Source organism: Dermochelys coriacea, chromosome 14 (assembly GCF_009764565.3).
Source record: "Dermochelys coriacea isolate rDerCor1 chromosome 14, rDerCor1.pri.v4, whole genome shotgun sequence".
In the NCBI taxonomy this organism is placed as follows: domain Eukaryota; kingdom Metazoa; phylum Chordata; order Testudines; family Dermochelyidae; genus Dermochelys; species Dermochelys coriacea.
This window is the reverse complement of record NC_050081.1, coordinates 24465458-24609636: the sequence shown is the minus strand read 5'-3', so window position 1 is coordinate 24609636 and position 144179 is coordinate 24465458. Positions and strand designations below refer to the sequence as shown.

The following is a 144179-nucleotide window of genomic DNA, read 5'->3' as shown; positions in this document are numbered from 1 at the left end:
TCAATTAGACGTAGGCTTCTTAGTGCCTAAGACCCTGCTCCAGTGGGAGTTAGGTGCCTAAATACATTTGGGGATCTGGGTTAAGTCCCTTTTGAAACTGGGGCTTGGACTTCAAAGTCACTTAGGTGCTTTCAAGACTATTACCAAAGGTCCCCAGGCCTCCTCCCCAGCAAGCCCTCTGTAGAAAGCTGCCTGGATGCACACACAGACTTCCTGCACCAGTCCCTCCAGCAAAGCCCTCTAAGTCAGCCTTTTCCCAGCATTCCCTACTTGTCCTGGGCTTTCCCACGTGAAATATGGGAGAGGTCAGATCCGAGGGCCACCAAGCTAGGATACAGCATTTTAGCCACTCTGGCAGTGACACTGAGTCCAGTCTGTGCCATCAGCCCGGTCACAGGGCTGATTCTGATTCCAACATGTGGCCTTTGGAGGCTTTTCGATGGATACACATGACCCAGGGCCAGCGAAGAGCTCCCGTTAGAGACAGCCAGCATGCCCAATAATGTCCTGACACGCCGGGGTTAAACTCACATCAAGAGACCATGCACATGTGCAGTTCTGAAAAGCTGCTGGGCTGTGGAGCCATGATTAGATTGAGACACTGGGATTGTATCGATTTCAGCTGTTAGCAAAGTTGCCATTAAGTTAAAAGAGGCTGGAGCGATGGCAGGGAGCAGAGGTTGCAGCTGCCTCCCAGCACAGTTCAAATAACTGAATTCCAGAGAAGGGCATTAGCCGCTGCCTACAAAGGGCCCCGCTGCATTAAGCCCAGACAGGCTTTGTGGGGAAGCATCAATGTTTAATGTGCAGAATGAGCGTCACTCCTCCTCACCGCTGCAAAGCGGATGGTTCACTTAGAAATTGGAGACTGATACATGAAGCTGTGTCTCCTGTGTCACCTTGAGGAGAAAGGATCCCTCAAGCCTGGAAAAGGAAGATGTAGGAGTGGGTCAAAAAGGACTAGGCAGATGGGTCTCTTGTCTGTCTACTTACATAGCCCTCATCCCCTCAGCACTGAGCACATCACAGTCATTAATGGCTCTTATCTTACTGATTGGGGGCTGAGAGAGACCAGGGACCAGAGCCTCACGGGTATTCAGGTGGGAGTTAGGTGCCAAAACACCTCTGGAGACCTGAACCAAAGAGATTTGCCCCATGTCACATAGGGCAGCTGTGGCAAACCCAGGAACTAGTGTCCAATCCGCTAGCCCATTGTGCTTGGTTACTGCTCTGAACACAGCCCAGGGGATGCAATGATGCCCAGGAACCACAGTGACTGGGGTATTGCAAACATCTGGGGAGCTAGGTAATAATGGCAGGAAGCTGGGATGCACTGGGTGACCTATGCTGGTGGCCTTGGACCATTCCACTGCCCAATGCCTGTTGGCAGCAGTATTAGCAGAGGCTCCAAGTGCTGAACTCCCCTGGGCAGCACTGAAGCAAAGGGAAACCGAGTACAGGGCCATGTGTGAAGGAAATATACCCGACTGCTGTCCTCACTGAGCCTGCCCTGTGAACTGGGGGACTCCAGTCTCTACCAGCTCTAAGCTCATTATACAAAACAAAAATGGATTGAGCCCCATGGGTGAGAGACCCAAAGCCCCGGCACCTCAGGCGATCAGATCCCAGGGGCAGAAAGACGGGAGAGGGCATTTTTATTAGAAAAGCTTCCTGGGAGAAAGTTCAACATGCTTGTGCTGGAGAGGAAAACCATCTTGCAACCGGACTGTGTTGTAGAGCGTGGCCGTTCCTTTAGCCCAAGCCAGAGAAGCACGGTGAGGTGCAGAAATAGAAGCTGCATTTGAGTCTCTCGCTTCCCTGCTGCAAGTGGGGCTGAATCTGGGGAAACTTATTTCTGTCTCTGAGAAGGGCTCTGAGGCGAATGGCGGAATGCTCCTGCCCATCATTAGCTGCTGCTCTTGCAAAAGAGAAATAATTGATAAGTAGGAGGCAAGCACTCCGCTAATATCCTTTAACCCATGGATGGGCTACGCTGAATAGGAACATTTCTCTTCTCCGCAAAATTAAATTCTTAGTAAAGAAGAACAATTACTGTAACAGGGCTGTGTTTTCTGGCACACTTGGATTGAACTATTAGCAGAACCCCACCAATATGTCCTCCACTGTACTCCCCAGCATGGTGCTTCGTCCTTCTAACCTCCTCCAGGGTGTTCAGTAGGGTTTGGAATACATGGGTGGAGAGGGGGCAAAGCAGACAGATGAGCACTTGGATCAATTCTTCTTTGGCTCTGTGAACTAAGTAAATCCTCTCTGGAAGTCACTGGGGAAAGATAAAGATAGAATCCTGCAATGTGTTGTTTTTATAAACACTTTTTTCTCTATAGCCACAGTGGTTAGGAAGATATGTCTCTAACAGAAAAGTCAGAACATATTGCAAGAAGAAAGTGAGCAGAGTTAGAGAAGATGGATGAAAATACTTATGCATATAGCTTTCCATGCTGTCAAGAAACTCACCAGGACACTCATTTATTACTCTATTAAGACAACAGATGGCAAACTGCTAATTAATGTGAAAGACATCAAGAATTGCTATTAACAAACAGAACAATGCTAGAGGAAGCATCAAGGAATTTGTGAAGAATGCCACAGATTGGAGCAAAAGTTAAGCAAACTCCCACAGCTTTAAGAGAAGTTCTATTGTTGTGGACAGGAAATGAAGCAAGATTTTAAAAGATCAGACTGGAGAAGACACCAGAACACACTGAGTATTTTCAGAATCCTAAAAAAGGCTGCTGGGGTTATCTAATTAGTGTCCACAATATATCTCATGGCATATGAAGGAACTGGTGGAAATCATGCCCAGTATTGTTCCCCACTGCTGCTTGAATTCTGTATGCTGTATGTTTGTATTAGGATTGGGCAAATTGGATTAGCAGTTACCAACCCCCTTGAACCATCAGCTGTTACTGAACCAAATTTGAAACCAACCATTTGTAAGATTGTTATGAATTGTTGTTATTGTTTGTTATTTGTATTGCAGCTGAACGTACAGACCCCACATGAGATCAGGGCCCCAAGGTGCTAATCTCTGTACACAGACACAACCACTGCCCCAGAAAACTCCCAGTTGAAACAAACAAGGGGTGAGTAGGACATCTGAAGAACAGAGAGGTGAGTGACTTACAGCAGGTCAGTGGCAGTCAGAATTAGAACCAAGGTCTCCTGACTCCCATTCCAGTGCCCTAATCACTAGGCCATGCTACCTCTGATATGATTACTGTTCTGGTTTCCATCTGGAAACCTTGTGAGGCTCCTCAAGCCCTCATCTGCAGGTGTCCAGATTCCTTTCATTTGACCTATTGCTCCCTAAGTTAATTAGCAGCAGTTTCCACCATTGGTCTATGCAAAACAGTATTAGCGAGATTATAAAGCCCAAACAGAAATGGGTGGCACAGACACTTCTGAGCAGGGATATGCACTAGGAGTGGAATTCATTTCTGCCTGAGAAACCAGAGTCTTTTGAAAAATTAGACTTCTCTCTTTCTACCTCAGTTTAAACACCCAGTACAGCAAGATCTGTTAACCAAATGAAGCCTTTCTAATCGGGAAAGTGCCCCCGCTGAGGGAGATAGTTTTATAGTTCATTCATTCTGGGCTCTGTAATAAGGAATGTCACAGGTGTCACAATACTGACCTGGGAGGAAGGAAGCTTTAAAATGATGGAAGCATTTTACAAACTCCAAAGCACTTTCTTTTCCCTCTGCTGGCACCGTCATAAGCATAGGCGCCGACTTCCCCTCTTTCCCCTGGGTGCTCGACCCCCCTCTCTGCCCCCTGCCCCCACTCCACCCCTTCCATGAGGGTCCACCCCTTCCCATTCCTGTCCCACCCCCATTCCAACCCCTTCTCCAAAGTCCCCACCCAAATTCCACCCTCTCCCTGCCCCTATTCCAACTCCTTCCCCAAATCCCTGTCCCGGCCCCGCCTCTTCCCTGTCTCCTCCCGTGAGTATGCCATGTTCTCCCTGCCCACCCCAAGCTAGCTAATGCTGCCAAACAGCTGTTTGGCAGCGGCCAGGCAGTGAACACTTGGGAGGTAGGCAGAGGAGCAGGGATGCAGTGCACTCAGGGGAGGGGGAGAAGGAGGAGGTGGTGGGTCGGGGGGTGAGGGGAGCTTGGCTGCTGGTGGGTACAGAGCAGCCACTAATTTTTCCCTGTGGGTGCTCCAGCCCTGGAACATCCACGGAGTCGGCGCCTATGGTCATAAGTAACCCATGTCAGCTGGGGTGCAGGGGACTTCCTGTATTATTATTATTATGTTTGTTTGGTTATATTCTGGTAGCACCTCAGAGCCCTAATCATGGACCCAGACCACATTGTGCTAGGTACTGTACAAACACAGAACAAAATTACAGGCCTTGCTCCACGGCCTTTAGAGGATCTTTCTCCAGTACTTAGGAGAACTCATTGGACCAATGGCGCGACTGCTGCTGCTGGGATCAGCCAAATCATATTTCATGAGCTACAAATAAGAGAAAGTCCCGCAAGTTCAACATGACAGGCCCAAAGGCATTTACTGTAGACATTACAAGACAAACCACTAAGATAAAATGGAGTTGAAGATGAGGATATATGTCAGTAATTTAAGAGTAAAAAAACATTACAGGGATGTTGTAAATATCTGCAAACCAGATGCTGTAAATCCAGGAAATTCAGAGTTAAGGTTACACTTAAAAGAAATTCAAACGTGGTAAGGTCTGGGAATGCATAGCTCTGGCACCCAAACAACCTTAACTCTGTCCTCGGGGGTGGGGTGGCGTTGCCATGCATTAACCATATGATAAAAGCCTTTTTGTGTTTGTGGCCCCAGATTACTGGGCAGAGTTAAGGGTGCTAAGAGGCAAGGTAGGAACTCACTGCTACAAGGTATTGCTGAGTCCAAGAGATTAGCAGGATTTAAAAAGAGAGTGGACATCATATGGATAGCCAGATACATCAGATAAAACAAAAGGGGTGTCAACCCTTATGCTAAAAGTGCAGAAACCTTTGTGGGGATTAGAAAGAAACTTTCTCTGTGAGCAGATTATTACATAATTGTTGATTACAATTCTTGCACCTTCCTCTGCGGATCTAGTCCTGGCCACTGTCAAAGACAGGATGGTGGGTGAAAGAGACTATTGATCTGATCTGAAATGGCAGTTCCTGTGTGCCAAGCTACCAAGTAATGAAGCAAGATAGAGAAAATTCTGGTAGGGCTGTCTTAGAATCTTCAGGTTCCATCTGTTTGGAGCAATACCATTGTAAATCAAGAGTAATTCGATGGCAGTCAGAAGCGTTACTCTGCATTTATAGTGCTGGAACTCAGCTCAGAATCTGATCCTTCAAAGACTATAATAAGGTATTATGCATTAAATTATATCTGATTGCTGAAGCTGATACATTACTGGAAATCTCAGTTTGTACTTTACCTACAGTCAGTCCCATCTCATAATTTCCTCAGATTTCTTTCTGTCAGGGCACTCAATAAAGGCAGCCTTGTAAACAAACTCTGGCCAGGACTTTCCAAATGAGATAAGACAAGTCCAGTCAGGAGAGGAAATGACGACCTGCTGGGTCAGAGTCAATAAGAAGCCAGTGTTTGGTTGCAATTGTTAGCTAAGTGTAATTAACTTCTTGAGGAGCTGCAGGATGTTAAGGGTTGATTGGAATCAGGGACCGATAATTATTCATGATAAATTAAAAAGAAACAATTTACATGAAGCAAAATGTGTAAAAAATAAAAAGCACACCGGGGCCAAAGCACAAACCCATGGAGCTCAGTGTCTTAACACTAGGAATAAATTTGGCCTCTTGATTTACAAGTGACAATATGAGGCCCTGTCTGCACTATCCTGTTAAAAGCCTCTTGTTTTGTAAGCCGTCCATTGTGACACTTGGTTACAATAAACAGGACTGAGTTGTATTCACCTAGCAGCCTCTTTTACAACACAACCCTGTGTCAATCAAGTTTGTGCACCCTGCTACCGTGTGGATTGATCATGTGTGTATAAATCCATCCTGGGCAGATATCCCAGCTGTCCTAGGGCTTCAGATTCATAGATACTAAGGTCAGAAGGGACCATTCTGATCATCTAGTCCGACCTCCTGCACAGCGCAGGCCACAGAATCTCACCCACCCACTCCTATGAAAAACCTCACCTATGTCTGAGCTATTGAAGTCCTTAAATCATGGTTTAAAGATTTCAAGGAGCAGAGAAGCCTCCCTCAAGTCAACCATGCCCCATGCTACAGAGGAAAGCGAAAAACCTCCAGGGCCTCTCCAATCTGCCCTGGAGGAAAATTCCTTCCCGACCCCAAATATGGTGATCAGTTGAACCCTGAGCATATGGGCAAGATTCACCAGCCAGATACTACAGAAAATTCTTTCCTGGGTAACTCAGATCCCATCCATCTAATATCCCATCTCAGGGGATTAGTCCTATTTACCCTGAATATTTAAAGATCAATTACTTACCAAAATCCCATTATCTCATCATACCATCTCCTCCATAAACTTATCAAGTAGAATCTTAAAACCAGATAGATCTTTTGCCCCCACTGCTTCCCTTGGAAGGCTATTCCAAAACTTCACTCCTCTGATGGTTAAAAACCTTCGTCTGATTTCAAGTCTAAACTTCCTGGTGGCCAGCTTATACCCATTTGTTCTTGTGTCCACATTGGTGCTGAGCTTAAATAATTCCTCTCCCTCTCCTGTATTTATCCCTCTGATATATTTATAGAGAGCAATCATATCTCCCCTCAACCTTCTTTTAGTTAGGCTAAACAAGCCAAGCTCCTTAAGTCTCCTTTCATAAGACAAGTTTTCTATTCCTCGGATCATCCTAGTAGCCCTTCTCTGTACCTGCTCCAGTTTGAATTCATCCTTTTTAAACATGGGAGATCAGAACTGCACACAGTATTCTAGGTGAGGTCTCACCAGTGCCTTGTATAATGGTACTAAACCTCCTTATCCCTACTGGAAATGCCTCTCCTGATGCATCCGAAAACGGCATTAGCTTTTTTCACAGCCATATCACATTGGCAGCTCATAGTCATCCTATGATCAACCAATACTCCAAGGTCCTTCTCCTCCTCCTCCGTTACTTCTAATTGATGCGTCCCCAATTTATAACTAAAATTCTTGTTATTAATCCCTAAATGCATAACCTTACACTTCTCACTATTAAATTTCATCCTATTATTATTACTCCAATTTACAAGGTCATCCAGATCCTCCTGTATAATATCCCGATCCTTCTCTGAATTGGCAATACCTCCCAGCTTTGTATCATCTGCAAACTTTATTAGCACACTCCCACTTTTTGTGCCAAGGTCAGTAATAAAAAGATTAAATAAGATTGGTCCCAAAACCGATCTCTGAGGAACTCCACTGGTAACCTCAGCTGGGGACAGAGTAGTTGCAGAGACATTCACAGAGAATAACACCACCAGCACGGGGAGCGATGCATTCTGGGATGGTCATTCTACACAAAGATCTGGGTGGAAGGATCCCAATCCAACCACACAGTCCCACCTGGTGGGGAAGGGAGGCACCCATCTAGGTAGCAAAACACCCATTGCAGGAAGACAGCCAGGTGCCAGCCTCAGCTGCTGACCAGGGAGAGACATTGTGAGTGACCATGGTTACTAAACCAATATTAACCATGTGTCCACAAACAAGGCCATGGAACCGAGACACTTCCAAACAGCATGAAAGCAGCAGGCAGCCTGGCAGTTAGTGCACAGCAAGCTCTGAAACCAAACTGGGAAGCAGAGTGAGGAGCAAGGGAGCCTGAATGACTGCATATAAAGTGATTCCTGTCTGCTAATGGGGCACAGTGGAGCTCCCACAAACAGCCTCGCATGCTCTCTCTCCACTGTGCCATGGTCCCATAGCCGTTTAAAGCACGGCTGAGACTAACACCATTTAAGCACAAATCACTGTGCCATTCTCCTTTGGTTTCTCCAGAATCAGCATCCAGTAGGACTTGCCCTCTGCGTGGAATGAGCCAGCTGGGCTAGTGAAGCCAAGTTTATGGGCTGAGCTCTCATTACCTGCAAGAAGCTATCAATAAGCAGGTGTTCCAGGCTGGGCTTTTCCTCCCAGCGGTGACAGCGGATCACAAACCACAATGTTCATCTTCCCCTGCCAGGGTTTAACCTTGGTCATATCAAAGTTCTTTATTCCCAGGGCCCAGGCAGCCCAGCCCTGTCCGCCCTCACACTGAGACCCAGAGGCTGGAGTTTCTTGAGCCCCATCTGCATCAGTGCTCAAGCTATTTAACCGCCGCTTGTACAGTTCCCTACCTTGCATGCTGGAGGAGAAATGCAGGTGGTGGGCTGTGGCCCACCTGGCTAGCCTTAGCCCAGCTGTCTGGGATTTTCCTAGGACTCAGACATGTTTCATAACCCACCACAAGAGGATAATACAAAACCAAACTGTCTGGTTATTGTCAGTTAAGCAGAGCAAAGAACAATGGGATCTTTGAAGGTCTGGGCCATTGTTTTATCTGCTGATTTTCCTGGAGCCATTGGGTATTTGGTGTCATAAATTAAAACCAACCAATGTCTTTAATGGAGAAATGAAGGTACAAAGCCATGGTTGGGTAGGCTGGGAGCAGCTGTGTGGGTCATTTAGGTTCTATTAATATGAGGTGCAAAACAACTGTGAAACATTGTTTGGAACCTCTTGAGCTTGTAATGTCGGCACAATGCCTTGTATCCTCACACACTGCACCTGCACCAAGGGCTGGGTGCAGCAGAAGACTGGAGCACTCAGGTTGAGTTGTGTAAACTGCAAATGTCACAGCTCCCTGTCTTAGCTGTTCCTCCTAATTCCATCCCACAATGTTTGGGAATTGTCCAGAATCCACAGTGCTGGGTAATGTGGGAGAGGTGGCTCAGGAATCCCAGAATGCACAGTTACAGCCCTGGAAATAAGTTATGCTGCATGTGGACATGCCAGAATGGTTCTGTCAAATGTGTTCTTGCTTGTTGTTGTTCTAAACCACTACAGGGACAAGTGATGCAACAAAGCACACCCTGCAATGTTTGCCTTTATCATGGTATCCATGTCTAGGACCCAGACCTGCTCCCATTGACGTCTCTAACAGCTGGAGCCAGCCCTTCATGCAGACCCCTGACTCCCTGTGATATTTCCTTCTGCCTTTTCTCCTCATGTCTCTCTTCACCTCCAAGGATGGTGCATTGGGGAGTCCATTCCAGCATGTACCCAGCCACTCATTGTAAGCCATTCTCCTTCATTTCTTCCACTGTGTTAGCTTTCCAGTAGAAAACCCATGAGAATCCAGAGGGTTCTTGTGCTGGGAGCTCACAGGCATGTTTAATAAGCCATCCTAACACTATTGGGAATGGATTATACTGACACACCCTATCCTTTGTGTCTGAGATAATTCTAGTGCCTGGAGTGGTTCACACATCTGCCAGAGAACACAGATACAACAGGACTGGTCTCAGCTGACCGCCATCAGGGGATATGCAGCAGATGTCTGGGCTGGAAGGAGATCTACTTTGCTTCATCCTAGAAACCAACAGAAGTTAGTTTTATCTCCTAGCCATATCCCCCACTCTTGTGATCCAGAAGCCTACCCAGGACTGGGAACCTGCTAGTTCCACCAAGAGAAGATGCTTGGATACATCATGATTCTGATGTGTGTATCTATCCCTTTTAGAGGATTATGAGTGAATAGGGAACTCCCTGGATTTGGCCTTAATGACACCTCTACATATTAAATGCTAATCAGTGGCAGCCCTCTGGAAGTCCTGCAGCTCTGAGCAAACACAGGCACATTAGAAATCTCTACACTCATTCGCTGATGAAGGTTCTGCCTGATTGTTATTTAACAGTTGCCAATGAAACCTCTACATGTGCAAAGTGGTTTTCTTGGGCAAGCATCTGAAAGGGGCATTGGCACTTACCCTGACTGAATTCCCTGGCAAGATCCCAGCACCGAATGTGTCTGAGCCATTGTCCGTGCAATGGATACTCCAGGTGTTCGCCTCCAGTGTTAGGTGTAAAAAAAAAACAGAATGTACTGACCTAAAAACCTGCTCAAGACTTTTTATTGTTCATGCCACTCACCCGGGGAAGTGAGTCAGCAAATGAGAATAAATCACTTCCATGCAACAAACTGGAGCTAATGCTCTTAAAGCTGAACCAGAAAGGAAAACATCAAGCTCCCAAGCACTCTAACCACATGTGCTGATCCCCCCACACGCTAGCCATGCACAGCTAGCCCCACCCGAGAAGGGCAGTCAGCACATCATTGTCTTATAAGTGGATGCACCACTAGTGGGAGAGGATAGATAATTCTCCATGGCCCATTCAGTGCTTGGGAATCCTGGCTGGACTCAGAAACAGTGTGGGAGGAACGGGGGCAGTGAGGGAAGGGGACACAGGACTGACCAGGAGTCAGGGTGCAGCAGGAGAACTGGGACTGGCTGGGCAAAGAGACTGGGGCAAAGAGCTGGGAGATGGTGGGTGACTGTGATAGGATGAAGAGCCAGGGAAGGGAGACTGAGACTGGGATCCAGTGAGGGGGGGCAGGGGTCCTCTAGAGAAAATAGCATGTGATTTCCTACTTAGAGATTTGATCGTCACTGCAACCTTCATACTAGTCTTTCAACCTATTTTTTGTGTCTAATAATATTAACACAATAATAATAGGCCAAGTGGAACTAGAGAAAAAGAGGCTCAGGGATGCAAGCCAGGATCACGCAAACTCTGGAGACTCAGCCTGTAACCCTACTGTGGTGCCTGGCTCCCAGGCTCCCCCACAGCAAGTGCCTGGCTCCCTGGCTGGCTGGCTCCCCAGGCTGCATGTCTGGCAGGGGGATGAGGGGGAGAGCCAGGGTGCCCCACCAAGGACCTAGGGAGCCAGTCAGAAACTTTTAACAAGTTCAGTTTGGGAAGAAGTAACCTGGAGGTTTTTGAACATTTCTGTTCCAGGTAAATGTCCCGTTTCTGGCTGTTCACTCCGATTGAGGACAATGTTTTGGGGGGAGATGCACAATTTTGCCTGGGATAGAAATTCCAGTTCCTGCACGGCTCTGGTAGAGACGGGACACTCCCTGCAATTGAAAGCCAGGATGCTGCAGTAGGTGTTGGCGGTGGCACTGGCTGGGGAAAGCAGGCTGCTCATCCTTGGCAAGCAGGCAGGAAGCTTTGGGGACTTTTAAAATGGAAGCGGAGCAAACAGAGGGGAACGGCCTGTAGGCCCCTATCCTGCGTTGGCTGCCGGGAGACAGGAGGGATGAGCTGACAGAGCTGTTCCAGCTCCAACCTCAGTGGCTCTGACATCTTCCCCCTTTGAAGAAGGGAGGCGGGAGGAGGAGTGGTGGGAGCCACAAGGAGAACAGGCGTGATGAGGAGCAGCACCAGCACTGCCCTGGGGACCAGTATCCCCTTCCCAGGTGATACTTGCTCTTTGTCCTGAGACAGGGAACTCTGGCCCTGTTCAGAAGTGATCTCAGTGACTCGGATCTGGGCCAGGATGACCTCGCTTGCCACGTCCCAGCTGGAGCAATTTTTTGATTGTAATTTCCCCTCAAAACAAACCCTGACCATGGGCATACAGTGGGGCGACAGCAGCTTGAGCTGCACAGGCCGCAATAAGCGGTCAACAGCCACAGTGAGCTGCATCTGATGAGCCAGCAAGAGCTGGGCATGGCCTTGGTGTCTGAAATTCACAGCTACCTTCGGGCTCCTGTCCCCACAGCTCAGCTCGGAGCTGGGCATTGTCGTCATGGCGAGCCTGCAGAGCTCCTGCGGCAGCAGAGTATGCGGGGAGGCCACAGGGAGGAGGGGGAAGGGCTGAGCTATCCAACAGAAGGGGCAGTTACAGACTATGGATCCCAACACACCTTTCCCTGCCATGGCTGCACAGAGCCCAGCACCCGGGGGCTGAGGCGTGAGGTTTGCTAGGTTGCAGCATTAGCCATGCTACATGCAGGAGACAGCCCAGCACCGAGCAGCTTTTGAACAAAACGCTACCTGCAAAGTCTGAGCATGCGGGGGTGGGGTGGCAGAGTTAGCTTTGGCCGTAAGCCAGGCAGAGCCGACTCGGCACGCCTGATCCAGCAGCAGGAGGGCAAAAGCCACTTACGATGCTGTGAAGAACGCTCAGACAGTGCTGGCGACACAACCGGAGTGCCACGGTGGTGGGGTGGGGTGGGGAGGGGGACAGCGCAGTGGCACTAACTGATTCAGGAGGGGCCAGGCCCTGAGATCGGATTCATTACCGTGTCTGTTTGTATGTCTGATTGCTGCAGCCATAATGCATCCGGGCCAAACGTTTCCTGGTGCAGCACAGCAGAGCCCGTGGGGAGAGGACGCAGCAGGGAGCGAGAGGCGGGGCTGCCATTGCTGGGGAAGGATGGGGCTACCGGTTTGGAAAGCAGGGCCCTGGGCTACAGTCATGACAGCCATTACCAGGGATTTCCTGAGCCAAACACACGCCTCTCTGCAGCTTCAGCTGAAGACCCAGCCTCTGTGGCTAGGGTGGAACAGGCAGTATAACTTTCAGCAGTGCCTAAGTAGCTTCAATTAATTGACTTTCAATGGGACTTGGTTCCTACGTGATTAGGTGCTTCTCAAGAGCTTACCAGACTTTCTTCCTCTGCGGGTCCAGCACAGAGTTGTACCCATACCGCACCCGGAGAGTGCTCTACACAGGGACAGAGGGAGCTGCAGTGAACAGCAGGCTCTGGTTGCTGTTGTGTCACAAAAACATCCTCTCTTCCCAAAGTAAAGCTGCTGTTTCACACAAGAGCTCCTTGCTTTAACACCAAGAACGCAGCCGTTGCCAATTCAGGCAGGTGGGCCAAGCCCTTGGGATGGATTCCCTGTGACTGCCAGCAGGGGCACCGATGGAGGCTCTTGGTTTCCTCCATCACCCAGATAGACCTGTGACTAGGAAAGTCAGGCAGTGCAGAGAACAGATTTTCGGTGGTCTCCCTAGGAGCCATGTTCCCACCATGCACGCACCGCTTCCTGCAGCTCTCATTGTCCAGGAACGGTGAACCGCGGCCGCTGGGAGATGCAGGTGGCTGTGCCTGCGGATGATCAATGTAAAGAAACTGTCTCGCGGCCTGCCAGCAGATTACCCTGATGGGCCGCATGCCGCCTGCAGGCCACAGGTTCTCCACCACTGTTCTAGAGGCTGAAGAAGTGTTTTCTTAATATTTACCCTCCATTTTACTGAGGAATAGGAGGCAGTAGCTGCAAGAATCGATCCCGTACTTCATCAGGAATGAGAACTACATTTGCCTTCCTCCAGCTGGCCGTGATTTTTCAAAGCTAATTGTCAGAGATGCAGTACGTTCGTTAGCCAGTTCCCCAAACGCCCTGTCATGCAGATCATCCAGACAAACTGATTTGCATGGCACTGGTTCAGATTTTCCTTCTATCCCCTGGGCTGCACTTTATCAGTAATTATTTCTCCAGCTCTTTCTTCGTGATGGATAGTGTGAACTCCTTGTCTGTATTTTTCTCATTGAAGACAGATTCCAAGGAGTTCAGTATCTCAGCCATCCTTGAGCCATTATTAATTTCATCCCCCTCCTCATGTGTTAATAGACTTGCTTTCTCCTCTCACTTTTTTACCCTTGATATATTTTTAAAGGCCCTTCTCATCCCCTTTGGCTGGTATTACCTTATTTGGAGCTTGGTTGCCCTTATCTTTTTCCTTGCAAGTCTAATGGATTCTGTGGGTTCTATTAAGAGATCAGCTCAAGTGAATCTAAATGAGGCTAAGTCTAAAGGGAATCTCAGATGAAACTTCAACCTGCCCTTATCTTATCTTCAGGGTTACATGAGCTCAGAATCCTCTGCCCAGTCACTGGCTGTAGGCAACTCTATCAGAGTCTTGTGACATTTGGCTTTGGCCTTGAGTATTTGATATTGTGAAAAGGGCCCCACAAATACTGGTAAAGGAAATGTGCCTTTTTTCATTTGACTAATACTTTATTTTGTTAATAACATGTTGGAGCATCTGCCCAGCTCTGATCACAATTCATATACTTTGCTAACAACAGAAGCCTTTGCCAATGGCAAAAGGCCATTCCAGGGCAATCGCTCTTATTGCTCCTGATTTGCATTCTAAGTCCTTAGTAAGGAAACTAACCACATCCAGTTACAGAAGGTGGATTGAGAGGCAATTTGCAATAGGAACATTAATATACAGCCAGCAATTTGCACTGCAGTGTACTTTTTACACAGAGCTGGTCAGCCCTCCAACATACCCTAAAGGAGCTGTCACCTCTTCAGCTTGACAGAGCACTTCCCAAGCAGTCTGACCTAGAGAAAGGGATTCTATTCCCAGCCCAGTCATTAAGGTGATACTGAAGAAGAAACATAAAAACTGAATTATCTACAAGGCTGGAAACAAACAAACTGTGCTAAGTACCTTAGTAGTCTTGCCATACCGTCCTGGCCCTTGGTTTAGCAGTGGCAAACACTGCCGCTGCCGAGGGGAACACAGACAGAAAATGAAGAAAAACCAACCAGGCAGGGATATGCTTAAAAAAAAAAAGCAATGGCCTGTTCTCCTTAATGAGCTGTGTCTTTGGAGCTTGGGTGCACATGTATAAAGTCTGATCTTGAGCTGCAGAGCATCATGGGAATAATGACACAGTGACAGGTCACATGAGAAGAATAGATAAACCAGAGTCAGCATTCATTGGATTGTAGGGAGGTCTCTATGGATTCTTTGAATTTCTGGTCAAAGAACACCCATTCTCCTTGGGGAAGAGCTCCATCTTTCTAAAATAGACAATTAATTAACTGGGAGATCCTGAAGCACTTTCCCTTGACCTACTTGCTTTAAATCAATTCATTAAAAAGAAATGCAGTATTAATCTCAGATGTAGTAGGTGGAAGAGGCAAAAAGAAGCATCATTTTTCTAGCCCTGTGTAAATATCAGGTGAATGACTACGACAATGCACCTTTTTTGTCACATCAGGGTTCAGCTTTTCTGCCTCTGGCATTGAGAGGACCTGAGGTAAATCAGTCCTGCTCTGGAGGTTTAATACTTCCTGTTGGTTTATTTACAGTATTTACAGGAAAAACCATGAGGAGTACTTGTGGCACCTTAGAGACTAACAAATTTATCTGGGCATAAGCTTTTGTGGGCTAAGACCCACTTCATCAGATGCATGGAGTGGAAAATACAGTAGGAAGCTATATATACATAGTACATGAAAAGATGGGAGTTGCCTTACCAATTCTAATGAGACAATTCAATTAAAGTGCGCTATTATCAACAGGAGTAAAAATCACTTTTGTAGTGGTAATCAGGGTGGCCCATTTCAAACAGTTGAATTGGTAAGGCAACACCCATCTTTTCATGTACTATGTATATATATCTTCCTACTGTATTTTCCACTCCATGCATCTGATGAAGTGGGTCTCAGCCCACGAAAGCTTATGCCCAGATAAATTTGTTAGTCTCTAAGGTGCCACAAATACTCCTTGTTGTTTTTGCTGATACAGACTAACATGGCTACAACTCTGAAATATTTACAAGATATGTCTTAGGATCAGACGGAGGGCTTCTTTAAACAAAAAACCTTACATTTCCTAACTCCTACTAGAGTACTGCTTCATATGCTAATGAGTGTGAATATAATGTAACTGGAATATGTGTCATGCAAAAGATCTCTTGTAAGTATCATTACAAAGCTTATAACCTACTGATTGTGATCATCCTATTTGTATGTATGTATCATTCTTGTATCTGAAACTAGAAATATGAAATATAAGTCTGAGGACCTGCTGTAATTATGCAAAGTGTGAGCCATTAATGGTGGTTTGGAATTTTGATGGCTCCCATTAACCAGGACAATTGACTGTAGATGGCTCTGTTTACTTGTAAGTCTTCCTGTATACCTGTGTGCTTGCAAGTGGATAATGAAGTCTTACAGTGACATGTGATCATCTCACCTGAACTGGAATCCATCTTTAAGCTGGTGCTTTTCCATTTAGAAGGAGAGGTGGAAACCCAGAGAGGGGCAAAGGATTCCTGCCTTGTGCAAAAGATATATAAGGGGGTGGAACAGAACAAATGGGGCTGCAGTCATGAGAAATCCCCTAGCTACCACCTGAGCCATAATGAGGACTGTACCAGGGGAAAGGATTGTGCCCAGAGTAGGAAGGCATCCAGTCTGTGAAAGAAGCTTATTGAAACATCTCTGAGGGTGAGATTTTATCTGTAATCACTTTCTTACTGTATTAGGCTTAGACTTGTGTGTTTTATATTATTTTGCTTGGTAATTCACTTTGTTCTGTCTGATATTACTTGGAACCACTTAAATCCTACTTTTTGTATTTAATAAAATCATGTTTTACTTATTAATTAACCCAGAATATGTATTAATACCTGGGGCGGCAAACAGCTGTGCATATCTCTCTATCAGTGTTATAGAGGGTGAACAATTTATGAGTTTACCCTTTATAAGCTTTATACAGGGTAAAACGGATTTATTTGGGGTTTGGACCCCATTGGGAGTTGGATATCTGAGTACTGGAGACAGGAACACTTCTAAACTGTTTTCAGTCAAGCCTGCAGCTTTTGGGGGACATGGTTCAGACCTGGGTCCGTGTTTGTAGCAGACTAGCGTGTCTGGCTCAAACCAGGCAGGGCACTGAAGTCCCAAGCTGCCAGGGAAAATGCCTTCCCCCCTGGCCCTTGCAGCTAGCCCCGTGGGTTTCCTACCCTGGCCCCAGTCTGCTTCCAGTCCATTCCTTTCTCCCCTCACCTTCTGCTGTCCCCCCTTGTCCAGTCCCCTCAATCCATGCGCCCATGTCCCCCCCTCGTGCTTATGGCCCTTCCCATTTTATGTTGAACCCCTCTGTTCACCGCATCACCCAATGATATTGCAATCCCTTACCTCCTCAATGCAGCAGGAGGAGACAGTATTCAGTATTCTCACCCCCCCTTCCCTGCTTTGGCATCCCCAAGCTCCTTCGGAGTTCATCCCCATCCCCTCTGACTATAGTGGGGGAAATGGGGCACTTCGGGCCCCTTGGGTTTACCCTGCTCTTCCCTCTTTGCCCGCTCCCCCATCCATCCCTGCATCTGCCCTCTTGACAGCCGCTGTTGGGGCACTGGCGGCAGCCGGCATGAGTATGGACTCCATTGCTGCCATGCCTCCTGTCTCCTCCACTCTTGGGGGAGCTCCCCAGGCCAGCAGAAAGGGCTGGGGAAGACAAAGGGCAAGAGCCCTGCCAGGAAAGCCAAGCCCCCCATGGTACGGGATGCCCCCTCCACCGCGGCCCACCCCAGGGGGAGCTTTTCCTTCCCTGCGCTGTCCCCCTGTTACCTCCCCGACCCTCCATGCCACTGTTCTTGCCTCTGGCCCCTTCCCTGCTGGCCGGCCCTCCCCTAACACAGTTGAGGGTTGGGTTCTCATCCCAGGGAAGCAAGGCAAGCAGAAGGCAAGGGCTCAGCACCTCCCTCCTTGATGCAGATGGGGAAGAGGCCCCCCTGCAAGACTGTGAGGGGGGTGCTCCTGCCGAGCCTTCTGTCGTGCCCCCATGATAGGGTCCAGCGACTAGAGCCAGTTGGGGGAAGTAGTGGCAGCAACAGGGGGCAGTACCACCCCACTCCTGTAGTCCCTGCTTGTGGAGGATTGGGAAAGAACAAACCCCCTCCTTGTCATCTGCATCCCATCGGCACAGAGACAAATGCTGCCTCTGTCACTGTCTGGGAGGACTCCAAGATAGTGGATGGGGACTTCCACTCCATTTTTGAGGAGATTGAGGCCCTGGGTCTGACTCTGGTTTTCCACTGGGAGGATGACTCCCTGCCTGTGGGACTTGATCTGCATGGCAGTTCCTTCACGATGCCCCCTCCTCCTCTTTCTCCCCTTCCCCTGACCGGTGTCCCCACTCTTACTCCTGGGGCGCTCCTGGGTTCTTCCATCCACCTGGACACAGTTGGCACCTTGCTCATGGTGGCCAAGGCCTTTGAGGTGACAGCTGGTGCCAAGCAGCTGGGCCTTGAGCTGCTGGGTGCACCCCCTACTAATGCAGTTGGGGGCCCAAATGCAGACATCTCGCTCCCTGTGCCCAGTCAAGAGGTATTGCACCCCAGTGGCTTGGCTCCAGGGTCCCAGATCCCAGTCCTGTTCCCATCCCTGATGCTGTTCCTGCCTCCTCCCCTTCCACCTCGCATATTATAGCTGTCCCAAGGGTTGTCTTGTTTCTCTTTCCATCGGACAGCCCTCGGGAGGCAGTTTTCATGTTCCACTCTCCCGACCCCTTAGGGGCTGCTGCTTTCCCTTCACTATCCCTTCCCATGCCGGGGTCTGAGATGGGCTGCATGGTGCCAGTAGAATGGGCACCACACTGGGGGTCTTCTCCCTGCTTGCCTGTCTCAGTAGGCCATGGGGCTGTTGTGGGGACCTGACCAGAGGATGGCCGGGGTCTGTAGCCCTGGCCCCCAATGCGCTGCAAGCAAGCTGTGAGCTTTCCTCCTGGACACTCTTGGTTTCTGGAACAGTGTGCAGCTCACTCTCCAGCACTGGGGGATTTCCATCACATCCTCTGAAATGTGAGGACCATTTTGGGGGAGGGTAAAGGGACCAGGAGGCAGGACGCCACAGCCTACCAGTGGGCTTGCAGCTTCCATGACTCCCTGATGGCTTTCGGGGTCAGTCATGGATTGATGCGAGGTCCAATGGAGGCTACTAGCATCCCTGCCCACAAGGATCCCCCCCCAGCCCTCACTATGACACTGATCATCTTCACCATACTAAACACCCTGGCCTGTAGGATGGCTCTCTGCAGGTGCCAGGTGCTCTCCTTCTTTCGTGGGGGGGGGTACTCTGTGACATTTCTGCAGGAGACCCATACAGATCCAGCCACTGAGGCTAGCTGGTGGCTGGAATAGGGGGACAGGGTGTATTTTAGCAATCTCACCGTTAGTACGGCTGGAGTGGCCACACACAGGTTGTTCTCCCCCAACCTATGGCCTGAGGTTGCCGAGGTTGTGCTGAGCCGCCTGCTGCACCTCCGGGCTCTCACAGAGGGCCTGGTGTTGAACCATGTCAATGTCCCCAAATCAGGCCTGGAGTGGGTGCATTTTGTTCAGTAGGTGTCCGCCTTCCTCGGCTCCTTGGATCCTCATGAGTGCCTAGTCCTGTGTGGGGACTTCAACAGCACCCTTGAAGAGCGGGATTGCTTGGGGACTGAGCGCCAGCTGGCCGCCACAGACATCCTCCGGGAGATCATAGACCATCATTCTTTGGTGGATGTCTAGCATGACCACCACCTGGACGATGAGTCTACTTTTACTTCTCTCCAGGTGGAGACAGATTGGTCGTTCCACTCCTGGTTGGATAGCATTTATTTATCTCATCATCATCTTTTGTGAGCCCACTCCTCCAGCATCCAGCTGGCCCTGTTCTTGGACCACCATTTGGTGGCCCTGATGGCCTCTCTGACTTCAGAGAGGCCAGGGTCAGCCTATTGGCACTTTAACAATAGCCTGCTGAAGGATGTGGGCTTCGTGGTGTCCTTCCAGGAGTTCTGGCTGGCCTGGCAAGGGCAGAGGTGTGCCTTTCCCTCAGCACAGCAGTGGTGGGATGTGGGGAAGGTGCTCGCCCAGTCCTTTTTGTCACGACTACACGTGGGGTACCAACCAGTGGAGGGATGTGGTGATAAAGCAGCTGGAGTGGGAGATCGTGGAGCTGGAGAGGCATCTGACTACCAGCCATGGGGAGCCATCCCTCTGTGGAGCATACCGGGAGAAGCGGGAAGAGCTCCAAGCCCTTGAAGACCATCGGGCTCAGGGAGTGTTCGTTTGATCCCGCATCCATCTCCTTTGGGAGATGGATTGCATCTCCCACTTCTTCTATGCCCTGAAGAAAATGGTGGGAGGGGGAGGGGTAAGAAGCACATCACCTGCCTTTTGGCAGAGGATGGCACCACCCTCGTTGATCCGGAGGAGATGCGTGAAAGGGCCAGGGCCTACTACATCACTCTTTTTCCCCTGGATCCGACAGATGCCAATCCCTGCACAATGCTCTGGGACGAACTCCTGAAGGTCAGTGCAGGAGACCTGTACCGGCTGGAGCTACCTCTCACTCTGGCTGAGTTGGAAGCCCTCCATCTCATGCCCGCTAATAAATCTCCGGGCAAGGATGGGCTGTCCGTGTAGTTCTATCATACATTCTGGGATGTCCTTGGGGAGGGGGGTGCTCTCTCTGTTGTGCAGACAGGCTGTGCTCGCCTTGCTTCTGAAGAAGGGGGACCTCTGTGACCTTCGGAACTGTCTTCCCATCTCGCTCCTCAGCATGGACTACAAGGTTGTTGCAAAGGCCATCTCACTGCGACTGGGTCTGTGGTGGCAGACATGGTTCACCCTCGCCAGACCTACACCATCCCGGGCTGTACCATCTTTGACAACTTGCATTTGGTCCGGGATCTCTTAGAGGTCGGGTGAAGGGATGGTCTGTCGTTCGCCCTCCGGTCCCTGGACTAGTAGAAGACATTTGACAGTTGATCACAGGTATCTCCTGGGTACTCTGTGGGCATTTGGGTTCAGGCCCCAGTTTGTGGGTTGTCTCTAGGTGCTGTATGCCTCCATGGAGTGTCTGGTCAGTCTCAACTGGACCCCAACTGAATCGGTCAGTTTCAGGCAAGGAGTGCATCAAGGCTGTCCACTGTCAGGCCAGCTGTACACTCTGGCCATCGACCCCTTCCTCCATTTCCTCTGTAAAAGGCTGACGGGGTTGGTGTTCTGTGAGCCGGAGTTGCAGCTGGTCCTGTCGGTGGAGCTCGGGTCCACAACTCTATCTTGATGTCTATCTTTCTGCCATGCATTCCTCTCCACCTGAGAACTGGCAGGATTTGGAGAAGGGTGGCTGAGCGGCTGCAGAGGTGGACAGGACTGCTCCGGTGCCTTTCCCTGCAGGGGAGGGCACTGGTGCTCAATCAGCTAGTCCTGTTCATGCTCTGGCAGCAGCTCAACACCCTGATCCCGGCCCAGGTTTTCCTGGCCCATCTTCAGACGTTAGCTCTGGAGTTCTTTTGGCCAGGACTGCACTGAGTCTCTGCAGGGGTCTTGAGTCTCCCGTTGGAGGAGGGAGGACAGGCCCTGATTTCCCTTCGCACTCAGGTCCATGTCTTCTGCCTCCAGGCCCGGTAGAGACTTTTTATAGTGCAGGTAGTCCAGTGTGGAGAACGTTGGTGCACACCTTCCTGTACTGCTTCTGAGGGCTCTGATATGACCAGCAGTTCCTTTATGTTCATCCAAGAGGTATTGCTCAAGACCACTTTGGGCTGCCTTTCTGAAACCAGGTCCGTGGCAGCTGCTGAGGGGGCAGATGTCCTCGTGCACAATCCCCAAGTTGGTGTGCAGGGGTGAAGTCCCCCTTGGTGCACCAGAGGTTGGTCCTGGTAGGAGTTACCAGAAGCGGAGACCTCCTGGACTACAACCTTTGATCTTCACACCTGTCCTTGTTATTTTTTCTGTTGTCCCCCATAATTATTTGAGTCCCAGGCTCAGTGGATCCTCCCCACAGGCTCTGGGAGGGTCCTTTAGCCATGGGCGGCCCGAAACCCAATAGGACCACTTTTCTGGAACTGCCAACTATGACTTTGTCACATGACACAGTCGAACAACGTTCTACAGGGTAAATCCTTCTCTATCTTAAAAAGCTTCTTGTGGGGACAGTGCTAGATATGAGATTTCTGGGGTGGACAGTCACCCCTCTCAGTTATACCACCAGGAAAGAGCGCCCACATTTTATACCCAGCTCCAAGTCAGTCTTTCACAAGCCTGGGATTCTATCACTTTTCAGTCATAAGTAGTAGCTGAGGTAGCAAATATTAACTCCCTTGTTTTGCATCATGACTATCTTCCTTTTGCAGTCTCTGTTAGAGCTTTTCCCCACTTCTGGACCTTGGCAGGTGAAGGGGTATGAGAAATCTAGGGCCAAAGTTTGCTGGAGAAGCATGTTTCCCATTACCTTCCATAAAAGCCGTGTTCATAAATCACAGGGCAGAACTTGGCCCTTCCTTGTAAACTGACCCCTAGAAAGTTTTTCCAGCTCAGGAATTCCAAGGCAGAGTTAATCCCTGGGGGGAATGAAAGGTTTGAATTTTGGCCACGTGCATGAATTTCTCCACAAGCCAGAAGAGTGGAAGCCTTTCTTCTGTTTTAGCATCCACACGAATCTGCTTTTGATACCTATAGCAGGGAAATGCCAAGGTTCGCCTCTTCAAAAATCTTACGGGCCACTTCATGTCAGCTTGCTGGTGCTCAACAGCACAGCCAGTGGTGACCCGAGCAAGGAATGGGTTTCGTATATGACCAGTTAGCTGGTCAGAGCTGGGAATAGAAGTGATGCCATCACCCAGCTGAAAATATAGTAGAGAGCATGACCAGCTTCTGCTAGACGGAATTGACTGTAGCAGGTGATGGTGTTTTCTGTAGAAAGTAAATCTCAGGGACATGGCTGCTCAACAGTAGTTTTGGAGTCCTGATTTCTACCTTGAGCTATGCTCTGCCCAGTTTTTATGATGATGCTCTGAGCTTCTCATGACTTTTACAGTGATCAGCATGAAAATGACAACATACACTTACAACACAGCGGTATTGGGATATCACAGTTAGGCTAGGGGCTGGTTGTGATACCTCCAATAGTACAGCATGGTAAGCATGCATGCATGCTGGTTCTTTAATGTCAATCATTGGATCAGCCTCTCATTAGAGCTGAGCTGAGATCCATGTCACAGATTTCTATTCAGACAAAACTCAGCCGTTTCAGCGCCAGGTAAGTTGGAGAATTCACAGATGTTTCCTCTCTCTGTTCATGAAATACAGACAGTTTGGGAAAGTCTAAGATTCAGGCCAGTGAAATTTGAATAGAAAAGAAGGAAGAGGTGAAATGAAATGTATCAGTTGTAGGCCTAGTCTACACACACAAAGAGTACCACTTGCACTATTCTGGTATAGTTCAAGCTGTGCAAGACCTCCACCCTGGACACAGTCATAGTGGTATAAATGTGTGTAAGCCCATTGTGAGAAGCTTCACAATGGGAGGAGCTCTCAGCTAGTAGAAAGGGAAAATAACTGCTACAGAGAGCCTCATTTACATGTTCTATACCCACAATTCCACCAGTCGTATTTGGAAATCTCCCTAACTGAACCAAGGAGGAGGTGGGGAGGTGAGGTCTGAACTCTGAGGGGGGAAGGGGAAAGGGCTTTCTCCCAGTGGTGAGAAGCTTGTCTCTCAGTGGAGAGGACTCTGCCCCAGGGTCCTGGATGCTCCTGTCTCTGCCCTTCTGAGGATCCTACAGTGCAGAGAGGACCACCTGCAGAGAGCAGCAGGGCAGTTGCAGAGCTGAGGTGACCTCAGTGAGATCCCACTGCCCAGCACTTAAACTGAACTGAATCACAAAGCTGGGTCAGGCGGTGGCTCCTCGAGGTGGGACTAGGCAACTGACTTCAAAGGGACCGGAGCCCACTCTGCAGAGAGCACTACCCGTAGATCCTAGCACACTACTGTACCCAAACTGTGAGGGGGCCTTGTGGCAGGTGAGGTGACCTGGGAACTCCTGCCCATTGGCCATTCCCAGAGATGGGTGGGGAGGGAGTTGAATGGACTCCTGCAGATTTACGGAGTGTTTTGAATGTGAGCTCATTGTTGAGTATTCCCAGATTCTGTATCCCCGTTTCCCCTAGTAAAAATTTCCTTGCTCTGCATATAGACTCAAGGTACTTGTAATGGTCTGTCTAGTCTAGGGAGACCAGATAGCAAGTGTGAAAAATCAAGATGGGGTGACATAGATAGACAAAGCCCCCAGTATTGGGATGGTCCCAATAATATTGGGGCATCTGGTCACCCTAGTCCAGTCTGACCTCCTGCAGAACACAGGCCGGGGAATCCAGCCAGTGATCCTGCCTTCAGCCCAGCACTCCTGGTTGAGCTAGAGTGAAGCTTTCAGAAAGGCATCCAGTCTTGATTTAGAGACTCCAAGGATAGACAATCCACCCTAGGTACGCTGGTCCAATGGTTAATCACCCTCACTATTGACAATGTGTGCCTTAGATCTGGTCTGAATTTGTCTGGGTTAAGTTTCCAACCAGCGGATGTCACTCTTCTTTATGCAGAACATCACAAAGTTTGTTCTTCGTCAGCTCTCTGACTGCAACATGCAGGGATTCAGCTATGATGAAGAACACTAATCATTGTTTTGTTCTTTTGGTAACTATCGCTAGTTCTGCCGCACCAAGAGTCTCCTCCCTCTCCGCCCACACACCACTCCTTCCGACAGTTTGGAGTTTTGAAGCTAGAAGGGCTCAAAAAACCCTTGGAAGGTGAATGTTTGGGCAGCCAACTTATAGTTGATTGGAACCTGGAAAAATGATTGACCCAATTTTCTGGAGACTCCCCCGAAAATTCAAGCTTTACGCAGAGATTATGTACTGGAAATCTGGGGCAGACACTGGTGTTTTCAGGTAAAACAAAGTGACTGAACCACCACTTTAACTGCACAAAAGAACAAAACCTGAACTACAGTGTCCCATTGGCTCCACCACAATACACATCTGCTCTTTTATCTCCGAATGCGTGAGCCCAGACATGTGGCAAAGGGAACCTGAAACTGAAGGGAAGCCCACATCAGGGTCTTCAGCAAAGCACGATGTGCTAATGAATGCTTTAAAGCACTCTATTGCCCTTGTCCCCAGCAACACCCCCTCAGCATGGCCTGGTGCACTCCCAGAAAGCACCACGGCAAACCCCACAGGTTTTACTGCTACACGCCCAGACACGCTAGGTGGCTATCATAGTATAGAGCGTCATGGGAGGCTGTCACGGGACGAGGAGCTTACAAGAGACTTTCCAAGGGAACATTTCCTAAAAATGTTAAAAACCATATTGCTGTGCTGACTGCCCCTTCGGCCGGCCAGATGCGACAGGGAGAGCACAACACCTGGGCTCAGGCCCCCTCAATCAAAGAGACGGAACAGAGAGCACGACGCCTGGGCTCATGCCCCCTCGACCGGCCAGACGGGACAGAGAGCACGACGCCTGGGCTCATGCCCCCTCGACCGGCCAGACGGGACAGAGAGCACGACGCCTGGGCTCATGCCCCCTCGGCCGGCCAGACGGGACGCGGAGAGCACGACGCCTGGGCTCAGGCTCTCTCGACCGGCCAGACGGGACAGAGAGCACGACGCCTGGGCTCATGCCCCCTCGACCGGCCAGACGGGACGCTGAGAGCATGACGCCTGGGCTCATGCCGCCTCGGCCGGCCAGACGGGACGCTGAGAGCACGACGCCTGGGCTCATGCCGCCTCGGCCGGCCAGACGGGACGCGGAGAGCACGACGCCTGGGCTCATGCCCCCTCGGCCGGCCAGACGGGACGCGGAGAGCACGACGCCTGGGCTCATGCCCCCTCGGCCGGCCAGACGGGACGCGGAGAGCACGACGCCTGGGCTCATGCCCCCTCGGCCGGCCAGACGGGACGCGGAGAGCACGACGCCTGGGCTCATGCCCCCTCGGCCGGCCAGACGGGACAGAGAGCACGACGCCTGGGCTCATGCCCCCTCGGCCGGCCAGACGGGACAGAGAGCACGACGCCTGGGCTCATGCCCCCTCGGCCGGCCAGACGGGACGCGGAGAGCACGACGCCTGGGCTCATGCCCCCTCGGCCGGCCAGATGGGACAGAGAGCACGATGCCTTGGCTCAGGCTCTCTCGACCGGCCAGACGGGACAGAGAGCACGACGCCTGGGCTCATGCCCCCTCGGCCGGCCAGACGGGATGTGGAGAGCACGACGCCTGGGCTCATGCCCCTTCGACCGGCCAGATGGGACAGAGAGCACGACGCCTGGGCTCAGGGTCCCTCGACCGACCAGAAGGGATGCAAAGAGCACGACGCCTGAGCTCATGCCCACTTGGCCGGCCAAACGGGACGCAGAGAGCACGACGCCTGGGCTCAGGTCCCCTCGGCCGGCCAGACGGGACAGAGAGCACGACGCTTGGGCTCATGCCCCCTCGGCCGGCCAGACGGGACGCGGAGAGCACGACGCCTGGGCTCATGCCCCCTCGGCCGGCCAGACGGGACGCGGAGAGCACGACGCCTGGGCTCATGCCCCCTCGGCCGGCCAGACGGGATGCGGAGCACGACGCCTGGGCTCATGCCCCCTCGGCCGGCCAGACGGGACGCAGAGAGCACGACACCTGGGCTCATGCCCCCTCGGCCGGCCAGACGGGATGCGGAGCACGACGCCTGGGCTCATGCCCCCTCGGCCGGCCAGACGGGACGCAGAGAGCACGACGCCTGGGCTCATGCCCCCTCGGCCGGCCAGACAGGACGCGAAGCACGACGCCTGGGCTCATGTCCCCTCGGCCGGCCAGATGGGACGCGGAGAGCACGACGCCTGGGCTCATGCCCCCTCGGCCAGCCAGACGGGACGCGGAGAGCACGACGCCTGGGCTCATGCCCCCTCGGCCAGCCAGACGGGACGCGGAGAGCACGACGCCTGGGCTCATGCCCCCTCGGCCGGCCAGACGGGACGCAGAGAGCACGACGGCTGGGCTCATGCCCCCTCGGCCGGCCAGACAGGACGCGAAGCACGACGCCTGGGCTCATGTCCCCTCGGCCGGCCAGATGGGACGCGGAGCACGACGCCTGGGCTCATGCCCCCTCGGCCGGCCAGACGGGACGCAGAGAGCACGACGCCTGGGCTCAGGCCCCCTCGGCCGGCCAGACGGGACGCAGAGAGCATGACGCCTGGGCTCAGGCCCCTCAGCCGGCCAGACAGGATGGAGAGCACGACACCTGGTCTTGTCTCTCATGGCACATCTCCACAGGAATGCTGTCAATGGATCCACCACAGTTTCCCCTTGCTGGTCACAGAGATGCACCCACAGTCAACTCCCTGACAGCCCCAAACTCAGCCGTGTAAAGTGAGACTCCACCAATCTGCAGACAGGTCCACATGCACAGTGCCTGTGTGCTCTCATCCTGACATTGCAGCCACACATCCGCAAAGATACCCTAGACAATACAAGCCCCACTACATGGAACCTATCTCCCACCCTCATATAGACCTGACTGCCAGAGGTGTCACAAAAACTCTAGGAGATGGCTTACTTTTGCTGGTGCTCTGCCCAGGGAGTCCATCCCACCTGTTGGGCAGTGATTTTCTACTAGTATAGCTAAAGCTCCACAGCTCTCTCCACCCTCTCTTTGACTCTCTCCCCAGGCCCCCCCTTTCCTCTACTGGCTCCCCTTTCTCTATTGCATCAAACACCAGCTGTTTGTCTTTTTTCAAGTCCCTTCATGACCTAGCCCCACCCCGCTGATCATCTTGCCTTCAGCACTGAAAGGTCCACTCCCGCCACCAATCGCTCCATAGTCCCAGCCTCCATGGCCCATTTGTTAAATATTCAAACAAGCCCCTTTGGGCTTTCTCCCCTGCTGCTCCTCACGCTTGGGAGAAGCTCCCTGTTAACATCCACAGAAGCATCTCATTATCCTCCTTCAGATCCCTACTTAAAACCCCTCTTTGCTGCGAAGCCTACAAAAGCCTGACTGTGGATGCAGCTGGTGTGCTGAGACTCCTGCCCACCATGCAGGCCAGCACTGACTTAGTTTCTTTGTTCTCCCGCACTGGTCTGTCTGTATCCATCTGTTGCCTCTTGTCTCACACTTCGATTGCTCGCTCCCTGGGGCAGGGACCACATTTTTGTTTTGTGTTTGTGCAGTAACTCACACAGCGGGGCCATGGCTGGGGCTCCTCAGTGCTGAACTAGTACAAATCAATAAATAAATATGGAACCTCCTCTGCGGTTCGTTGTTCCTCGCGCATTACTCTAAGCCTCTGACGCAGGTGAATTATTTTCTCTAGTTTTTAAAATTGTTCTTTGTCTTAATTTTCTATTTTAAAAAGGACATTCCATGCCCCTTCTCTTCATGCACAGTGGCAATGTGAAGGTTGTGACATTAGGAAATGCAGAGCTTAGCTGAACATTTGCTTCATCTTAACTCTGTCCCTTACATGGATAATATATTGACCCCGGCCCCTAATGCTGCCATTAACCACTGGCAGAAGAGTGATGTGCTTACACCAGTATAACTACTCCTATACAGGAAAGGAAAAAACAGTAGTAGTATAAGATATTTTTATATTGGGATAGCTGTGGCCATGCTCAGGGCATTGTACCTGTATAACCATGTCAGTAAAAACCACAGCCCTACCTGACCCAGTGCAAAATCTGTGTGCAGGCCAGGCCTTAGAATATTTCACCTGAGATAAACATCCCCATTGCTCCCATCTAGCGCTGATGGCTCCCCAACCATCACCCCTTTCTTGGTGTGTTACTCACAACCACTTACAGACTGACTGACCTCAGTATAACTGACAGCATCATTCCTGTCACCCCTGAATAAAGCCCATGACATTTGGGGAGCAGAGATGAGGGATAATCCTATTCTTTATAGGCACCGACTTGACAGCGATTGCAGGTGCACTGGATACTGCGAGCTTCCTAGGGCATTGGTCAAAACAAGGCCAGATTCACTGGGGCTCTGACAGCTTCGCGACTTCTTTGCATTGCCAGATTGGCACACAGTAGCAAGTGCTGACCAGTGATCAGCCCCTTCAGCCAGAGAGGTCATTGAATCAGCAGTGTAAAGCTTTCCTGAGGGTTTGTCTTGTGGTGTACAGGAGGGAGTGGAAAGTTTTATCCCTTTTCAGGCTATATGCTGATTGATTTCCAAGTAAAACTGCATTTCATCATTATGGCAGTTTGCCTCAGCCATGCCAGCGCCCTCCATTGATCTGCCACCCAAGAAGCTTAAAGTGCAGCACTGCTCTTCAAAATGCTTGTAGAAAAGAGCACTTTCCTGCTCAGTAGATCTGACCCCTGTGTGTATTGAGTCATAGTGGCTCACTATAGAGACATAAATAACTTTTCCTGCCTTTTACTCCCATGAGCCCTGCTGAGCTATTCCAGCTTGTGCATCAGCACCAGGGCCGTTTACTAAGTTACAGCGACCCCCGTGCTGAAGGTGATGGAACTACATGTGTCACGGAGGGTGTATTTTGAAAGCAGAGGGGGTTGCATAGAAGTGACTGAGGGAACAACATGTCTGCAGAATCTTTAGCACTGATAATGATGCATCAGAAGGGATGCTGAACAAGTCCAGTTGGAGTCTCAGAGCCCAGGGCAGGTTTCACAGTTAGAAAAGACATTTCTTTATTTGAAAAGAGCACATTGGATCTGGAATGCCTGGGAACTAATAAACCTGGAGGTCCCCACAGCCACTGTTACGCAGCCACTGTTACTGTTAGTGCTTTCTAACCCCCCCGAAGAAGGCTCATCTCGAAGGGGTTTTTCTCATGCAATACAGCAAAGCCTTTGGATCAACCTGTCACCCCAAACGGGGAAAGAAAAAGACAGCCACAGCAATGAGCTGCTTGTGAGAACTGCAAAGTTGTTGCATCCAAATGCATTTGATGTTCCCGGCTGCAGGGCTGGAAGGGAAGAGAGGAAGGAAGAGAAAATAACATGGGGCTCTGTGACAGGGTTCATTCACTGCTAGTGGCACCTCCTCCTGGTCGCTCTGGAGATTCACTCTGGTCAGGCACTGCACCCTCCTCTGGCAGTGTCTCTCCTGTCATCCTCTCACACCCTCTGCAACTCCTAGTGCTCCTTCTTTGTGACTCGGCCCTCCGGCCAGGTCCCTATGCGTGTTTCCCCTTCCAGGGACCTCAAAGTCCTGCTTTACAAAATAGCAGTCTTCCCTTCGCTGCTCTGACTGGGCCACTTCTCCACAGCTGGCAGGGGAACCCAGGCTTGCCCTCTATTCCAGATCCTGGCTCAGGGGCCCTCTCATTGGCAGCCAGGGTCTGCCCTACCCCATACCTTTGCTGCTTTTCCCCTGAGCCTTTCCTACCTCTCTAGCTCTTCCCAATTCTCTGGGTTTGCCAGCCTCAACTTCCTCCTCCTAGGGAGTAACTGTACACTACCTGCTTCTGTAGCCCTAGCCACACCTCCCTCCTCTTAGGCAGTGATTAAATTTCTTCCCCTGCAGCCCCTAGCTGCTTTCAGCTCCTGGGCTTTATACAGGACCCACTTGTTCCTGTCCAGCTGAGCCTTGTCTAATTAATCCCTGCTCCCTGGATCCTCTTGCAGGTGCAGTCTGGGAAGTTAATTGGCCCACTTGGCCACCTTAACCTGTTCAGACCTTGTGTGGTGTGGACACACCATTACTGGCTGAAACAGAAGATTGATACTTAAGCTAAAGACTCCATCACCTCATTGCAAATGACAAAGGTGTTATGCTGGAAGACCTCACACTTCCAGGAAACTTCAGAGCAGACATCACATGAGAGTGCAGAAAATTGGTACAGACCTAATACAGCCTGTGTTGTCCTGAAGAGACTGGGGAATGAAAGCAAAGTATGTATGTCTGGAGTCTGCTTTGGGGTAACATTTTAATTGGGTCCCTGTAACATGTCTCAGTTGCACACAAGCTCATCAGAAAAGGCCCCTATCTTATTGCTGCCAGGGTGTACACTAAGATCTGCTGCTTCTGCTGTGAAATGTACATTATGCATGCTTTGGTAGTGGATCAACTAACCAGATGACTCCTACACTGAAGATCAAATTTAATAACAGCTGTGAAAGACGCAAAGAACTTGGATGACATTTTTGTTCCAAGGCAGATTTTATGTTTTGTAGATATCCAGAGAGATATCCAGATAGACATTTTACCTGAAATTGAAGGGAAATTTTTCCTAACCGGGTAAAATTGAATCAGTTTCCCAGAAATTTAGCAAATTGAGAGAGTGAAAAAAGTTTGCTGGAAAACGCTTTTGTTCTGAATTCCCTGTCCTGCTCTGGTTGGGATACTGATCTCACTCTGGACATGACCCCTCTCCTCCTGCCCAGTGGAAATGTTTGGTTCTCTCACCCACAGGAAAGCACAAGGTTTTGTTTCCTGGCTAGGGTAACAGGCCAGTTGCTCTTATTTGGCAGATGAGTTTGTATTCCAGCTGGTGGAAATGGTTTCTCCAAAATAATAGAAAATGGCGAAAAATCTCCCTTTTATACTTTTTTGCACTTGAGAAACTGAGTCACAGAGAAGAGAGATCATTTTCAGCAAGGCTGGGACAGAGCTGAGCTGAGAACTCAGGAGCCCTGGGACCCAGGTACTGTTTCATTCCCCTAGAACTCATCGCTTCTGTGCAAGAGCTATTTACCCAGCAAAATGCCTACTTCTCTCCAGCTGACTTAGACAATGAACAGCCACCTGGAGACTGATGGCCCTGGTAATTTGCTGCCCTCGTGGACAGTCTGTTCTGCTTTATAGGAGCAGATAAAAGGGTCCTTAAACCAGTGGATAAATCAATAGGATGGGAAGGGGGAAAGGCAGGAATAAAGTAATTGGACAATCATAAGCCTGGAAATGAGACAGGCAGATTTCCCAGAGGAGATAGTCAAGAGTAATATATATGTAAGCTTACAAAAGACTTCCTATAAGTGGAGATAACAGATGTGCTGGTGAAAATAGTCTTTGTCAGCCCAGTATAATTGAGATGTTCAATGGCTTCATGAAAACACGTTGACTCCTAATTACTATAACACCTGCATCCCTCTGCTACCAGAAAGCTCAAAAACCTATGAGGAGATCAAAAAGATCTGAAAGTTTCTTGACACACTGGCAGCTGCTTTTGTTGGCTCTCCTAGGAAAATGCAAAGTGACAGCTTGGCATGGTCCCAATCAGTCCACTTAGCAATTATTCTGGAGGTTTTTTTCTCTTGGAAGCAAGCATTACACTAGCACAAGCTGGATCCCAGGAAGGCCAAACTTCGGATACATTCTGCATGCATATGTTATTGCCCTTGGCAGAGAGCTTTCTGATAAGCAGCCTCTTGTGCTTCTGGTCAATGCACGGGATGATTCTTGCTCATTCCCCATATACTTGTTCTTTGTGCAATGGATCTATCACTCCCTTTTTATTTCTCCTCCTTGCTGCTGCAGTGGGTTTAAAATTCTTCTTGCCAGAATAGCAAAATTAGAAACAGTTATTGTTACAGGAAATTCTTAGAGGGGACCCATGGCATAAATAGATTTAATTCCTAGTGCATCATTTTAGATCAGACCATCTTATCCTATTCATTTGAGCCGCATTACTGTTTACATCACAGTAGGAACTGAAGGCCCCACTGTGCTAGGTGCTGCACAGACATATAGTGAAAGACACTCTTTGTCCCCAGAGACCTTACAATCTAAAAATGAGACTGAGGGAAGAAGGGAGTGTTACTACACCCATCTCAGAGAAGGGGCAGAGACATCACAGGACTTCCTTAGAGTCACAGAAGAAATTGATGGCCAAGACAGAGATGATGCCTAGACCTCTTGAGTTCCACTTTAGTGCTTTAGCCTTAGCAAGACTGTCCTGCCTCGTATAACCAACCCCCTGGTGAATGGATGTTGTAGGCACCCCTTTGTGCTGATCCACAGAAAAAATGAGTCTCTAGCAGGCTAGCTTAGGGGACTTTGGCTCACGCTATAGCAGCTCATGGTCTTCACTCTGGAAGTCCCTAGCTCAATCCCTGTGTTGCTGGCCAAGATGGTGGCCATCCCACTCACATTCTCTGCTGGAACAAGTAGTCTCCATTGTATTTTTCGCCATGTATTTTATTTTACTTTTTTTTATTAACCTTTCACTTGTTATAAAGGTATCTGATCAACCCCCTTTTGGGACTGAGAACTCCCCAGGGGAAGGAGCCGGTCTCTTGTTTTAGACCTTCTTTCCCATTTGCTCTGTTTAAACACAGATAACCTTTCTCCCGGACTTTTGATGGATTTATATTTGCTCTTTCCAACCTTTTCCCCTTCCCAGTTTCTTTGGAGCCTGCATCTCAGCTGTTGCTCATTTGTCAATCTTTCTCAGGCTATCTGAGGTGACTTGCTCTCCATCTCAAAGCTGACCTCATCGCCAGCTGTACTCAAAAGCCATCTGTGACTCTAATGACTTTATCTTGATAAATGAAAATGGAAGGGGAACAAAATCCTTTCAAGTTCCACAAGCCCAGATATTTCTTCATTTAACTGGGAGTAGAGGGTGTCTCTAAATTGCTGAAACTGAAAAACTCCTCTGTGCTACTGCAATGTTACTTAGCAACTTCCTATGGTGATAGCAGCTTTCTTCAGCTGCAGCCAGGAGCTTTCTAAAAAAGTTACAATCACTCACAGGTAAGATGAACATCTAGCTCCTTTGGATTGATCAGCCATTTTCGTGCCTGATGGACTGGCAGCCTCTATTATATTTTATGCTAATAATTCATCATCAACAGTCTAGCATGTGAAGCGGGTTGAATTTTTTTCCATCAAAATGTAATTTTGTACAAACTGAGAAAAAAATTGCACAATTTTCTACTTTTTCAGTGAAAAGCTAGAAAGTGAAAACTGTTTTTTTTTTACACCAACAATGGCTTTCAGAAAATTGTATATTTTCAGTTTTTCAATGATTTTTTTCCATAGGAAATGTTGATGAAAATAAAAATTAAAAAATTCTCATAAAAATGGCATTTTTCAGCTAGTGTGTATGTGTGTGTGTGACTACTTCTCTCTTTTGAAACGGCTCATAAAGGACTTCTCAGCTGTGTGTCTCAGGTCCTGCTGACAGTCGATGGAGACTTGCTGTTAACCCAAGACCTGGGAGCTTGTGAACATTGGTGTTCTGCCAGAGCTTCCTTCATAACCACAGTGAGAAGCTTGGAAGCAACAGTGGGTTCCCAGCTGGCCACAGATTTGTCATAGTGTTTTTTGTTTATGTAGCATTGTTCACCCTGAAGAACTCCGAAGTGTAACCCATGCTAACAAAGGGCCACATATGCAGCTTTACGAGTCTGTTTCAGCCTCTGAATTTCTGGAGCTGGTCTTTTAGCTCAAGCAGTAGAGATTCGTACTTTTTTCAGATCCAGAGGTTCCAAGTGCAGTGCCTGCAGAAAACTAATTTCACTAACTTGTCAGGTGTTACCGTTCGATCACGATTGTGGAGTTTCTACATTTATGAATTGTACCATGGGATCTTGAGGTCCAAATCAGCTGCTCAACATGGGAGTCTTCTAAGGTGGATAAGAAGAAAGGGCCTGGAAGACATGAGGTTGTCATGGACAGTTACAGGTTGTCTCTTCTATCTGTACTGAGATGTAGAGCTGGGCAGGAAAGGATTTTCCAATCGAGCAAATATCTTCAAGATTTCCAAAAATTTCAACCTTTCAACATTTCTGTGTGAAAAATCAGAGTGAGGGACCCCTGGAATACCCAGCAGCCTGGTAGATAGGGCACTCCCATGCAATGTGGGGGGGATCTGGACTTGAATTGTTGCTTTGAATCAGGCAGAACAGCAATTCAAATCCGGGTCTCCCACACAAGTACCCTAATCATCAGGACAATGGTTACTCTGGGACAGGCTCCATCTCTTTCTTCTCCCCCCTCCCCACACCAGTCTTGATCAGAAAATTCCATCCTGGACCTGAGATAAATCCAAACAGCAAGTGCACTAGGGAACTTTTAGTGCACACCAGCGGGGTCTACCCAGACCAATTAATGCACAGCATGTTAGTGTGCTTTAGAAATCACAGCCCCATAGAATGCATTACTGTTCTCTGTATCCCACAGAAGTATTCACTTATGACAAAACAGCATTTTCCAGGGAAAAAATGTTTCCTTGAAAATGAGCTGCCCAGGCATATTTACATGGCCCGGTCACCTTTGTACCTGAGCATCTCACATTCCCTCTGTGCAGCAGGGCAGTGCAATCAACTCCATTTTGCAGATCATAGAAATGTAGGGCTGGGAGGGACCTCAAGAGGTCATCTGGACCAAGTACACCTAGACCCTCCCTGATAGGTGTTTGTCCAAGCTCTTCTTAAACACCTCCAATGACAGGGGTTCCACAACTTCCCTTGAGAGTCTATTCCAGAGTTTAACCACTCCTCTAGTTAGAGAGGTTTTCCAGTATCTAACCAAATCTCCCTTGCTGCATAGTTAAACTCATAACTTCTTGTCCTACCTTCCCTGGGCATTGAGAACAATTGATCACCTTCCGCTTTAGAACATATTTGAAGACTATCAGGTCCCCCCTCCATCTTCTTTTCTCAAGACTAAACCTGCCCAGGTTTTTTAACCTTTCCTCAGAGGTCAGGGTTTCTAACCCTTTGATCAGTTTTGTTGCTCTCCCCTGGACTCTCTCCAATCTTTCTTAAAGTGCGGCTCCCAGAACTGGACACAGAACTCCAGCTGAGGCCTTATCTGTGATGAGTAGAGGAGGACGATCACCTCCCATGTCTAACAGACCACATTCCTGGCATCAGACCCTACAATGACAACTGAGCCCTTTTCAAACTGCATCACACTCTTGTCCCACAGAGGCCCAGAGAGATGTCAGTGACTTTCTCAAGATCACTCAGGAAGCCTGTGGCTGAGCAAGGAATTGAAGCAGGTCTCAAGTTCAGTCCAGTGCCCTGTGCACAAGCTCACCCTTCACCCTTGTAGAAGCTATTGCTGACAGATAAGGGTGATTTGCCTCTTGTCTCCGAGTCCCTGGTACCCTCCACACACACATCCCTCGTGGGGTCTCTGTAGTACCCTGATACTGAACTTGCCTGGATGCAGTCCCTGCCAGTGTGCCAGGTGCACCATAGCTCAGGTAGGTGTATAGGTACTTCAGCTGCTAAGGCTCTGTGGGTCCTAACCCTGGTGTGGCCCAGTACCACTCCCCAATATCCTCCAATGCCATGCTCCTGCTGGGGCCCCAGATATCCCCCAACTGCCCTTTGCCCCCCAACTGCTCTCCTAGCTGCCATAGTGTCTCTCCCACTGGTCCCTCAGAGGGTGCATCACTGTGGAACACAAGAACAAGCAATGTCCACTTGGGATTTCTGTGAAATCAAAGAGGCCCTGAATCAGTGAATCCAGACATCAGATTAAGGGCAGTGACAGGTCACTCCCAGGATTACAGAGTCCCCCTTTCTATCACCCTGTTGGGTATAAACAGCTACTGGGGCAGGGCAAACCCACCCCCAGTGTAACTAGTTAGGGATGAATGGAACACTGCTGAATCATAAGCCCTCAATGTCTCACTATTGTCAGCTGAGTCTCTGCTCGGTGTGCAGCTGGATGTTGCTAAGAAGATGTCAGTCTTGGCACCTGATAAGTTGAAACACTACACACCACATCCACCCCAAACTGGAGCTGGTCGGGAATTTTTTGCTTTTCATCACAATGTGCCTATTTGTCAAAACTGAGTGTTCACATGAAAGGCTCAAATTTTTACTCTATTTTCATTTTAAAAAATTGGAAGAAAAAAGTTTTGTAATGGTTGAAACATCTCATTTCAACATTTTCAAACAGCACATTTCCATTTTTCAATTCAAAACTACTTTTCATTTTCAAATTGAAGATAACAAAAATTAAGAAGGTCAAAATAGAACTGAAAAACTTCTATTGTTCTGAATTAAATTCTATCCCAGTTTGCTGTTTGGTGACAATTATAGAGCTTTTGAATTTTGCTCTGATTCGGTAGAGGAAAATTTGTTGAAATCTTGAAAATTTCCCAGGATGGGAAAAAAACATTTTCTGCCCAGCTCGACCCCAAACCTGAAAATCATAGAAATAAAATATTAAGGGATGTTCCTTTCAAGCTTCTTTTTGTCCACAACATTGCCAGGGAGAACTGGTCAAAACTTGGAATCTCCACTCCATTGCAGATATTTCTGATATTTCAAATTTCCTTTCATCCCCTATTAGATGAAACATGAACATTTTGAGATTTAACACAAAATTTTGTTTAGGAAATATCAAAATGACCTTATCAAAGCATTTAATTTAAATTAATTATATTATATTATATTTATATTTATTATTAAAGTCAAAACAAAGCACTTTGAGCTTATCAAGATGAAACGTTTGATAATTTTTCTTTGAAAATATCAGTGAACTCAATGAGTTCCTGCAAGGCATTTCAGTTTTGTCAAATCTGCATTTTTCAATGGATAATTGTTCTGTAGCAAAATTTTCAGCCAGCTTTGCAGTGAGTATCACACTGCAACACTCCAAAAGGCTTTCATTTCCATCTTTAGGAATTATTTTGGGCTTGGTCTATGTCCTGTGTTATGCAGGAGGAGGTCAGGTGAGGTGATCACAACGGTCCCTTCTCGCCTTAGAATATGTGAATCTACGAAAAATGAATCTCACAGATACCCAAAAGCAATATAGAAATTAAGTGAGGCTTAATTTTACTTGGAAATCGGTCAGTCCCGCAGTGGCCGCCAGTCTCCTGCTGTCAGCCTTCCCTGTCCCCTCCTGGCCCAGCAGACTTGATAGTACTACCCAGAAAGACCACATATTCGGTTCGGTGGCAAAGGCACTTGGCCAGGTTTATTGTCAACGAAGCATGGTCTTAGCTCTCTGGATCAATGTCTATGGGTACACTAACATATGTAGGCCCATTAGAATAGATTCAGCTCACTCAGTGGTGGGACTTTCCGCTACCCCCTTGGCTGGAAAAAGGGCTAAAGCCAGGTACATTTATAGACTGACATTTATATATATTATACTGACATTTATAAACTGAGACAAACAACTGGGATAAACAATTTACGTGTTTTTATCTTGTGCTAGGTTGATGTGTGCTTGTGCTGGCCTGCTGGAATGCTTGTCCATATTCAGTGTGTTTTAGCAATGCTAGCGGTACCTGTGCCAAGTTCATGGACTGGACAGTGAACTTGTAGGCAAGCATCTGCTTTTTGACAGGGCCTGACTGTTGCTCATAGCATAACTTTTGCTGACTTTGGTTCAGGCCTCAGGCCTTATACCAGACCCCATGCTCCAGGCTCTTTTTTTCTACTGTAAGCATCACACTTGGCATATAAATTACACCATCTTAGCTTGCCTGACACATCAGTAGCTGGGAGTAAGTAGGCTGAAGGGAGCCTGACCGAGTGTAAAGGAGTCTTTCCACCTCTGAATGTGGCCTGGTGTCTTTCTTCATATGAAGTTTCTGAATTATGCCATTTTATTTTCACAGTCTTTTCATCTTCTAATAATCCCACCAGAGAGCCAAGAGGTCAGGTGGCTTTCAGCCATGGTATTGCTTCTTCGTGCTTGCTTAGATCAAAGTCTATTTCATTAGCATTTTCTCTGGCATCTATATTCCGGACCCAAAGAGTATGTGCTCATAGTCACACACACACACACACACACACTCCATCAATGCTGCTGCAGTAGTGCTGCTGCTTTCATGTATATTTTATTGATTGTAAGATGTCATTTAAAAATTGAACACCACTTTTGTACTGCATTACACTTAGGATGGTTATGTTTGTTCTTAGGAACACAGGCTCACTTGCCTCTTGGCACTTTAGAAAACATTCTACACTATTTCCTAACTATTTTTTGGCAGTTGCTGGATTCCTTGTCTCTGTTTCATTACCATATCTTGTGTTAGTCCTTTAAATTAGTCTTGATGGTTTCTTAACATAAAGTTGCAATGAATAGTTATCTTTAATTGCAATTTATGGCAGGTAAAATGAGTCATTGTATTAGATTTGCACACTGACACAGAATAGGATTGTATGCTTCCATTTGGAGCAGTCAAAACCAAAGGAAACGGTGAGAAGCAAATTATTCTGGGAATCACTATTAAATCATTTCCATTCAATTAGCACAGAAGGACTTTATTGCAAAGGAAGGACCCAAGCTTAGAGGATCTCTTCAATACTCTGGAAGGGATTATTCAGATCAGATGGGCACTGGGAATATTTTGGTGCGTGCTTGAGAAAGCATCTCAGAGGTAGAGTTCATGCTAATGAGATTTTTCACTCATTAGGACAAAGGACAAAGTCAGCTGTGCTTTCTGAAGGACCACGCTTTAGGAAATGGCAATAAATAGAGGTAGAAACTGAATTACTTGAACTAGTAGATCACCAACCAACTATCGGCCCCTGCTGGTGCAATTCACAGCTTGCCAGACACCTGCCCCATCTGAAGCAATTGGCAGATCCCTAGTCAGATATCGGTCCCACTCTGAAGAACACTTAGAGCACCAGCTGTCTGGCAAAACACATATCCCATTTCTTCTCTAGTAATATTTTCAGCAAGGCACCTGCTATAAGACATATAAGTGGTTTTCAGACCAACCCCCAGTACTGGCAATCAAGTGCTGGCACTCACCATCTATGTCAGGCTTGTTTTCCAGATGAGGCAGAAGACAGGTGCAGATCTTACTGCTGCATATGACATGATCTGGCATGCAGGCCAACGGTACAGACAGTCATTGGTCCTACCAAAGTGGGTGGTCATTGCTGTGGAACTATTGCTGAGAGGCCATCGCTTCCAAGTTCAGTTGGACAGAAACCTTGCTCCTGGAGGTCTCAAAACAATGGGCTACCTCAGGGCTAGGGTCTAGCACTGACACATTTCCACCTTTTTACAAATGACCTTCCCAACACCATGGCCAGGTGTTTTATCTAGATGGACGACATCTTGCTGTCAGTGCAGGACCAGGATTTCAGTCACCCAGAAGAAATCCTGAATGCTGACATGAGAGAGATGGCCGCTATTGTAAAAGATGGAGACGTAAACCTAGAACGGAAAAAACAGTTTCCAGCTGCTTCCATCTATACCATGCAAAGGTCAACAAACAATTCATCATGTGGCTGGACATAAGGTATTCCACTGCATGGTACCTTGACTTCCAAGGAACGTCTTACCAAGCCCTTGCTGAAAACAAAGACAAGAAACAACCTGATCAGTGAACTAGCTGGTTCTACCTGGGAAGCTAATGTGCAGACACTGAGAAGTTCTGGGCTTGCCTTGTGCTATTCTGAGGCAGAGCGTTGCTTCCTGGCCCAACTCTGCTCTTCTCACACAGGATTAGTAGACACTCAGCTGAATGAAACCATGCGTGGAATAACAGGTACCATGAGACCAGCTAACCTGGCCTGGCTGCCAGACCTGTCCAATAGCGCCCTTCCTGACATCAGGTGACAAGTCATCTTGCAGAATCTGCCCTTAAGGTGCAAGACATGCCATATCTACCACTGTTTAAAGATGTGTTTTATCCACCATCAGAGCCCCCTGTTTGTACAGTTCCCTTAAGGAACCCTGACATCTCCTCCAGCTGGCGTACCAGGTGGCAAGAACAAGTCTGAAACATAGCCAGTGCCTATCTCAGGGCAGATCTGACTGTTAAGGCACTCTGGCTTGCTGGGGGACTCATAGTGAAGGCAGGAAACAGTGCAGCCTGGAAAAACCCTGGTCAGGAGGGAGGGAGATACAGGTCTCCATCCAGGAGAGGGGACAGCTGAGGAGCCGTGAGCCTAGGGTGACCAGATGTCTCCATTTTATAGGGACAGTCCTGATTTTGGGGGCTTTTTCTTATATAAGCACCTATTATGCCCCTACCCCCGTCCCGATTTTTCACACTTGCTGTCTGGTCACCCTACGTGAGCCTAGCGTGGGCCACAGCGGGGAATACAGTGCAGTTGTCCTGAACTGTGAGATTAAGCTCCTGATCCGCTTGGATGCTTTTGAAAATGTTACCCCTTACTGCAGAGGGCAAATCCAGGTTTCTGGGGCAAGTGTTAGGGACATATATAGCAGAAGGCATGGCAGCCCAGCAAGGCAGCACTGCGGCAAGACTTCTGCCTCCAGGGGATCCTCAACTAACATAGAGGAAAGATTGGGCTTGCCTCTGAAAACTCCATATGGTTTAAGATCTTAAGCTTCTTTGCTGATTTAAGAGAGTTCAGTCTCTTGAGACACTTTAAAGACCTGGGGCTAGAATCCAGGAGAGCCCAGGTCTGCATAAGGCCCCAAAGCAGCTTAAAGCGGCAGAGCCCTGGAGGCTCTATCATTAGGGTTCCCAGATGTCTGTTTTTTGACTGGAACACCCAGTTGAAAAGGGTCCCTGATGGCTCTGGTCAGCATCGCTCACTGGGACATTAAAAGTCCGGTTGGCCTGGGGCTGGCAGGCTCCCTACCTGGCTCTCCATGGCTCCCCGGAAATGTCGACATGTCCCTGTGGCCCGTAGGCGGAGGCGCTGCTGGGGGGCTCTGCACACTGCCCCTGCCCCGAGTGCCAGCTCCACAGCTCCCATTGGCCAGGAACCACAGCCAATGGGAGCTGTAGGGTTGGCGCCTGTGGGCAGAGGCAGCGTGCAGAGCCGTCCGGCCATGTCTCTGTCTAGGAGCCAAGGAACATGCCAGCAGCTTCTCGGGAGCCTCCCAAGGTAAGTGCCACCTGAAGCTTGCACCCAGTACCTCTTTCTGCATCCCAACCCCTTGCCCCAGCCCTGAGCCCCCTTCTGAACTCAAACTCCCTCCTGGAGCCTGCACCCTGCACCCTTCTGGTGCCCCAACCCCCTACCCCAGCTTGGAAACCCCTCCTGCACTCCGAACCCCTCGGCCCCAGCCAAGAGCCCCCTCCTGCACCTCAAATCCCTCATCTCTGGCCCCACCCCAGAGCCCGCACCCCTAGCTGGAGCCCTCCCTCCCCCCCACACACCCCAACCCCCTGCTCAACCCCCGAGCCCCCTCCCACACACTGAACCCCTCATTTCTGGTCCCACCCCAGAGCCCATACCCCCAGCCAAGAGCGTGTACCCCCTCCCATACCCCAACCCTTGCCTCAGCCCAGAGCCCCCTCTTGCACCCCAAATCTCTCATCCCTGGCCCCACCCCAGAGCCTGCATCCACAGCCGGACCCCTCACCCCCTCCCACACCCCAATTCCCTTCCCCAGCCCAGATCCCCCTCCCACACCTGAACATTTCATTTTTGGCCCCACACAGGAGCTGGCACCCCAACCGCCCACCCCAGCCCGGTGAAAATGAGTGAGTGAGTGAGGGTGGGGGACAGCAAGTGACAGAGGGACGGGGGATGGAGTGAGAGGGGGCAGGGCCTTGGAGAAGGGGTGGGCATGGGTGTTTGGTTTTGTGTGATTAGAAAGTTGGCAACCCTGTGTCTACCATATGTGCAGCCCAGGGGAGATCTCAGAGCAGGTTTCCCCAGTGCCCTGCAGCTGGAGGGTTGTGGGTGGGACAGGGGCTGGTGCAATGAAGTTGTGTACTGCATGGATCACTTGGGCAGGTCTGAGTCTCCCCGTCCTCCTCACCCCACACATACCTATCTTGCTAGTTTGTGGCTCAGGCTTCAGTTGGGTTAATTCCTTTTCAAATCTAACACAGTGCTCTGAGCATTATTTTCTGATTGGATTCACCCTGTTAGGTTATTGGCTGTCTCTGGCACCTGCATCATTTATAAGGTTCCCCAATGCATGGCTGGGAGTATGGGAGGGGATATAAATGATGTGCCTTAAAGGTTATGCCAACCTCCATTTGGGAGCTTTCTGATTAGCTAGAATTCAGGATCGCTAGCCGGAGCCCGGTTCCCAATGATTAGAATTGTGATGTGCGGTGCCACGGGCAGGAGTGGGTGGTGTATAACCCCAGGGTCAGGTCAGGGTGGCCATTACTCTGCTCACGCCCCTGTGAAATGAGCTGAGGCCCCTCAAGAAGAGAACTTGTTTTTTCTTTTGAACAACACCTCAAAGTCAGAACAAGCCAACAGCTGCACGGCAACCAATGGCTGCCTTCTCTGGAGTGGAAGCCAAGGGCTCCCTGACCCACCGGCTGGCACGGGCGAATTCTAGGAAGTTCCTGCATGCACCATTTACTTTCTTAATATAAAGAAAAGGAGTACTTGTGGCACCTTAGAGACTAACAAATTTATTAGAGCATAAGCTTTCGTGAGCTACAGCTAATAAATTTGTTAGTCTCTAAGGTGCCACAAATACTCCTTTTCTTTTTGCGAATACAGACTAACACGGCTGCTACTCTGAAACCTTTCTTAATATAGAGACTTTAACTTAAATCAGGATGATTCGTGGCTGAAGAGCTTTAATTCTTATTACAAATGATTGGATTTATGGTCAGACTGAGGCACGTGTCACTAAGGCTACATGGGCCTTATTCCAATGTGGATCATTCCTTCAGCTTGGCAAGAAATAAGCTGATAAGGAACCTTTCTAGCCTAAAACTGGCCAAGAGCCTCTTGTTACATGGCTGCACTGTCCGTGCTGACTGACAAATTGGCAGGCTCACACAGGAGCTTGCATTTGCGTATGAAAGGAGCATGTCAGCTAGAGACACACCGGCCTGCTGTGCGTGGGTTCAGCACCCCTATTTATGCTGCAGGAATGTCTGTGATTGAGGGACATGGGAGCTATTTTACACGGGAGTCAGAACTTGGTACAATGTACACTTTTCTCTGCCCCACCCAAATGCCAGCATTGGATCAATCTAGGTTCCCACTAGTCTCCTAGACCTGGCCCCAGGTAGCTTATAGCTCCGTTACACACCCTCTGCATGCGAGCATAAGGGAACTGGTGTCAGTGGAAACAAGAGTATAGGCTTGCCCAGGCTATCGGAAGAGATGAGAAGGGTGCAGCACAGGGACATAGCAATTGCCAGGCTGCATCAGAGCCTGGGTCTGTCTAGCCTACAGTCCTGTCTCTAGTGGCCAGCGTGAGATGCCCCAGAGGGAGCTGGAAGAACCCCACCATAGCAGATGTGGGATAATCTGCTTTTCACATTAGGTCTCCTTCTTGTCTCTAATCGTTAGAGATCGGCTCAAACCCTGAAACGCAAGTCTTTGTGGCCCTTCCAAAAGGTTTGCTGTCATTAATCTTGACAACTTTGGATATTCTTGGCGGCCATAAAAATGTCCAATCCTTTTTTCAACCTTGCTATATTCTTAGCCTCAATTACTTCCTGAAGCAGAGAGTTCCACAGCCTAGTTGCACATTGTGTGAAAAAGGATTTCCTTCAATCCATTTTGAGTTTGCCCCGTTTTGATTTCATTGAGTGTCCCCTTGTTCTTGTGTTTTGAGACAGGGAGACCAGAACTTCCTGGTCTACTGCCTGGAACATCCATTATGTTATATGCTTGAGTCATGTCTCCTCTTATTCATTGCCTTTCTAAAATAACGATCCCAGTCTTCTCCATCTATCTTCAGAGGAGAGTTATTTTAAGGCCCTTGATCATTCTCGTCGTCCTTCTCTGAACCCCACTAGTTCTGCAATATCATTTTTGAGATGGGGTGACCAGCGCTGCACACAGAGGCAGCATTTATATCTATCTGGTAACAGGGTGGCTTGTTCTTAAGGGCTGGAGGGCAGCCCTGACTGCGAAGGAGCCATGCATGGGTTAGATCAGGTGGTTCCACTAGCAGAGCAGCAAGAAGCTGCAGTGAAGGCCTCAGGTAAAGTGAAACACCAACCAAGCTGCTTTTCTGTAACCCCCGTCTCAATCAACTTTAGCATTTCACACACAAGTTGTCCTTCTTTGAATCTTGCGCAGGACAGGGTGGGGTAGAGGCTGTGGCTGCCTTACTTCTCCCTGTTCCCCTCCTGGGCTCCTTGCAGAGCCATTTCATGCCTCTAGGAGCTTGGTTTTAGTCCACCATTAAGTGTGGTGCTTTGGCACTGTGCGGCACACCCAGCGTTCTCTGGCTGTGCCGCTGGCATTACCAGTCCACTCCAGCATAAGGGGTTGCTCTAGTGGTTCGTACATCCTGTGTCACCTCCACCTGCAAGTGCTGCATGGGAAAGGGGTGAGGGGAGAGAAGAGGTGTGACAGGGATGCCCCTGCGCTACTGCTATCTTCAGCTGCCATTTCAGCTCCCTGTGACCTTTGCAGCGTGGCGTTCGCCGGAGAAGCCCTCGGGCTGCTGTAACACAGCACAGGGAGCTGCACAAAAGCAGCAGCTGGACTGGTTGCACAGTGATGAGCTTTACGTCTCCTTGTCACACACACTCCTGCCTCGTGTTCTGGGCAGAAGGGTTGGGTGCTCTGTCTGCATTGGTCTGGAATAAGGGTGAAGAGCATGTACGTTGATGAAACACGCAGAAGCCACTGGACTGGGAGGGATTACAAACACCTCTCGGCACAGGGAAACAATGCAAAGGAATCTGGTGAGTTATGATCATGGGCAGAAAGTATGAGATATCCAATGTACAACTCTGTGCCTATCCCTGCTAGTGCCCCCATTACAACCCTAGTGTATCCATCCTGCCAATGTCCGTGGGGCAGAGCAGGGCTTTTGTACAGATGGGAACAGAGGCCCAGGGAGAGTAAATGATTTGTCCAATGTCACACCGGGAGTCTGTGGCGGAGCAAGGAACCGATCCCAGACTACCACCCTCATTGCTGGGCCAGCCTTCCCCTCCCAATCACCCTGGGGAACAGAAACTCCAAAAGAGAGCAGGCTGCCAGTTAGTCTGAATCTACCGTACAATGCAGAATCCCAAAGGTCCATGTGATTTTGCACAGTGTTACAGGTGACAGTCACCTCCATAAGACTCTGGTGAGCCTGCACCTGGGATTGCTGCATTCACATCAGGGCAGCTCATCACCAGAAAATGGAGACACAGGCAATGTTCAGAGAAGAGCCAAGAAAGTGACTCAGGAGCTGGAGGGTCTGGTCTGGGGAGAGTCTGAAAACCAAACGCGTAAAGGTTTGAGAAGTGCTGATGAAGGGGAGCACAAAAACCATCCACAAGTGCCTGAATAGGTGATCACACCCAAAGAGGGAGAGAAGATGCTTCTCCTGCTAAAAGGGGTGTAACTCAGCAAAGCTAAGGAACAGCAGACCTTGATGATGGACACCTAAAAGAATCCTCCCCTGAGGGAAATGGCAGGAGCCCATAGAAATATTTCAAAATTCAATCAGGCAAGGAACTAAAACCTAGGCTATAGGGAGCAATCCTGCACTGGCAAGGGGGGCTGCTGGATATGCAGTGTCTCTGATTTACAAGTGTACAAAAGCCACTGGTACTAAATCTGTACTCATGCTATAGGGAAAAGTGCCTAGAGCAGAGAGAGGATGGGGGGCCAGGGTTTGGACCAGTGACCAGTCAGGCACTGGCATATTGGGAACTAGATCTGGGTGAAATTTTTCAGACTAATATTTTATTTGCTGAAGAGTGCTGTTTTGATCGACCTAAAACTTGGTGAATTTAACCTGGTTAGTTTTGGCTGGGAAAAGCCCTTTTGGGACAGGGTGGGAGAGACTTGCTCCTTGTAAGTTTTGGCCCACTGGTCAGGGTACTGGCTTGGGATGTAGAAGACCCATATTTGAATCCCTGCTCTAGAGCAGAGACTTGAACTTTGAGCTCCACCTCTAAAGGAAGTGTTCTGCCTAACAGGCTATTCTGGGGCAGGCAGGCCCCTCTCAATCTCTCATGTGGAAACTAAAGGAGTACTTGTGGCACCTTAGAGACTAACAAATTTATTGGAGCATAAGCTTTCGTGAGCTACAGCTCACTTCATCGGATGCATTCTTCATCGGATGCATTATTATTCATAATGCATCCGATGAAGTGAGCTGTAGCTCACGAAAGCTTATGCTCCAATAAATTTGTTAGTCTCTAAGGTGCCACAAGTACTCCTTTTCTTTTTGCGAATACAGACTAACACGGCTGCTACTCTGAAACCTGTCATGTGGAAACTGTTTCACTTTGCATAAATACTTAACTATTTATTGGAGCAGAGGGAGAGTGAACAGCTGCAAAGTCTGGTGATTAAGACACTCACCTGGGTGATCAGAGATGTGATTCAAATCTTTTTTCTGCCCGATTCCCAGGAGACTTGTGAATCCACATCTACTATCTCCTAAGGGAGAGCCTAAGGGCATGTCTATACTGGCAGACTTACAGCACCAGCAGTTACAGCGCCACTCAGAGAGTGCTGATGGGAAACCGCTGTTGTGTGTTCACACTGTCAGCTGCCTGTGCAATAGCGTGTTCACACCTGCGGCACTTGCAGCGGTACTCAGAGCGGTGTATTCTGGGCAGCTATCCCATCCCACAGAGCACCTCTTTCTCTCCTGCCGCTAAGAGTTGTGGGAAGGCGGAGGTGGCCACAGGGCACCCTGTGTCCTGTCCCAATGCCCCATGATGCATTGCTTTGCATCCCAGCAATCCCTGTGCTTCCGTCATAATTTAGTACCGTCTTTCAACAGTTTGTGTGCTGCTCGCTCTGCCTCTTTGGGCTGCAGGAGGATCCCGAACTGCTGACCAGTATACTGCTCGCTCTGACCAACACGTCACGAGTGGCAGTGGAGTTATTCCTTAAACTACAAAGACAAGAGGAGTGCAACACTGATCTCATCACACGTAGTAGCTATGACACAAGATTGCTTGTAGCATTCATGGAGGTGTCTCTAAAGGGCAGAGTTAAGGCTGTTTTGGTGCCCACACTCTGCATTTCTAGGTCTCAACATGTTCAGATTTCTTATAAGTTTAACCTTAATTTTCACTTTCTTGTTTTTTGTATAATTACAACTGTAATATGTTTTTATCTTGAATTCCTGATATGTATTTATCCTGAACTTTGTTGTAATGTTTTCACCTGAGTAAATATTAATGAATTTAGGTTCAATAACACCCTATGAGGTAAATATCATCCCCATTCTACAGACAGGGACACTCAGACATAGGAAGGTTAAGTGACTTGCCAAAAATCACACAGGAAATAGATAGCAGAGTTGACTCCTAGCGTTGGATTTTTAAGGGTATGTAGGTGTGACGTTATCTGATAAAATATGACCCTGTCAATCATTGTTGCTACCACTATTATATAATTGCAACAAATCTCGTACAAAGTATGTCAAGTAAGGTGCCTACGGAAAGGTTCACAAAAAGAAAAGGAGTACTTGTGGCACCTTAGAAACTAACAAATTTATTAGAGCATAAGCTTTCGTGAGCTACAGCTCACTTCATCGGATGTGAGCTGTAGCTCACGAAAGCTTATGCTCTAATAAATTTGTTAGTCTCTAAGGTGCCACAAGTACTCCTTTTCTTTTTGCGAACACAGACTAACACGGCTGCTACTCTGAAACCTATGGAAAGGTTGTGATTTGCCAAATATGATTATGCTATTTGTATGCATGTATCATACTTGTGTCTGAAGTTGTGAATATTAACTATGTACCTGTATTTCAAATATTTGCTCCTGTGGTAACACCCAGAAGGTATTTAGCCTGCACATTTTGAAGGAACTATTCAAGTTGAATGGCCCATCAAAGAACACTTAACTCACAATGGACCATGGGAGATGCTTATCTACACTTAATGGACTTTCCTATGGTGGCCTCTACTATGATTAAGCAAAGCATGCATGGACATGTGACTTGCCCATGTGACCCCAAACACCATCTTGTTACCTGTAATTTTCCACAGTAAGAACAATGGAATTCCCTTCACTTGGCAGAAGCTATAAAAGGCCCTGGAAACATCTCCATTTTTTCTCTTTCCTGCTCAAATCTCTGGACTATGAACTTATACTAATGGGCGCATTCTCACTAAGGGCCTGAGGACCTTCCAATGGTTTGGAAACAACCAGAGACTTGACTTAAGCCAGCAGTTTAATCCATTACTGCTGCAAGCCTGAACCATTTGCAATTATTGTATGTATTTGATTCCTTTAACCAGTTTTAACTCTCACCTTTCTTTCTTTTTAAAAATAAATCTTTAGCTTTTAGATACTAAAGGATTGGCAACAGCATGATTATTGGGTAAGATCTGCATTATATATTGATCTGGGTGTGTGACTAGTTCTTTGGGATCAGAAGAACCCTTTTGTTTGAGTAAATTGTTTTTAAATAACCACTCATCATTAAGTCTAGTATCTGGGTGTTGAATCTAGGACTGGAATACCTAAGAAGGCTCAACTTCTGACTTCTTGTTAACCAGTGTAGTGAGACAGAAGTTTGCTTCTGATGCTGGTTTGGTATATTTCATGGAAAAATAACCACCAGTTTTGGGGTGTGTCTGCCCTTTTTCCCAGCAGCTTGTCCTGAATTTGGTATTCTCAGTTGTGAGGTACGTTGACATTAGGTGCTTTTGACAACCACAGTAGGCTCCTATTTGCATCTTTGGGCACCTAAATATCTTTAAAAATCTGGTCCCTAGTCCCCTATTTTGACCACACGATCCATGCCTTGTAAGAGGATCTCCTGCATCAGTGTCTGAAGGATTTGGGGCAGATGCCATTAGTAATGGGTTGAGATAGTGAAACACTTGAACTTCAGTAAAACAACAAGTACTGTCTAGAACAGAGCACTGAAGAAGGCATAATAATTGTGTAGTACAACAACAGCTGCAGATTCTGGGATTATTATAATCAAATGATATGCAAAATGCATGCTTAGTCATTACTCATTATTAATTGATCTAGCTATCCGTCGATTTCAGAAGTGTGTCTGAACTGCCTCTGCTGGAGCTGTTGGGTTTGGCTGATCTAGTGTTCCCTGGTTAAAAGTTAGAAATATTTTTGAAATGTACAAAATATTTATCTTGTGAGCTCTGCACGGATGAATATGCTGTTTATTTTACTCCTCCAGCAGCAATTAATTAACGACATGATAGGCTCAGGAAAGGTTCTGCATTAAAATTGCTGCACCAGAACTGCATGTTCTGGTTGACTTTATAAAATAGACAGTGAGCATCCATTTATGATCAGAAACGAGATTAATAAACAGCTTCCATCAGGAAACAAACATCTGTGCCCAAGTAGGAAACCCTGGGTGACTGGTTTCAGAGGGGTAGCCGTGTTAGTCTGTATCAGCAAAAACAATGAGGAGTCCTTGTGGGGTTATAGCCCACAAAAGCTTATGCCCAAATAAATTTGTTAGTCTTTAAGGTGCCACAAGGACTCCTCATTGTTTTTCCTGGGTGACTGTCACCTACATTAACAGAGTGGGACTCTTTGTCTCGCTCTAGCAGCCAAACCATGAAAAATTGGCCATAAGCTAATGGACCTGGTCCTTCAGCTCAAATAGTAGATTCATGTTTTTAGATAAGAGAGGTACCGAGTTCAGTCCTGCAGACAACTTTACCATTACATTAGCATTGTGCTATGTCAGCTTTTTATCTATGACATTTATAAGTGTATCCCACCATGCTACCAGGGCAGTAAGCATCTCTAAGTGGATTGCAAATAAAATGAAACAATGATACATTCAATCAACAAGCGTCCATGAATAGGATATGCGTGGGACATGGATCCAGCATATGTAGGACCTGCAGGAGGCTAGTGGCAGTTCTTTGAAGCAAGATCACATCTGAAAAAGTAAGAAGTGAGCCCGAGTGGCAATGCTTGGTTACTGGAACAGAGCCTTGGTGTGGGGAGGGGGTTCAAGAGGGGATTTTGGTTTCAGCCCCTCTCTAAAACCAGTACAATTTAAAGTGCAGTTCTGGTCTGAGCAGTGATTCTGTAGATCTGCCTGTGGCATTCCATATTCATTGCTTGTCAGAGACTCTATTAAATGCACTCAATTTACTACTAAAGAAGTCTTCTTTTCTCACTGCCAGCCCTGCAAGCTCAGTGTGGATCTGAGGTTTTGACTTCATGGAGGAAATTCATCATAGCATAGCTATTCTAAAATAACTATTCTGTTATGCTAAATTCCAGTATAACAGAGCTATTCTGGAATAGCAGTCCCATGTGGACACTATTCCAAAATAAAAGTGATTTTATTCTGGAATAATTATGCTGCTTCCAAAGCAGCATAAATATTCAGGAATAAAGTCACATATTACAGAATAAAGTGTCCACCTTTGGGACTTGTTCCAGAATAGTTATAGTGTAATAGTTATTCTCCATATAGACAAGCCCTGAGATTCAAGCTGGGCTCTTCTCTTCACACACATATGCAACTTCACAAATTGCAGATGGAATTTAGTTAATAATTCCCTTCTTAATGCCTGAGTCAGAATCTGGCTCCGTTTCCGCCGTGAGGATGGTCGCTGCAGGGCTAACAGGAGAAAAACATATGCTTCTCCCCAGAGCTAGCAGATGTGACTCTGAAAATGTGCTGGAAGCAGCGCTGTGATTAAGAAGGTGCCAGGACTGTATCCTTTTCTCCTTGCCCAACAGAGGACCAAATTGTGGTGGCATTTGCCCAGGTACCTAAGAGGTGACTGGGAGCCTTTTAGATTAACAGATGTTAAAGCTAAACAAGACTTTTATGATCACCTAGGGTGTGTCTACTGTGCAATAAAAGACCCACAACCCGGCAGTGGCTGGCCCAGATCAGCTGACTCAGGCTGGCCAGGCTTGGGCTGCAGGGCTATAAAATTGCAGTGTAGACATTCAGGCTTGGGAGGTCTGTGCGGGGTCTCAAAGCCCAGCTTCCAGCCAAAGCCTGAAGATTTACACAGCAATTTTTAGCCCTGCAGCCCAAACCTGGACAGCCTGAGTTAGCTGAGCCAGGCTCTGAGAGTAGCAGCCATGTGTTTTTTGTTGCAGTGCAGACGCAGCTCAAGTCTGACGTCCTGTTGACCACAGCCCATAGAGTTTAACCCATAACAGAGGCAGGCTTTGAGAAGGAAACTGACATGCCTGAAGCCACACAGGTGAGGCAGAGCTAGGAATAGAGCTGTCCAGCACTAAATAAACTGGACTATGTTGCTGTGCTAACGGCAAATCACTGGTGCATGTATACATGATGCAGCCAGAGCTTCGCTCCCAGCTGTCTGCTGTGTAGAGGGGGTAGCATGGCTGGCTGTGCTGATTGGGATAGGACAGTGGCCATGACCCCAGTGCTCTTGCTGGGCTGGTAATGTCCTAAAGGTGCTGCAAGAGATACCTATCACCAGGCCACACAGCCCTGGGGCTGGGCAGGCATTCCACCCTCGCAGACATAGTGCCTCAAGGCCTCACCCCTTCGGCACCAACTTCCCTCACATGGTGCAAGGGAAACTGGCAGCAACTGAGAATGACTTTACTCATCCTACCCTCTCGACACAATGTGCTGATGCCACCTATGGAGCAGGGAGCTGGAGGCTAGCATCTAGGCAGGTTACATTTTTTGGATCAGTAGATTATTGTATGACAAATGCAGTTTTGGTCAACCTGTAACTACTGGCAAATTTGGCCAGGATAACTTTGGCCATTGACAAACTGGCCAGGGGAGGAGAACGAAGTGGTGGTGCTAACCCCCCATCCTTATGACATTAGCCCCATGGTTAGGACACTCCGCGGGATGGGGCAGACCCCCATTTGAATCCCTGCTCTGCCATAGATGCAAAATGTTTTTTTTTATTCACTGGAAATTCCCCAAAATGTCAGATTCGGTTTGATCCAAACCAATTTTTTCCCCAAATTTTCTGAAGCAAAAAAAAAAAAAAGACCAATTATTCACCCAACTCGAGTGGCATCTTCACTTCCAGAATGACTACAAGCTGCCCTTCTTGTTAGCTATTTCTTCACCTGGGCAGTTTTCCTGCAAGACTGAGAATTGAGAGGTTTCCTTGTCCCTTTGCATCTAGGGAGGGGACAGTTATTTCCAAGCTCTGATTCCATCCACAGTGCTGATCTTAGCACGGTGCGTTATCACAGGGAAGGCCAGGCAGGCAAGGAGACCTGTGACTAATTAATGAGTGAACTCACCAGTAACCTCCCACCCTAAATGGCTTCCAAGGCTCGCCCAAGTCGCTTACATCTCAGCCTCAGCATAGGCATACGTTCCCCTCCCTTTGAAACAGCCTTGCAAGTCAGCACCTCTTTATGATGCACAATTCAAATCACTTCCTCAGCCCCCAGTGGATACTCTCTGATTATGCTTCTTCCTTCATCTCTGCTTTGGCAGATGTGCTGTTGTTGCAGAAGCACCAAGGGAGCTTTACAGCTTCAACAATTTATCTCTGTATTCAAAATGGTTTGGGTGCAGACACTGATGAGAGTCTGGAAGGTGTCTAGGCAGGGGAATCCAGCAGCAGCAAAGCCCCCTGAAACTAGCCTTACAACAGGCTCCAGACCTTGACAGGCTGCTGGAACCTTGGAAGGGGATCTCCAGGTGCTGGGGAGCTCCCTCCTGGCAGCTCTGCAACAATAGCTGGCTGTATTTAAAATAACCCTTATTGAGGGCGCAGGAACAAACCATCCCGATGTGCAGAAAGAATAGCAAATATGGCAGGCGACCAGCTTGGCTTAACAGAGAAATCTCCAGTGAGCTTAAACACAAAAAGGAACTTTACAAGAAGTGGAAATTTGGACAGATGACTAGGGAGGAGTATAAAGATATTGCTCGCGCATGCAGGGGTGTAATCAGGAAGGACAAAGCAAAATTGGAGTTGCAGCTAGCAAGGGATGTGAAGGGTAACAAGAAGGGTTTCTACAGGTATGTTAGCAACAAGAAGAAGGTCAGGGGAAGTGTGGGATCCTTACTGAATAGGGGAGACACTCTAGTGACAGATGATGTGGAAAAAGCTGAAGTACTCAATGCTTTTTTTGCCTCGGTCTTCAAAGAGAAGGTCAGCTCCCAGACTGCTGCACTGGACAGCACAGTATGAGGAGGAGGTGAGCAGCCCTCACTGGTGACTGAACAGGTTAAGGACTATTTAGAAAAGCTGGACATGCACAAGTCCATGGGACTGGATCTAATGCATCCGAGGGTGCTGAGGGAATTGATTGATATGATTGCAGAGCCATTGGCCATTATCTTTGAAAACATGTGGTGATCAGGGGAGGTCTTGGATGATTGGAAAAAGGCAAATATAGTGCCCATCTTTAAAAAAGGGAGGAAGGAGAACCCAGGGAACTACAGAATGATCAGCCTCACCTGAATCCCTGGAAAAATCATGGAACAAGTCCTCAAGGAATCCATTTTGAAGCACTTGGAGGAGAGGAAGATGATCAGGAACAGTCAACATGGATTCACCAAGGGCAAGTCATGGCTGACCAACCTGATTGCCTACTATAATGAGATAACTGGCTCTGTGGATATGGGGAAGGCAGTGGACATGATATACCTTGACTCTAGCAAAGCTTTTAATACAGTCTTCCACAGTATTCTTGCCAGCAAGTTAAAGAAGTATGAATTGGATGAATGGACTAAAACGTGGATAGAAATCTGGACAGATTGTTGGACTCAATGGGTAGTGATCAATGCCTCAATGTCTAGTTGGCAGCCAGTATCAAGCGGAGTGCCCCAGTGGTCAGTCCTGGGGCTGGTTTTGTTCAACATATTCATTAATGATCCGGACGATGGGATGGATTGCACCATTTTAGAGATGGGCACAAATCCAGACTTTTGAGCCAATTTAAGCTAAGGAAGGGCCACAGTATATGTGGGCAGCAATGCCAATCCGCATGGCAATATTGTTATGTTTTTGGGATGATTCTGAGGGCTGCTTGCAATCCTGTGGATAGTAACAGCCAGCTGAAGACTTTTTCTGGAGCTGCCGGCAGTCCCCAGTTTAGCCAGTAGGGACTGCTGTAGCATTATGCTGCAGACACTGCCACTGCCACCTGCAAGACCAGGGTGCCCCTGGGTGATCTGAGCTGGGCAGTGCTCCAGAGCAGGAGCAGCACAGCGAGGCCCATCATCTAGCTCAACACCAGGGATCTGCCTCTCCCTTACCATTGTGCAGCAGGAAGGAAGGGGTTAACCGAAGCAGGACTTTGGGGACCAGGGTCAGGAGGGATAAATATGGCTTTAAAGGGTTTTGACATGTTTGGCTGGTGGTTAATTCTGGTAATTAACAGCGGAATGGGACGAGCCAGGCTAAATCCGTCCTGTCCTCAGTGCAATAAAGGGGTGGTCCCTGGTTATTGTGCAACTCCAGCACCCCACAGAATAGTACATTGCCCAGGGGCTTTCCAAACATCTCTGACCAGGCAGGACAGAATGACAAAAACAGCAGCACCTGAGCAGACCAGGGTCAGTCCCTTCTGGGAAAAAGCGCTGTGATGAAGCTGCTGTGGTGTGGTCCAGCCCTCCAGGGTGTGAAATGCATCTTCCCCTTGAGAAGAGAGGGGTCTTGTCACTGAGGGTGTGCCTAGACCATAATTAGGGGAGCAGGGGGTGGGGTGATGGCAGACTTACCCAAACTAACTTTAATCTAGCTAGCTCAAAGCTAGCTCGAGTAGCAACAGCAGGGGCTAGTCTCCTGAGTACACCGTACCCAGGACCCTGGGCACACATTTGTGCGGCTAGCCCCTGCTGCCCCATGCTGTCCTGGCTACACAGCTGTTGTTACTCAGGCTAGCTTTGATTGAGCCAGATTAATGCTAGCTCAGGTAAACCTCCACGAGCTGCAATCACCTCTGCTGAGTGCCGGGTAGACTCACTCTTTGTACAAATGGCTGTTATGCCAGGAAACCAGCTCGGGGTCTTCCTAGCTGTTAGCCTCACAGTGAGCTTATTCCGTACTTGGCTTTAACCTCAGCAATTGTTGTTGCACTAATTAACCCATTTCCTCAGAGAACATTAACTAGCTGGAACATGGAGACGCCGCTATCGTAGCTTTATCCCTCTGTACCCTGTGCTGTGTGGACACCTGCTGTGCTACCACAGTCGAGGCTTGTGCAGAGATAGCTACAGTCTATAGGCAGGTGAACCAAGTGGCAGCCTTGTCCTGGCTAGTCAGGGGCAAGAGGTACTGATGTCTCAGCTGGAATCACTTCTGAGTAGGGCTGTTGATTAATCACAGTTAACTTACACGATTAGCTCAAAAAAATTAATCACACGGTTAAGCAGTAGAATACCAATTGAAATGTTATGTTATATTGTATTCTGTTTTGTAATTGAAATCAAAGTGTATATTATTTTTATTACAAATATTTGCACTGTAAAAATAATAAACGAAAGAAATAGTATTTTTCAATTCACCTCATACAAGTACTGTAGTGCAATCTCTGTCATGAGAGTGCAACTTACAAATGTAGATTTGTTTGTTACATAACTGCACTCAAAAACAAAACAACGTAAAACTTTAGAGCCTACAAGTCCACTCAGTCCTACATCTTGTTCAGCCAACAACTAATACAAACAAGTTATTTTACATTTACAGGAGATAATGCTGCCCTCTTCTTATTTACAGTGTCATCAGAAAGTGAGAACAGGATTTCGCATGGCACTTTTGTAGCTGGCATTGCAAGATATTTACATGCCAGATATGCTAAACATTCATATGCCCCTTTATGCTTTAGCCACCATTCCAGAGGACATGCTTCCATGCTGATGACACTCGATAAAAAAATAATGTGTTAATTAAATTTGTGACTGAACTCCTTGGGGGAGAATTGTATGTCCCCTGCTCTGGTTTACCCACATTCTGCCATATATTTCATGTTATAGCAGTCTCAGATGATGACCCAGCACGTTGTTCATTTTAAGAACACTTTCACTGCAGATTTGATAAAACGCAAAGAAGTTACCAATGTGAGATTTCTAAAGATAGCTACAGCACTTGACCCAAGGTTTAAGAATCTGAAGTGCCTTCCAAAATCTGAAAGGGAAAAGTTGTGGAGCATGCTTTCAGACGTCTTAGAAGAGCAACACTCTGATGTGGAAACTACAGAACGCAAACCACCAAAAAAGAAAATCAACCTTCTGCTGGTGGCATCTGACTGAGATGATGAAAATGAACATGCATCAGTCCTCACTGCTTTGGATTGTTATCGAGCAGAATCCGTCATCAGCATGGACACATGTCCCCTGGAATGGTGGTTGAAGCATGAAGGGACATTTGAATCTTTAGCACATCTGGCACGTAAATATCTTGTGACGCCGGCTACAACAGTGCCATGAGAACATCTGTTAGCATTTTCAGGAAACATTGTAAACAAGAAGCGGGCAGCATTATCTCCTGCAAATGTAAACAATCTTGTTTTCCTGAGTGATTGGCTGAACAAGAATTAGGACTGAGTGGACTTGCACGCTCTAAAATTTTACACTGTTTTATTTTTGAATGCAGATTTTTTGTATGTAATTCTAGATTTGTAAGTTCAACTTTCATGATAAAGAGATTGCACTTCAGTACTTGTATTAGGTGAATTGAAAAATACTATTTCTTTTGGGTTTTTTACAGTGCAAATACTTGTAATCAAAAATAAATATAAAGTGAGCACTGTACACTTTGTATTCTGTGTTGTAATTGAAATCAATATATTTGAAAATGTAGGAAACATCCAAAAACATTTATATAAATGGTACGCTATTATTAATAGTGAAATTAATCAAGCGATTAATCGCAATTAATTTTTTTAATCGCTTGAGAGCCCTACTTCTTAGCATCATTTACAGTGGCTGCATGGTGAGTTGTATCCCTGACTGATGAGAACTCCTTAAATCAAAGCACTAAGGCTTGATGGTGAGTTGTATGACAGGTCAGGGTGTATAGTCATTGTGCCTGCACTGCACAGTGTTCCCTAAATGCCTAGAGCCATGATTCAGTGGAAAAACTGGATGGATTCTCAGGGGCCAGTTGGTCTCTCCTTGGGCTGGCAAGAGCCCCTGGTCAGGACTGTCAATGGTAGGACTCCCTTCCTTCAGAACTCGTCAGGGACACACCTTAATGTCAGTGTCAGCCCTGATTAAGCTGTGCTGCTATTTATTCATAACTTGCTCCATTTCTAACCCCCCCCCCCCCACCCCCAGGAACAATTCTTTAGCTTTTACAGCCAGCATCTGGGAAGTTCATAACTTTTAAAATGTCTTTATAATCTCATAAATATAAATGACAGTATTGTGTTGAGTCCAAAAGGTGCAAAGGAAGCAGGGTCATTCAATACTATACCTATAAGGCACAGTGAGATTTTTGAGCTAAGGCTTAGAATATTAGGCCATCACTTGCTGCAGTCCTACTGCAGGAGGAAAGGGGTTGAAAAAAATGATGTGATGTCCTCAAAGCCAACTTTGCGAGATGCCAGCATACAAAGCGAGACAACAGGCATCCAGAGGAGGGGGGAGGGATGGCTCAGTGGTTTGAGCATTGGCCTGCTAAACCCAGGGTTGTGAGTTCAATCCTTGAGAGGGCCATTTAGGGATCTGGGGCAAAAATTGGGGATGGGTCCTATTTTGAGCAGGGGGTTGGACTAGATGACCTTCTGAGGTCCCTTCCCACCCTGATATTCTATGAGCTGGACAGCTCTTGTGCCAGGGACTCAGGAATCTGACAAAGGCATGCAGGAGAGTCAGCAAATCTGCAACTGAGTTGGAAAGAAGCAGGTCCCAGAGAGGAGAGTTTCTAGTCTCAGAGCTGTGGGATAATTGGAGTTAGATGAGTAATGCAGTTAACAACAGTCACCTGCAATTAATTTCAGCCACTGATTTAACCAACAAGGGTCTGTCTCACAGAATATTCTCTAATAGGACCAACTCAGGAAACTATACAAATATCGCATCTCCCAAGCCACAGCTAGGCCATATGTTTCATCTGAAACATTTTTGGTGAAATATGCCAATTCAGTAGCACTGAGATGTTTTGCAAATTTGTGTCAGTTTTGACAAATCATTTCTGTCACACACGAAAAAAGAAAGCCTTCCCAAAATACTAGGAAAAAATTAAAACTTTGTGTTTACACATTTTCAAAACAAAATGTTTCCATTTTTAAGTACAAAACAAACTTCTGTTTTGAAATATCCTTTAATTTTAATTTTAAAAGATCAGAATGCTTAAATATGATCAGAATTGAAACCAAGCATTTTGTTTGATCCAAAGGGATTTTTTTAACTTTTCGATTTGCCAAAAAAAGATTAAAAGTGTTTTGGGATCAGTCCAAAACAATGTTTAAATTATTTTTCAGAACTGCCAGTGAACCAAAAAATCTGTTTCATAGATTCCAAGACCAGAAGGGACCATTGTGATCACCTAATCTGATCTCCTGTGTAACGCAGACCAGAGATGTTCTCCAAAATAATTCCTAGAGCAGAGCTTTTAGAAAAACATCCAGTCCTGATTTTAAACTAATCAGTGAAGGAGAATCCACCATGACCCTTGGTAAATTGTTTCTATGGCTAGTTACTTTCCCTGTTAAAAATCTACGTCTTATTTCCAGGCTGAATTTGTCTAGTTGTTATTTGCACAGCTCTATCCCAGACCCAGAGGGCAGTTCTAAACCTAGGATCTAACATGGATTGCACTGGTACTGAAAACAATGGGATCAATGAGTATCTCCCTGAGTGGAGGAGGGGAGCTTTTCTGAGGAGCCAGATTCTGCAACCTGCTGAGCATCTCCCTCAACATCCCTCGAATGAGCACGGAGGTTCCTTGGCAATGGCGCCATGCAGGAGGCAGGTGCAGTCCGATACTTCCCTGCCTGGCCCCGCGTGTGTCATTTACACCTGTGCAAAGCAGGCATCAGATGTTATTAAACTGGCCATCTCACTCACCTATGCAGTGCCAGCATTTCACACCCACTTTGTTATGTGCATGTAAGTGTGCAAGAGGCCAGGCAGTGGGGATCAAAGTCTCAGCGCCATGCAGGATTGGTGCCTAAAAGGTCAACCTCAAGAATCACAGCTGTACCAGAGGACTCTGAAGACATTTCATTGACCCATTAGAGCCCTGGGAAGTCTTGGTTTTCTGCACCAGCAGCTATTAAATGGAGCAAGACTTCTGTGATGCATTCATTGGTAAGTTCTGACCAGGCTACAACTAGGAAGTGCTGGAAATTCCATGAGAGAACCTGTTCTCAAGACATTTCCCACTGGATTTCCAAACCCAGGAGTGTCCAATCATTTAAGTTTCACCTTGTAGACTGAGATACACATAGCTAGATTCACATGGCAGATGTGCTGTAGCTATTGTATTGGTTAAATCAAATTAATTGTTTTGATTTATTTAGCAAATACAGTCAGTCCTGTATCAACCAAGTTTGCTTTTGCAATCCTGAAGCTGGACTGTATTTTCATAGACAGAATTATTTACTTCATGTGACAATTGATACTTAGACTAAATTGCTAAGAGACTTTCCCATCTAATTACACCCTGAAACACTGTGGAGCTGTTAGGGTAATCATGATCAAACGCTGCCAAGCTGTCTTAAAACATTAAAGAAAATGTTTGAATGCCAGAAATCCATTATTGAGGAGACATCTGTGCACTGAACTCAGTCCATGAAAGTAATACTCATTTCTGGTGCTCTCTCATATATCTACATACGCTACTGTACATATACTGGATTTGCATTTACTTATGAAGTTCTGCAGCCTTTGAAACTGTGCCTTAATTAAAAACATTCCACTTATGAAAGAGAATGAGGGAAAGTTTCACAGAAATTACTGCAGAACTTTCTGCAACAGATCTAGAGACTTTTGACAAGTGATGGGCTGAGGAAGTTTTGAAACACTCGGATGCTTCTTCAGAGACCCGGGGAAAGGTCAGGTGCCTAAGTACCTACACAGTGGTACTTCCAGGAATGGTATTGCAATTGTGGAAATCCACTGTTCTAGGAAGTCCTGCCTTCTAAGGGGCACTACAACCATTCTCAGATACCATGGTGATGGACAGCAATAAAATAACCCTGGATACAGAGAGAAAGCGAGGGAGAACCAGCATTACTAATGCAACAAAACCCAGGACTGCAAGCATACAGCCTTCAGGGGTGATTGCTGGAATAACAAACATTCACATTCACTCACTGTTTAAAAAAATTCTAACATGAATTGTGAGGTTTCTGTTTCCATTCTGATCAGCAAAGCCAGCTGCGGATGTTAGCCCTCACTGGAGCACAGCAACCCAGAGCTGAGCGCGTCCTGCTGCTCTGTGAAGGAGTACTTGTGGCACCTTAGAGACTAACAAATTTATTAGAGCATAAGCTTTCGTGAGCTACAGCTCACTTCATCGGATGCATTTGGTGGAAAAAACAGACCAAATGCATCCGATGAAGTGAGCTGTAGCTCACGAAAGCTTATGCTCTAATAAATTTGTTAGTCTCTAAGGTGCCACACGTACTCCTTTTCTTTTTGCGAATACAGACTAACACGGCTGCTACTCTGAAACCTGCTGCTCTGTGCATCTTTTCGGTGTACTCTGGAGAGAGCCCTGCCATGGGCAACAGGGATGTTGGGTCCTGGATCAGATCCTTCTCTGACAAAGGAGTTTGCAAAGTAAAGATGTTGAGGAGCCCTGGAGAGGAAGCTCATGCCCAGTCTCTGTTTCCAGACACAGTAAACACCTTCGGATTTAAGCAGCCACCAGCTGTACTATCAGGCAAGTGAGATTCTCAGCAGAGGTTTTTTGGAGGCAAAAGTCCACAGCACAGCAACATGGACCCTATCCGGGCTGAGCAAACAATGACAGATAGGAACTAGAAGCCTTCCTGAGCTTCCTAGGTTGGACATTAGGAAAAACTTCTTAACTGTCAGGGTGGTTAAGCACTGGAATAAATTGCCTAAGGAGGTTGTGGAATCTCATTGTTGGAGTCAAGTTTCAGAGGGGTAGCCATGTTAGTCTGGATCTGTAAAAGTGACAAAGAGTCCTGTGGCATCTTATAAACTAACAAACATATTGGAGCATGAGCTTTCATGGGTGAATACCCACTTCTACGGATGCATGAGTGAATACCCATGAAAGCTCATGCTCCAATACATCTGTTAGTCTATAAATTGCCACAGGACTCTTTACTGCTTTTCCATTATTGGAGATTCTTAAGAGCAGGTTAGACAAATACCTGTCAGGTATGGTCAGATAATATTCAGTCCTGCCATGAGTATAGGGGACTGGACTAGATGACCTCTCAAGGTCCCTTCCAGTCCTAGGATTCTATGATAGTAAGAGTTCCAACTCAGCCTTTTCTGAGGTTCCCCATCCCATTTGATTCACTCTTTCATTCCCCAGTAGTCATCTTTGCCACAAGCCTCTACACGTCTAGATTCTGACTAGGCCTGGGAGGTGAATTGAAAAAACACCACAAGAAAGGCCGTGCTTCTGCTCCAGACCAACTGGAGGCATGACATATGTGTCATAGCAGGATATATGCTGCCCCTATAAGCTGCAATCCTGCAGGCCCAAGTTTGGATAATGTTCAGAAACATGTCCAATTTCTTTGCAATTTACAGTATTGGAAATAAACCCAAACTCTGAATCTCAGTGCTTTGCCCAAATAAGATAAATCTTCAGATCCTTACTGAATTTTTTTGCTCATTTCTTAGCCAAATTCCCATTGGATTCAAAGGGAGTTAGCCTGAGTAAGAACTGAGTAAGATCCTCAGGATTTAGCCATTTATATTTCAGAGGGGTACCCATGTTAGTCTGTATCCACAAAAAAAACCAGGATTCGGGCGGCACCTTAAAGACTAATAAATGTATTTGGGCATAAGCTTTCGTGGGTAAAAACCCCACTTCTTCAGATGCATCTCCCCATCTTCAGACTCCTCATCTATATTTGTATTCCTTTGCATCATGATCTGCCCTGTCTCTCAGAAACCCATTTATTGTGTTACTTACTGAAATTATCATCTTACTGCTGTGAAAGATGAGGAACAATTAACAATCCCCTGCAGCCAAGTTCCCCTCTTCCTTCAAAAAAAAACAGTAAACCCTCCCATTTTCATAAGATGTATGCAATGCAATATCTTAATTTTTAAAAAATCATTTGAAATTCTATAGCCAGCACATTTCAATGTAAACACAATTCAATGCAAGAAAAGAAGGTTTAAGACTGTTGGCTTCGGCTGCATCTTATGGTTTCTTTCCAGGTTTGCTACACCAATGTGTATGATGTGATAGCAGCAGAAGGAGGAGGAGAATGGGGTCAATAGGTCATGAATGGAACTAGTTGAGGAATGAAAAGAAAAAGCTTCACTGCTATAGAAAAAATCCCCCAGCTCAAATTTGATTCACTGCTAATGGTGGAGCCATAATGGTCATTATTTGTGAACATTCATTTGACGACCCATTCCTTGTGAAAATAACCGAGATTCCTGAAAGTTCCATTTGTACCAGAAAGCAGATAATTTGGTCTTCCCATTAATTATCCCCCCCCATTAAAAAGATTCAGTAATCCAGCCAGAGAACAGAAGGCATACCATATGACCAATCACACATCATGAATAGCCCGTATGTGAAGAGTTCACTTGACTCATCCAACAATTGGATGCTGATTCACAAATCTACTATTGCTTATTTATTTATTTAGATTTATAAGTAAATCCCAAAGGTGCCTATTGAACACTCTACATGGCTTTGCCATTTACAAAATCAATTAACAAAATTAACCTGGATAATAATCCAATCAGCAGCCCCAGCCCCAGCTCAGCTCTGATAAAACTCCCATACTGCCAAAAACTCCATGCAAAAAACCTGCCTTCACACCACTCTCTCCCCCAAATCCCAAATAAGCATGTGTCCTAGCAGTATGTGCTGAAAGTCTCAGGGTATGCTGCAGTATGGGTAGGCATACCCACCCTATCTTTATTCTAGCTGACATGGATAAAAATAGCACTATAAATGCCATGACGCAGGCTTCGGTATGGGTTGAAAAAAGTACAGCAGCATGTTGTTAGCCCATGCCACCATGTCTGCACTGCAATTTTTAGCTGTTAGCTAAATTAAAACTAGCGTGGGTATGCCAGCCCAAGCTGCACTCAAACCTCCGAATGCAGTGTAGACATAACCTTCTGTAAACTCTCGGGGGCAGGGAGTGTCTTTTTTGTTCCATGTTTGTACAGCACATAGCATGGCCATTACTGAGGGTCCTAGACACTGCCACAATACAAATCAATCATCATCATAATACGTAGCTGTTTCCGAGCAAGAGGGCCAGTAGGTTCCATAGCTGACAGCCCCTCATAAAGAATATCTACTGTCAGCTTCCTCCCTTTTAAATCAAGCTCGAGCTGCTCACGCTGATTGCCACTGCCATGCGGAGAGTGATGGCTATCTGAGGCTTTATTGGTCAATCTTAAATTCAACCTGTAAACCACTAGGCAGCCAGTGCATTAATAAGTGGGCTACTGCATTGTTTCCAGATTACTGTATGGTGTAACTCCATGGAGAGCTCCTTACAAAGAATTATGCCCAGAGGTGTTAAAGGCATGGATCATAAAAGTAAGATCCACTTCCAAAAATAAATGGTCTTGATCTCCTGGCCCGATGGACCTAGGAGAGGCATCCCTGTACATGACTACTGTGTGATAAATCAATTTGCCCATATCAGGGAAGGATTTCTAACTCCCCCACAAAGCCCTGAAGTCATTGCCTTTTCGGTTTGGCACCACTGAAGTCAACAGAAGTTAGGAGCCTAAACACCTTTGAGGATTTGGGTCTATTTGCAGAGTTCTGATCATGGGCACCAGGAACTGTGCTTGCAGACTCCATGGTTAATAACACAGATACTGTACAGAATGGATAAACTAGCTGCTCACTAGTTCAGAATAGATACAGTTACGCAATGCGTTCATTTAAAAAATAACGTGAGCAGCAAGCATTAAGAATAAAGGGAGCTTATTAATGGCTGAAAACAGTTTTGATACCCAGCCTTTGTTCAGCGGAGACTTTTAAATTCAGTACCCAACCACAGGAAAACTTTTATGTGGTCCCAGAGAGCCTACAGTAGAAACGGGATCAGGACCATTTCATTTTAAAGGCCTTTTTACTGTACTTCTTTCTGTAACTGCTACAAATATGTAAATACACAATAGTTAAGTGCATGTTCTTGCCAATTAGCAGGCAATTATATTTAAATTTACCAAGCAATTTTAAGAGTAATTACCTTCGTCATAACATGCACATTTCAGATTTCATGACAATGCTCCAGTATAAAAGATAAAAATAATCACATAATTACTCCATTGGGATATACATGGGTCCTACATTCATATTCACATTAGCGTACATTACTAGCAATTAGCATATGCTTAAGCATCATTAATAAGAGCTATTTCACTATTTCATGGTCATATAAGGTGATTCCAAACTATCTTGCTCGCCACTCATTACTACTAGATTTCATACAAATATATGTGCCAGCTCCTGAAGATAGCAGGTAGGGAACTGAATTCTTGCAACCTCAGCAAAATTCAGCATCAACATACATGCTCAGGTTAAGTCAAGCGAGTGATCTATTGTGTGTGCGGGGGGGGGAGGGGGAGTATGAGGTTATAATTAAGAGTGAGCATTTATTTATATTATGGTAGCACCTAGAGGCCCCAACTAGGAGTAGGTCCCCATTGTGCTAGGTGCTCCACAAAACATAGTTAGAGATAGTCCCTGCCCATAAAACCTTACAGGCTAAATAGACAAGGGTGAGAGAAAAATGAAGGCACAGAGTGTCACAGCTGAGGGCAACTGCATCTGTATTCCCCTCTGTGGTCCATGGGCACCCCCTCTAGGTTCCCAGCTCCTGAGACGTCACTTCTCTTGGGTAGAACCACACGTCTCTCTCTCCCCTGACTGGGGTTTTTCCAGTCTGCACAGTTCCCTGACTACACCGTGAGTTCCCCAGATGGCCTAGTAGGACAGTGTCTGCCCTTTGATTCTCCTCAGATGCTCTGAACAGTTGTAATATCCCAGAGTTATAAGGTACCACATAGCTCTTTCTAAGCAAGCACATTCCGTCTTAAGGTGAAAGCATTACTGAGAAAACAAGTTAAAAATTATACAAGGACCTACATGCTAATAAGCTTACCAGAGATCACCCAAACTCCAGCAAGAGCTCTGGTAGGTGTCAGTCCTTCAAACCCCACCAAAGGTTACAAATTTATAGCAGCTTTACCTCGGAACAAGCCCCCACCCTCATGAATAAGTCAGTCTCTCCTTTATGTAGCTTGGGCCTTGGATCTTCAAATTCCAGGAACAGGAATGAGCAGCCCATGGTTCTCTCCTCAGGGTCTAGCTTCAAAAGGTTGGATCCAGTTACTCCCCCACCAGTAATTTCCTAGGAAACCCACTTCACTTTGTCCCAAAAGTTTCTCCTTCTCTAGCACATTGTTTCAAATAGTCCTTTGAAGCTCTTAACACTTCCCAAGGTTTGCATTGGCCACGTCTCACCCCTAGTGACATTACATCCAATCCTACGATAATTCATAAACTTTGCATTCAATCCAATAGCCTCCAAAGATACTTAAAGTGAATTCAATAAGTTTTTCAAGGATATTGCAATCACAGTGAGACTTGCCCTGGAAGCCAGCGATTGAGCTGGGAATAGTACTCAAGTATAGGCCGGGAAGGGTGTGTTGCTGGAATTTGCCAAATCAGCAAAATCAGAGTTGGTCTGTTTTCACCAGAGTTTCGATGGAACACCACCTGCCATCTACCATGACGCACTAGCAGTCTGTGACTTCCTTGATTCATCATGCCCCTCAGTCAAGAGAGGAGATTTCATTGCATCATGGGAGACTTAGGCAAGAGTGGCATCCAAACAGACAAGAGAAATGCAGTTTAATGTTGAACTCACTCAGAACAAAGCATTCAGGTCAATTCAACAAACTGAAATACTTTGAATAGGGTCAAGTCAACCACAAATAAATAAACATCAGCAAAATGAAAATTTTCTGCAGAAATTTTCAGTTTTATAGAAACTGCATTTTGGGTCAAAAAATCATTCCAGTGGAAAATTCCTGACCATCTCTACTTATAGATGTTATCTATGTATAATTGGTAATGACAGACCATAAGACTCTCAGATACTAGGCTGGTAGTATAGTGATGACAATGGTAGAAGAACCTGTATAGAATAAAATAGATGCAGTCTGTCACTCTCAGTAGAAGTGTATTGTGTCGGTACTGAAGTGTGTTAAGAAATGTCTCATAATGTGGCATAACTTTATTTTCAAGGATTTATGTTGGGGGATGTCACACTTTTCCAGATGAAGTTTCTGTTTATGAAATATTATTGTTAAAGGGAAGGGCGTTCAGATGTTCCTATGCTTATGTTGCTTTCACTCCTGCCTTTATTTGAAGAAACATCTCCCAGCACATGAGAAAAGCACTGGGGGTGAGCTGGGAGAGAATTTATTTCCACATAAAAAGCATTTTTCTGTAAATAGGATCCTGGAAAGTATACAGGGGCACCGTGGAACAATTCAGCATCTGTGCGTGGAGGTGTAAATACCTTCTCAGATAGCAGGGAGAGTTCTGGCCTGTGCCTGTAGCTGATGATGAGTTGAGAGTGAATTTTGCAAGGAATGCGCTTTCCCAATGGTGAGACCCACAGAGTGTGAATTGACAGGCTCGAGGCCTGTTCTGATAGGCCCAGTGCATGGAGAACAAGCATTTGCTTCTAGTCATAGGGAGACCTGGAGACCTCCCTTCTATACTGAATAATCTAATCCTGAGTGCTCATTTTTCCTTGTTCAGATCATGCATCTTCATTACTTCCAAGGCACCCAGCTCAGATCTTTGGCATCTGGGAGAAAACTGATATCATGGAACCATTTCAGGAAACAAATTATTTCTCCATTTTGTCTAATATATTTTAATAGCAACAGTTTGCTCTTTTGGAGCACTTATTATACAGACACTCAAAGGGCTTTATAGAGGGAATCTATGAAATTAAGCCTCTTATTGTTATTATTGTTATTATTGTTCCAGTTAGATCCTTGTTATTCCCATTGCACAGATGGAGACATGGAGAGGGCACACATGGAGTGGAGCTGAGCTGGCAATGGAAGCCCTGGGTTCTGATTCCAATCCATGTTGCTCAAAGGATGGGGAGGAGCCCAGAAGGACTAGCCGGGGTGGGTGGGGGAACATGGACAGATGCTGCAATTGTTCTCCAGAACCTCAGACGTCATTTAAAATAAAAAAGTTGCTCTGGTTGCAAAAAGCATGTTCAAAATGTGACGAAGTATAACTGATACTGTGATGTCTGCCTGAATTTGCCTCAAACAAGAGCTCTGAGACTGGCTGTCATCCGATCCACTAGGGATGTCATTTGGATTCTTGCACATTAATCAGTTTCTTGGCTTAAGTAAGTACCTAGAGTGCCAGCCACCTCAAGTCCAAACAGCCCCCTCCAGTCTGCTAAGTGTACCTAGGATTCACCAGAAGAAGGCTCATGGCCTGGTCATTGGCCTTGCCAATGTTTGACCTGGCAGCAAGATCTGCCAGCAGAAAATACACTCACCCTTTGCAACTCAACATCCATACCAAATTGGATCATCCTCAGCCTAAAAAGGTCTATGCCAGCAGTTTGGGAACTTCAGCTGCTGCGAAAAGTTGGGGATGAAAGAACAGATTGTTGAGCACGAAAACAAGAGTGAACATTGGAATATGGAAAGTGAGAACCCAGTATGAATGCAAAGTCAGAATGTTAATTGACAAACTTTAAATTAGAGCTACATCCTTTGTTGTTGTCCCAGGCTATTAGAGAGACAAGGTGGGTGAGGGAATATCTTTTATTGGAACAGCTTCTCTCCTTTTCCATAGACATTCTTGGGATTTGTGCCAAGTGGATGTGGCAAACTTTTTGTAAACTGTTGTAAAATCACTCACTTTGGAAGGACAGACAATGTTCCCAGAGACGGTGTTATCTTTGTATTGTCAGAAAAAGCCTGCAGTTCTTTGAAAAGCTATAGGTAAGTCTCTTCATGCATAATGAGCATTTAACTATAAGGGAAACATGGTCCTGTAACTATAATACAAATCTATGAACCCACAACAGATGCAGAAGACAGTGCCATTTTTACAACGAACTCTCCGCGGAAATTGAAGCCGCATTCAAGTCCCTTAAAAACAACAAGGTACCTGGTCCAGATGGCATACTGCTTGCAGTGTTAAAACATGACAGAAGAGGCATGATTATGTTCCTTTGCAAACTACTTAACCTCATTTGGATGAAGGGTGAAAAGGCTGAAGATTGGCAACGCTCTGTCACTGCGTCACTCTTTAAGAAAGGTGATCTGACAGATTGCAATAATTACAGAGGGATATGTCTTAACAGCATTCCTAACAAGGTATTCTGTAAAGTGATTCTTGGCCAAATGAAAAGAAAAGCAGAGGAAATCAGTTCTGAGTCACAAGCTGGCTTTAGACTTGGCCACTCCACCATTGATCAGATATTTGCTTTCGTCGAATCTTAACAAGATACACAGAGTTCCACATACCCCTATTTTGAACGCTCATTGACTTTAAAAAAAATCATTTGACTCCGTTAACAGAGAGGTTCTGTGGAAAGTACTCAGGTGGTAGAGTTTTAGCAGCAAGCAGATTCAAATACGCACAGGCTGTATAGCAGCGCTTGGCATGCAGTAAAAATCAGTTGTGGTCTGAAGTGAAATCTGGAGTCAAACAGGGATGCATACTTAGCCCAATAGGTTTTGCTCAGAACACATCTTGTCCCGCTCCCTTAGTAACACTGATGGAGACTGCGTGTCATTGGGGTAAAATACCAACCCCCTTGACTTTGCAGACAATGTCATAATGATAATGCCTACAAAGGAATGCAACCAAGAAGCAGCAAGTAACCTGCACACAACAGCCAGAGAATGGGGATTAGAAATGAATGAGCAAAAGACCAAATGAATGGTAACATCAAAAATTAAGAATCAGGCCAAACTAGCCACTAATGGCGTAGACATTGAGCAAACAGACAGCTGCCGCTACTCCGGTTCCACCATAACAAGACAACTGCTGTAAAGATGATAAAGTGGATGTCAATGACTGAGTCATGGCAGTCTTGCCTAGTTCAGAAGCGATGCCAAGAATCAGAGCCAGGGGCACAAGCCAAAGCCAAAGCCAAAGGGTTAAGTGAAGTCACAGTCAGAAGGCAGAGCTGAAGGTCAGTGCCCAGAATCAGAAGCCAGGTACAAGCTGGGGTTGGAGCAAGGCTAGAGGCCAGGACAGAACCAAGCACAGCTGCAGGCTTGGAATGTGGTCAGCAGCCATTGGACTCTTCTGCTGCTGAGTTTAAGTAACAGCCTGCTGACTCCTGCAACCAATCAGGTGGTGCAGTCACTTTGACAGCTTTTATAAGGGCCAGCTGTGCTCATCAGGGAGCCAGGGGACTGGCTCTGCTACAGGCTGACCCCTGACAGCAGATAACCACTGCCAGCAGTGGTTAAATAAACATATTTGGAAGCTTAAATCAGGGTCCATACCCACACATGGCTACTGATAAAGCACCTGGAGCAAAAGCTGCAAACATCTGAAATGAGGTGCCTGTGCCCTACTTTAGGTATGAAAAGGCCAGGTAGACTAAGAAATGAGCACATTGGTAGAAGACTGAAAGCGCAGCGTGTAACTACAATCATTCAAAGGTGCCAGCGACAATGGTTTGACCTCACACTGCCTGCCTAAAATTGTTCTCTGTGGCAGAGTGCATGGTGGGAGAAACTGGGCACAATCACTGAGGAGACAGTGGTATAACATGGTCCATAAAATCATCCAGCCAACCACACAGCAAGCTAAAATGGTGGCTCAAAACAGGCATGGCTGGAATCTGCTCATAACCTTGGTCCTACTCAAGTTGGGAAATGGAGATGATGATGATGAACAGCTGTGAGGTGTAAACTGTCCTGTTCATTTCCAGGGATGGTCAAAAAAATGCTAAATTTTCGGGGGTTAGGAAATTTTAAATGTCAATTTTTTAAAAGATTTCACAATTATTTGATTTTTTTATTAAAAAACTGAAAACCAAAAAAAAAAAAAAAGTCAAGTTTTGAAAACAAATCATTTACCAAAACCAGTTTTGAAAAACTATACCTTTTTTGGGTGTCACTTTCAGTTTTTCTGTGAAAAACTAAAAACAAATGGATTTTTTTCTCAATTTCCTCTGAACAACAATTTTCAGCCAAAGTTGTTTACTGATACCCAGAAAAAATTGTTGAAAAAACAGAAAATTGCAACAAAAATTAAAATTATATGTGAACATTTTTTGGTTTGGTTGTAAACCCAGTTTTCACACACACAAAAATGCTTTGATGGGAAAATTTTGACCTGCTCCATTCATTTCAATGGGCACTAACTCACCGAAATGAGGGTACTTTAAATGTCAGTATTGTTAATTGTTTACTTGTTCACCAAAGTGTGTAAGAAAAGAAAGAAAGGATCCTATTATAAGGATCTGCAGCAGTGTTTAATGAAGTGTGTATCATGGTGGAGAACACAAAGTACTAGCCAGAGAGCACTGCAGCTATAAACAAACAGGCCTTGGCTTTTAACCTTTATTCCCCTGGTTTGAGTACTCACCTGGGATGGGAGAGACTCAGGTCCAAATCCCCAGCCTAGAGCAAGGACTTGAACACAGCTGTCCCCATGGTGCCCTAGCCAGCAGGCAATATGCTAGTCTGAGATTGGGTGGGCTCCCTCATTACCCATTGAAGCTTACCCATTGAAGCTGTTCACTTTGTATGAAATACAGGGCTAGTCATTGGGCCAGTGAGAGTTACTCTGTAATTCTATGGTTAGGGCAATTAACTGGAATGGAGAAGGCAATCAACCTGTCTTCCCAACTCCAATCAGTAGTCTCTAACACGTTTTTTTGCTGAACTTTGTAGCACTTTCTGGTCTCCTGGACATTTTTACGAGTGCTCAGTGGTTGTCTGGTCCATCACAAATCATAAAGTCCCTATGAGTAAAAATGAACCAGACTCAAAACTTGTCTTTGCAAATTATTTGTGAATCAGTTTGTTGTTGTTGTTTTTTTATAGTCACTCAGTTCTCCTGTGCACATCAATGTCACCCTTCTCTTCCTCTCTCCAGCTTTGATGTCATTTGGGGGTGAAGAAGCCATGTGATGCAGCTAGCACTTGTGGGTGGCGATTGTGGTTGCTGGGAGGTCTCACCTTCACAGAAGGCATGAATGGGGGATTGATTGCTGCTAGGCAGAATAAGGGCTGTTCTGTGCGTATTAGCCTCAAGCCTGCCTAATAGTAATAATAGCAATGAATAATTGACTACTTGAATAATGAATAGCAATAATTAATACTTGCATCATTGAATACTATGAACTATTACAGCCTAAGGCCTCTTGTCCACGTAACTCAAAGTGCTTTGCAAACATTAATGAACTAATGTTGGAAATTTTGCCAAAGCCAACTAAGAAACAAATGAAGCCTGCCCCAGATGTCTCCCCAACAATGCACAGCTATGCACACTCCTACTCTGTCTCCCCAAGCTGGATTCTGGGAGTAAAGTTTGTTATTGCTGCAATGTTCTCGGGAATGCCTCTCTCGGCAGGCGCCTGACCAGGAGTGATTCTTCCTGAACACGCATGGCAGGCTCAGGCTGAATGCCACTCATGTGTCTCACAGCATGTTATGAGCAAGGCAACATTGTCCACAGGATACAGCCCTAGACTAGGACTTAAAAGATCTGTGTTCTAATCTTGGTTCTGCCACTTGCCTGCTGTGTGACCTTGGAAAGTCAATTCCCCTCCTAGCCTTTGTCTGTCTTGTCTAATTATGCCGTAAGCCTTTGGGCCTGGGACTGGCTCTCACGCTGGGTTCGTAAAGCATGCACAGTGGGATCCAGATCTCGACTGGGGCACCCCTTGGTACTACTGAAAGATCAGCAATAATAGCCACAAGACCACTAGCACCAAACTTCCTACTGATCCCTGAACATAGGAATGACAGTGTGTGGCATCCACCTTCAGACACAGCACAGAGCTTTGGCTCCAGTTTGGAAGAAAGATTTATGGATCATCCATGCTACTCATGGACCCTCCCACTCAGCCCACCCTTTATGGAAAAGTCCTATTGAATTTCACAGAGAACAGGGAGCTTCCTAGAGAAGTATTAAATCAACCCTTTGAATCCTGTTGCAGGGATAGGAATCTTTGCATACTCCATAGGGGTTTAGAGGCACTCCTGTAGGCATCACTATGCTCTGGTGATGAGCAGGACACATAGGCCCTCATTGGTTTTATCCTGTGAATTCTAACTTTTCTATCAGGACCCAATAGTTTTGGTTAGTTGAGCCAATTGGGCAAGACTGGTGTGGTTTCAGGTTTCCTAAGGGAATAGCGTCCAGTTCTAGAGCTGCCCAGCTCTAGAGCTGCCCATGAGTGGCCATTATTGTTTATCTCATTGATTCATAGAATACAAGGCCAGAAGGGACCATTCCGGTCATCTCGTCTGACCTCTTGTATAACAGGCCAGAGAACCTTGCCCGTGATGCCAGCATCAAGCCCATCATTTCTGTGTGAGCCAAAGCAGACCTTTTAGAAAGAGGCCCAGTCTTGACTTAAAGACTTTATGTGATGGAGAAAGATTCTGACAAGAGGTGGGCTCTTTATCTCTTTGTTCTGGCCATGCTTCAAGTGGGGTAATTACAGTGCATTCTCCAGCAGATCCAGCTGCTAATGGTCCTGGGGTTTCTCTTCCTGCTGCAAAATGTATAGCACTACTGTGCCAGGTTGCACAGCTCACAGCTCCCTGGCTAAGGCTGGCTGTATTTCAGATGTGGCAAAGTGGCTGGCATTTGTAAAAGATGCACAAGAGGGTAAGGGGGCAGGGACCTTCCATTGCCTCTGTGTAGATGGCTACCGTGAATCCTGGGAGGCAGCACAACCCTGGTCCCCTGCCAGTGTACTCCAGGGCACTATCAGTCCAAGAGAGATGCTGGGCAAAGAGCTTAGCACCAACCAGCAGAGCTAGCTAGGTGCAGAAGCCCTCCACATCCACTTCTCAGGGCTCCTCAGAGGCATTTAGGCTGAATTGCCCCAGCCCCCACCCCCCACCCCCCAGTGCATGGGGTGGGATCTTGCCCAAGCCTGGAACGTGCCTGGGGATCCTTTGGGTGAAAGGCACTGTATGTATGTCAGGCATTAAATGCTGTGATGCCAAACCCTCCACTTGTCTTTTAACTCTGATGATTTCAATGGAGCTAGGTGTCGGAACACCTTTGCCCATATCTGGGCAAAACTCTCAATGAAATCAGTGGGCCCTGTGCTGAGGTCCATACTCAGAATATTTTTCAGACTGGATGAAGTGTACATTTTTCACAGTGAGGATAATTAACCACTGATTGTGGAGGATTTTCCATCACTGACAATCATGATTTGTTGTTTTTCTAATAGATTTGTTCTAGGAATTACATTGGGGCCATTCTCTGGCCTGTGTTTTCAGGGGAGCCAGACTAGATGATCACAGTGGTCCATTCCGGCCTTGGAGCATGTGAATCTATGAATAAAATCTCCCGCTGATTTCCTTGGCAGCCTTTCCAGACTAACTCCCCCTCCCAGATCCGACCCAATGGACAATCTCCCTCTGGCTCTGATCCATTATTATTATCATTGCTTTTGCATTCCTAGTATAATGGTCTCCTTGCAAATACACTTCAGCTCCTCCCAGGCTCTGGTTCATGCAGTGAAAGCATCTGTCAGAGACACTCTCTCCCTCTGTAATCGTTCTCTGCTCCTCCAGCACTGTGCCAGGCTCTTTCTTCCAGCAATACTCCAGTTGTTCCCCTTTGACCTCTGAGGACTATAAGGAAAGGAGGAGATCTGTTTTCCACCCTGGACAAGCCGCTGTTTTGGAAGGAAAGAGTTGCACAGATGCAGCAGCTGTTTCTCCAACATTCTATTGCCAAAGGTTCCCAGACACCCTGGCCACTGCATCCCTGCCAGACTTTGCCTTTAGAATTAAGTTACTGAGTGTTAAAAGAAGGATTTCAAGTTACCAAACAAAACATGTTAATCTTCACATTAATGGACTAGGGAACAAATTCCACAACCTTTCTAAGTCTGGTACTTATCTGGCCTCCATCACTGCAGGATCTGAGTGCTTCTCATGTGTTTATGCATTTACCATCACAGCCCCTGTGAGGTAGGTGCATGTAACCCCATTGTGCAGACTGCGAACCGAAGCACAGAGGGACAAAGGGGAAGCATGCACTGCAGTTAGAGCTGTGATTGCAGCCAAGGTAGACATACTGAGCTAGCTTTAATCTGGCTAGCTTGGGTACTGATAGCAGTGAAGCCATGGCAGTATGGATTTCAGCGCAGGCTAGTTCTCAGAGAAATTACCCAGGATTCCAGGTGGACCTGTACTGCCCATGCTGCAGCCAGATCTGCCATAGTTACACTGCTATGGGACCCGAACTAGCCAGACTGCAACGTAGGCATGCCCTGAGTGACTTGCCCATGATCACACTGGGAGTGTACAGGGACTTGAATCCATGTGTCCCAGGTTCTACGCTTGTGCCCTAACCACTGGACAGCCTTCCTTTCTTTCCTTGCCCTTTGCTGTATCTCTTGCAAGGCTGAGAGAAGAGAGGAGGGCGTTATGCCTTTGAAATACAGTGAACTACCCCCTGGAGTCTGAATGAGGCACTGGGGAGGATACGTCACACTGCAACCAGGAACATGCTTGGACAGACAGATATGGAGCTCTCTCTGCTCGAACTAGCAGGCTAAAATTAGCAGGGTAGCTAGGTGCAGCGGCTTGCACTAGCCACTCGAGTCTGTACCCAGAAGACCCAGATGGATCTGCACACAGGCAGTTAGACATAGCTGCCACCTGGGCTTCCCTCAGGTACTCTACTATTTTTAGTGTGCTCACTCGAGCAGAACAAGCATAAGTCTGTCTACATGTGCTGGGAAGCACGCTCCCAGCAGTAGTGTAGATGTACCAGTTGTGACTTCTGTGCAAGGGCTGCAAACAGGCGCGGAGCTGTCTAGGAGCTTAGGGAGAACAGGGTGACACCCAGACATGCCCCCAGCTAGTTCTGCTGGCATTGACCCCTGTCCCTATACACACACATTCTTCTCCGTGCTGGAAGCAAGATTATGGCACCCCCTGCAGAAGGGCATTTGGGGGCGTGGGAAGGCCTGCTGCTCTCTCCGTAATCTAGCCAACAATTGCAGGGAGCAGCACAGCCCCGAGCTGGCTCAGGCAGCGCCGGGGTCAGCGGGGTTTTTGACTGGACAGGAACTGCGGAATTAGCCCCCCAGTAATTTTCAGTTCTCCTGCTCTCGGAGGCCATTTGGGGAGCTGTGTTCTCTGTGTTGCTTTACACTGTTCCAAGGTGTATTTGCTCTGCCAAAGACACAGTGGCGGGCAGAAGTCAGGCAGGGCTGTTTGGGGGGACAATATCATCGTCACAAATTCTCGGGCAGAAATCACATAGGATTACAAGCAAACCTGCCCCTCCCCCAACCAAAGGGTGGTGGCTCACTAAGTGCAGTGGTTTTCAAACTTTTTTTTCTGGGGACCCAATTGAAGAAAAGTGTTGATGCCCGTGACCCAATGGAGCTGGGGATGAGGGCTTTGGGATGTGGGAGGGGCTCAGGGCTGGGGCAGGGGGTGCAGGCTCTGGGTGGGGCCACGGATGAGGAGTTTGGGGTACAGGAGGGGCTCTGGACTTGGGGGGGCTCAGGTCTGGGCAAGTGGTTGGGGTGTGGGAGGAGGTCAGAATTCTGGGTGGGGCTGGGGATGAGAGGTTTAGGGTGCAGGAAGGGATTCTGGGTTTGGGAGGCTCAGGGCTGGGACAGGGGATTGGGGCACAGTGTTGGGGATGGTGGTGCAGGGGACCAGGGTGCCACAGACACAGGCAGAACAGTCATTGAAAGAAGAGGGGACTAGAGCAGCCCGCACCCCCTCCTGCATCCCAACCCCCTGTCCTGAGCCCCCTCCCACACCCCAACTCCCTGCCAGCTCCGCACCAACTGGAGTATAAACCAGAATTCAATGAAGATTAGAAATGCCAGTTTATAGAGCTTTCCAGGTGGTGAAGTGACAGATAAAACAGCTTTTACTGTATATCAGTAAGCATGACGATCGCCCTCTTGGCCAACACACTAGGGACTGAGCCAGGGATCTCTAGAGCTAGAGGCATGAATTCTTACAGCTTGAGCCAAACTGTGGGATGCAGGGATGTAAGAAACTCATATCCTCTATAGCTCAGGCATACGGGGGACCTGGAGCACACTGATGAGTGGGTTACACAGACTGTCGGCGTCACTGCGCTCTGACTAGCTAAGACAAGCCCATTTCAGTGCCAAACACTGGAAGAGGACCTGGTTAACAATATATCACCATACTACCTACTACGTACGGTACGGAAAAGGCTGCCAAATATGGAGTCAAATTTAAGTTACTGCCATATCCCATCCTGAGACAGCGGCGCTGTGCTGACTAAGGAATGTGGGCAGAGAAGATGGCATGTGGCTAATAGTTGGCTTGTAATACAAATCCGCGTGCTGACATTCTTTCAAATGCCACAGACGGTTGCGCACTGTGATGTAACCCTGTCCACACCTGTTGCTTGCAATCCAACTCAAACAAGACCAGATTTCTCTGGAACCCAGCAAATACCAGTGGCCTTCCCAAAATCTGTCCATTTGCTCTGAATCCTAAGGAAGATACTGAGGGTCACAGAGATGATGTGAAGGGCGGGGGGATTAGTCAAGGGGCATTAATGTGATTCAGCTGTCCTATTAACACATCTATTGGCACTTCTAACCATTCCCTGCACCTACACACACTCTGGTGCCAGAATGAATTGGATCCAGGCAGAGTGGGATGCTTAAAAGCCAGGACTGTGAATCCTGGAGGTCAAGGGTTCACAATGGACTCAACGTCTATTAACAGGAAAGAAGAGTGACTTCAGATCATGTTTCCCCCCTCCATCGATCTCGGCCCCCTCAATATGAGCCAGTCGCGGAACCTGAAGCCAAATTTTGCCATGGCCACCTATGCATTGCCAACTGGTGAGTTCCATGTCCACTTCCTCTGAATGAGAGACTGGACCAAGCCTCCTGGCACAAGCGGGTTCGAGGAACCGAGCTGGTTGGATGCTGCCTATGGGCCTGACTCATCTTGTTTACACTGGTGTAAACCTAGAGCCTCTGAACTTCTCCAGCTCTGGCTTTGATTTTGGCTAGTGCCTGCAAACTGAAGCCATATGGAAAGCACTGAACCCATTCACTGTAACATCAATGCGGCAGGACTTCTGGGAGTGCCAGTGCAATTTGGCGTGATGATCTAGTAATCTCTAGTACAAACAGATGCCGTCCTCCTCACATCCCATGAAGGGATCCCACATCACAGCGACCAGGAGGTTCTATTTCTGTAACACCTTTCCACCAGGTAGATTCCAAAGCACAACTTAAACTGGAACAAGAGAGCTGCACACGCTGTGTAGGAATGGCTACTGATCAGCGTTTAACAGAGTGTTGTGAGCTTTTAGGATTTTGTTCAGTGAGTTTTTGAGGCTCTAGATTATTTTATTTAAAAGGTAAGTTTCTAGCCCTTAGGGCTGTGGGCATAAGCTTGAAATCATGATCCTCAAAGCTTCAACAGCTGGGAGGCAAATAAACAGAACTCCCACTGTTTTACTTTGTTTTTTAATCTCATGATTTTATAGCCAATCTCATGTTTGAATGCTGGGGGTTGCCATACTGCTCACAACAACATTAGCCAGTTGTTTAGGACAGGAAGTGACAAATTCCTGTTACAGTTGAAACTGAAGAAGTTTCCACTCAGCAGAATGGAACGACCTGCAGATGAATGGACGTGGTGTTGGGGCCTGCCCTCGTAGTTGGGTTTAGTGGAGCAGCTCCTCTCCCCTCTGGCACTATGGCCCTGCAGTGGTCTTTCTTCTTGTGACTCAGCCCTCCAGCCAACTCACTTCCACAGCTCTCTCCTTCTAAGGTAAACAAGGAGTCCAATGAACTAAACTCAGACCAGCATAACTCTTCCCCCTACCTGGGCTCACTCCTCCACGGACGCTTCCTCCTTCCCAGGCTCTGCAGATTGTCCTCCCGCTCTTGTGCGGAGTGATGCCTCCCAGGAGGCCCAATTCCAGACTCAGGAGTCCTTCTCCACCTTGGGTTAGGTGTTTCCTCAGGCCCTTCTCCTGTTCTGGGTTCTAGGCCAGGGACCCTGTGGCCAGCAGCTAAGCTCTGCTTCCTCAGACTCCTCACTGCCTCCCTAGATTTCTTCCTACCTTGGCCTTTCTTCGGGCCCCTTTCCCACAACCCTCCCTGGGCTGACAGTACATCTGCCCCTCTCTAGGCCTTTCCTCCACTCTCCAGCAACAGGCGAGGGACTGCCGAGTTTTTCCCCTCTCCCTCTGCAGCCCCTTTGCTCTCCTTTTATACTCACCACCCAGGTCCTCCCGCAGCTGGGCTTCATCTTCAGCTGGGCTGGGCACACCTTCCAGGTGCAGCCATGTGCACTAACTGAGCTCGCCAGCTCCAGTTAACCCTTTCAATGCCAGAGTGGGGTATATGCCCCATCACACACCCTCCCACCCAAGACTGTACCCCATCTGCTGCGTGGGAGTGCAGAACCTGGGTGAGCTGATCGTCCACCTCTTCCTCTGTCTGAGATAACACTGTGAGCAGTTCATTCCTTTCTTCCCACAGGGCTCCTGTCCATATGTCAAATGCCCCCTTTTTGTCTTCCAGGAGCACCTCCTGAAACTCCAGCCCACTCTTTTCCTTTGTCCTATGCTCCTTTTCTTGCCAGGCCTCCTGCAAGGCCTACTCTGCCTTCACCAGCTGTTCCCATGGACTTGCTGCTTCTGCCACTGGGTCCTCAGTCCCCATCCCCTTAGCTACCTCTGCTGCCAGGGCACCTGGCTTTTTCACCCAGCCTCTCCCCTGGTCCAGGGCAACCTGGATGGGGGTCAGTAATGCTCATTCCCCCATTACCTTTTGGGTCAGAGCCTGAGTTCCTGTGACATTCCCCTCTGGTGTTATTTAGACCGGTGATCTGATAGGCCTCTCCAATCCTTGACTGGGAGCCAGCCTTATTCTGCTCTGCTGTGAGAACCCCCACTCCTGGGCTGTTCATGCACAGCCTCTGGCACGTAGGCTGCTCCCAGCTACTTGCAAGTGAATGACAATAGCTAATATCTCCGGTCCCAGAAACATATTGGGAACTTCCGTCTTGCACTGTCCAGTTATGCCCACTGGACACTGCAAGCTTATATAAGTTCATCAATTTAACAAAGAAATCAATATGTACCAGGCTTGTTATCCCAAGGGGAGCCTCTGACACACTTCAAACCAAAAGCATCGCTTCAGGTAGAATAAACAAACAGATTTATTAGCTATAAAGATATATTTTAAGCGATTATAAGTCAAAGCATAGCAAGTCAGATTTGGTCAAATGAAATAAAAGCAAAATGCATTCTATGCTGATCTTAATACTTTCAGTGTCCTTAAAAACTTAGATGCTTCTCACCACAGGCTGGCTGGTTACTTTTCAGTCAGACTCTCCCCTTTGATCAACGTTTCAGTTGGTTGTTGGTGGTGGTAGTGGTCAGTAGATGTAGGTGGAAGAGAGAGAGCATGGCAAAATGTCTCTCCCTTTTATCATGTCCTTTCTTTCCTCTTGGCTTTGCCCCCCACCCACACTTCAGAGTCAGGTGAGCATTACCTCATCGCAGTCCCAAGCTGCCCAAAGGAAGGGGGTGACTCCCTTGGGGTCTATCAGATTCTTTTATTGCTGCCTAAGCCAGTGTCCATTGTTTCTATGAGGCTGGGCTGGGTTTGTCCCATCCATGCCCTGATGAGGTGTGAATTGCCTCTCTGTTCTTGGAGAGTTTTTGCATAGACATCCTTTAAGCCATTTTCAGCCTCATAAAATTATAACCTATAACCTTACTATAACATTACTGTAACAATTACTATAATTTCATTATAACAACCATGCTCAGTGCATCATGAGCCTTCCAAAGACACTCAACATGACAAACTTTGCATTGGATACCATGTAATCATTTTATAAAGATGAACATGGGGGTGTAGAGTGTTCCCCCAAGGTACAGAGTGTCACAATCCCCACTCTAAATTGTTTGGGACTTATATTCATCCCTTCTTCAGCTCGGTTCCTCTCATGATAGTAATCTTATTTTTCATTTCCCTGCAGCCCCCTGCTGAGCAACTGCCAGCCTCATCTTGGCAGGAGGCCAGGTCTCTGCCATTTTCCAGGACTCTGCTCTCCAGGACCAATCTTCTCCTCACAAGTCGTATAGGGGCACATTCTTCTTATGCACCCAGCTTGTCCACAGGCAAAACACACCCTTGGCCAGGCCTCCAGCCTCCTAGGCCCCCAATACCTTCTTCTGATTTGGCCCAAATGGCCACTAGCAGTATCGTTAACCAAGATTTCCAATACGTTTTGTTGCTGCTCCTTGGGCCCCTTACTGAATGAGGGAGGCAAGCTAGTGACAGAGGATGTGGAAAAAGCTAATGTGCTCAATGCTTTTTTTGCCTTTGTCTTCACGAACAAGGTCAGCTCCCAGACTACTGCACTGGGCAACACACCATGGGGAGGACGTGACCAGCCCTTTGTGGAAAAAGAAGTGGTTTAGGACTATTTAGAAAAACTGGATGAGCACAAGTCCATGGGGCCAGATGCGCTGCATCCGAGAGTGCTAAAGGAGTTGGCGGATGTGATTGCAGAGCCATTGGCCATTATCTTTGAGAACTCATGGTGATCGGGGGAGGTCCCGGACAACTGGAAAAAGGCTAATGTAGTGCCCATCTTTAAAAAGGGAATAAGGGGAATCCTGGGAACTACAGGCCAGTCAGCCTCACCTCAGTCCCTGGAAAAATCATGGAGCAGGTCCTCAAGGAATCAATTCTGAAGCACTTAGAGGAGAGGAAAGTGATCAGGAACAGTCAGCATGGATTCACCAAGGGCAAGTCATGCCTGACTAATCTAATTGCCTTCTATGATGAGATAACTGGCTCTGTGGATGAGGGGAAAGTGGACTTCTTATTCCTTGACTTTAGCATGGCTTTTGACAAGGTCTCCCACAGTATTCTTGCCAGCAAGTTAAAGAAGTATGGGCTGGATGAATGAACTGTAAGGTGGATAGAAAGCTGGCTAGATTGTTGGGCTCAATGGCTCCATGTCTAGTTGGCAGCCGGTATCAAGCGGAGTACCCCAAGGGTCGGTGCTGGGGCTGGTTTTGTTCAATATCTTCATTAATGATCTGGAGGATGGCGTGGATTGCACCCTCAGCAAGTTTGCAGGTGACACTAAACTGGGAGGAGAGGTAGATATGCTGGAGAGTAGGGATAGGATACAGAGGGACCTAGACAAATTAGAGGATTGGGCCAAAAGAAATCTGATGAGGTTCAACAAGGACATGTGCAGAGTCCTGCACTTAGGACGGAAGAATCCCATGCACCGCTACAGACTAGGGACCGAATGGCTCGGCAGCAGTTCTGCAGAAAAGGACCTAGGGGTTACAGTGGACGAGAAGCTGGATATGAGTCAACCGTGTGCCCTTGTTGCCAAGAAGGCCAATGGCATTTTGGGCTGTATAAGTAGGGGCATTGCCAGCAGATCGAGGAACGTGATCGTTCCCCTCTATTTGACATTGGTGAGGCCTCATCTGGAGTAATGTGTCCAGTTTTGGGCCCCACACTACAAGAAGGATGTGAAAAAATTGGAAAACGTCCAACAGAGGGCAATAAAAATGATTAGGGGACTGGAATACATGACTTATGAGGAGAGGCTGAGGGAACTGGGATTGTTTAGTCTGTGGAAGAGAAGAAGGGGAGGGGAGGGTTGATAGCTGCTTTCAACTATCTGAAAGGGAGTTCCAAAGAGGATGAACCTAGTCTGTTCTCAGTGGTAGCAGATGACAGAATGAGGAGTAGTGGTCTCAAGTTGCAGTGGGGGAGTTTTAGGTTGGATATTAGGAACAACTTTTTCACTAGGAGGGTTGTGAAGTATTGGAATGCATTACCTAGGGAGATGGTGGAATCTCCTTCCTTTGAAGTTTTTAAGGTCAGGCTTGACAAAGCCCTGGCTGGGATGATTTAGTTGGGGATTTGTCCTGCTTTGAGCAGGGGGTTGGACTAGATGACCTCCTGAGGTCCCTTCCAACCCTGATATTCCATGATTCTGTGATTCTCTCTTCAGGACAGAGGCCTCCGCAGATCCAGCTGTAGTTCTGACTAGGATGACCACCTTTTCAAAAGGCAAAAGTGGGACACATGCAGGAGCCTTGCCCACTCCATGGTCCCACCCCTGCTCATCCTCTTCACCCATGAGGCCCACCCCTGGCCAGGCCAGAAGCCGGAACAGGGCCATGGTAAGAGATGCCCAGGGAACCTTGGATTCTCCACCAGCCCTGGGCAGGGTGCCCAAGAGCAGCCCAGAGGAGCAGGGTGTAGGGCTTCATGGTAGGGGAGGGAATTAAGGCCCATCTCAGATCCCCCCCCCACCATTGGAAAGAGGCTGATGGTGCCCCTGAGCCTTGGGCAGGCACAGAGTAGCACTGCAGGGAATCCGGGACAAATGCTGTCCTGGAGTCATTCCGCCCAGGACCAGGACTTGAACTCTGCATTTCAGAACTGTCCCACCCAATTCAGGACAGGTGGTCACCCAAATTCTGGCTGTTCTCCAGGAGCTGCTGGAGGACTGCCTGGATCTGATTTTCCAGCCCAATTGCCTCTTTAAGCTGGTGCAAGAAATCTGGTGACCATGACTGACTCTCCATGTACCAGCTCAGGAAGGTGGACCTTCAGCAAAGAAGGCTTGTGCATACTTCAGCTCCATTTTTTCCTCTTCTTCAAACCACTTTCCCTTATCCTCATGCCCTCATTCTCCACCCACTTAGAGGAGTCGACTCACCCATAGTGTGCCCCCTTGTTAGTATACAGGCTTATTTGTTAGCCTGAGATAGAATGTTGGGGTTGACTTTTTGATACTTTTATATATTTACTAATATGTGTGAACAAAGACACTGTGTTTTGTTTCCGCCCAGCCAGATGGGTTTGTTAGTATAATGAGAAAAAATACGAGACAGAGCGAAAGTGTTACAGGGTATAGTGGGAGTGTAATATACAAGCGTACACTGGAAGGCTGCCTGGCTCCTCTCTCAGGCCAAGGTCAAGCAACCAGTCAGGAGGGGCAAGGGACAGTGGAGATTGAGGGTCAGGCATAAGAAACACTAAAAGCCAAAGAAAAGCCTGGCCCTGGCCAGGACACAACCTCATTCCTTACCCCTCCCATGGGACACAAAAGGGGTGGTATCAAGACTTCAGACTCACGACTCTCCAAAATGGAACATGACCATAAGTTGTAAGGGATGGGACCAGGGGCGTGCACGGCAGGTATATTTGGGCCTGCTAAGAAGGAGGAGGTGGGAATAGGCAACAGGGACATGGGTAAAGGCTCTGAAGTGTCAGAGCTGGGAACAGAACACTGGGAAACAGACTCTGCTGGTCTGGAGGATTATGGACATGCTGGCTTGAAACTAACCCCAATAAACATTGCATTGCCTGCACTTCAGACTTCCGATTTTCTGCTTTCTGTCTGTGTGATAAGAACCATGTCTTGAGGGTGAAGGGAAAGCTCTCTAACACCCTTCATGGCTGGCTATGGCATATCAGGTTGTCCTCAGCTAGCGTCCTCTGCCGACAACCACTCTGGTCTCACAGTGGTCTGCTGTTGGAAAAGCTCAGCCCTCTAGCCAGGTCACACTTTAGTTCCAAGTCTTTAGTATCCAATTTTGGGATACTCCAGTCTCAAGTCCACATAAGTCAACAGCCAAACTTCCAGTCTCTTCAGCCCCTCTTCCTGGGGGTTACTAAGAACCACATGTCCTTACCTGGGAACTTCAGAGTAGAGCACTCCAAAAAATCTCAACTCACATACTTCTAGTTCCACTCAGAGCCCAGTACTTTCCTGAACCCTGTCATGGGCTCACCAGATCTTCATCTCCAGCCATCTTGTACTCTATTGGTCTCAGATCTGTATTGACCTGCTTTTCGGACATACTGCAGTGAGAATCACCACTGCCTTTAGGTTTTGCCTTTTAACTGTCAATACCCAGGGCTTTCCCTACCCCTGGCAGCCTTCCCTGACACCCTCAGCTTCCCAGGGCTTCCTTTCCAAGTTTCACGCCCTTCTTCCCCAGAGTTCTTGCTGGGACTCAGCCCAATGTCTGCACAGTTCTTTGCTGCCCTTGTTTCAGAGTGTGGCCTCCCAGATTTCTTCCTACCTCCGGCCCTGTGGTGTTTAGATGTTGCTTGTAATTATTAGAATTGGGAGCACTGGCTGTTGGAAGTTTGAAAGGACAGGAAACAGAAAGGAGGGGGGAGGAGTTGAAGAGACTGAGGGAGAGCTACTGAGGGTGCAGAAGCAGCTTGGAAAAGAGGTTTTCACTTTAAAAAATAAAGTCCTGTTGAAGTTTGTTAGTACCTGGCCTGGCTACTACAACATTTTGGCAACGAGCATGGATCTTCTGCCTCTGAACCCACCTGCACCCTTTATACAAAGCCCAGGTGAGCCTCCAATAGCTTTTACTGCCTGGATCCATATGTTTGAGACTTATCTGCTTGCAATCAGTGCTACAGAGATTTCTGAAGTAAGAAAGCATGCTCTGCTAATCCACTGCCTTGGAGCAGAAGGGCAGCATATATTTTACACTTTTCCCCTTGCAGACGATAAATATGAGACTGCACTCACTGCATTAAAGAAATTTTTTGTACCAAAAGTGAATGTAGTAGCTAATTGCTACAGATTTCACCAGTGTGAGCAGAAAACAGGAGAGACTATAATGCAGTATATTGCTTCCCTGAGGAGTCTTGTTGTAACTTGTGACTTTGGGAATATGGCAGATGAGATGACTAGAGACCAGCTCATTGAGAAAACAACCATGCTTCGTGTAAGAGAACGTTTACTTCTAAAACCACAACTTACACTAGAAAAAGCAATAACCATTGCTACCCAGATTGAGTCAGCTACAGCTGAAGCCAAAATAATGAGCGTGGATCCAGGAGGCACAGTCCAGGCTGTGATTCCTTTCCAGAAAAGTTCACTATTGCTGCAGACAAACAATTACAAGAGGAAAACTAATGAAAAACCACCAAATCAGCAAATTCAAAATACAGTAAAAGCATGGTTTTGCTGTGGATCCCCACAACACCTTGGAAGCTACACAGGATGTTCAGCAAAAGTAGCTCAGTGCAATCATTGCAAAAAGATTGGGCATTTTGCTAAAGTATGTCGCAGCAGCCAGTTCAATCAACAGTTACAATGCAGTTACAATACCAGATGTTACTGTGCTGAGCACGGACAAAATCACTACTGCACATATTCCAGAACAAATAAAGTGCACAGTAAACGTTTCCGCCATACCCTCAGGCAAATCACACTCTATTCAGCTAATGTTGGACACTGGCTCAGCAGTACATATGCTACCTGATTCCATCTATTTGCATTACTTGAAAGATGTGCCTCTTACCGAACCCAAGCTTCACTTGGTAGTGCTATTTGAAAAACCATATTCCAGTATGTGGTTGCCTGCCAGCAATAATTATTTTTGGTGATTGCAGTGTAACTGCAGAGTTTTACATTGTCCACAAAGGCACTCCTATCCTTGGCAGAGATTTATTGGCTGCTTTAAATCTCAGGTTTCAGAGTAGCAGCCATGTTAGTCTGTATTCGCAAAAAGAAAAGGAGTACTTGTGGCACCTTAGAGACTAACAAATTTATTAGAGCATAAGCTTTCGTGAGCTACAGCTCACTTCATTGGATGCATTTGGTGGAAAAAACAGAGGGGAGATTTATATACACACACAGAGAACATGAAACAATGGGTTTATCACACACACTGTAAGGAGAGTAGGAGTACTTGTGGCACCTTAGAGACTAACAAATTTATTAGAGCATAAGCTTTCATGAGCTACAGCTCACTTCATCGGTAAGGAGAGTGATCACTTAAGATAAGCCATCACCAGCAGCAGGGGGGGGGGGAAAGGAGGAAAACCTTTCATGGTGACAAGCAAGGTAGGCTATTTCCAGCAGTTAACAAGAATATCTGAGGAACAGTGGGGGTGGGGTGGGGTGGGGGGGAGAAATAACATGGGGAAATAGTTTTACTTTGTGTAATGACTCATCCATTCCCAGTCTCTATTCAAGCCTAAGTTAATTGTATCCAGTTTGCAAATTAATTCCAATTCAGCAGTCTCTCATTGGAGTCTGTTTTTGAAGCTTTTTTGTTGAAGTATAGCCACTCTTAGGTCTGTGATCGAGTGACCAGAGAGATTGAAGTGTTCTCCAACTGTTTTTTGAATGTTATAATTCTTGACGTCTGATTTGTGTCCATTCATTCTTTTATGTAGAGACTGTCCAGTTTGGCTAATGTACATGGCAGAGGGGCATTGCTGGCACATGATGGCATAGATCACATTGGTAGATGCGCAGCTGAACGAGCCTCTGATAGTGTGGCTGATGTGATTAGGCCCTATGATGGTATCCCCTGAATAGATATGTGGACAGAGTTGGCAACGGGCTTTGTTGCAAGGATAGGTTCCTGGGTTAGTGGTTCTGTTGTGTGGTGTGTGGTTGCTGGTGAGTATTTGCTTCAGATTGGGGGGCTGTCTGTAAGCAAGGACTGGTCTGTCTCCCAAGATCTGTGAGAGTGATGGGTCATCCTTCAGGATAGGTTGTAGATCCTTGATGATGCGTTGGAGAGGTTTTAGTTGGGGGCTGAAGGTGATGGCTAGTGGCGTTCTGTTATTTTCTTTGTTGGGCCTGTCCTGTAGTAGGTGACTTCTGGGTACTCTTCTGGCTCTGTCAATCTGTTTCTTCACTTCAGCAGGTGGGTATTGTAGTTGTAGGAATGCATGATAGAGATCTTGTAGGTGTTTGTCTCTGTCTGAGGGGTTGGAGCAAATGCGGTTATATCGTAGAGCTTGGCTGTAGACAATGGATCATGTGGTATGATCTGGATGAAAGCTAGAGGCATGTAGGTAGGAATAACGGTCAGTAGGTTTCCGATATAGGGTGGTGGTTATGTGACCATCGCTTATTAGCACCGTAGTGTCCAGGAAGTGGATCTCTTGTGTGGACTGGTCCAGGCTGAGGTTGATGGTGGGATGGAAATTGTTGAAATCCTGGTGGAATTCCTCAAGGGCTTCTTTTCCATGGGTCCAGATAATAAAGATGTCATCAATGTAGCGCAAGTAGAGTAGGGGCATTAGGGGACGAGAGCTGAGGAAGCGTTGTTCTAAGTCAGCCATAAAAATGTTGGCATACTGTGGGGCCATGCGGGTACCCATGCATCCGATGAAATGAGCTGTAGCTCACGAAAGCTTATGCTCTAATAAATTTGTTAGTCTCTAAGGTGCCACAAGTACTCCTTAAATCTCAGGGTAGTTAATGGACGAATTGATCTTCCTCAGCAAAGAACTCTTACGGTACACACACCAGTTTCAGCTGGGAGCTAACACCAGGTTGAGGAGAAATTCGGCTGTGCTTATGGGTTTCTGCATAAAGTTAAAATGCGGAATAATGTGATGCCTGTACGACAGAAATTACCATTTTCAGTTAGGGAAGCTGTTTCAGAGGAACTTAGAAAACTTGTTCAAGAGGACATTATTGAAGAGATTAACTCCTTGGAATGGGTTTCACCTATAATAGTGATGCAGAAGAAGGGTGGAGGCATTTGCTTTTGTATGGACTTAAGGGAGCCAAATAAAGCTATTGTGATTGACAGACATCCTCTTCCTCACATAGAAGAAGTATTTTCAGAACTCCGTGGAGTAAAGATGTTTTCTACTCTTGATTTGCAGAGCGCATACCACCAGGTTATGTTGCATGAAGATAGCAAAGACCTCACAGCATTTATTACACATGAGAGACTATTCCATTTTAAATGTGTTCCGTATGGTCTCGCATCAGCCCCAAGTGCCTTCCAAAAAATGATGTAATTGATTTTGAAGAATCAACATGGAGTTCAGTGCTATTTGGATGATATTATCATGTTTGGAAATACTTCGGAGGAGCATGACAATAACCTGCAGTCTGTACTAAACTGCAGCAGCAAAACAGGCCTCAAGCTAAATAGGTCCAAATGCAAACTTAGACAAACTGAACTTTCCTTTGTTCAAAAATCACCAGCCATCCCACGAGTTCAAAAATGGATAATTTACCTGTGGGGCTGCACGTTCAAGTTGCACACAGACCACAGCCCTTTGACGACGTTGCTCACCACAAAAGGACTGGGAAGAGCAGGATATCGTATTGCTAGATGGTCTGCAGGACTACTGCCTTTCAATTATGAACTGGAATGTAAGCAGAGTCAGGATGAGCTCTACCCTGACATCTGGTGGCAAGTCATGGTGGATTGTGGAAAAGAACTTCAGGAGCTGATCTCATTTGCATAGGCACACCCACCCCGCTTAGATGGTCACTTTGGCTGCTGTAGGAGCCCCAGTTTCTGTTATTGGGGCAGGAATAAACTGTTATTATCCTGATTATGTGAATCAAGGACAGCGGAACTGTACTTGACCTTTTGTTATGATGGAGGGACTCAACTAAGCAGCACTTGCTAGGCAAGAGTCATGGGTTCCAAAACCCAGTGAATGGAGAGAGGCTGGGGACAGGTATTAATGCCTGGTGATATGGGTCCCCTGGTGAGGGTCCTACATGCCAATTGCACCGTCTCCTCTCTCTACTGTGGAATATCAGAGCTAGTTTTGATTCCAATAAGAGTTTAGTTACAGGCTGCTAAGCTGAAATCACTTTGGGCCAATGGTGCACCAGCACTGAAGCTCCTCTACTACAAGCTGAAATCACTAAAGAGCTAAAATTACTAAGAGCTGAAATCACTGAGTGTTGTGTTAAGTAGTGGGGGGGGCCCAAAGCTATACTGCAGAGCAGTTCGCGGGATGGCTGGAGCAGTTCGCGGGATAGCTGGAGCAGCTCATGGGATGGTTGGTGGAGCGGAGCGGCTGCCAGAGCAGAGTGACTCGTGGGATGGCTGGTGGAGCAGAGCAGAGCAGAGCCCCATGGAGAGGTGGGGCAATTGGCTTCGGACCACATAAGGTGCCCCTTAACCCCCCCATTTCTACCCAGGTTGGGAGGTAAAACTCTGCAGATAAACTTTCAAACTCTGGGGCTACGCTGACCAGGGACAGAGACTTTTTGGTTGTTGAACTTTTGGGACTTTGGGTGACTTTTGAGTTGCTGGACTCAAGAACCAAAGGCCCAATTTGCTTGGGGTTGGTTTTTGCTCATGGGTTGTATTATGAATCCTCTTGGTGGTGTTTCCCCAACATAATGCCACATTGTTTCTCTCTGTTATTAAAAGGCTTTGGCTACACTCAGACTCTGTGCTTGCGAGGGGAAATATTGCCTCTTAGAGGCGTCCAGCGAGGGTGGTATATCTTTGTCCCAGGTCACTGGGTGAGGGCTCGAGCTGGTTTTGCATTGTGTTATTGGAATGGAACCCCTAGATACTGAACCCAGCCCTTGTTGCTGCCAACTCTGACGGGCAGAAGGGTTACAGGAATATAAGCCTGGAAACCAAAATGTGGTAGCTGATTGCCTTTCTCGCCTGCCTTTGCCATCACCATATGGTCCACCGGAGGATGAGGATGTAGTAGTTGCGTTTATTACAAGCACTCTTACTGCAGTTTCAAGAGAACAATTTCAAACTGCTTGTTCAGTGTGTCCAATTCAACAAAAATTATGGGAATTTCTGACAAAGAGATAGCCCAGTATCCCTAAAAACCTTGACCCAGTTTTGCTGCCTTATTTTAGAGTTCGGGATGAACTTTCTTTGCTCGAGGGCTGTGTGCTACGAGGTACACACTGGCTACTTGTGCCAGAAGAATTACAGTCAAAACTCATACACCTGGCACATCATACTCATCAAGGAATTGTCAGAACCAAACAATGACTACGGGATCTGTATTGGTGGCCAGGGATGGACTCTCAAACTGAAGCACTCATAAAATCCTGTGTCACTTGCCAAATGCATGATAAGACAGCAGTGACATGTACCCCTCCATTACAGCCTGTTCCTCTTCCTGAATCTACATGGGAAAAAGTGGTGATTGACATTGTAGGACCCTTTGATACTGCTCCAATTGACTGTGGTTATGCCATCACCTTAATAGACTATTTCAGTAAATGGCCTGAGGTAGCGTTTACATCGCAAATCTCTTCTGCTACAGTAATTAAGTTCTTCTCTTCAGTTTTTAGCAGGGAAGGTAACCCCAAAGAACTGTTTTCAGATAATGGTAGTCGATTTACTTTCCTGGAGTTTGAAACTCTTCTAGCACAGAGGAACATTTTACACAGAAGGTCATCCCTATACTACCCTCAAGCCAATTGGGAAATCGAATGGTTTTACAGAAATTTGAAAGAGAGTTTGCAAATGGCTAAACTGGAAGGGCAATTGTGGATAACCTTCACTACTGATTTCTTGCAAGCATACCGGGCTACACAACATGCCACAATGCAAAGATCACCAGCAGAGTTACTGCATGGGACACAGATGAATACTAAACTGAACATTGCTGGATTGTTAAAGGCATGACCTGAGGCCCCCACAGAGGATGATGTGAGAAAAACAGTTGAACAGAACCAAGCAAAGTATAAGGCTTTCACAGACAAGCAACGGGGTGCTAAGGAACCAAAGGTTCAGAGTGATTCCTTCGTTAGAATACGAAAACCTGGAATTTTAAGCAAAGGGGACAATAATTTCACTGCTCCTCTTAAAATCATAGAGAAGAAGGGACCTTACACCTATCGACTTTCTGATGGGTGGATATGGAATGCTTCTTATCTTGCACCTGCCTATGCACCAAGAGGCGATTATGCCAACACCTAGTCTGCATTGGATGACTTCAGCGTAGTATCAACACAACAAGACATTGTACTGGAACCGGGGCTTGAGAGATGGCCTGTCAGACCCAGACGACCACCTGTCTGGACTAGAGGCTATGTTATGTGGTATCTATAGTGTTTTTAGTGTAATAATTCTGTCAACAGTATAGTGTCTTGTTTCCAAGTTGTTCCTGTGGTTAGAACAACAATGTTTATTGTAATTGGGAGAGTTTCTTAAGAGAGGAGGGAATGTGGTGTTTAGATGTTGCTTGTAATTATTAGAATTGGGAGCACTGGCTGTTGGGAGTCTGAAAGGACAGGAAACAGGAAGGAGGGGGAAGGAGTTGGAAGAGGCTGAGGGAGAGCTACTGAGGGCACAGTAGCCACTTGGAAAAGAGGTTTCCAATTTAAAAAATAAAGCCCTGGTGAAGTTTGTTAGTACCTGGCCTGGCTACTACAACAGGCCCCTCTAGTTCTGACTCCGAACTTCAGGCCTCCCAGGCTTCTCTCCACCTGTAGCCCACCAGAGGAAATTCTCAGCTCCCTCTGTCCTGGGTTTCCTCCCTAGCCTTTTCCCCACTTCCTTTATGAAAACCAGATCCTCCCCAGCTGGCTGTGATCACCAGGTGCCCTCCAAGTGCCACCTAGGAGCCTAATTGGGCTCAGACTCCTGTTAACCCCTGGTTAACCAGTTGATATACTCTATCACATGACCGGACTTAGAATTGGGCAGGATGCTACCTCAAATATGTCTATTCTTTGAAACATGGCTGGAGAAGCCTTTAATCACCCAATGGTGCAGGAGTGGGTTGGGGGTGGGTTTTGACGCATTCAGTGAATAACTGGAGAAAACAGACTTTTCAGATCAATCATTTGGTGAATATTTATGTATTTGGTCATTTAGCTGTAGAGCTGGGCAGATATATTTTATGAGAATATTTACAGATTACTTATTCAATAGATTTCTGGGTTTTGCAAGTGAACTACATAACAGGTATTTTACAAACACTGACTCCTGTTTCCACCCAATAAACCCCAACACTGACCATCCTTCTACTCAAAACCCCAACACTGACCCCCCTTCTACCCAAACCCCAACACTGACCCTCTTCTAACCTCCAAACCCCAATACTGACACCCTTCTACTGAAACCCCAACACTGACCCCCTTCTAATCTCAAAACCCCAACACTGACCCCCCCCTACCCAAACCCCAGCACTGACCCCCCTTCTAACCTCCAAACCTCAACACTGACCTCCTTCTACCCAAACCCCAACACTGACCCCCCTTCTAACCTCCAAACCCCAACACTGACCCCCTTCTACCCAAACCCCACCACTGACCCCCCGCTTCTATCTAATAAACGTCAGCTAATGAAAAAAGAGGTGATAAATTGTAAACTTTTGAAGCAAAAGCTCTTCCCCAAGCAGAGTCTCTACCCAGAAGAGGGAGAAGAGCCAGGAAGTCCACTAGAGGCTTGCTATTGCTATTTATTTTACATAGACAGCTCCCAGATACTATGGTGATGGCCAGCAGGATAAAATCCTACAGTAGATGATCACAGCCTGTAGCCCATGGGTGTTCCCTGATGGTCTGTGCTAGGTTTTCCCACACATGGGGAGCAGCCGCGTACTCTCAGCCTGAATGGCTCTTTGTTTAAATTAAGGAAACAATAAAACAAGAAAGAACAAAAGCAAAGTCTCCACAGTGGGTGGCTCCTCTGTCGCATGCCTGGCAGAATGGCAGCTCTCTCTGCAGACAGCAGAGTCTCAGAAATGTCAAGGTGTAGGTCACAGAAATCAATGTCCATAGCTGTGTACACCCAGCACTGAGACGGCCAGAGGCCGCGCTTTGTACCCAGTTATATTCTTTGTACCCAGCTGCTCATGGCTTCGGAAGGTGGCAGTATGCGAAGCCAGCTTCACATTCCTTCAAACGGCACCTTGGGGTTACTGGCTGAACGCATGAGATGGGCGATGGCTGACAAGTGTTTGGATTCCCCCGCCCTCCTGGGGGCAGCAGGGAGGCCCAGCGGGAGATCAGAGCCTGTGGTTAGAAGGCTGCAAGGCCCCAGTGCCCCAGGTGTCCTCTGAACAGAGCATTGGCACACGGTGCTCTTCATTCACCAGGTTACATGAGGCTTTGAGCAGCACTTGCTTTGATAATACAGAGGAGCCAGGGAGACATAGCAGCAGGGGATCAATCAGTGCTCAGAGAGGCTGAGACTCTCCACTGGGGCTCTCTTTAAACAAGGTGGATTAATTTCAGCAGCCTGGAGTCCCTGACTTGGGGCCCCCTCCCACATCCATTGAAGTCAATGGCAACTCCTTCCATTGGCTTCAGTAGGCACTGGGTCAGGTCCAGTGTGTGTATTGAATAACACACTGGGCAGTGCTGAGTTGGACTTCTGGGACTTTTTGTCATGTGGAAAATAGTGTTTAACCACATTTAGGTTTTTCAGATATGGGTTCTGGTTTGTAAAGAATGTGCTACTCTCTGGGGCAGAGGCTGAGCTGTGCGGGGCACTGTGCTCCTGCAGCTCCACCACGGGTGTGATCCCCAGCTCTGCCATTACCTTGCTGTGTGACTCTGTGCCGGTAACTTTTCATTGCTCTGTCCCACGGACTCCCTCTCTGTGAACTGGGGTGAGGATACCTTTGTAAAGTGCTTTGAGATCTGTGCACTAGAAGTGTTATTATTCCATTCGCTGTAAAGAGCCGTGTTCTCTGGTGGCACCGCAGAAAAAAATCAAAAATATCTGTAAGGTGGTTTGAGGGTATAAAACCTGGGACTTCAGCATTGTGAATGTCTAATCTGAGTGATGTGGAGGACACCGCGAGGCAGTTAAATCCAGCTGTCAGCCATCAGCTGGTAACAGCAGTAATTGGGGACAACGTCTGGATGGGTTTCTGCACACATAACCTGGGAAGGGAAGAAAATAGAGAGCTGCAAGGAGCAGCTGCAGCCACATGAGATAGATTTCCACAGCTCCTAGTAGCTCAGCCATGGGGAGGTTCCCACTGGTTCATTTGTTTGCTGCACTGCTCTACAGGGAGGGTAGGAATCACACAGAGAGGCTCCAGTCTCTTCACTTCCTCTCCTCCCGCCATGCATGCTCTCTGTCCAATTCCCACCATTCATCCCTTCCATCCAGTTCCTCATTTACAGTCCAGCTCTGCTCTGCCCTCTCCCCGCTCACTCCCTGCATGTCTCAGAGTCCTGGCTGCTCACCATAGTGACCAGGTGAAGTTCCCCAAGCTGTAGAGCTCACCGAAGGAGACAGATGACTCCCTTCCATCTCATCAGCCTTCCCCACTGCATCCTCAGCACTTCTGGCTCTCCGCCACTTATGCCTGTGCAAACTCCCCCACCCCTCCCACCCCCGAAGGCAATGGGGCTGTACAGGTGTCAGGAGGGTGGGATATTGGAGTGTGTAAGCTCCAGTGCTGGCAGGGACATGTGAGAAACATAAGCTGGACTCTCACATCCCAGATAAGTTGGCAGCCTGAGGAAAAAACATCTTCTCTTTGTAAATGGAGCATGTTTGCTCTGCAGTCCCTGGTGGACAGTGAACATGGAGCCTTGTGCTACCATCACTCCAGATCACTCCTGAGAGGGGATCCACACCTCAAAGAGAAAAAAGAAACGTATTGTCACTGAGACACCCAGGCCATGTGGAGGGACACCCGGCAGAGCAAAGACTGGCTCCGCCTGGATAAACAGTTGCCTACAGATCATAAGGGGTCTGGTTACAGTCTTGGGTCTGGGCTGCAGAACAGCCAGTGCATTGACTGATGCTGGCCAGTGACATGCAATTACATGACAAGAGAACTGGGGTGCTAGGCACAGTATTTACAAGCTTCTCTACATCCGCTCCCTTCAATGCTCTAGTCATCACCTTCCCTTCTCATTGCTGAACTGACTAGATACAGCTCGATTCTCCTTCCTCTCCCTTTAGCCCAGTCCTGACTTGAGGTTCAAATGGACCCGGCACGGCCAGGGAACTGTAGGCCAAGGGGACTTGCTTTGAAGCCTCACTCTGCGATTAATCCAGCGCTCCCCTGTCCTCGCTACACTCGTCTTCCTTGAGGAATGGGATGCTGCAGAAGCCTGGCCTCACTGTGTGTGAGATGTGGCACCGCTTTGCTTTCCCCAGTGCCGGCGACGGAGGCTTGTTCACAGAACATGCTGTGCTCTCACTCCTCGCGCCACTTAGCATTTCTAAAGGCTCCGCTTTCAAGTTGTCACATAGAGACAACATGGGAAGCCCAGACTGCGTTGAAGAGAAGTGAGGCTGCAGCAGGTGCTGGCTCTCCTTTGGGATGGGAGGTGGTAGCTAGGGCTGCGAGGGGTTTCAGGAGTCTGAGAGTATGCAGCTTACATCTGCTGCTGTGGAAATGACAGTGCTCTGCAGAGCTGGTCAACAGCCTGTGTACTCCAGAATCCTGTCACCAAGAATGGCCAGTGCTTATGCAGCAGCAGGTGTAAACCCCACATGTTGCAATATTGTCTCATGGTTAGAAATTTCCTCCTGACCCCAGTTCCCAGAGGATATCGGTTCCAGCCACTGTTGCAATTCGCAGTCCCAGTGGCAAGGCCAAGGAGTGAACAGTCCAGGAAACTAAACTACCCTCTTTAGGCAGAGATGATCCCTGCAGACACATTGACAGGCAGTGGGGGGAAGCTGCACAGTCTTGCCTGTGTGATATCTGTTCCGAGCCTATCGGGCACTTTGTGCCAGTGCTAAGTTCCCTTAAAACAAAAGGACATCTTCAGGCCAACGCACCCAAACCACCGTGTAACTGTATGCTCAGCATCCTGGTCTGATTGTTTAGCGTAGGTTCTTATCTGCCCCCCTGAATCACCCTAGTATCTGACATTCCACACCCCTGTGAGGTAGGTGAGGGACATTACCCCCATTTTGCAAATGCACAGAGAGAGTGCATGACTTGCTCAAGGTGACAAAGAAAGATTGTGGTGGAGCAGGGACATGATCCCAGGTCATCCAAATCCTACAGTAGTGTCCTAAACCCCAGGCCATCCTGCCTCACTAGCATATATGCCCATGCCCACGGTGTTTGTCTGTCATGCAAGCTACATTGATTATATAAACTTTCATTATGATGTGCTGTCCAGTGTGCTCTCTGTGTAATAGGCTGAGCTCTGCTAGCTTGTGTCATGAGAACTTGCTTCCCAGTTTCTCCTTTTCATCTTTGGGCTCGATGACCTTATCAACATTTCATCCATGCCACCTGGCAATCTGCAAAGAGAGAGCGATCTCTGTACAAAACTCACCCACTCAACTAATTTGTTCCAAATCTGAGCTGACTTCAAAGGGTCTCATCATTTGATTTCCCTGTCTGCAGTCAGGAGAGCTATTCAATCAAAGTGGAGAGATGCCACAGCATTTTCTCAAAGCAAATGTGTCAGGAAGATTCCAAGGTTGTCTCAAGATAGTTGTGAAATATCAAATACCCATTATTATTTATATGTCGACAGCTCCAATGTAACTAGCTGGCTTTGGCTGCTCTGTTGAAGGAGGGGCAGACGACAGCAAAGGAAAAGCCCAAAAGAGCTACGTTTCAGGAACCATTCATATTCCATACAAAACTGAGGAGAAATAAACACAACATGTACTTACCTGTAAAAGAGCCCAGGGAACTGCATACACACCCAGATGTGGAGATCACCAGTGTCCAAACTCCATTCACCCAAGGCTCTGGGGTTAGTTATGTCCCAGAGGGATATGCAGCTAGACTGAGGTTCAGAGCTTAGAAGCTTCAGGGTCCAGTTACCTGGAGCCCCTCAGCATGGCATGGCTTCCCCCAGGGTGGAGTTAATCTGCAAACACGCCACTGCAAAGCATGGACTCCTTTCTGCAACTCTGACACAGAGCAGAATTTACCCTGTTGGCTCAATGGGCTTAGTCGTAGCACTAAATAGTACATAAGGTGAGTAAGGGTTGCAGAACTGGATCCCTTGGGAGCTCAGCTCCACAGGGAGGGAGTCAATAAGCTCTGCAGAATGGCATCTCCTGGTTTTCCAGTGATCCTAAAAATCCCTGGACCTGTGAGGAATGGGGCTTTCCCTGCACAGAGCAGGACAAACAAGCATTTGGGCCTGCCTCGCCAGGATTTCTTGGTCTCACGGAAACATAGGCATTGTCAGACTGGCTCAGGCCCAGCTAGCCCAGCCAGCACCCTGTCTCTGAAAGTGGCCAGTACCAGAAGATTCAGAGGAAAGTGTAAGAAACCCTGCAGTAGGCAGAGGTGGGAAAATCTGTTCGTAGGGGAGTCTCTTTCTAAATCTGATTAGTCAGAGATTGGGAGTGTTATAGCTCTCCTGTTACCATTGGCTCTCCTCACTCTCTGGGTTTTCTTGTTACCCATAAATCTCAATGTGCAATATGAAATAAAACCTCTGGAATGCAGATCTGGGTGAATAATTCACAGTAAGCCATTTATTTGGCACATTGTTCTTCTTCTCCTGTTCACAATTTGTCCATGGACAGATTGTGATTTTCTCACATTGATGATATTGCTCACAGTAGAATTTCTGTGAATAGGTTTTGAGTTGTTGTTTGTTTGCAAGCTCTTAGCTGAGAACAATCCACATTCAAAATTCGAGCCGTTTTGAGCTGGGCATAGGTCACATGGTATGTTTCTGCATCCCATGTCTATGCAGTTGTTCTTCATCTTTGCTCTGTCCTCTGTCTGTGTGGGTGACTCTTGTTCAGTGTCTCCAAGCACTCCTGCTGAGTGCCTCTTCCAAGTTGACATCTTCTTCATGTTCTCCTTCAGTGTCTTAAAACACCTTTCTTTGGATCTTCTTTATAGTCTTTGGCCCGTGACTACCAGATCTTGTACTCTCTGGCCAACATATCCCGTGTGTTATCATCTCACATGACCCAGCCATGTCAGTAGATACTCCCTCAACTTTTCTGTGATGGAGGCTAAATGCATCCATCATTACATCATTTCATTGTGTAGCCTATCAGTTCTCATCTTACCCAGCATCTACCAGAACATTTTCATTTTTGGCAGTGTGAAGTAGTTGTTCTTATCTCTTCCACATTGGCCAGCATTCTGACCTTTAAATCATGGCTGACCTAATCATGGTCTTATACACTTTGCTCTTTAGTTTACTTGGCATATTTTTATCACAAAGAACTCCCATCAACCATCTCCATTTACAATACATGCACTTCATGTGGCTCCTACCATCCACATTCCTGTCATAGCTCAATGCTGAATGAGGTATTTGAATTGTTGCACAGGCTTTAAAACTATACCATCTAATTTTACTAGCTTTTCATGTTCCCTCTCTACAAAGCATTGCATGTATTCCATCTGTGATCAGCTGATATGAAAGCATTTTCTTCTAATGCAGCCCTCCATTGTTCTAGATCCCTTTCCTGTTTGTATTATCTCCATGGCACAACATAATGTCATCGACATAAGCATACTCCATGGAGTCTCTCTTCTAACCTCCTGCGTCACGGTGTTTGTTACAATCACAAATAAAAATGGAGGTAGGACTGGTGCTTGCTGTAGAGCTGCCTTCACAGTGAATAGCTCGCGATCGCCACAGCTCCTTCTCACCACTGTTGAACTATCCTTGTGCATGTTCGTGAGAGTGTGAATATATGTCTCCAGCAGATTGCCCACCGCAGGCACCACCCTATCAATTTTCTAGAGACTCTGTCCACAAACACTAAATGCAATTCCTTATGTTTCTCCCTATACCTTTCCTGCAATATTCAGCTTGCAAACACCATTGATAGTTGACCTTCCTAGCATAAACCGGAATTGGTTGTCACTGACTTGATGCTCCAGTTCCTCTGCTTAAAATGTGCTGTTTTGGTGAATGTTCCCGCCAGGAATCTCCTTCGCCAGATTAGCCCTGGAAACCAAACCCATAAAGGGCGCAGACGCATGAGATAGTAAGCTGCTTGGGGGCAGGGAGCATCTTGTTCTGTGTTTGTACAGCACCCAGCACAATGGGGTCCTAGGCTTTGAGGAGGACTGCAGAGCACTACTGCAATAAAAATAACAAATGAGCATTTGAAGCAAAGCCATCAAACACGTCTAATATAGATCGATCTGTAACTGAGAAGCAGAGTCTTCCTAGAGAGGAAGACTTGTTCAGTGGTAAGGGTATACCCTGGGGCTCAGGAGATCCAGATTTAATTCTTTCTTCCGCCACATACTCCCTGTATGACCTTTGCTAAGTCACTCAGGCCCATGTTTATAAAGGTATTTAGGAGCCTAACTTCAGTTGATTTCAATGGGAGTTAGGCACCAAAATATATTGAAAGATCTGATCCTTAGTCTCTAAGGCCCAGATTTTTAAAGGCATTTAGTTGCTGCACTCCTATCTGATTTAGGAGCTGTTGACTGTTGATGGAATTTAGACTCCTAAGTACATGCATCCCCTTTGAAAATGAGATTTAGGCTCCTAAACCAGGTAGGTGTTGTGAGGCTGAGCACAGCAGTGCCCAGATAGCTTTAAAAATCTGGGCCTCTCTGACTCCGTCTCCGCTCTGTACAATGGGACTAACAGCACAGCCCTTCCTTGCAGGGGTATTGGGAGGGTAAGTGCATTAAAGATGGTGAGATGCTCAGGAAATGGGAGCGGGGGACCATAAGCCTCTCAGATAGATTTTCAGATAGAAAAAAAGTTTGTTTCCTTTTGCCAGCTCAGCTTTAAATTTGCATAGAGAAAGGCTCAGAGGATGAGAGGCCCTGGAAAGTTGGGCTCTGATTTAGCAAAGCACTTAAGCACATACTTAGCTTTAAGCACTGGCTAAAGTCCAACCCTGTTCAGCAGAGCAGTTAAGCATGTGCTTAACTGAACTGGAGCCTGAGCAGTGACTAGAATGCAGTTCAATAGCTCGCTGTCAAGGCTAATTCCCCACTGTAAGGACATTGAATGATTTTAAGCTGATGTCCATGAATGACTAGGTCCCCTTTGCTTTAATCTTCATGACCATATAAAAAGTATCATTGATCTAATAGAATAACAGCATAATAGTTAATATAATGAATATACAGAGCACAATGCCTTTTTGTCTGAATGCTGCTTTATAGACAAGAGAGGAGAGCAGGGTTTCCCTTGTGCGTATATAGACTGTTTCACACAGTCCCTCCAAGGAACTCAAACCAGATTCAAAGAGGAAAAAACAAAAAGGTTTAGCTGAATTCAGAACTTCCTGGAAATCGTGTTCTTAGAACTGAACTGGGAAAAGTTGGCAGGATGGTTCCATTCAGCTCTGGTAAAAGGTAGTCTCTGGGGAGCTCTCTACGTGACTTTTCAGTTTGATGATCTTTTGCACACCCTAGGATCAGGGCATTGATTGATTACAGAAAAGACTCAAAGGATGGATTTTCCCCCCTCCAAAGTGGATTTTTAGGCTGCCAGAAATGCAGCCCATCCTCTGGGGGGCTACTCCTGGAATTGCTGTGGTTACACCATCTGGTGAATTTCCAGAGGAATTAGAAGGAGTTTTGAACCACTGCAAGGACTGTTGGGGATGATGTGAGATATTTGTGCCATTGACAGTCCTGTTACTTTTTAGTGGTATATAAAATTTGACTAGTCCCAAATGAAAGGTTTAATGAGTTGTCTGGCAGTGGTTGAGGGCAACACCCATTACTAGCAGTGACTGGCACCATAACTGGATCCACCTTTGGATAACAATCGGCATTTCTCACACTTCCTCTGAAGACTGGCACTGCTTGACTCACTTGTTGTAAGTCGTATGGTGAATTAAGTGCAGAGCCTGGAAGAAAAAACAAGAATCCTGGTAACTAGCTTCCCTGCTCTGCCCACCAAACACACACAGTGAACTTTGTGACTTTGTCCTCATCCACAACTATTTCACATTTGGGGACAATGTATACCTTCAAGTCAGCGGCACTGCTATGGGTACCCGCATAGCCCCACAGATTGCCAACATTTTTATGGCTGACTTAGAACAACACTTCCTCAGTTCTCGTCCCCTAATTCCCCTACTCTACTTGCTCTACATTGATGACATCTTCATCATCTGGACCCATGGAAAAGAAGCCCTTGAGGAATTCTACCATGATTTCAACAATTTCCATCCCACCATCAACCTCAGCCTGGACCAGTCCACACAAGAGATCCACTTCCTGGACACTACAGGGCTAATAAGCGATGGTCACATAAACCCTATGGCGGAAATCTACTGCCTCCAGCTTTCATCCAGACCACACCACACAATCCATTGTCTACAGCCAAGCTCTACGATATAACCGCATTTTCTCCAACACCTCAGACAGAGACAAACACCTACAAGATCTCTATCAAGTGTTCTTACAACTACAATACCCACCTGCTGAAGTGAAGAAACAGATTGACAGAGCCACAAGAGTACCCAGAAGTCACCTACTACAGGACAGGCCCTACAAAGAAAGTAACAGAACGCCACTAGCCATCACCTTCAGCCCCCAACTAAAACCTCTCCAGTGCATCATCAAGGATCTACAACCTCTCCTGAAGGACGACCCATCACTCTCACAGATCTTGGGAGACAGCCAGTCCTCACTTACAGACAGCCCCTCAATCTGAAGCAAATACTCACCAGCAACCACACAACAAAAACACTAACCCAGGAACCTATCCTTGCAACAAAGCCCGTTGCCAACTCCATCCACATATCTATTCAAGGGACACCATCATAGGACCTGATCACATCAGCCACATTATCAGAGGCTCGTTCACCTGCACATCTACCAACGTGATATATGCCATCATGTGCCAGCAATACCCCTCTGCCACGTACATTGGCCAAACCAGACAGTCTCTACACAAAAGAATAAATGGACACAAATCAGACGTCAAGAATTATAACATTCAAAAACCAGTTGGAGAACACTTCAACCTCCCTGGACACTCAATTACAGACCTAAAAGTCACAATTATTCAATAAAAAAAATTCAAAAACTGACTCCAATGAGAAACTGCAGAACTGGAATTAATTTGCAAACTGGACACCATTAAATTAGGCTTGAATAAAAATTGGGAGTGGATGAGTCATTACACAAACTAAGAACTATTTCCCCATGCTAATTTTCCCCACTGTTACTCACACCTTCTTGTCAACTGTTTGAAATGGGCCATCCTGATTATCACTACAAAAGTTTTTTCTCCTGTTGATAATAGCCCACCTTAATTGATTACTCTCGTTAGAGTTGGTATGGCAACTCCCATTTATTCATGTTCTCTGTGTATATATATCTTCCTACTGTATTTTCCACTGCATGAATCTGATGAAGTGGGCTTTAGCCCACAAAACCTTATGCTCAAATAAATTTGTTAGTTTCTAAGGTGCCACAAGTACTCCTCGTTCTTTTTACAGACTAACATGGCTACCACTCTGAAAACAGTCCTTACTGGTATCATAGTAGAGTGAAAGTTGGCACTGGCATGCAGGGGGCACTAATAGGACATTACCAGATATGTGCATCTCCCATGCCAGTAGAGTGAACCTGTGAGTGCCTGTGCCTCCAAGTTGGATACTCTCCATCCAGGATTACTGGGGATTTGGTTTATCCTGGTGGCTTTCTTCAGAAAACGCCCATTTTCCCTTCCAAGATCTGCCAAGCATTTGATGTGACAGTTTGAGGCAGCTGAGGACAAGAAGTCAACACTTAGTGAGCATCAAAGAGGCCAGACAGTGGTCATGAAAGGCCAATGTGGCCATGGTTAGTGAGGCATCTCCAGGCCAGCTGAGTGCCGTGAGAGCCCAAAGCCCTGCATGGTGCTTTGCTGTTGTTGTCACATTTCTGTGCCGCTCTGCACAGAGACTGCAGGGAGTGCTGAGGCCACAGTTAATGATACACAGAAAAGGCATTTTTCAGTCACAAGTGGCATCCATCACTCTGTGAAGTTCAAACCCTGTGCATAGCTGGAAAGTCTAATCCGGGTGACTGACTGGCAGCAGCAGCAGCAGCAGTGTCTGTGCACAAGGGCATCGGGCTCTGCAGCAGACTGTTGTGCCTTGGCTGGAGCACATTTGTCAAATACTTGCCATGATATTACGCTTTCCTAGCCAATGGGAGTAGATGGCTTGGGGCCCTTCCTGGAGGCTGCCATGCTGACCACCGCTAAGCCACCAAGAGGTAATAGTATGGAAGCCATTCTGACTAGTACATGGGAAGGCTTGGTCCTTTTAATCAGGCCAAGTTCACTAAGGGCTGGATTGCTAACTGGCTATAGTTCTTTTTATCTCCAAGTCACTGTTCTGAATCAGATCCATTTCAGTAGTGACCAAAAGTTGTTCCAATCTGATGGCCATTTGGAGATTCCTTTGTGAAAAGAGTTAGCAGGTCTCAGTCCAGTTCCGAACAAGCCACTGCCCTTATCACAGAAGTCACCATCGCCCTGAACACTAGGGAGCACCCTGTTTGGCAGTCACCTCAGAGACCAAGACCAGAATGTATTGTGGATGTGGGGTTCAGGGATCTCGCAGTGCTTAACAAGTTTGTGAAAGCTCGGCTTCATTCTGTGACTGACTCCAGCTGGCTGTTCATAACAGCAGTAAGTGCTTCACAGCACCCCGCCTAGAATCTGAGCCTGGAAGCACAGCCCTTGAAGACAAAACCCCTAATATCACAATGGAGACTGAACTTCCCCTGGTCCCTCCAGGTTTGAGGACTCATGGCAAGGTGTGAGCGGGGATGTACCCCACACAAGCCCTGATAGTTGGGGTTGGTCCTGCTTTGAGCAGGGGGTTGGACTAGATGACCTCCTGAGGTCTCTTCCAACCCTAATCTTCTGTGATTCTATGATGGGGTTAATGTGGGCCTGAGAGACCAATTAACATATTAATCACTGGCAGCACCTGTGAAAGAGGGAAAGCCAGGTTTAATTGATGAGAGAGCCCAGCTGGGGAGGGGCTGGTGGTGAACAGAAAGCCAGGAAGTTTGTAGCAGGAAGAGGCTGCAGGGAGAGCATCTGCAGTCACTCTCTGGGGGAATGGATGAGGCAGGAAGTGGTCCAGGAAGGCAGCAAGAGATCTGAAGGAATAGACTTTAGCTGCCAAATTCAGGGCCCCTGTGTGGCAACCCAGAAGAGTGGGCTGGCCTGAGTTCCCCAATCAGCCACCAAGGAAGGTGGGTGAAACCCCTGAGGAAAGAGGTATAAGGAGCCTGGAGCACAGAGATGGATGGAAGACCTTCTGTAAGGTCATTGGACTATAGCTTGGTTGGACTGTTCCTCAGACGTTCTTGTTAACTGCTGGAAATGGCTCCTTTTGATTATCACCACAAGAGGTTTTCCTCCTTCCCCCCCTCCTTCCTGCTGGTAATAGCTCATCTTAAGTGATCACTCTCCTTACAGTGTATATGATAAAACCCATTGTTTCATGTTCTCTGTGTGTCTATATAAATCTCCCCACTGTATTTTCCACCGAATGCATCCGATGAAGTGAACTGTAGCTCACGAAAGCTTATGCTCAAATAAATTTGTTAGTCTCTAAGGTGCCACAAGTACTCCTTTTCTTTTTTGTTGGACTCTCTGTTACCCCAGAAGGGATGGACAAAAGTTGTGGAGGGGCCAAGTTGTGGGAAAAGAGCCCACTGCAGTGATGGAACAACTGTCAGCAGGGGCATCCAAGGAGACAGCCACTCTGCCTCGCCTGGCCATGAGGACCACACTTTTGGAGAGTGGGCCCTTTTACACAGGGGCTGGAGTGTGTGCAGAAAGCTCTCATTCTGATTAAATAAACAGAGTGCTTCAACTTGCGGAGATTGCCTGTCTCTCACCTCTGAGTAGCCAGGACATTCAAATCCTGCACTAAACAACCACGCCATGAAAAGGGCCTAGCTTGGCTGGCTCCATGTGAAGGAATCTCTGGGAGGGCCTGGGAATGTCTGGCTCTTTGGCATTTCACATTTCCAATTTGGATGGGGCAGCTGGCCCAAGAATTAGTCACTGAAGAGATTTGCACAGAGCTTCAAATCCTGAATAAATATGAGACTTTTGCAATCTGTTTGAGGGCAGCTAGCAAATGGGGAAAAAGGTGAAATTCATCCAATAAATTAGTCATTGCAAACATTTTACTCAGTACTAGTAATGACTGTGAAAAGTCAGGCTAAGCCTATTTACAGAGGCACATTGGCCTCTCCCCTGTCACAGCTATCTGTGGGTTTTACCTTTTTTGTTGCTTTCTCATAGTCTCCAAAAAGCACAGTTCTTCCAAAGCTGCAACTGGTGAGGAAGCTCCATGTTCTGTTGCACTTAGTATTACCTGGGAAATCAGAAGCTATAGGTAGGATTGGAAAGACTCAATTTTTATCTGTAAATGTTGGTCAATGTCAATTTTACCGTATACACACAAAAACCAATGAAAAATATTTCCATCTATAATAATTTAAATTTACAGATAGGCAAAGTAAGAAAAATGCTGCTTGAGAAATTATTAGAGTTTGATGTAAGGATATTAACTTTGTGTACTGCTTTGACATGTGTTTTAACAGTTATAAAGCTCTAACTTTTTGAATCTTAATATCTATTGTCATTAAATAATTATTGTCTGACCCTCTTCTTTCTGCTCCCTTCCCCATAATTTCCCACAGCTGTGTGAATTTAAATTGATGAAACTGCTTTAAAATAAACATTGATATTATCTGTTGAAATTATTACAACAATCTCTAACCCAGGAACCTCCACCAACCCCCCTTTTTGTCCTATGACTGCACCTTAAATGGCCCCTCACAATATGTGCTAACTACTTATGCTAAACTATCTGTTCATTCTGGTATTTACTACCTTTCCCAAACCTGAGGACAAGCTCTGTGTAGCTCGAAAGCTTGTCTCTCTCACCAACACAAGTTAGTCCAATAAAGATATTACCTTCTCCGTCTTGTCTCTCTTAAGCCCAGTTATAGGCCTACATGACATCTCTGATGGGTTCAGATCTTCACTTCACGTAGCTGGATCCCTGACGGGATAGAATTACAGAGTCCATCACAGTGATGGATAAATGAAATGCCATGGTATGACCTAGAAAAGAATTAGTGTGAATGCGAAAAACTAATTGAACTATTTGCTTGTCAGGAGATATCCTTTCCGGGCTGTCAGGATTCCTGGGGAATTGTTCAAATAGGAGCAGCCTGCTATGCACCCAGGGAAGAAGATGCACAGAAGCTGGCTCAGCCTTCCTGCCTTTCTCTTACAACCTCTAGAGAATAGGACAGGTTGAGCAGCAGTAGAACCTCTCCCTACACTCATCTCCTCTGTCTCTGTGCCTCCATGCCAGCACTGAGCTGTTGGGAGTTAGTTCCAAGGGTCTTAATATGAAGCTCATTGATTATTCTCATTTGCTTCATTAAATGATTTCATTCATTTTCAAATTTGGGAAATACTATGTGGGACATGGATATGGGGTCTGAGCCTCTTCCCACTGAATTCAATGGCAAAACTTCTCCAAGGTCTCTTAGTAAAGGGACCAGTCTCTGAACCTGAATCGGCCAAAATATATACGTTCATCCTCTGCTTTGTGCAAAGCCTTGGAAACCAGATTTTGGGCCTTAAGAGATGACTGGTCTGGACAGAAGAGATGGCTGGTGTTCTGGGCCACGGTGCTCGAAGCACCACAGGCCTGGCAGGAGTACTCTGAGAAAAACGAGGCTTACCCACAGCTGTGAGTTACTGGCTTTATTGAAGGTTAGTGACCCACCCGCAATGGGGAGTCCAAGCATTGCAGTCACGGAGGCGGGGAACCTAGCACACCGGAGCTTTGCTTGGGACGGAGTCCAATGGAGGGGCAGACAGTCAGCGTTAATAAGCATTACACAAAAACAGCTCATGAATATAAAATTAGGTGCTTCTTAAAGGGGGGCTTTCTACTACCTGGCGAAGGACCATGCAAAGCATCTGTGTCCTTCAAGAACTATCTCCTACAATAACAAAGCAGCTATCTATGTCCCACAGTAGCCTCTCGGCTCGAGAAAGCGAAAGTTCCCTAGCTAGGCCGTTACAAAGTCTTCCGCAGTCCCGTACAGCTGGCTTGGACAGAAGAGATGAGAACACTTTGTGTTTGATTCTGATCTACCACTGCTTTGTAATGAGAGCTGGTCAGAAATGTTCAGACAAAATTTAGTTTTGTTGGAAAACCCAGATTTGCTGAATCAGAATGGTTTGCTGAAGCTATTACACCTTTGATGAAACACAGACAGGTTTCCACTGGAAACTTGCCTGGGATCATGTGTTCCACGGTCCACAGCCTGACAGCTCTGGCTGGGCTTTTGGGATTGCTAGGTTCCTGGCTCCCTGGCATCAACCTGCCAGCTCCCAGGATACTGCCTGAAGATGAGGGTATTGGGGCTGCTAGGTGCCGCATTTAACCAGGGCTCTCAGGGTCCTTGCTGTGGAGCTGGGAGCTGTTATATTTCACAGCATGCAAACAGAGAAGTTAGATAAAAACATTGATCTTCTTGCTGGAAGGTTGCAATATAACACAGCTTCATTTCTTAGAATCCAGAACCTTAAGACAACATGAACCCCAAAACAAGGAGAAACAAAGCTGGTTGCTCCCTAAGGCACAGAGGCACAACTCATCCATCTTGTTCTAGGCTGGTTCTTTCCAGATTGAAACTGATAACATGCTTCCCTACAGGTTCCAGAGTAGCAGCCGTGTTAGTCTGTATTCGCAAAAAGAAAAGGAGTACTTGTGGCACCTTAGAGACTAACAAATTTATTAGAGCATAAGCTTTCGTGAGCTACAGCTCACTTCATCGGATGCATTTGGTGGAAAAAGCAGAGGAGAGATTTATATACACACACACAGAGAACATGAAACAATGGGTTTATCATACACACTGTAAGGAGAGTGATCACTTAAGATAAGCCATCACCAGCAGCAGGGGGGGGGGAAAGGAGGAAAACCTTTCATGGTGACAAGCAAGAATCTCTCCTCTGCTTTTTCCACCAAATGCATCCGATGAAGTGAGCTGTAGCTCACGAAAGCTTATGCTCTAATAAATTTGTTAGTCTCTAAGATGCTTCCCTACAGTGTCCCCTAAACTGCAAGCAGGACCAGGAAACTCTCCAACCCTTAAAGTGATAACTTGCAATTCCAACAGAGTCCTCAATATACCACAGGAGCTTAGAAGTCCTAGGACAGGTTTCTAGGGTCCACAGCTCTGGGACAGGCCCACCATATGGCCAGCTGTCTCCCTGGGCTACCCGACTCCTGAGTGGGCAGTCTGGGGTGCCCGCTGGCCTGAAAATCTGGAGTGTCAATTTCACACATTTCCATTTGGGGAACATTGTATTTTGGTGTTTCTAAGATGAAAAGTTGGGGATCGCCAGCTCGCCAAGAAATTTCTGTCAAGTTGCTTTCATCTGAATTGTAAGAAAAGCTAATTCTGAAATACCAAAACTTCTCATAAACCAACCCCCCAGGTTTTAGCCAGGCCTGGCTGTAACTCCATTGGCTTCAACAGAATTATTTCTGATCTACAGGAGTTCACTACCAGCCCTGTATCCTTAACAAGTTTCTGTGATATGGAACCTGAATAGATCTGGCACTGGAATGGATAGTTAGTTCCCTAAGTGATGCCACTCCTTTTAACCAGTGAACTGGAATTGATGCTTGCCTCTTTTTTTATAAGAGCAAAGCAAAGAGCAGCAGATGCTGGTTTGGATTTTGACGGCACTTTGTATGCACACAGAACTGGGTACCAGCTATGGAGCACATCTCGCTTATCTACTTGATTCTTTTCCTGAATTCTTGCGGACTGTGTTTTGACTACATTGAAGCAACAATAGGGGAGACACACACCTGGTAGCTAATTTGACACCTAAGATCAGCAGGGTTTTAGCTAAGACCGTGCAATACATGGCTCTTGATTTTGCATGTGAATCTAGGGTGGGTTTTTCAAAAGCCCTCAGCTATGGCCTGACTCAACTCACTTCATAATAGAAAGACATAGCTTTGGATATATATGGCCATTTCTACACTACAGAGCCTAAGTTGGCATTGCCACCTAGTGTAGATACTGCGAATGCCGACAGATGGCGATTTTTGCCCGGCAGAGCTACACCACCTCTCCAAATGACATTAGCTATATGGACAGAAGCACTCTTCTGTATGCATAGTTATGTCTACACTGAGGGTTTTATCGGCATAACTATGTTGGGCTGGGAAAGGGGGAGTGTTTTTTCCACAACAGACTTAGCTATGCTAAGAAAATTTTGTAGTTTAGACCTGGCCTGAATCTATTAGTGAATTACATTAAACTCCCTAAAACAATCTGTGGATAGAGATAGTTTTTTGTCTAGTAGAATCTACCATGCATCTGAAACAATTTAAGCAAAACCTTCCAGCTGTCTGATACCTGAAGCTGCAAGTAATTTCTTCATTCCCTGAAGACACTGACAGCATATCCTTTATAGGAAAGATGCTCAAGTGTATCCTTCCAGCTTGTCTGCTCTGAAATGGAAAAAAAAGTATTCAGCCCCAGAGGAGTTGGACAGCCCATGCGCCCCTGCTGAGAAGGGAATTTTGGAAAAATGTAACCTTCCAGGCGACAAGAGTATAAAACAACCTGCTTGTCCCAAAGGAGTTTGACAGTCACTGCATTCCAAAGGGGAGAGCATGTTGTGAGAAAGCAGCTAATAGAATACTGCACAAGAGACCGATCTAGCTGGAGGAGCGAGCAAGGTCATCCCAAGAGCTACTTCCCCCTGTGAGCTGATATTCACACCTATCTTACGCATCTGGTTCTCTGTAGAATGAAGCTATAGTGACCTCTGGAAAGGCCTGGGGTAACATTTTCAAAAGTGCCTATGTGACCTAGAAGCTTAAATCCCATTATCCAAAGGAGCTAGGCACTGGGGGCCCAGATCTGGAAAGGTATTTAGGAGCATAACTCCCACTGAAATCAGGGGGACTTAGGTGCCTAAATACTTTTGAAGACCTTGGCCTCAGTCACTTTTGAAAATGGGACTTAGATTTCTAAATTAGTTAGATGCTTTTGGCAAGTCTACTCCAGGGCTATTTTCTAAAGGAAACTCCTGGATCTGATAAAATGTCTATTTCTCCTGTATTCTCTGCTAAGTGATCTGCATCCCTAATGCTGTTTGCACTTTCCAATTCACTCATCTTGGGGAGTGAAACCAGACAGCTCCAGTTCGCTGTAACTCTGTTCTTGCTTCACAGCTTAGTGAGGTCTTTTTAAATGTATTATTTTCTTTTCTTTTTTTACAAGATCATGGATCCATTTCTATTCATAAGCCATCTGGGTTTGCATTTGTTTAACAAAGTTTAAATTTTAAGCTGCAAACTACCCAGTACCTTTACAACGAATATAAAGGCTACCCACATCACATACATATAGCTAGAGCAGATGGGATATTATTTACAAAAACATTATTCATCCAATGTTGTCTTTATTCATGGAGTAATTATCCTCTCTTTCTACCAGCTCTATGGAGAACAAATAGACAAGGCAAGTCCGCAACCCTAACAGCCACTGTTGTTCAGTAGTACAGAAGAGAACTGTCTTTTCATTATTTCTAAAGCACCCCTCATCACACAGCCTGATGTTGCCACTCTTATACTGAGTAGCACTTTAACCCATGAGTTGTCCCATTGAGACAACTTTTGGAGGAGGGCTCTGCACAGTGTGAGTGAGTGTGATGCTTCCCAGGGGTACCTAGGGTTGTGATACAGCTTGCTAGCACCTGACATTAGCTTTAGGAAGCCTGTCTTTGCCTGCCAGAGGCCCAGCACCCCAGCTCAAATGGCCACAGGCAACACAAGTTCTTCCTGCCAGGCCCACAGAAGTCCCCACTCTCTTTCTACAGGTTAGCAATAGGCACCCTCCAAGCCCCGACCCCTTGGACATCCTCCTGGGGTGTCCAGCCCCTCCTCCACTGGACATGCACAGAATACCCAGACTCCCAAAGGTACAGTGCACCACAGCTTACCCGAGCCACTGAAGATCACTACTCTGCTCCACCCACAGCACTTACATCTGCATATTGTGACAATATTAACAAATAATAGAGATTCGGGAAGTAACCAGTAGAAGTACTGGAAACAAGAGGTTACATAGGAAATAAAATCATAAGGCACATTCTAGAACAAAAAAGCTTCAAAAACAGACTCCAACGAGAGACTGCTGAATTGGAATTAATTTGCAAACTGGATACAATTAACTTAGGCTTGAATAGAGACTGGGAATGGATGAGTCATTACACAAAGTAAAACTATTTCCCCATGGTATTTCTCCCCCCCCACCCCACCCCCCACTGTTCCTCTGATATTCTTGTTAACTGCTGGAATTAGCCTACCTTGCTTGTCACCATGAAAGGTTTTCCTCCTTTCCCCCCCCTGCTGCTGGTGATGGCTTATCTTAAGTGATCACTTTCCTTACAGTGTGTATGATAAACCCATTGTTTCATGTTCTCTGTGTGTGTGTGTGTATACAAATCTCTCCTCTGTTTTTTCCACCAAATGCATCCGATGAAGTGAGCTGTAGCTCACGAAAGCTTATGCTCTAATAAATTTGTTAGTCTCTAAGGTGCCACAAGTACTGCTTTTCTTTTTGCGAATACAGACTAACACGGCTGCTACTCTGAAACCTTTGCTCAGGCAGGTGACAATTGAGCAGCTACAGCTGTTAGCTAGTGGTGTTTTCTGCCTTTAACTCCAGAGGCAAAGGACCTGGTTCTAGGCCCAACTCCTCAGGGGTTGGCATGACTCGTATAACAATTGTGGCTGGCGCTGTGCCTTCTAGTTCTGTAAGGGGTCGCTCTGGCTAGGCCTACAGTGGTCAAACTACTGTGTGGAAAAATAGAGGTATAGTCATGGCAGCAGGAGAAGCCAGCAGCCTGAATATGGAGCCAGTGTTCTGGAGGAATTGTACTCTAGGCAACTACCCCATTGTGCGGTTATAGCCACACATCTATGTTTATCATGTTAACCCAGGGCTGGCTACCCAAACTGGAAATAGAAAAGGAGTACTTGTGGCACCTTAGAGACGAACAAATTTATTAGAGCATAAGCTTTCGTGAGCTACAGCTCACTTCATCGGATGCATTTGGTGGAAAAAACAGAGGAGAGATTTATATACACACACAGAGAACATGAAACAATGGGTTTATCACACACACTGTAAGGAGAGTGATCACTTAAGATAAGCCATCACCAGCAGGGGGGGAGAGGGGGAAGGAGGAAAACCTTTCATGGTGACAAGCAAGGTAGGCTATTTCTAGCAGTTAACAAGAATATCTGAGGAACAGTGGGGGGTGGGGTGGGGTGGGGGGTGGGGGAGAAATAACATGGGGAAATAGTTTTACTTTGTGTAATGACTTATCCATTCCCAGTCTCTATTCAAGCCTAAGTTAATTGTATCCAGTTTGCAAATTAATTCCAATTCAGCAGTCTCTCGTTGGAGTCTGTTTTTCAAGCTTTTTTGTTGAAGGATAGCCACTCTTAGGTCTGTGATCGAGTGACCAGAGAGATTGAAGTGTTCTCCAACTGGTTTTTGAATGTTATAATTCTTGACGTCTGATTTGTGTCCATTCATTCTTTTACGTAGAGACTGTCCAGTTTGGCCAATGTACATGGCAGAGGGGCATTGCTGGCACATGATGGCATAGATCACATTGGTAGATGCGCAGGTGAACGAGCCTCTGATAGTGTGGCTGATGTGATTAGGCCCTATGATGGTGTCCCCTGAATAGATATGTGGACAGAGTTGGCAACGGGCTTTGTTGCAAGGATAGGTTCCTGGGTTAGTGGTTCTGTTGTGTGGTGTGTGGTTGCTGGTGAGTATTTGCTTCAGATTGGGGGGCTGTCTGTAAGCAAGGACTGGCCTGTCTCCCAAGATCTGTGAGAGTGATGGGTCGTCCTTCAGGATAGGTTGTAGATCCTTGATGATGCGTTGGAGAGGTTTTAGTTGGGGGCTGAAGGTGATGGCTAGTGGCGTTCTGTTATTTTCTTTGTTGGGCCTGTCCTGTAGTAGGTGACTTCTGGGTACTCTTCAGGCTCTGTCAATCTGTTTCTTCACTTCAGCAGGTGGGTATTGTAGTTGTAGGAATGCATGATAGAGATCTTGTAGGTGTTTGTCTCTGTCTGAGGGGTTGGAGCAAATGCGGTTATATCGTAGAGCTTGGCTGTAGACAATGGATCGAGTGGTATGATCTGGATGAAAGCTAGAGGCATGTAGGTAGGAATAGAGGTCAGTAGATTTCAGATATAGGATGGTGTTTATGTGACCATCGCTTATTAGCACCGTAGTGTCCAGGAAGTGGATCTCTTGTGTGGACTGGTCCAGGCTGAGGTTGATGGTGGGATGGAAATTGTTGAAATCCTGGTGGAATTCCTCAAGGGCTTCTTTTCCATGGGTCCAGATGATGAAGATGTCATCAATGTAGCGCAAGTAGAGTAGGGGCATTAGGGGACGAGAGCTGAGGAAGCGTTGTTCTAAGTCAGCCATAAAAATGTTGGCATACTGTGGGGCCATGCGGGTACCCATCGCAGTGCCGCTGATTTGAAGGTATACATTGTCCCCAAATGTGAAATAGTTATGGGTGAGGACAAAGTCACAAAGTTCAGCCACCAGGTTAGCCGTGACATTATCGGGGATACTGTTCCTGACGGCTTGTAGTCCATCTTTGTGTGGAATGTTGGTGTAGAGGGCTTCTACATCCATAGTGGCTAGGATGGTGTTTTTAGGAAGATCACCAATGGACTGTAGTTTCCTCAGGAAGTCAGTGGTGTCTCGAAGATAGCTGGGAGTGCTGGTAACGTAGGGCCTGAGGAGGGAGTCTACATAGCCAGACAATCCTGCTGTCAGGGTGCCAATGCCTGAGATGATGGGGTGTCCAGGATTTCCAGGTTTATGGATCTTGGGTAGCAGATAGAATACCCCAGGTCGGGGTTCTAGGGGTGTGTCTGTGTGGATTTGTTCTTGTGCTTTTTCAGGGAGTTTCTTGAGCAAATGCTGTAGTTTCTTTTGGTAACTCTCTGTGGGATCAGAGGGTAATGGCTTGTAGAAAGTGGTGTTGGAGAGCTGCCTAGTAGCCTCTTGTTCATACTCCGACCTATTCATGATGACGACAGCACCTCCTTTGTCAGCCTTTTTGATTATGATGTCAGAGTTATTTCTGAGGCTGTGGATAGCATTGTGTTCTGCATGGCTGAGGTTATGGGGCAAGTGATGCTGCTTTTCCACAATTTCAGCTCGTGCTCATCGGCGGAAGCACTCTATGTAGAAGTCCAGGCTGCTGTTTCGACCTTCAGGAGGAGTCCACCCAGAATCCTTCTTTTTGTAGTGTTGATAGGAAGGTCTCTGTGGGTTAATATGTTGGTCAGAGGTATGTTGGAAATATTCCTTGAGTCGGAGACGTCGAAAATAGGATTCTAGGTCACCACAGAACTGTATCATGTTCGTGGGGGTGGAGGGGCAAAAGGAGAGGCCCCGAGATAGGACAGATTCTTCTGCCGGGCTAAGAGTATAGTTGGATAGATTAACAATATTGCTGTGTGGGTTACAGGAACCACTGTTGTGGCCCCTTGTGGCATGTAGTAGTTTAGATAGTTTAGTGTCCTTTTTCTTTTGTAGAGAAGCAAAGTGTGTGTTGTAAATGGCTTGTCTAGTTTTTGTAAAGTCCAGCCACGAGGAAGTTTGTGTGGAAGGTTGGTTCTTTATGAGAGTATCTAGTTTTGAGAGCTCATTCTTAATCTTTCCCTGTTTGCTGTAGAGGATACCGAAAGGACTGAAGGTAAAAAATCCATTACAATCTACATACCACACAGACTATGCTGACAGCTTGTGCCACACACTCTCTAAGAAACTGCGGAACCACAATACCCTGGTGCATCCTTTCCCTGACAAACACTCTGCCTTTAGGCCATTCACATTTGAAGCATATTTAACATCTGCTGCAGGGTTTTCAATCTTGCTTAAATACTTTAAAGGGTTTCATGCTTTCTTGCTAGGAACAAAATGCAGATGGGATTTCATCAAGTCCTGGAGCTACTGAAAGCATATTCTGTGACTCACCCGCAGCCACTTTCCAGTCTCCTGATTATTATGTAGAGAGTGGGGCTTGAGGTGTCCTCTGCTACACACCAGTAACAATCACAACTTAAAGAGGTACACAAGGGACTGCGTAATTAACTTGTTTCTCAGTCCAGTAAGTGGCTGCACTGCACATCTGACTTGTAAGACTGTATGGAAACCAAATGTGGATTTGCTCCCAAGCAGAATAGGTTGTTCCCTTTGGACTTAATGAAAAGGTGAGCAATTTGCTTGCGGGCAATCAGCGCAGAAAATTAGGCAGGCCTGAGGAAGATGTTCTCCGCCATTCTTTCTTTAGTTTAGATAATGACAGGTTTCAGAGTAGCAGCCGTGTTAGTCTGTATTTGCAAAAAGAAAAGGAATACTTGTGGCACTTTAGAGACTAACAAATTTATTAGAGCATAAGCTTTCGTGAGCTAGTGAGCTGTAGCTCACGAAAGCTTATGCTCTAATAAATTTGTTAGTCTCTAAAGTGCCACAAGTACTCCTTTTCTTTTTAGTTTAGATGAAGCTGACACATTACCTGTTCACCATTAAAATAAAGAGTTATGGCTTCCCAGTGACCATGCACCCATGGACAGAGTTGTTTGTATAACTGGAGTGATGCATTCTGGGGGACAAGATTTGCTTTGATGTGGGCACCTGAGAAAGCAGGTAGAAGCCTGGAGTAGAACTGGTGGGATGACACAAAGAGCAATTGGTAGATATTTTCTGTGGGCAGTTCAGTTAGCTGGTTCTCATGGGCTCACAGTGGGCCAAATTCACCCTTGGTGTGGGGGGCTGATGCAGAGCCATTTTCACCACTGTGGGTTCGGCCTGCTGAGTGGCCAAGCAGGGGTGTCTGTGCAGTTCCTGCCCACTGTGGAAATGCCCTCCATGCCATCTTGCGTGGGCTGGTGCTGAGGAGGGCGTGTGTCTCGTCTGGGCCCAATCTGCAGAGCTATGTGTCTGCTACATCCCCAGCTCAGGAGCCACGGCGCTTAGCTTGGGAGTTCAATCCCTGGGGTGTCAACCAAGAGGGCGACCCTGGCATGGAAGGTCACATGGAAGGTCACAGGAGTGGCCACAGATCCCCCTTTATGAAAAAGGAGTGCAGATGGGCTGTTGATGCTACTCCAGGTCACAATCACAGACTGCAACAGCAGCCCCACACCATGAGCCAGGGTTGGAATGTGGATTTCACTTTTCCACCCATGCAGGCTGGTCTGCATTAGAAGAGTTACACTGGTGTAGGTAAATCCATTTCAAATCAGTCCAGTTAAACTATTGCCAACCCCTCGTGCAGATGCAGTTAAACTAGTTTGAAGTCCACTTAGACCAGTTTAACTCCAGGCAGTAAAGTATTGAATTTGCACAGCTGGAGTGAACTCAGCCCAGGCTTTGTGATTTGCAAGTACACAAATCACTAGAACAGCGGAAATGCACATAAAATCCCAAAGTTGCTTCCATTCCTTCCAGGCCCAGTGCTTATCGGTTCAGGCATTCCTGCTAGAGAGTGCCCTAGACTAGTCTCTAGGTGTTAGTCTCCTCTTTAAAAAATTGCAGCCATGCAATCAAGGAGCAGAAACAAATGCCCTGTGACTCAGCAAGAGGAGGAAGGATGGTCCAGTGGTTAGAGCACTAATCTGCTCCACCACAGACTTCCTAGGTGAGATTGGGCAAGTCACTTGGTATTTCAGTGACATAGCTCCCCATCCATGCAGTGGGGATAATTGCCCTGTGCTGTGATAAACACATTGAAGATTGTAAGGTGCTCAGATACTATGGAAATGGGAGTCATATAAGTACCTAAGACAAGGGCTCCGGAACCTTTGTAGAAGCCATGCCCCCCCACTTTTTAACATGGGTATAGTTTGGGATCCAAAGGGGCATTGCCCTCCTTGCCAAACTGCAAGCCATGGGCAAGTGCGGAGTTGCAGAGATGCACATCTATGACACGGAAGTCAACTGCAGCTCAGCACCTCTGAAATGTAGGCTACGCATGCTCCTGTTGAGTAATTACGCTGTTGACTTGCTCAGAAAGGGCATTCTTTCCCATTACTACTTGCTTTGGCCAGTTCCAATCTAAGTAGAGCTGAGTGGGAAACATCTTGAATCAAGACAAAAAAAAATCAAAATCTCAAAAATATTTGTGACCCCACAAACCCATTTGTTTTCATTTTGGATCCATGAAACCATTTTGTTTTCATAATTGCAAAATGTTTCATTTTTTCCATTGTCATTCACTTAGATTTCTGAAAGAAAAGTTGTTCTGAAGCAGGAAACCAGAAAACTTTTTAACAATGCTATAATATTTTTCTGAACATTTTCAGACTTGGGAAATTCATCGAATCTGACCTTATTTCATGAACAGTTTTAGCTTCAACAAATCTGTATTTTTCAATGAAAAATTATTTATTGAAAAATTCCCAACCAGCTATAAATCTAAGGCCTTGGTTCTACAAAGACTTACCATGTGCTTAACTTTGTGCACTATGAGTGTTCTCAGTATAAATCCTTGCAGGATTAGGGCCTTAGTCTGGAAGCAAGGCATGGACTGGGATTTACTATGCATTTGTACAGCACCTTTAGAAAACAGGACCCTGTTCTTGACTGGAATCTCTATGCACTACTGTGTTACAGTTAGTAATGCTATGGTGGGAACCAGAGATGGTGCTGTTACACATAATTTTCCAAGTTTTTTTTCTTAGCCTGAGAGCTAGAAGAAATGCTGCAGTGTTGTTGTTGCAGATTCTTTTGGGGAGAACTGTGGCAAACAGCAAATTTGTTCTCCACCTTAATTTCTCAAATAGAGTCAACTCTTGGGGAAGAGCTGCCATCTAGGAACCAGGCACTGGTGCTCAGCTGTGATTCCTAAAAGAAGGTGTTGCCTGCACGCTGTTTGTTGCCACCTCCATTCCAAGACTGGTGTATATAATATAATTATACACTGTGCATATGTCCAGACTCTGCCTCATTGACTTCTTTTCAAATGAGAAACTGACCTGAAAAGCCTTGACATCTGCTACTGCACAGACCATTGACTCTGCTGATTTGACTCTCCCGCTACACCAACATCATAAAACCACCTTGATGAGCTGTATAGAGCTTTTTTCGATGAAGTTAGAGTGATGCACTATCAGTGTAGATACTGAACTTGCTAATGTCGCCCTAAGTGGCCTCCGGGAAGTGTCCCACAATGCTCATCATGACCGCTCTGGTCAGCAGTTTCCACTCTGCTGCCCTGAAGCCAGGTACACAGGCATGTGCCCCTTCCCCTCAGGAATGTTTGTAATTCCACTTCCCGTTTGCTCGTTATGGAAAGTTCACATCACATCTTCCCAGTGACCATGCTGGCTTTTCACAGCAAACATGCTCCTGCCTGGAATACACCGAAGTTGTTGGATCTGTTGGGTCTGTGGGGAGAGGAGGCTTTAACACCTACAAGCAGATTGCTCATGGCATGGATGAGAAGAGGCACAAAAGGGACACGCAACAGTGCCATGCTAAGATCAAAGAGCTGAAGCAGGCATACCAGAAGGCAAGGGAGCAGCATATGGACCCAGTCTAAAGCCACCTGCATGCAGGAGATGCACCGCTGCATCATCAGTTACCCTCAGTAGTGTGATTTCAGCTTTGATCACCCCCGCCAGTGAAAAAAGGTGCCAGTATTCTGAATAGAGTCCCTAGGTGCTTGTAGTGATCCCCTTCTGAAACCATCCGGACCCTTTATCCCATCTTGCACCTTCCCCCCTTGGACTGAACTCACCATTTTTAATGCTCTGGCCATGCTGCATCCTTGCCAAGGGGATGTGAGAAAGAGGTATATGAAACTGTTTTGATTCAAGGCTGTGAGTGCACTCACAATACTGACTCTGTGTATTGTTTCTTTTGCTTCTGCAGATGTGCCTTTGAGGGCCAGCTCCTACACACCAGCGGAGCGACTTTGTCAGATAAGGAGGCAAAAAAGGAGGAGTAAGAAGGACATGTTTTGAGAAGTGCTGCAATCATCCGATCATGCAGATAGCACAGAGTGTGGAGAGACAATAAAAGAAAAACTAGAAATGGATAGTCAGGAGAGGAGACGGGAGCAGGAGAGGACGATAAAGATCATGGAGGACCAAACAGAGATGTTCTGGTCCCTGATTGCTCTGCAGTCAGAACAGATCCAGTGAGCCTGTCCCCATGATGCACTGCAATCCATTCCTAGAACTCCATGCAGCGCAAGGTGACAAGTTGCACAGTGGGATAGCTACCCACAGTGCACTGGTCTCTCTGTCGGTGCAAGAGCACCAACTGTGGATGCGCTCTGCCGACACCAAGAGCATTGTATGAACATACAAATAAGCAATGTAATTACAGCAGTTTATGATCATCAACATAACTTAAGTTGACTTAATTCTGTAGCGTAGACATGGCCTTAGGGTTTGTCTATGCAGGGAAGTTTATCATTATAGCTATACCAGTATAATTATGTCACTTTGGAAGTGGTAGAAGCTAAACTGGAAAAAAGCATTCTCATTCCAAAATAAGGCTATGTCTACACAGCTCACCTTACTACGGCGCAGCTACACCACTGCAGCCACACCATTGTCAGGTACACTGTGTGACCACTCCTTATCGCCAGGAGAGAGCTCTCCCAGCGACAAAATAAAACCAGCCCCAGCGAAGGGCAGTAGCTTCATCAAGGGGAGCATGGCTCCCACCAACAAAGTGCTGTCCACACCGTCATTTTTCGTTGCTAAAACTTTTGTCATGCAGGGGGGTGTTTTTTCACATCCCTACACGACAAAATTTTAGCGATGAAAGTGCCAGTGTAGACATAGCCTAAGTGTACCTGCACAGGGAGTTACACTGGTATAATTATACTCCATAGTTATGCTGGTAAATTTCCCAGTGTGGATAAGCCCTTTGCTGACAATGCATTAGCTCGAGTTACAATACAACTGAAAACTAATCTAGAGAGGGTCACAGAAACTTTTGAGGGTGGGGTTGGCAGGAGGCCCCCTAAACAGTGTGAATTGGAGTTAACAATCTATTGAGTTGGATGAGGCAGTTATCACTTCCCAGATACATTTTTTTGGGCTGACTGCAGACTCAGGCAGCTATTGCTGCATTGGCTACATCTGGGTCCTGTTTTCAAGATTTCCTCTATAACTGTGATCCCTAGAAACGTACTTTTAATTTTTTTTTAATGCAAACTGAGGTTCTGATGTAATTTGAAGAGTCCAGGGTCTGGATTTTCAAAAGAGCTCAGCTTTCATTTAGGCACTAAAATAAATAGCCAGATTTTCAGCACAGCACACAAGGTGTTGAGCTCTTCTGAAAATCTGGGCCCTGTTGTGGGCCATGAGCCCTGTAAAATTGGACCTTGAGCTCTTATGTAAATCTGGCCACAGGTGTCATGCCCCAGGCTTTACCTACAGTGCCTATGCCTTAAACTGGTCCTGAACACAAACCAATCATTAAGACCTAAATCCTCAAAGGTATTTGGCACCTATTTCCCATTGATTTCAATAGACATTAGGAGCCCAAATGCCTTTGAGGATCTGGACCATAGTGTCTGTGCTGAGGAAAAAATTTCTCCCATGCATATATTCTTGCATCTTCCTCTGCAGCATCCATTGGAAGCAGAGAATTGGACTGGACAGACCCCAGTGTCCACGCAGCAAGGCAGTTCCTGCTCTAACATTCTGTTTTAGCTAACATTCCAGCTAGCATGTGTCTGCAGCTGGAGACAGAGCGGTGCCAGGATACTAAACATAGCATGTTGGTGAGATTGCTGCTCATGCTCTCAAGAGGTCAGCAGCTTCCAAGCCTGGCTAGCTCAGTTGGTAGAGCATCAGACTTTTAATCCGAGGGTCCAGGATTCAAATCCCTAGTCAGGTAATCAGCTTATCCAGCTACTTCATACACCAGGAGTTAAAAAGGTCTCTCTGGATTTCTTCTAGATTCAGGCAGAAGTTAACCATCTACTAAGAAATGGGGCTTTTGGAGGCTGCAATGCACAAAATTAATGGTACGCTGCAATATGGGACTGTGGTGTGAAGAGTGGATCAGGGTCCAAGTGCTTCCAAGGCAGGGTCTGCTTTGGTCCCATCACTGTATTTTAGGGGAGCACTTAATAGACACTAATATGCACTGAGCGACACTAAGAAAATGAAGACTTAGAGGCTGTTGGCTTCTCAAACACGGACCCCTGGCATGACTGCCTGCTCAGAAGCTAGTTAGTAACCATCCCCAACTGGCTTCTGCGATGCTGTTTCTACACTGCCTGCCAAACACTCACCCAGCTGTCACTGAGCTTGATAGCCCATTCATTACTCCCATCTACTGAGGCTTAATTCCATTGACGAGAGCTGCACCTGCATAAAACTAGCAACGGGAAGTGGATAATCCGGTCCTGTAGCTGCAGACTGCTCACCTGGAGGAGATACTCCTCACACAGAAAAATGAGTGTATTCAAAAAGAAAATTACCCATTACGCTGTGATGCCTGTGGTATGTCTCTGCTCTGGAGTCCTCCTCGGGTAACACACCAGCCCAGAGACTTTAGTGGGAATAATTGACTGTTTGAGTGCTCCAGATGGCTGCCAATTTGTAAAATCAGAGAGACACTCAGACGCAGAGGATTAGTGCTTTGGAAACCATGCAGTGCCCCAGTCCAAACAAACCATACAAATGGCTGCAACAGCTCAGGCGAGCTCCCGGGAGGCTGCCGCTTCCTCTTTCTTTCCTGATAATTGGCCTTAGTAAAAATATCCGCTCAGTAAGGGTTGCAGCAGCTGCTCTGCATTAAGCACCGATAAAGGCTCCAGTTCTGAGGGCAAGGGAAAAGCTTTCACTGGCTGCAATAAGTGAAGAACATTGCCAAGCGGAGACTGCAGCCATGATCAGGCTGTGTCACAGACACCTCAAAAGGCTGATGGTTTGAGGGGCTCATTGGAGGGTGCCTGAGAGCAAGTTGGCCTCGTACTGATCCAGATTCCCCCAAATCTGGGCTGTGACTGTAGTCCATTCCTGAGAAAAGGGCCAGACACAGAGTTCAGGGATTATTCAGAGTTCAGGGCCCATCCCTAGGCCTGATGGGTGATGTGCCAGGTGCTTCTTGGCTGAAAAGCATCCGTGGCTCCCACTGGCCTCAGTCTCACAAGATCAGGCCCTACATGGGGCAGAGTGATGGAGCCATTTTTTTACATCCATGCAAAATCATCACGGAAATTCCCCCATTGAGGCACTCAGATGTATTCCCTGCATGATGCCCGAGACTGTGGTGGATTCATACTCACTTATCAGAGAAGAATGAATTGCTTGGGCCAAGGGGGTGGACAGAATTTGATTTCACCCGTCTAAGAATGGGGTTAGGGATGGATAAACAAGGTCTGGGGGGTGCGGAGAACCAACCCTCCCCTTCCCTCCCTGACAGTAGAACCCAGTGGGAGCAGAAATTTGAGAAAGGGTTTGATAATGTGGGTTGTTCTTCACTTCTGATTTGTGTCTGGGCCTGGAATCAGATATGCAGAAACCTGCAAGAAAAGCTAATCCTGTCTGCAAAATCTGCCTGGTGCAGAGGACTTGTGCAAAGCCTAGGTGCCGCCTCAGTCACACGGAGATCCATGGAGTTAATATGATGCAGATGATTTGCAAAGGTTCACAGCAGGAGCTGAAATTCACCCTCCATGATTGGAAGGAGAACTACTAGAAGTCCTATGAGATTTCAAGGCCAGCATCACAGACTTTGGTGGTGCAGATCATCTGACTTTGGGGTGCTTACTGTCATGACCCCACAAATCTCAAACCTGGACTGATGGATGCCCTGTTTGGAAGAACACTGGAACCTCTGATTGGTCACAGGTAAACCCAAAGAGAGGCACAGGAAGTTGTCTGTATGATGGGGTGAATTCCTGGCTGGCTGCTACATTGTATCCTGACTTCTCATCCAACTCCTGAGCCCAGCTTTCCTGCCTTCCTGCCTCATTACTGATCCCTGCTACTGGTCCATGACTCCTGGTCTGACCCTTGGCTCAACTCCCGATTCTGACTCTCACTAAGACCCTTGGCTTGACTCCTGATGCCAGCTCTTGCTCTGACCACTCGGTCTGACTGCCCAAGCAATGGTCTTGACACTCACTAGATATGGTCCAAACTCCAAATTCTAATTCTTTCTGGAAGTTCTGGAATGTTTGGGTTTAAGCTAAGTCCCTTCTAATGGTGGATGATCATCTGCCAAGTTCAGATGGAAGTTTGGTTCCAATCTTTCCCAAAGTTTGCGGCAATGTTTGGATCTGGGTTTTGGTTTGGATTCCTCCCTCGTGCTTATAGAAACAAACCTGAACTTGAAACCATCTGAGATTCTTCCATCATGAGTAGAACTTCGGGTGAATTAAGATGAACTCAAGGAACAAAGATCCTATGTTCATAAAAATTAATAGCCCTTGTAATTAAAAACATGGCAGAGAGAGAGACAGAATATAGCTAACACAAGAGCAGATGTAGCCGTAAATAGTTTGGACCACTGACTACAGCACAGCTATGCCAATTTACACCAGATGAGTTCCCTCATGTTCTAAAATTTTTCATAAAGTGCCATTGACTTTAAGAAATGGTCAAATGGACATAAATTAACCTGTTTAAATTTCCTCTGCCCAGAGATCCTCAGGGTAATGCAGCCAGTCTACACTTATGAACTGTGCTCTGATAAACACCAGCTTTTCAAAAAAATGCAGTCACTTCCTGCGCTAATCTCTAGTATCACTTCATAAATCTGGCAGGAGATCAGCCCTACACCTTGCACCGTTGCATCTCCTCAGCTTCATTAAATGATCAGAGAACTTTTATTGAATGCATTTTAATTACACGTTATCATCCATCAATACATTTCCTTCATAAATCATCTTTACGAACTTTTCCCCAGCATGCCTCAAAGCTTTAAAAGAATCTACCATACTTCTATGATTTTTTGACAGTTAATTACATAGCCCTTTCAGATTTATTGTTTTAGCAAAGAAACAATCAGATTCTCTATCATGGGAGATTTCATAAAAGGAAGACATAATTCAGGACCAAACGGATCTCACACAGATCCCATTCAGATGCTGGAACAATTTATATAGTGGGGGTGCTGTGAGCATTTGAAACAAACTGTAAATCCTGTATTTAATGGAAATCACTGCAAGTCAGGGGGTGCTGAAGCACCCCCCACACCTATAGTTCCAGCACTTATGATCCCATTGGTTTGTAAACTGCACAAACAGCCCAGATTTATTACTTATCTGATTATTGTGTTTGTACCCAATGGTCAGAAACAGGTTTCTTGTGAGGTTTCAATTTCTTCTTTGTTCCAGTCACATAAGTAGCTTCCCTTGTGGTGCTTCTGCATCCAGGGTACATTATATGTCTACAGCAACATCCATCCAAAGATCTCAACACACTTCATAAGAATGAATCTACTCAGGTTCATGGCACCTCAGTGGCACAAGCAAATATCATTCCTATTTTACAGCTCAGGCACAGAAAGATTAAAGTCTAATTTTCAAAAGTGTCTCCTGCTCTTGGGTGCCCCCACTGTCAGTCTTCAACTTGAGATGCATAGGTCCTTGAATGCCCATAGTTCCCACTGGAGTTGAAGCTGCTCATCAATTCTGGAAAGCAGGTCTTGACTTTCTCAAACTGGACGCTCAAAACTCATGGGCACTTTAGGCCTGACTTGCTCAAGATTGCCCCCTGGAGGCTGAGGGTGCAGGTGAAGCTAGAACCCAGATCTCCTGCTTTGTAGGCTTGCACCACAAGCATCCATCCTGCCATGCACCTGCATTGAAACCTGCTCCTGCCACAGCTCCTGTGTATTTAGGAAACCATTATAAAAACATCCTTATTGGAAACCTCCCATCTGACAAATCAGACTATTGGAGCCAAGAAGGGCTTGGACTCATTGTCTACTGGCAAGAACAGGTCTCCCTTTGATGGATGACACCACTTAGGCAACACTGGAGTATTATAGTCTGGTGCTCCTGGGAATTGTAGGTCACCTCATCATTAGGGGAGGTGATTGTTGTATCTCCTCCGACAGGGCAGCTGAGGTGGGTGCTTGTCTCAGCTCCCCCTACAAAGGAAGTGTCTGAAAGAGGGCTACAGGCAGAGCTGTCCCCCAACCCACTTCTTCCTGGAGCGGATGAACCAGAGCCAGGGCTGTGTGATGGTAATTGCCATCTGCCTGTGTACAAGGGACTCAAGTCTGCTAACTAAAGCTGCCTCTCACAAATGTGCTGCCACTTTTCTGTTCCATCTGCTTACAGACAACATGTAACTGTGTAGAATGGAACTGCAAGTGATATGTGACACACTGTGGCCCACCACCTGCCATGCTCATCTCTAGGAGCATAGCTGGCATGTTTGTCACATCCAGGGCTCCTGTTACTTCCCTCTGCCTTATCTGCAGCCTGAGCTCTCCTTGTTCATGTATACACTCCCACCCCACCAGTTACTGCAGATCTTCCACACCAGAGAGCTTGATTTAATTAAGATGCACTACAATCATCAGTACATGCATTTAACCATCTGAGGCAGAAACGAGGTGGAGCATATTGAAACCCCACTCTCACCGCAATAGGAAGAAATGAAAACCCCATAGTTTTCCTGAGGAATGTTTGCCAAGATGTAATAAAGACAGCATCCCAGGCCTGCTGAGATCAACCTGTCATTATTTCCAACACACACACACCCATGCTCTCATTACACAGCTCCCTGCACAATCCCCTGTGCATGTCAGATTGTTGTCTTGTTAGCCAATTAGCACATCATTAGCCACCATCTGCACTGTCTACTCCTAGACAACTTCACTTGAGTATCTCCTAAACTGTTATTTATACAGCAAAATCCACTGCTCTTCTTTATTTTAATTGGTTAGAATATCTGCCCCCTGCCGACTAACTGCCTGACATTTCAAGCACCAGAGACACCCTTGTGCAGCATGGGGAATAACTGGTGACATTCTATAACCTGTATAATGCAGAAGGTCAGAATAGATGATCACATTAGTGCGTTCTTGTCTTTACATTTATGGTGATAACAAGATTGTGCCAAGGGCTGTGCAATCAAAAATGGAGGCAGGAGGACAGATTCCCCCTCTGCCTTCCCCCCATCATTATTAGAGCAGGTTAAAAAAAATTGATGGAGCAGTTTTCCATTGGAAAATGCTGCTTTGAAGAAATCAAAATGTTTTGCAGGAACATATCAGTTACAATGAAATGTCCAACAGATTTAGAAACAATTTGTTTCAACTTTCTTGTTTCAGTTCAATAATGGCAAAATGTTTGGTTTTGACTTTATCATTTTGTTTTAATTTGTTTCAATTTCTATATTATAGAATCATAGAAATGTGGGACTGGAAGGGACCTTGCAAAGACATCAAGTCCAACCCTCCAGGCTGAGGCAGGACCAAGTAAACCTAGACTATCCCTGATAGGTGCTTGTCCAACCTATTTTTAAAAACCTCCAGTCGTGAGGCTTCAACAACCTCTCTTGGAAACCTATTCTGAAGTTTACCATCCGTACAGTTAGAAAGATTTCCTAAAATCTAACCCAAATCTCCCTTGCTCCAGATTAAGCCCAGTACTTCTTGTTCTACATTTAGTGGACATGGAGAACAACTGATCACAGTGCTCTTTAGAACAGCCCTTAACATATTTGAAGACTATCAGATCCCTTCTCAGTCTCCTTTTCTCAAGACTAAACATGCCCAGGTTTTTAACCTTTCCCCTTACACACATGCTGTGTGTATATACACACATAATTTTATATTATACTTTGACATCAAAGCAAAACATTTTTACCTCGTTAAAACAAAATGTTTCAGCTGGAGATTATTAGAATGTTTTTGATTAAATGTCTTTTATTTGAAATATGCTGTTTTGTCGAAGCCAAACTTTTTGAGACGACATGTCTGTTTTGACAAAGTTTTTGACGGGAAGGTTTCTGAAGTCTAGGGCTCTCTAGTTACTTCTGGCCAGAAAGAGAGGGAGAGAGAGCTGCCCTTTGTGCTCTGAAAACAGACATTTCAACACATTTTCATTTTACAAAAATGTTCCAAAGATTTTGGTTATTTTCCAGTGTGGAACAAAAGCAACTTCAAAAGCTCGAGAGCTGCCACACAATGGAATCATCATTTTGTGGCTAGCTCTAGTTTCAGCATGATCAGAATGAAACAATTCATTGAAACAAAACTTTCTTAGTGTTTCCAAATTTAATATTTTTGGAATTTTTGTCTATGAAAATTTGTAAAATTTCAACTTTTAAAAAAAAAATGTCAAAATTTCCTGCAGGAAGGAAATTCCACTTTCCAGCCAGGTTGAATCATGGTTTACACCTGGGCAAAGTGGCTGTAAAATGCTACCAAATCAGAACAATAGTGTTTCGCATCCTCTTTGCACAAGGATAGGTGACAATGCAAGGAGCTAGAGTAGGGAGAATCAGGCTCTAAAGCCATGTCCAGACTGGATTCTTTTACACCAGTGCAAGTACTCTGCTGCACTGGCGCAGTGCAAACCCCAAGTGTAGATGTGCTGCATCAGGGTCTGTTGCACCAGTGCCCTCTATTTACACTGATGAATATAGAGTTAGCCAGACTGGATCAGATCCAAGGTCTATCTAGCCCACTATTGTATCCAACAGTGGCCAGCACCAGATGCTCTTGAGGAAGTGTATGAAACTTCCATTAGGCAGACATGGGGTAATTTTTTCCCATGAAGGTCTTATCCTAACCCCGAATAGTTAGAGATTGGATTATGCTTTAAAGCATGAGGGTTAATATCCCTTCCAAAGTCTGTTAGCATTAACAGGAATATCCAGTTATAGTTATACATATAAATGTCCAGTCCTCATTTTTATTTTGTTAAATTCTTGGACTCCGTGACATCCTGTGGCAATGAGTTCCATAGTCTAATTACATGGTGTGTGAAAATGTCATTATGTTGGTGCAAATTTCCCTAGTGTACACAAGCCCAAAGTTCCTGCCCCAAAGAGCTTACACTCTAAATAAGAATGAACACATCCCCTGGGAATTACAGACCAAATAGGCTGACTTCCAATCTTAGCAACCTGTTCCATTTCATGAAAGATGCTGCTAGTTTTCTCAGCACAGAAAGCTCTATGAAATAGCAGCAAACAGGAGGGTGCAATGGCATTGTCCACATTTTTTCATTGCTTACACAATAACTTATGCTGCTATTTAAGGAGTTCTAAGAATGGGCAGGTGAACATTACAATTATTCTATGACTTTCTATTGCAGTACAGAGGCTTGTAACATGGTAACTGAAACACAGTTAGTTCCCATGGAGAGAGAACAGTGGAATATGGCAGGTTTGTTCATAATGAGCCACTAAATACAAGGACAAACCTGGACTGAACTTTGGACTTTGCCAGCAGAGGCAGCCAAAGATCAGCAGTCATTCTTATTGGAGTCCATCCATTCAACGGAGCTTTATTTTTACTTGCCATTCTACCTAAAAGCACCTCCTTATGGAAGTGGAGCTTATGAGATGTTCAGAGCATGCACCAAGAAGCCCCCTGAATGAATTTGTCCCCTGTAATCCCCCCCCCACACACATGCACACACACACAGGGCTGTGCAGCAGGACACACAATGGACACCTTTCTAGGTTTGGAAAGCAAAGGAATTCCCTTGCTGCCTCACAGTTCAGCACCCTGTCCCATTTCCTGAGCTCAGCAATGGGGGGTCTGCAGTTTCCACACCTGAGTTATATGTTGGCCATACTACTGCAGGGATACAAAATACTTTCCATGAGAACAATATTTTTCATAAAAACTTCCATTTAGTCAAAAATCCATTTCCCATAAAAAACCAAATGTTTTGATGGAAAATTTTGGACCAGCTCTAATTGCAATGTTGAGCATAATATAAATAGCTAGACAGATCTGGGTCGTGGATTGGGGCTCAGCCCATGCCCTTAAAGGACCATCCCACTCTATGACAATCAGATAAGGAAATAAAGATGGACAAAACTATCTAACCCCATCATTAGAGTGTCTGAGCCCCTCACAATCCTTAATGTATTTACCCTCACAAACCCCTGTGTGGTAGAGCAGTGCTGTTGTCCCCATTGTATAGATGAGAATTGAGCTAAAGAGAGACTCAGGGTTTGTCTCCACTACAGAATTAACCCAGGCATTGTCCCAATCCCTCATCCACACACAAAATTCTCTGGCCTGAATATGGTGGTGGTTTAAACCCAGGACAGCTGGGGCTATGTAGGCTAAAGCCTGGGTACTGTTAACCCACCCACTTTGCACTGAAGGCTAACCCACTCAGTGCTGATAGTCCTCCTGTGCCTTCCCATAATCCCCCCATGTGCCCAGAAGGACAGACAAGTTCTCCCATAATTCACTGGGAAATAATCTTAGAACAGATCAATTTATGCAGTACTAAGAACCATGGGATGTGGTCCCAGAAGTCTTAGCAACACATATGGGGGAAGCAGAGCCCCAGTGAGGACATGGTAACTCACACCCAGGTGCTGCTCACCTGAGTTAATGCTGTAGTGAATATATTACCCTTAGTGATTTACACAAGGAGCTTGTGACAGAGTGGGGAATGAACCCAGGCCATTCTTCGTCTGCTAAGAACATCCAGTGCTACCCTTCGCATGGTATCTAGGCGCCAGCTTCTGCATCTGTACAATTGTTTCTATGAAATCTAAAGGGACTCTGAGTTCTCAGTAATACCATGCAGCCATTTCCAGGGAAGTCAGTAGAAAAAGGCAAAGGTCTCTCCGTTGGAAATTGTGACAGACACAGAAGTTTTGCTGCAAAACAAATACAATGAAAGGGCAGCTTTGTTTTTACTGTGACATTTTCTCGGCTACTTCCAGCCAAATGCAGGTCGTATCTATCTGTATGTCAGCTCCTTGCTGCGGTTACACTATTTGTTATGCACAAAACCTGCCATTTACATGGGAGAGGGGGGGTTCAGTGGAGCCCTGACAATAAAATAAGATTGAAGGTGGGCTGCATTTTATTTTAGGGCAAGCTGTAGTCCCTTTGTGATGGTGATTTGGGCACGTCCATTCAGAGCAGCCAGTGGATGTTGTACTAAACAAATACAACTATTGCCACTGAAGGATTAACTGTGACTGCCAGGTTTAGCCAAAAGTCTGACGCATTCCTCAGATAGAGTTATAGGGATTGAGGGACCAGGTAATCCAGCCTGACCTCCTGTATGTCACAGGCCACCAACACCTGTACCTGAAACATGGCACCTACTAAACCAAACTAGACCACATCCCACAGGAGACTAGACAGGCAGAGAAAGGAGGGACCGAGGTTCACCAGGCCTGAGGCCACCACAATGGCAGGGAAAGGATAAAGTGGGATGTCCCCAGACAATCATGGCAAGCAACCTGCACCCACACTCTGCAGAGGAAGGCAAAACCCCAACAAGGTCACTGTCAATCTGGCCTAAAGAAAAATCCTTCCCACAGCTGGTGACAAGTTAGACCCTGAGCACATGAGCAAGAATCAGCAAGAGAGAACGCTCAGTATCACCACCAAACCCTAGCTCTTCCCACCCAATGTCCCATTTCCAGCCAGGGCCATCCCTGATGGTTCAGAGAGAGGAGATCAAAACTGAATCATAGTCCACTTCTTTTCAGAGAACTACTTTCTACCACCCACCTATGGCACTTGGCCCCATTACCATAACATCCCCATTACATAACACCATGTATTTAGCCTCAGAGCACCACTATGATGTAGGAAATGCTATTATCCCCATTGTACAGGTGGGGAACTGAGGCCCCGAGAGACTTGCCCACAGTGAGTGTGCAGAGGAGTAGTAAACTGAACCTAAGTCTCCTAAGCCCTATGATAGCACCACAACTGCTGGACCATCCTCCCTCACATTCTTAGCTTCCTTGATCACATGGTCAGATCCTTCCAGCAGTCTGCCTTATAGGGCAACATTTGCATAGAGAGCATCTTTACACTGCTTTATAGAGCTCCATCTTCACCAAACTTCCAAGCAGGGTTGGGCAACATGGGTTAGAAGAAATAACCCATCCCAGCTCCTTTTGTCTGTCACACAGTATCAAAACGATTTGGAACCAAAGCTCTGATTTTTGGTTTTCAGTGAAAAACGTTTGGTATTGGGCTTTTGTGTCACAATCATATTTCCCAGGGAAATGTCTGTTCTGATTTTAAAAAGCTGTTTTCCATTAAAAGAAAGCAAAAACATTGTGAATTAAGCATTTTGCTCAGCTCTATTAGTAAGGTTTTGTTATATAGCACTTCCCGCAGGCTACTACAATCTGCCTCCATATGTTCCCATTGTATAATACCCATTGCTAACCATCGAGTTCCCCACAGCAGCTGGGCAAAGAGGCAAAGTGCCCGATCAGGTACAAGAGCTGGTGAGATTTCCAATAGATTCTCAAGCAGTTGCAATGATCCTGGTATTATTTAAGGTTAATTTCAGTAAACCACAGCCATAACAATGTAGCCATATAATTATAGTCAGCGTGAAAAGGGCATTGAGACACAAGTGTGTCCTATAAAAGATACATGGACCAGCCTTTTTTACTCAAATTAAGGACTTACAAGTCAATCATAAGGAGAAAAAAGGGCAAGCATAATACCAGTCTTTGTATTTACAGTAGTGCTTAGATGACCCCATTCTGGGCCCCATTGTACTAGGTACAGTACAACCATATTGCAAGGGACAGTCCCAGCCCCAAAGCATTTACAGTTGAAATAAAGACAAATTGACTTACCCCAGGTCACTATAAAAAGCCAGGAATAGAACCCAGATTGCCCGATTATCCAGCCATGGTACAAGCCACTCTTCTAATACTTGTATCTATTAGCATGTGGACAAGGGGGATCCAATGGATATAGGGTCCTTGGACTTTCAGAAAGCCTTTGACAAGGTCCCTAACCAAAGGCTCTTAAGCAAAATAAGCAATCACTGATAAGAGGGAAGGTCCTCTTGTGGATCAGTAACTGGTTAAAAGATAGGAAACAAAGGGTAGGAATAAATAGTCAGTTTTCACAAAGGAGAGAGGGCCCCCCAAAGATGTGTACTGGGATCAGTGCTGTTCAACATATTCATAAGTGATCTGGAAAAAGTGGATAAACAGTGAAGTGGAAAAATTTGCGGATGATACAAAATTATTCAAGATGATGGTCCAAAGCTGTCAGTGAAGCGCTACAAAGGGATCTGACAAAACTGAGTGACAGGGAAACAAAATGGCAGATGAAATTCAATGTTGAAAAATGCAAAGTAATGCATATTAAAAAAAATAATCCCAACTATACATAAAAAATGATAGAGTCTAAATTAGTTCTTACCATTCAAGAAAGAGATCTTGGAGTCATCATGGATAATTCTCTGAAAACATCTGCTCAATGTGCAGCAACAGTCAAAAAAGCTAAGAGACTGTTAGGAGCTATTACGAAAGAGAGCAATAAGAAAACAGAAAATATCATAATGTCACTATGTAAATCCATAGTATGCCCACACCTTAAATACTGAATACAATTCTGGTCATCTCGTCTCAAAAAAGATATACTAGAATTGGAAAAGGTGCAGAGAAGGGCAACAAAAATGATCAGGGGTATAGAACAGCTTCCATATGATGAGAGGTTAAAAAGACTGGGACTATTCATTTTAGAAAAGAAACTGAGGAGGATATGATAGAGGTCTATAAAATCATGAATGGTATAGAGAAAATGAATAAGGAAATGTTATTTACCCCTTCACATAATGCAAGACCTAGGGATCACCCCATGAAATTAATGGGCAGTAGATTTAAAATAAACATAAGGAAGTATTTCTTCACACAACACACCATCAACCTGTGGAACTCATTGCCAGGGGACATTGTGAAGGCCAAAAGTATAACTGGGTTTAAAAAAGAATAAGATAAGTTCATGGAGCAGAGGTCCATCAATGGCTGTTAGCCAAGGACACAACCCCATGCTCTGGGTGTCCCTACACCTTCAATTGCCAGAAATTGGGACTGGACAACAGGGGATGGAAGTTGCCCTCTTCTGTTCATTCTCTTTCACTGTGCATGGTCAGAAGACAAGGCTAGATGGATCATTGGCTTCACCCAGTATGGTCATTCTTATATATATGGTACAATTCAGCCATTAACAAGTAGCTTGCTCTGAATTAGCTAGAACTCAGGCAATTATCAAACACTGTCTAGTGATTCAGCACAAATTGTAAGGCCCCATGGATCTATAACCCAGACCTGCAGAGCAACCAGGTAGTTGGCAGCTCCAGGCTGCCCCCCAGCAGCAGTAACTAGCTTGCTCTCCACTTCTCATGGCCTGCTGTGAACACAGCCCAAGGGAAGTTCCACCACAAGTGTTTGACAGACAGCGGCCTCATGGCTCCTGATTGGCTCCCTGACCTATATAAACCCCAGGACCCTTCCAGATAGTGTCAAGATAACAGTGTGACTCTCCTGTAACTGCCATGACTGTTTCTGCTCCTTGCCCTTGAATTCCTGGCTTTGACCTTGGCTTGATTTGGACTTTGCCTGCGGACTCTGACCTTGGAATTGACCCTTCCCTGGAACCCGACTATGAACCCCTCAGCTACTCTCAGCCTCTGTTCTGTCCAGCAGATCCCAGTCCCTTGCTCCCCCTAGGAATTATCCCTAGGACACAAGTGCGGCTCCTTAATAACACCACCACCACCTTGCAGGACGGCTAGACTCTGAGACACATGCTGGGCCCGAAGACTGCATGCCAGGAGAAGCGTGTACTTGTGTATTTCATCCCTGTATGTGTAATAATAACAGCAACAGGTAATTGTAAGAACAGAGGAACAACCGCTGGTCTACCTTTTATCACACGGCAACACACACCCAGCTTCTCAGACAGTCAAGGCTCTTGCTCCGAAGGCAGCTGACAATCCTTCTGTTGCTTTGCCTCTAGATATGCAGGCTGCTACTGCTTTTTTGTTGTATGTTGTCATCTGCCTTTGGACTAGGGGTGTCTGGAAAAAAAACCCATACACTCTGCATCAAAGAAAATATGTCAGACACAGCAGAAAACATGCCAGACTTTATTCTCAGCCCTGACAGCTACAGAGAGCAGCTGCCTCCATTCTGTACTGCAGAAAACACCAGGTTGGAAAAAGAAGTGACTGAAGGTAGAACAAATGTTATTTTCTGGGGCTCATTCTACCATACATAGTCAAACCTGCCTTGGGTGTGCTCAGACAGAGTGAAATTCTGCTGATAAGGAAATTGAAAGACATCTTCAATTTTTCCAAGGTCTTGTTACGAAAGTTGGGAGAATAACGGATTTTCCAGTTCCCTTGCTGATCGAAAACTCAAAAGGAAAAAAATTGGTTCAGGTTGAACAGCGCGTTTAATTTCATTTCATTTTCAAGGTTTTTTAATATTTTAAATATATTTTATGTAATAAAACTGAAGTATATTTTGGAATGAAAAGGTGCCTCAAATTGAAAAAATCAAAACTTCTCATTTTCAAACTGTTAAAATGAACATTTTTTTTTCTTAAATGCATTTAGTTTTTTTGGTGTTTGTCCCCCCCCCCCACATCCCCTTTGTGGAATGTATCACAAAGTGGCCGAATGTTTTGGTTAGCTTGAATCTGCATTTTTCAACAAAAAAAATTAAGTTGAAAATTTCCTCCAGCTCTACTTGTGATATGAAACCAACCATAGAACCTTCAGCTGGGGCGGGGAGGGGGGCGATTTTTCAGATATAAAATGACATCTGTGCAAATGGGGAATCTAAAAGAACAAGTTTTCATCAAAAATTTGTAACCAGTTGTAGTCACTAGCAGAGCTAGCCAATGCTATTGGAAGTGCCTCCCTGAGTAGGAATGGCTTTTTGTCTCTACCATGTCCATATGAGTAGGGTCCTTTCACTCCCTTATCCATGGATAATCATGGGTCATTGTTGCTTACACACAGGTCAGAGAAAAGCTGTTCTTCATGCATACATCTGGCTTCACGTGTAACGGGGCAGGGGGGAGAACTGTGCCCACATCTGCATTATTCAGGCTGGATGCGCTCACCCTTGTTTATGAAGTTAGCAACATCCAGTCAGGGAGCAGTAATGTTGTGGAAACTAGATGGCTTCCAGACGGGACAAATAATGGCCAGAGAGAAGCCAGAGTAAAAACAAAGAGTTCATGGCTCTATTCCAGAAAGTCCTGGGACACTCAGCAATAAAATTAATCTGTACCCCCAGCCTTCTCGCCTCAGGGGTATGGGTCCTGGTTCTTTATCTTGATGCCGGGTCCCTCCCCACAAGGAGACTCCACCTAGTGCCTGGAACACAAAGAGTGCTGTCTCCTGGGAAACTGTTTACTACCAAATACTAGAAGGGTAGTGCAATACACAAGGGGTAAAGTAATTATCGCAATCTCCAAAGTAATAACACAACAGGGGGAACTTTATTAAGTCCAGGGAACAAAGGATAAGGGAAAAGGAAAGAACAGTCATAACTAGAATAATAAAATAGCAACAATACCTTACATCCTCCCCCTCCCAAAGTTTACAACACATCCATACCACCCAGCTCCCTTCCTGCCTCAGCAGAGAGTGAGTTGATATTTAATTCTGCACTGGGCGATGCAGTGCTGTAATCATTGGCTGGCTTAAAACCCACAAGCAAAATAAATAAACATGGGATTTCTTACAGGCTCTCCATCCCTAAAAGGGTAGGATGGTATTGAAGCTCCCTAGTCTGGACCCCAGCAGAGAATTAGGCTGGCTCTTGGTAGCCTGACCTAGAATTGCCCCTCAGCTTCCTGGGCTGCTGGTCTCTGCAGGGCTAACATCCTTCAGAGACCCAGTAAGCACCACCGAGTTCAAAGCTTCCTGTTGGGCAAGGATGGGAAGTTGAATGGGGACCTCCCAGGCTCTGATGCTTTTCTCTCTGCTCCAACAACAACCAAACCCAAAAATGAAACCAAACCCTTTGCCCCTGAGTTCTGGCTTCTGATAGGTTCTGATAGATTGTGGGAGTAGCTCCCAGCTTCTTCTATGGTCCACTTTGGGCCATAGGCAATCTGGGAAATGGAGCCCTCTGTAGCCATGGCTGTTGAAGTCCCCTAGAGGCTCAAAGTAATATGTCAGGAACAACCAACTGCAGAGGGGGTTGTAAATCCAACAAGAGGATGTTGGTTGGTAATTTGAGGACAGAAAAAGGGCTGAATTTATCAGCTACATCGTAGCTTGCTCCCTTCTGATCCTCCATGCACTGGTGCAGGGGGGGGACTGGATAGACCCATAGCCCCCTGCTGGAGCACCCTGGCACCATGTCAGTATAACTGCATCTAAATCCAACACCCTCCCACCTCCCACAGTCCACTCCATGGGCGCCCCCAGTCAGGTCTCCAGCTGTGATCTGTCTCTGGGCAGGGACCCTTGTCTCATTCCCTTCTATCTGGAGGAGATTTAAGGTGCACTGCTCCCTGTCTTACGCTGTGATATTCCCAGCAAGCCAGTCTGCCTAACAGCCAGTGCCTGTGTGTTGCTTTCTCTCGAGAGCTATGACCAGTGTATTGCAGTTACAAGTTCCCATACAGCCATTGCTAAGCAAGCTGTTATTTTTAAGGTAAAAGCATGACAGAGAAAAACATAAAACAAAGAACAGATTTAACACACACTACACATACCAGGAGTCACCCACCAGTCTTATGGGGCCCTACAAGGCCAAAGTCTTTCCAACCCTTCTGCAAGTGTTGGCGCACTTGGACAGCAGCTCCTGTCCATTTGCTGGATCAGAAAGCAGGCCCTAATTCAGTTTAAATCCAGCCTTTTTATGCCACAAACCTTTCTCTGCCTGTTGTTCTGTGGAAAATCCAGCCTGCACCAGCCTCCCCAGGGGGTGGCACCTCTCTGGAGAGGCTCAGAACCTGAGTGATTCACCTGAGTCACCCCACACGGTTTTGGTTCCTGGAGGGGCTGTGCTAACCCTTCCACCCTCCCCGCCCCCCAGAGCTGCATGCAATCCCTGGCCCACAGTGATACAGAAACCATTCATAAACTTAATGCAATATGGCCCCCAAAAATACTGCATGGAACTGCACTATCTGCCACACACTCCTCTTCCATAAGAATGGCAGAGGTTACTCCGTCCTCCCTGGCTCTAGGGCCACCTTGGAGCTGATGAGCCCTGGCCTCCCCTTCCCCGACAAGAGCAGCTGCATGGCTGTGTCTCCTCCTATGGCTGGAACTTACCTCCTTGCAGCCACATTAATTGTGTGTGTCTGGGCCCAGCCATGGGCAGGCTTTTCAGGGACTGCAATTGGCTGCCCTGGCTTGTCAGTCAGGCTACGTCTGTCCCCCACAGACTATTTGTCACAGACACCCGAGTAGATAGACCTTTAGGGGTTCTAGGTCCTTCTCTCCTCTGGAACTTCCACAATAGCAGAGGACCAGGAACTTCTTCTCTAGCCTATTAACTATGAGACCAGTTCAACAACTTCTTCCTCCACCATATCATTGGTCAATGGGGACCAATCACAGCTGCTTTCCACCTTCTAGATGCCATGGAAAAATCAATGCTGTCCTGGTTTGCATTAAGGAAATGGGCATCAGTGCAGCTATCCCTGTGTGAACCCCCCATACTGGCATTCTGCACTGGTGCCAAGGGGCTCTGATATGGGTGTTGCGTGCTTGGGTCCATCTCTGGATTACAGTGGGATGGCATGAGCCCCGCTTGGCAAAGTGCAGTAATCCACATTAGAGGGACGACATCATTACATCCATAACAATTTCCTTCACATAGACAGGGTCTGAGCAATCAAAGGATACAAATGCAGAGCCAGCTCCTGCATGCACAGAGGCACATGTAATGGCCATTGTCTTAGCTGACACACAGGGATTGAACTGTCAACCTCCAGAGCTAAAATTAAAAAAGCATAAGAGGCTACAAGTTGAACCAGACTGCCTAGCAGGAGCTGCAACAGACTCCTATCCTCTGTGGCTCAGGCATGGTGAGTTACACATCAGGTAAATGGGAAATGCTGACTCATTTTATCTAGATTGGAAGCTCTTTGAGGAAGGATCTGTCTTTTTGTTCTGTGTTTGTACAGCACCTGGCAAGATGGGGTCCTGGTCCATGATGGGAGCTCCACTGTGCTACCACAATACAAACAACAACTAATAGCAACGTCCCAGGGCAGAATTTGGCTCATTGTAAGGAGTTGCTAGTGACCATCAAACTGAGCCCCAGTTTCTGGTTTCACCCTCTGCAGAAGGTTCAAATGTTATTTATTGATTCAATACTGTACAAAAGCCCCCAGTTTGGAAAGCGTGGTCTCTGGCTCCCACCATAACACACTGCCATGTAATATGGCAGCCACAGAGCCCCCTCTAATGGTGCCTGCGAGTGCTGGAGGGCATCTGGAGGGAATTCTACCCTATGTGAAAAGACTTTGGGAATGCCAGGGAACACTTGAGAATTGTTCCTCAATCAGGCCTCTTGGGAGCTCCCCCGCATGCAAGAACAGCCTCCTGAGCACACTGCATGGCTGCACGTCTGAAATTGTTATTTATTTACAGAGCACGCGTGCTGAGCAGTCTCCAGACTCCTAACAAAAAAGAGCAAAATGCACCACTCTGTGTGTTCACCGTAAGGGGGAGAAATGTAAATGTTGAGAGGCTTTGACTGTGCGAGAAACCCCGGCTGAGCAGACTGAACTCCAGCCCTCAGCCTCTAAAAGCCTGAGGTCTCACTGCTTGAGCTAAAGGAGTAGGCCAATTAGCTCATGCTCAACAGTCATAACACTCTGGCTACTAGCAGAGGATAAAGAGCCTCAGTGTGTCAGCCACGGTTACAGGTGCATGGTTCTCCTGAAGCCAGTTCCCTCATTGAAGGCCTTTGCCCAGGTGGGCAGTTCTTGGACCCTGGGATTAGACCTAGTCAACAGGAGAAAGTTGTACAGATTTAATCAAATGGGATTAGATGGGGGGGCTTTTAAAAGTGGGAGGGCTATGCTTGGGGAGAAGCAGCAGTGTGAGGCCAGGGCCTTAGGGGGAGGGGCAGATGGGGGTGGAGCCTCAAGGAGAAGTAGCTGTGCAGGGATGGGGCGTCAGGGGGAAGGAGAAGCATGAGGGTTGGGCCACAGTTCGAGCACCAGTGGCCCCCCACTCGTAAAGCGTTTCCGCTGCCCCTGGGTCAGAGCCAATTTAGTGCCGTCAGTGCACTCCCCTGGGTCTGGACACTGACTTGGGTTTGAAAGAGCCTTATATGGATTTAACCTACGGTGTTCAATTAAATCAATGCCACCTTCCTGTGTAGACAGCCAGAGGGTCTGTGCATCTGGGCAAATTTTCTCCCCCTCCATCTTCTCTTTGTTGCATTTTCTCTTCTCCATGTACCACCCTGCTCCTGAATCACGAATTTCAACTCCTCTTCCTTCCCATTCATCTCCCCATATTCCCCTACCACTGGGGTGACTAAGCGTCTTTCCCCTCCTGCCCCCCATGCAGACTGGTCCTTCACAGAAACATGAGTGAAAGGCCATGCAGGTGTGTGCATAGATTAAGGACAGGAATACCAGTCTGGGCCCAGCTACCTACTCGGGAGGGGCAGCCAGGCCAAACCTGAGTGTTGTGGTGCTGCAAACCCATTCACCAGGTTACAGCGACCAGAGGGGGGAGCTGGGCCCAGTCCCATGGGACAGAAGCTGCTGTTATGGGATGAATGGGAGGTGGGCTTACTGTCCAGCACCTCCCGCTCAGGGCAGGATTAGGGTTGCTGGTGTGCAGGGTCCTGCTGCAGGTGGTCGGTGGCCCCTTGGCAGCTTAGTATTGTACACCCATTGATTCGGGAGGCTACTTCTGCCCTTGTGCTGGGTTTACACATGCTGCAAATCTGGCCCATGGTGTGGTGTAAGAGCAAGCATGGAGGCTACGATAGTGAAGAAAGAGTATGTGTGACAGACCTAAAAAGCTACAGATTTTCCACTTTTCATCTCTGCTCTGGTCATGAATGGCCTTTCCCTGCCTTTCAGAACCGGAGCATCCCAGACAAACTATCTCTGGAGACTGCAAAGTCTCTGACCTTGGTATTGCTGATGACACAGCGCAGTATAAATTATGCCAAGAGCCAAATCCTGCAACAAAAAAGATGATCCAAGGCAAGAGTATATTGGCTCAATTGGACTAAGTACTTGGAACAGGGCTAAACAAGAAGAATGATACCAGTTAGGTAACAGCTGGCATTCCCTTATAAGCCATCTATCTGGAGGGTCTAGGCTGTGGGATGACGTCCTAATATGCACGTTGGAAATATCCTACTTCCTTCCTTTGGCCCTCACTGCTGAAACAAATCAGATATTGATGCTGGATTATAAATTTCAGAGCCATTCAGCTCTAAACCCTTCTTGTGACTTTAGAATTGAATCTTTCATATAAATGGATTGAGAAGTTCTCCCTTTGAAGTTATCCATCTCTTAATGAAACATCCTGCACTAGCTGAGTCAATTTGATGTCCACAGTTGAACTCAGTGTGTTCATCCAAGGCTGACATGGCTTTTTTTTTTTTGACAGACCTCATACGTTATTGTAACCCATCCTTCATATTTCGGTGTCTCTCATCGCTCTAACAGCCTGCTCACCAAGAGAAACTGCTGCATTTACTTATCTTGCTCCTTCACTCCTCCCAGACATTCCCTTCTCCAGTTAGAGCAACCCATCTGCCTGACCCACTTTTAAGCAGAAGTTAGCCTGGGGTTATCCTGAAAGAGTCCCTATAATGAAAGGTGTTGACACACCAGGGCACTTTCTAGAAACAGGATTTAATTTTATAATCACTTTTTAAAAATGATAATGTTATGTTCATCCCAAAGGATCCCATACACAACACAAAGATAGGCAGCTATAGCTAGGTATTCACACACATAGGACTCCATGCACCACTAAAATGCAGCTGCATTTGGGGTGGAACATGACAGCTATTACAAGCTCTATTAAGTCAAATTCAAAGTCTCAGTTCTTATCTTCAAGATGCTCAATGGCCTTAACCCAGCATACCTAAAAGATCCCTTAAAGCTCAGGGTTGAGGACCAAGGTAGGCAATGCTGCTCCTCTGGCACAATGGAACTCCCTAGCATAAGGGTAAAATTAGTGCCGGAGGCAGAACTTTAACAGGGGCTGATCTGAGACTGTGGAACAAACCCCCTCAGGAACTATAGACCATCCCAAACCTCCCCACCTTCCACTCCAAGTGCCAGATACATGTCTCAGGCCTGTCTTCTCCGATATCAACACAGAGCAGCATGGACATTGTTTATAAACAAAGACAACCCCTCCCAAAGCCTCCACTGCACACACAATTCTACCCCCGGGGAGAGGATGAGAGACAAAACAAAGCCCATGTGACAGATGTTAGTCATAATGCATGACTGGACGCTGCTCAGATACTATCGTGATGACCATAAAGAATAGAATAGAATTTAACAATACCTAGGTACAAGTCAATCTTATCCAGGAGGAATTCAGGTGGCAGAATGCAGTCACCAAAATTATAATTTGGCCAGGACCTCAGGGTTAACGCCTGTATTATTGTGTGCACTGCAAACATCTAAACTCCAGGAGCTTGGCATGCTGTTTGCTGTCAGTCCCAATTTCTGTTTATGTTCATATAAGAGATTTTACTGAATTATAAATCACTAAGTTGTCAGTGATGCCCCCAAGAAACCTAATATAAACTTTTTAGAATTAATTAATAAAAAAATTAATTGGAGATGTAGGCGAGAGAGAGCCTGAAGTACAGGGCCAGGTATAAGATCTGAGGCCTGAACAAGGGTCTGTGAACCAAAGTCAGGCCATGTATTAAAGTAGCTATTTACAAGCTCCTTGTCCACTATATGACCCTGGCAAAAGTATTGCTACTGTAGCTAAAAACACAAGCACCCCTGAGAAGCAATGAGATACTGGGTAGGTGTGGAAACACACTTCAAAAGATTAGCCCAAGGACATCCTAAGCGAACACCAGACAGGAGGATGTTTAGCCACTTGGAGCATAATACAAAGGGAAATAACAAGCAGATATACTGAAACATGTGAGGGATCATGTAAGTTGTTTGCCTCAGTTTATAAATATTGAATTTCCTTGCCTTAACCCTTTGTTTGGCCTTGGGGCCAGCAGAAATTCCCGCTGCTGACTGAACTGCTCCTTATCCCTGGAAACTCATGTGTTAGTGTACTTGTAACCACAGAGCCAGTGCACTGGGACTGTCTTGAGGGCAATAAAGCTGGCTGAGTGCCTTTGTCACCGAACTGTGCCTGTGCTCATTCGTTATGAATAAAATCAAAGTCTGTTCAGCAAACTGCATCCAATGCTTGTGTTACTAACATTGGCTTTCCTAAGACAGAGACACTGAGCAGATGTAACAATTTAAAGCACCCCCTGGACTGCGTTACCATGGCAATGACATTCCAGCCTTCAGCACTTAACAAGAGGGGACTCCATGTGAGCCTGTAGTTACTGCTATTATATCTGCTGTGGTAGTAGCCAGAGGGCTCCACCATGCTAGGTGCTCTAAATGGTCCTGAGCAGAAAACCTTACAGTCTAAGCCGGCACAGGCTGCACTGAATCAATGGCCCCTGGAGTAGGATATTGTGATTATCTGTTCTCAGTCATTGATACGGCTGATATGAGGCAGCAAGTTGGGTGGTTTGTAAATTGCTGGAATTGGACTGGGGACCTCTGGACTGCAAAGCATGCGCCTTTACTGCCTGAGTGTAAATGACCGGTGGTGTTAGCCAAGGCTGTGGAAGGCTCATCAACCTCTCACTGTGGTCCAGCCACCAGTAGAGAGGGACACAGCACCACATGGAGTGAGTGGAAGTTACAATGACATCAAAGAATCCTCCCCACAGCGAGCATCCTCATGAGTCACTCAGTGCATCCCTGGGGCAGAAGCTAATGGGTCGATGGGAGCAATCACACCGAGGCTCTGTGATTGTGCCATGACTGTGGTGGAAGTGAAGGGTTTTGTTTCTGCTCCAGCAGCCATGGAGCTGCATCTGGCCAGGCCATTCCAAGGAATTTGGGGCAACTGGGAGACCTCCACTTGGAAACAGGCTCCAATTTCTTCCACTTCGGGGAGTTTTCTACTTGCTTGGTGGATAAGACTAACTGTGTGGAGATAAGCTAAAATCATAGAGTTCTTGTTCCTTGGGTTCCTAGAGAGGACCAGATCATGTGATAAAGCCAGAGACGTCCAGGTAAGAGCTCACTCTCTAGCTCTCTGATTATGCACCTGGAGTCTGATGTCTCTTTGCTCACACAACTAGCTGGACTGGCAACCTTCATGGAGGCCAACTTCATGGTGGCACACACCATGTCCTCTCTGGCTGCTTTTCAGCCTGGCTTGCTCACTAAGGCTGTGGCCATCTGCTGGTCCTAGTACATGTGGGCAGGGAAGCAGTGCAAGGAGCCTTTCCTTGCACAATTAGCCACAATTGCCATCTCAGTGCAAGGGCTCTCCTGGCTCATGCCCACCCCAGGGAAGAAGCAGAACCATGACCCCACCTGCCACACCTTGCAGTGACCAGCAGAAAGGGCTGCTATGCTCCCATAGGGCATGGGCAGTGCCCACTCGTATCAGCCTGTGATGAGCTCCTCCATGCAGCCACCCCATCATTTCCTGTGGATCTCACTTCCTACAGCTGTCATTTGGTTTTGGGGTAGTTGCCCTTTCTCAGTCTCCTCCCCAGTGCCTAGTAGGGTGGCTCTGTCCCAGACCTGCTTTCCTGGGCAGGCCTCCTTACTTTGCTCTC

General features: G+C 46.6%; 1 non-coding gene across 1 annotated transcript; it reads left to right on the top strand.

The window, feature by feature from the left end:
• The first annotated feature begins 121196 nt into the window (after nucleotides 1-121196).
• TRNAK-UUU lies at nucleotides 121197-121269 on the top strand. Its single transcript has one exon. It is a non-coding gene; the product is annotated as a tRNA-Lys (tRNA).
• The last annotated feature ends 22910 nt before the right edge of the window (nucleotides 121270-144179 follow it).